This window comes from Aplidium turbinatum, chromosome 17, assembly GCF_918807975.1.
Source record: "Aplidium turbinatum chromosome 17, kaAplTurb1.1, whole genome shotgun sequence".
Classification (NCBI taxonomy): Eukaryota; Metazoa; Chordata; class Ascidiacea; order Aplousobranchia; family Polyclinidae; genus Aplidium; species Aplidium turbinatum.
In genome coordinates, this window is record NC_137488.1 from 21,112,838 (window position 1) to 21,229,638 (window position 116,801).

General features: G+C 39.9%; 9 protein-coding genes and 1 long non-coding RNA gene across 13 annotated transcripts in view; 7 read left to right on the top strand and 3 right to left on the bottom strand.

The window, feature by feature from the left end:
* Nucleotides 1-5,957, top strand: part of LOC145786936 (hatching enzyme 1.2-like) — a 6,531-nt gene extending 574 nt beyond the window's left edge. Inside the window, exons 2-9 of one of the 2 annotated variants that reach the window (XM_082598678.1) lie at nucleotides 1-44; nucleotides 425-496; nucleotides 963-1,112; nucleotides 1,330-1,449; nucleotides 2,022-2,185; nucleotides 2,906-3,041; nucleotides 3,909-4,041; nucleotides 5,436-5,957. The exon at nucleotides 1-44 is cut by the window's left edge and continues 58 nt beyond it. In XM_082598678.1, the coding sequence (XP_082454804.1) occupies nucleotides 2-44; nucleotides 425-496; nucleotides 963-1,112; nucleotides 1,330-1,449; nucleotides 2,022-2,185; nucleotides 2,906-3,041; nucleotides 3,909-4,041; nucleotides 5,436-5,520 (903 nt within the window). In that variant the 5' untranslated portion in view covers nucleotide 1 and the 3' untranslated portion in view covers nucleotides 5,521-5,957. The remainder of the gene's footprint in view (nucleotides 45-424; nucleotides 497-962; nucleotides 1,113-1,329; nucleotides 1,450-2,021; nucleotides 2,186-2,905; nucleotides 3,042-3,908; nucleotides 4,042-5,435) is intronic. The other variant, XM_082598679.1, reaches the window with a different exon arrangement.
* Nucleotides 5,958-19,683: 13,726 nt separating this feature from the next.
* Nucleotides 19,684-21,605, bottom strand: LOC145786498 (uncharacterized). Its single transcript, XR_014291300.1, has 3 exons — nucleotides 21,533-21,605; nucleotides 21,373-21,441; nucleotides 19,684-19,741 (listed from the first exon to the last, which is right to left on the bottom strand). It is a non-coding gene; the product is annotated as an uncharacterized LOC145786498 (long non-coding RNA).
* A 1,323-nt stretch (nucleotides 21,606-22,928) lies between these two features.
* LOC145786308 (uncharacterized) lies at nucleotides 22,929-26,054 on the top strand. Its single transcript, XM_082597946.1, has 2 exons — nucleotides 22,929-25,227; nucleotides 26,038-26,054. Exons 1-2 carry the CDS (start codon nucleotides 22,929-22,931, stop codon nucleotides 26,052-26,054), a joined length of 2,316 nt encoding a protein of 771 aa, XP_082454072.1.
* Nucleotides 26,055-34,902: 8,848 nt separating this feature from the next.
* Nucleotides 34,903-42,776, top strand: LOC145786649 (polyisoprenoid diphosphate/phosphate phosphohydrolase PLPP6-like). Its single transcript, XM_082598344.1, has 2 exons — nucleotides 34,903-35,055; nucleotides 41,817-42,776. Exons 1-2 carry the CDS (start codon nucleotides 35,031-35,033, stop codon nucleotides 42,422-42,424), a joined length of 633 nt encoding a protein of 210 aa, XP_082454470.1. The 5' UTR covers nucleotides 34,903-35,030; the 3' UTR covers nucleotides 42,425-42,776.
* Nucleotides 42,777-43,902: 1,126 nt separating this feature from the next.
* LOC145786309 (polyisoprenoid diphosphate/phosphate phosphohydrolase PLPP6-like) lies at nucleotides 43,903-45,110 on the top strand. Its single transcript, XM_082597947.1, has 2 exons — nucleotides 43,903-44,026; nucleotides 44,485-45,110. The coding sequence occupies exons 1-2, from the start codon at nucleotides 43,903-43,905 to the stop codon at nucleotides 45,108-45,110; spliced, it is 750 nt and encodes a 249-aa protein (XP_082454073.1).
* A 1,731-nt stretch (nucleotides 45,111-46,841) lies between these two features.
* Nucleotides 46,842-48,210, bottom strand: LOC145786772 (calmodulin-lysine N-methyltransferase-like). Its single transcript, XM_082598509.1, has 2 exons — nucleotides 47,829-48,210; nucleotides 46,842-47,544 (listed from the first exon to the last, which is right to left on the bottom strand). Exons 1-2 carry the CDS (start codon nucleotides 48,138-48,140, stop codon nucleotides 46,927-46,929), a joined length of 930 nt encoding a protein of 309 aa, XP_082454635.1. The 5' UTR covers nucleotides 48,141-48,210; the 3' UTR covers nucleotides 46,842-46,926.
* Nucleotides 48,211-56,013: 7,803 nt separating this feature from the next.
* LOC145786506 (uncharacterized) lies at nucleotides 56,014-61,460 on the top strand. Its single transcript, XM_082598172.1, has 5 exons — nucleotides 56,014-56,140; nucleotides 56,632-56,918; nucleotides 57,524-57,579; nucleotides 57,917-58,063; nucleotides 58,383-61,460. Exons 1-5 carry the CDS (start codon nucleotides 56,058-56,060, stop codon nucleotides 58,497-58,499), a joined length of 690 nt encoding a protein of 229 aa, XP_082454298.1. The 5' UTR covers nucleotides 56,014-56,057; the 3' UTR covers nucleotides 58,500-61,460.
* Nucleotides 61,461-64,477: 3,017 nt separating this feature from the next.
* LOC145786342 (serine/threonine-protein kinase 33-like) lies at nucleotides 64,478-87,062 on the top strand. 3 transcript variants are annotated; one of them, XM_082597984.1, is made up of 13 exons: nucleotides 64,478-64,741; nucleotides 74,541-74,699; nucleotides 80,517-80,624; nucleotides 80,702-80,804; nucleotides 80,956-81,060; nucleotides 81,632-81,770; nucleotides 82,297-82,385; nucleotides 82,704-82,791; nucleotides 83,127-83,315; nucleotides 83,540-83,715; nucleotides 83,803-83,862; nucleotides 84,397-84,588; nucleotides 85,911-87,062. In XM_082597984.1, exons 3-13 carry the CDS (start codon nucleotides 80,533-80,535, stop codon nucleotides 86,304-86,306), a joined length of 1,629 nt encoding a protein of 542 aa, XP_082454110.1. In that variant the 5' UTR covers nucleotides 64,478-64,741; nucleotides 74,541-74,699; nucleotides 80,517-80,532; the 3' UTR covers nucleotides 86,307-87,062. The 3 variants fall into 3 exon arrangements, with proteins under 3 accessions (XP_082454110.1, XP_082454109.1, XP_082454111.1); XM_082597983.1 differs by lacking the exons at nucleotides 64,478-64,741; nucleotides 74,541-74,699 and adding an exon at nucleotides 79,919-80,061; XM_082597985.1 differs by lacking the exons at nucleotides 64,478-64,741; nucleotides 74,541-74,699; nucleotides 84,397-84,588 and adding an exon at nucleotides 79,919-80,061.
* On the bottom strand, nucleotides 86,943-89,806 carry LOC145786343 (cell cycle checkpoint protein RAD1-like). Its single transcript, XM_082597986.1, has 7 exons — nucleotides 89,604-89,806; nucleotides 89,397-89,495; nucleotides 88,918-89,063; nucleotides 88,312-88,423; nucleotides 88,055-88,177; nucleotides 87,632-87,751; nucleotides 86,943-87,367 (listed from the first exon to the last, which is right to left on the bottom strand). The coding sequence occupies exons 1-7, from the start codon at nucleotides 89,706-89,708 to the stop codon at nucleotides 87,242-87,244; spliced, it is 831 nt and encodes a 276-aa protein (XP_082454112.1). The 5' UTR covers nucleotides 89,709-89,806; the 3' UTR covers nucleotides 86,943-87,241.
* A 10,212-nt stretch (nucleotides 89,807-100,018) lies between these two features.
* On the top strand, nucleotides 100,019-102,973 carry LOC145786466 (protein CASP-like). Its single transcript, XM_082598129.1, has one exon. The coding sequence runs from the start codon at nucleotides 100,056-100,058 to the stop codon at nucleotides 102,015-102,017; it is 1,962 nt and encodes a 653-aa protein (XP_082454255.1). The 5' UTR covers nucleotides 100,019-100,055; the 3' UTR covers nucleotides 102,018-102,973.
* Nucleotides 102,974-116,801: the final 13,828 nt, after the last annotated feature.

Below are 116,801 nucleotides of genomic sequence, written 5' to 3' on the forward strand. Positions count from 1 at the left end.
AATGTTCGTATCTCTGTTGATTGGATTCGCTGTCATCACTCAGGGTAAGTGCCGCAATTAAAACAAACACGAAGAACTATTTTGTGTTTTGTGTTTTAATCTAAAACTGTTCACAACCGATTTGCTTTGATGAAAAATGGATTTTTCACTAAAAACCAAACAAAAGAATTTGATTTCGAAAATTGTCTCTTTCGAGCAATCCTACTTCGGCCACCTTATCCGCACTATTGATGACGTAACAACAAAGAAATCGCTCCGCCTGCTTTGTTTGAAGTCGCAGATTTAAATTATCCGGATATGAAATGTTGATATTGTGCAATGACGTCATCACTCCCTCATGTTCGGTTGGTGTCAGACTTACATTCACACCACCAGAAAATTTACTTCTGTTGATGTAAACTTAACGATATTTTATAACACGCAGGCATCGCGGATGAACCTGCACTTGAGGACTTCCTGGTTCGTTTGTTGGCCAGAGACAGAATGGAGAGTGAAGGTGAGTCTACACTATTGAAGAGGCGTTTGCACTTCACGCAATGATGAAAATATTTATGGGTGGATTTGTTCTGAAATGATTCAACTTTTTGTTACTTGACAAACACGAAATCACTAAATTAATTTCAAGTGGAAGCCGGAAGCTACTGCTTTGAATGTTCTGGAACTTTAATGGAGAGCACGAAAGTTACTCAACCAAAATTCGATGCCAAAAGCCACAGTTGTGCTTGAGTAAGATAGTCTGATTAATATGACGTCATAGATGATATGCGACATCGCTGTGCGCCCCCGCCTGATTGTTTTGTCATTGATAGGAACAAAAGAGCGGCGTTAGTTTAACTATTGAGGTGTGCACTTGGTAGCGCACTTCATTAAGCGTCACCTTGTGATGGAATAATTCCAGAAAATTCCTCAGTCCGAACACAAAGACCCCTGTAGACAATCATTGTCATGACATTTGTTTCCAGGCAACCAGACAGTCACGAGTGGTTGCCCTTTCAACCAGAAGCGTTGCCTAGCAACGTGTGAACTAGGATTCCAGACCGATCCTCGCGGTTGCGTCATTTCCTGTCGTTGCAAAACGAGAAGACTATTCGAAGGTGACGTCATACTCACAGGTGGGTTTTCACGTCATAGCAACTAGTTCGAGCGTTCCATGTGCTACATAGCGACAGAACTATGTATCTGAGATGCATTGGTGTGTTGAGGTTTCAACGAACTCAGCTGCTTAACTACGCATATCCGGTAGGTGGCGCTCAGTAACAAGTCGATTGTTATGAAAAAATGTGGTATAGCGCCATGTAGCAGCACTAATTTTACAATTGATACCACCAGGAAAGGACGCTGCGGTGCAAAGTGAGGATAGAGCCGTGTCCCGTTTCAGATCTCGGTGGACAAACATTCCTGGCCCAGACGGTACCTACCTCATCCCGTACGTGATCCGGCCATCGCTAAGTGGGTGATTCTAATTATCATCATTTCGACGTTTTGTCAATCGTGCTGACTGACGAAACGTCGGCAATGAAAGCTAATTACCATATTTCAACATCTTGTGATAATTATAGTCTACAGTCACCGAAAGAACGCAAGAAATTAATTTATAATCATTTGTTTGCTCTCTTATAAAGTTCATTGTTTGTAATTTTTATCGACCTGGCAACACTAAATGAACGCATCAACTTTATCATCTTCATTCTCCACAACGTCGGTTAAAGCGCTGGACCATCTCGGATAGTTAACAAAACAAGCAAAGTTTAGAAAATCTCTTGGAAAATATGCATTGCTAACACCTCAGTGAGTCCAATGAGGATTTAATTCCATCCAGAGGTCCGGAGACTGAAGATGTAGGTAGTCAAATCAATCTCTAGCATGTTATTAATTGAGCAATGAGCATCCTACAAGACACAGTAGTACGCTTTCGACAGGTGTCGAGCCGATGCTCTCTGGAACGTCAGAAGAATTCTTTTCACTGTTTTGCCGCGTAATCTTTATGTCGTAATAAAGTTTAACAATTTATTTTTCTGCAGTGGGAAACTCCCAAGCGCAAGAAGTGATCCAGCAAGCCATCAATGACTTTGCGACCACAACTTGCCTGAGATTCGTACCCAGAACCACAGAAGTTGATTATCTTGTTTTTGTGGGTGGACATGAATGCTCTTCTTATGTGGGCCGTGTTGGAGGGCCACAAAAAGTACGAAGTCTTTTGTCACTTATGAATATGATTTTACATGTTTTCATCGAGGTCATTGTGCAACCTCACAAAGTATCGAACAGCTGTGCGCTGTGCGAGTTGCATGTGTTCAATGAAATAGATTCATTTTATATCAGTAACTTGTTCATATGTCTCCCAGGCAGTCTCACTAACGATTTAGTTTGGTGTGGTTGCTTTCACATATTTAAAACCAATATGAATTATAGTGAAACAAAAAAAAATACTGCAATGTATGTCCTTTCACTACTTGTGTAAAAATACATGAGAAAATCTGTTATAAAAGAATAGATCCTTCTCGTTTTTGCTGTTATGGCCAATCTCCATATAAACCTCAGTTTTCATTGAACTTCGTCACTAATTAAAGACCTTTGCGAGGTCGCTCTTGCAATAGATGGAACTCAGTGGCTCTCTTGCTTGGGTCCCGAACCACGATCGTTGGAAACAGAAGTGACCCTTCCACTCCACATGGCTTCCACCAATGTTTTCAATTATATTTCCACGATCGTCTATTGTACAGTAGTTCCCTATGGCGTGGTCTGGACCATGGAAGGTCTGACGTCGGTAGGGTAGCCAAGGTTACGCTTACGTATGTAGATGGGGAAAGATTCTAACTTTCAACTCGTCACGCAGAAGCTTTCCACCTTGTGCGTAATTGATCAGCAAGTAAGCTTTTTCATTGTGACGTCAAATTCTTTGCAGATCTTCCTTGGAGAGGGATGTGAGTACAAGGACATTGCGATCCACGAGATGATGCACGCTCTCGGATTCTGGCACGAGCATTCGCGACCCGACCGCGACCAATTTGTTACGATTCTTTACAAAAATATTGCGAAAGGTCAGAAAACTATTGGCGTTGAATTGCGCCTTTTTCATTGTGACGCAACTGGCAATAACGTTGATCGCGCCAAATTTGGTTTAAACGCTCTCGTTGGAAATTTCAATTTTTAGATACTGTTGTCGCAGTTTTGCAGTTGCAGCGACTGCACCTGCCACCGCAAAATTTAGTTGCTTATGGCTGAACGGAGAAATTGGAACGACGTAAAAGTAACAATATGAGTAACGTGAAGATTGGTAACAGAGGGTTTCCATTTCACGAAAGTTCACCAAACAAGAACTAAAATTATCTTAGCCCGCATTTTTACAGTAGTTTTGCAGTAAGGTGACCAACTTCTATAGCATGGAGTAGAAGGTATACGTTGGCAACATACAGTATACTAAGAATGTGTTTTTGCAAAGCCCTGAGAACATCACAGACCTGCGTTGCCCGTTACAAAACAAACGGTATCAGTGCAGACTGGTGCGATGCATTCGACACCAAATCTTTCTGTTGCAAAATTCATTAGATTGAGACAATTTGTAGTTCTATATTTCTTAGGTCAAGTACCAAGTTTTCATGAACAATAGTTTAAGATTAGAAATTTGAGGAAGATTTTTTTCATCATACCTAGAGCCAGACTGTTACAGCCTGGTGATTAAATATTTGAATTAAGTGGACGGGAAGGCAACGAAGCCAATCTTCTTGTCCACCTTCAGGCATGTCAATTGAGTTTTGTCAAAGACAAAACCGAATGCTCTTGATCGGTGTCGAACTGGTGTCCTTTCAATCGTCGTAGAAGGCTCTTACCATTTATAGCTAGATCCACTTGGTGGTGAAGGCACTGAATGCTCGTTTTAAAGTCAACTATCACTTCCTTCTATTCAGTTGATAGAAGCAACTTCTTGAAACGAAGAAAGAACTTTATTAGCTCTTTCTGCTCCCAGTATGACGTCAGATCGGTGATGCAATATGACGGCTACGCTTTTTCAGCCAATGGCAAGCCGACAATAAGAAATAAGTGAGTCTGCGTTTATAAATTCTTTTATTTTGCGTGTATTGTGGCATTGTGTGACAACAGGTAACTTAGTAGTCTACTTGAACAGTTACTGGTGTACCGGTAGTCTTCTTGAAATTGAATTAATAAAAATCAAAATAGTTTAAAAGAAAACGATGTATTTTCATCAAATACCCGTTAACAAAAGTCAACAAATACATCGATTCCAAACTGTCAATCTCGGTTACCGGGACGCGAATTTTTTTTCCCACGAACTTTCTGTTACTTCGCGTAGAGTTTGTATTAATACAGTGTGAATGCAAACATTTTTAGTTGGCTTGTTTAGTTGAGTGGTTTCATTATGTTCGTGTTCGTAAAGATAACTATGTTCGTAAGGACAACGGTTCGACGCCCATCGAAATCATTTTTTTTTCTTTAAATTAATTTTTGCGCTGCACAAAAGTTTCAAAAAACGTAGGGTTAGGATTAATGGGTTAGGGTTATTTCTTAATCAATTCGGAAAATTTTACTTTTAGAGTGACCAGAATCAATTTCTTTTGTCAACTTTTTAAAACTTGACTAGACTTGGTGTATCAGTGTCTCCAGGCTAAGTTTTTTTCAAGTTCAATGTTTAGATTTGGACCTGGAGGGGGAAAATTGGCTGCTTACGTTGAAAACCGCGCGAAAAAATGAATCGGTAAAAACAGTCAACGCGCCGCGCGGTAACCAGTAGACTAATGGCTACACTTAGCCTAAGTTACAGAAATATGCAAATGACACAGAAAGTTCAGGGGAAAAAATTTCGCGACCGGGCCTGCGTCAATGGTTCAAAGCCTCTGCAAGTATGCGAAACTGCCAGGATCAAGCTCTCAAAAAAGCTCAGTCCGAGGATAAAGATCAAATCAATCAATCAAGTTTTGATTGACAAAATTCGATCTTCTTCCTCAGCATCCTAAGATATAATGGCTGAATTTTTTCTTGTTTGTTTGTTTGTTTGTTTGTTTATCTTTATCCTGCATTGCGGGAAAGCGGACTTGAGCGCTATGCATCGGTGTACGCCTTCCGACATACACCTGACCCACGCTGCAGCCGACGGCAATGTCTGTTTTCCGGTTGTCTACTTTACTTATGACTTCAATTTGGTACTACCCATTACTCGAAATCGATCACTAGGTAGAGGCAATTATCGTTAAGTTTCTTGCCCAGAGAAACAACAGCAAGTGCGGGTGGTTGGAGTCGAACATGCAGGCTCTCGACTGCGAGCCCAACGCGCTAACCACTCGGCCACGGCTGCCGACTTAAAGTGGCTACCTGAGTCAACGCTCTGTCATCGCTGTGTCACTCATTTGCTGGTTTTGTCGCGGCAAGGGTAACGGAACAATGTCTTTTGCTAACTTTTAATTGCTGATTTTTTTCAGGAATTCAGGACAACCCGTCCAGGCACAGACCGAAGGACTTTCCAGTGAAGATATCAAACAGATCAACCGAATGCACAATTGTTGAATATTTTTCCTTAATTGATCTGTGATGTCATTGTCAGTGTCGACTGTCGACCTCATTGTTTCTTGAAACCTCACAATTAAACTCTAGGCCACGCGACATTGTGTAGGCTACGCACACAATGGTAAGCCTATCACTGACAGTCTGTGGCTACAACAGCAGGCTAAACCATTACACATGACCATAGAATTAACAAGAAAGAAATTTTAATTTCTCGTTTTTGAAACCCACACTTTTTTCTTAGAGTTCATTCTTTTCGTTTTTTCTTGTTAATTTTGTGGTCATGTGTAATGGGTTTACCGGCTATAACAGACCACAAGCATGTTGAACAGTGTTGTTAATTAATGTCGTGGTGACAAAATCCATGATACTTGATCTGTTTGTTTTCTATGCTTGCTGTTAGAATATGAAGTATGATTCGATAAAATACAATACCAAAAGTGCAGTAAAAGAAAACTACTGAAATATATTTTAGCGGTAGGTCTACTCAATGGAAGAATAGTTTGAAAGTAACAGCCCTTTAACATTAACAAGCGGAAACATTACTCTGTTAATCTCTGTGACCGATTCTGCGGTAGGCACTTTAACATGCAGATATCCAATCCAGCACGAACCAATCAGAAGCTACGCTGTTCATGACGTCATCAAGGTTGCGTTTAGAAAGAACAAAGGAAAAACGCAAATTCTAGCTAAATTAAGTCATCGCTTTGCTATCGGTTGGCTTGGCGCAGAGGGTTAGGGCGGTGGTAGACTAGTCATTTCATTGACGTGGGTTTGATTCTCACCACTGCTATAGCTCTTTTTTCTTCTGTAATTACCGAAGTGGTTAGCGGCAGCCGTGGCCGAGTGGTTAGCGCGTTGGGCTCGCAGTCGAGAGCCTGCATGTTCGACTCCAGCCACCCGCACTTGCTGTTGTTTCTCTGGGCAAGAAACTTTACGATAATTGCCTCTACCTGGTGATCGATTTCGAGTAATGGGTAGTACCAAATTGAAGTCATAAGTAAAGTAGACAACCGGAAACAGACATTGCCGTCGGCTGCAGCGTGGGTCAGGTGTATGTCGGAAGGCGTACACCGATGCATAGCGCTCAAGTCCGCTTTCCCGCAATGCAGGATAAAGATAAACAAACAAACAAATACCGAATAAAGTTCAAACTGATGATCAAGTCTCTGGCGGAATGGTCATAATTGGACAGACGACGTAACATCTGATTGGTTCGTGGTGGATTGGATATCTGCATGTTAAAGTGTCTACCCGATTCTGCGTCGGTGATTCAAGGTAACAACTAGAAAATCACACAACTAAGGCGAGAGAGAAAATGAAAAAAGAAAACTGATCGGGAAATAGTTAAAACATCGCACTCTCGAATTTTTTGGCGCTAAAAGTAACTACTTTCAATTCTCTCATTTTCGCAAACCATCATTTTTCCCGATTTTTCATTTTTTTCAATTTTCCCTTTCGCCTGAGTTGTGTGATGTTCTAGTTGTTACCGTGATTCAAAGCCTCTATAAGTAGGCATTTTAGGCCTATGTGAAACTGCAGAATCAAGCTTCCAAGAAGACTTTCTCAGTATAACAACAAAAAATTTCTACTGTGGTAACGTTTATTTTACGTCACTTATAGTTAAAGATGGTAAAATTTATTTTATAAGGTAATTGGCTATCTAATTAAATTCTGTCTGTCTAACGGATATTCTAACTAATTCGGCTATCTGACTCCATTAACTATTTCCACACAATTGTTATTCGAATTATAATTTTTAGTTATCAGAAGGTGATCATATAATATTGCAGGTTTATGACAGAAGTTGAAATTAAACATTACAGGATAATGAAACTACAGGACAGTGAAACATTATTACGACTTATTACATTTTAGCAGTCGTCCAAATGATATACAAAAGTACACAATCGATTTGATGTTTTCTAAACGGAGCTGAACTGATCTGACTGTGTTCTCGCCAAATGCGAACAAATCATTTTATTGTCAGTTCCCTTTTTCTTATTTACTTCGGGAGCAGATTGCATGGAAAATTACAGAAACATTAGCAAATAAATTTAGGTTAAAGTAGTTCACTTTAGTAACAGAAAAGAAAACTTATATAACGAAATAATGGATCGCTACACTCAGTGGCGTACGCAGGATTTTGTCAAGGGGGGGGGCCATTGACAGTAGCGTATAGCCATAAATTTGTAAAGGAGGGGTTTGACAAGGGCGGGCGAAGCCCGACAGCGTTTTTGCCTGAGAGGACACCCAGCGGCGGGGGGTCTGGGGGGCCTCCCCCAGAAAATTTTAAAAATTACTTTGAATTTGGTGCATTCTGAGAGCATTTTCAACAAAAATGTGGGTATGAATATTCCTGTAAAATGGTGCTGTCAGGTGGCATAGCAAAAGGATAAGATCATGTTTTCTTCGGCATTTTTCGGAAATAAAGCTCAATCAATCAATCAATCAATCGTTTATTTATCAAAAAACAAAACACAAAAGTGACATAAAACAATAATAGCCTACATACAATGTTGAGGTTTTGTTATTGATAGGGAGACAACGAAACGACCATACGGTCAACTAGTCAGTTGCCACCCTGGAAAGAATAATTTGAGTTATGAAACTAATCAACAATTTAACCAAATTAGTTACAATCAAAAAAGAAAACACAAACAAGACTAATACTTCGACTAGTAGCTTACAATTAATTGTCAGCTTCATAAAATTGTGTGCGAGATTTTCCAACAAATAGTAATCATGAAAATCAGTGGACACTGGACACCATGACAATAGACATTGTTGAATGTAAGAGCTTAGGACTAATGAAGACCCACTTATCAAGTATCATAACTTTGCAAAGCTGATGCTTTGCTATGTTTTTTGAAATCATAAAAAGATAACTTTTTGAGATTGCTTGGAACCTCTGACCACACCACTGGTCCAAATACTTGTATGGATTTTTTGCCAAATTCTGTATTAGTGCGTTTAACAAAATAATTATTGTTTGCTTGATATCTAGTGTTATGGTTGTGGATGAGTGAAGAACTTGTGAACAATGCACAGTAGGCAGAAGGGTACAAGTTCATGCAGACTCTGAACATGTGTTTTTTTACTTCCAGTGTACATATGTCTTCCAGCTTTAAAATATTCATTTAAAAAAATAATGGACTGGTATGGGCTCTATAATCGCTTTTTGTGATTATTCTTATTATTCTTTTTTGCATTTTTCTGAGAGGGTCTAGAACTTTGTTGCAAGCTTTACCCCAGCTAGTAATGCAATATTGAAGGTGGGAGTAAATTAAAGTATAATAAACGGTTGTCAATGTGTCTGAATTCACATAATCTCTCAGTTTTAATAGTGCCCAAGAACCCTTAGAACCCTATAGAGAAAGCTAAGTCTCTATGTTTTCTAGTTGCTAATTCCTGGCTGAGATGTTTGAATGTTAAGCATCATTCCCAAGCATAAAAAGACTGAAGGCATGATTTTCAATATCGTGATGTCACACGCGTGCCAAAGGGGGGTTGTAACCCCCAAACCCCCCCTGGCTACGCCACTGGCCATTGATATCCCAGACGTCTTCATGATATCCCAGTATGGTTTTAGTTTAGACTTTATCCATTTTTTTCTCACAATAATAGGCTTACAGAACACTATGCCACATTGGCATACCTGGGGTGGGGTTGGTGGATTGGGCCATGTATTTCGTATTAGCTTAGTCTATAGAACAACCTTGTTAATTGCTCTGACAGTGCAATCCAAAACATATTAAATGCCTTAATCTACGTTGTTAACTACTAAAACATTTTTAAGGGGGGGGGGGGGGCCATGGCCCAATGCCCCCCCCCCTGCGTACGCTAGTGGCTACACTACCAACAGTCATCAGCAAATTTGTGACGAAAAGGAAAGTAACAGCTACAATTGTACAAATACGAGAAGGCCTTTACAATAGGCTTGTGAGTTCACCGATGTTTTTTCATGTAAGATAGATTTTTCAAATTTCGGGACAGGTGATGAAACGTCAGGTCAAGTGAGCTTCATCCTGTGCTGCTAAAATACCATTTGGTGCTTTATAACTTAGATTGAGCATTCATCAGCAGTGTTCCCCTAAAAAAATTAATATTAGGCCTATACAGAAAATTTAAATTTATACTGCGCAAAATAATTTTTTGTGCAAATCATCATTTTAAGGCGTTTGTAGAGTGGCGAATAATTTTTTTTTTTTAATTTAACTCTCAGTCGAAAATCTGAATTCTTAAGGTACCGTAGCCTAAACGTTGTTCGACCCCACTGTGTTCTTCACACAAATGACAAGGCTTGGCGCTTGGCAGTATTTTATGATTTAGTTGTTGGCAAAGAATAGATGCCAGATGGTTCATCGCAGAAGCAGCTTCGAGCAATGAAGTTCATTGAAGGAACCACCTTTTCCTAGTCAAACTTGACCCCAAACCACAATAAAGGAACAAAAAATCCTTGGTGCTGTTTGACACAATTTTAGTTGTCTATTTCAAAGATTATTCAGAATTTATAATGGACAATGCTGAACCCCTTTAGAAATAAAATTAAAGAACTATTTCTATTAATTAAATTCTATTTGAAAAAGGACCTTCTGATGATTTTGAGGACCTTCTGGCTGGTCTGGTTTCATTCAGTTCAGTTGTTTTTATTTCTGACCATCATATCAAAAACAATACACGTCTACATAGCAAAGGTCGAGAAAAAGATAGAACAGGTTGGCTCTTTTTAGAGGCAGTTGGCGCAGAAAAAATGTTTTGGCCCCTTGGCCCTTTGTTTTCAATATTTGGCTCTTTTTAGAAGCAGTTGGCACATAGGCCTACTATCAAATTAGTTATTTAAATAAATGTCTTTCGGAAATTAAGACTGAAAAGTGTTATTACAATTTTTTAGACAGTGTTTAGCTGACAATGTTTATGCCAATGCCAAAGATTCAAGTGGAAATACTGTAGAAGGTAAAGATTTGGAATTGTTCTTGTAGAATGTAGACTGTGTTGTTGCAATGTTGTAACGTTATTGACGTTGTTAACGTTATTATGTTTTATTATTAACGTTATTGAACAATTTGGTTGTTCTTTACCCAGTTTGGCCCTTTTTTCGACATTGTTTGGCTCTTTTTCTCAAAAGCTGTCTGACAACCCTGAGGTAGAAACGTTCGTACGGTAGGCACTTTAACAAGTCGAAATTCTGCCACTGAAATTGACTAGGATGAAACCGCCAACCAATCATAAGCTACGTTTTCTGTGACGTCATTACGTGAACAAAATGTCTGCACGAGTGCGATTGATTCACAGCTGATCATTCACAGATCCAACAATAATGTCGAATTACAGAATTTCAGCATTAGGGTTGTTCCAAAACTGCTGCATATCGTACCAATAACACAAATAAACTTTTTGAGATCAATTTTCTTCGCTTCGAATATGCTTTCGTTTTTTGAATAGCACTTCAGGTTTGTATTTTTATGTGTCAAGTCGCAAAAAAATGTTTCTAAAATGTCACTCAGAATCACAACGCATGGTCAAATCCGCATTGTACAGGCTTAAGGTTAAGGTCGTCGCTATTATGTCAAATTGCGTCACATTTGCATCGATATAGGTCAAATTTAAACACTGAAACTGCCTGTTCGGTACTACAAATACCAATAACTTTATGCAATTACTTTAATCAAACATATTTCGAGCTGAAAAGTGTTAGTCTGCGGCAAGATTTAACAGTTTAGCTCAATTAATTCCAACTGCCTTTGTCTAAATCAGGGGTTGCCAACCTGTGGTACGCGAAGGTTTTTCCGGTGGCACGCGGGTAGCTTCCGCTTTTTTTCACAAAAACGTGGATTCACAACTTTATATTTTGTTCATCTGATTTTGTTTACAAAAAAAGATTGCTCTTGATAGATATCATCTACTGTTCAAATAGCGTGGAATAATGCTAGTTGTAAGCTAAAAATAGATCGGAATAAAATGTTCAATAACAGTTACAAGGAATGTTCTCCAATGAACTTCTGACTCAGTATGGCCTCTTCATATTCAACGCTAGCTTCCCATGCTGTTCCACAGCTACTGATTTTCGCTTCCACGTGGGAATACGAGCAGCGATTTTCAGTTATGATGAACATCAAGTCAAAAAAACGAAACCGACTAGGTGCGCCCGGAAATGACTTTCGATGCGCTGTTCGCAAATTTACACCGGGCATCGACCAATTGGTGGACAGTAAACAAAAATCTCATTAAATTTAGTTGTGGTGCTTTAGGGTTATTTTTGTAAGCCAAGATTATTCTTCTGAATAAAATATTATTCGATTAAATTAGTTGTTCTGCAAGAAGTGGTACGCTTGGCAGACGGCAGTACAGAGCGTCTAAGTGATACGAGATCGTAAAAAGGTTGGAAACCCCTGGTCTAAATCCTGGCTCAACTTTTTGTACCTGTACGTTGTGTAAATATTCAATACACTGTGGTACTTCCACTATTGTTAGGCCAGATCATCATCCATGTGTCTCTCCTCTCGTTGCCTACAGTAGATGAGACCTGGCATTTGTCTGCATTAACTTCCTCAATATTTAATATGTCATTGTTAGCAACTGCGCTATTTGTGAATTCATTTGAGGCTTTGAGCACCGGAATCAATATATTTGAACTAGCAAATTCAATCCACAACACTTTCTATTAGGCTGTTATTTAACACTAAACAATAAACATACATACGTGCTGAGATTTGTGGCCGTGTTAGCAACTGCAAAAATCAACTTGGTGTGAAGGTCACAGAACTGTTCAAAATGAAAGTTCAGTATTACAGTTTTCAAACAAGTGCTGTGCTTGCAACGTGCAAAACAACTCGGCTCCAGGTCCCCTGCGGTCACAGACACGCATATTATCCCTGAATAGGGGGGTGTCGCGAGTGCCAGTCGCTCATTGTCGCCTGGTTTGATTGCAAACAAGTCAATTCTATGTAGTTGCTTTCCTCATTGCGTCCAGAGATGTTGCACCATAAGCAGCCCTCATTGCATCTGCATGCTCTCCATAACGGTGAGCGTAGGGGTTTGGTTTCGCACGTTTTTGTGGCAGTGGATCACACGCAACATTTCTATTCGATCCGCGCTTTCGTTTTGCCTTCAGAGATTTAAGCCGATTATCCTCCCTTCCGATTGTCAATCCAGCGTCTTGACAGATTGATAGAGCATCAGCTGTTACTGCATCTATCCGAGCGACTGCATCATTTATAAATGCGTGATCGTTGTGATCGTGAACACGATACAGAACATTACGCACCCGATCTACAGATGCATTAACATCCCGCATAGATATCATGGGTGTGGTAGGTGATTCATTGCTGGGTCCAGGGGCGTCGTGGTTTATGGATTCAACATTGCTGGAAAATTCGAAAGACGGTTGTACAACACTTTCTGGAGAATCTGATGGGCAAGGCACCGCTAACTTACCAACCACGTCGGGATCGAGCACAATAAACACAGATTTGGTGTACCACGTTGGGAAGGATTCCCAACGGACATTTGCCACATTATGAATAATGGCAAACATATGTTTGCAAGGATGAAAATTGAGTTGAAAATCTTGGCATGTGCAGTTTGGCGCACAGTTGAAACTGCCAAAGGTTGTTCTGTAGCATACTTCTGATGAAGTGCTTTTCACAACAAACGTATCTCCATCCTGAACAATGGAGCTGGCGGTGACGTCTTGTGATGAAATAATACGATTCAAACAATCGTGAATGAAATGTTTGGGCCGATTTTTCAGGTAATCGGGAATCGAAGAGTTATAAGAGCGATAAAGTTCCGACGAGAACATGTTTTCTTGTTCGTACCTAAACATTGCAAAGAACATTACCTAAACATTACCAACATTACCTAAACATTGCAAAGTTCGTAGCTAAACATTTGCAAAGATAACAGAATTATTAACAGCAGACAAACATGCAGAAAGTGACAACATTCAAGGGTTACTCTAGAGTCTAGAAAGTCACTAACCGACGTTTGTTGTCAGGGAGAAATTCCTTGTGGAGAAGCGTTACAAGAGCAGATAACGACTTATCTCTTCTGGAGCTGATGTATTCCTTCAGAGTCCTGTTCTGTCGCTCTACTCCATTGTTGGTGTGAAACGTGATGCTGACCTTGTCAAAACGGTAAAACCACACCCAACGCTGAAACCCACCATAAACAAGTTTATTATTTCATTGAACTAGCCTACTATTTATTTGCATTTAGGGTGGTTTCAATTGCACACCAACCTTCTTTTCTGTAAGCCAAACATTTTCAATATAATTCCGGAGTTTCGAATTGCTGACCCAACAATTGCTGTCCTTCAACTCCATTAATGTTTCTTCGAAAGACTGTTCGCTCTCAGCTCTTGCTAGTGCTCGCAAGTATGTCAGTACAATTGCTTTGTCATCACGAACGCCATTGTCACTTTTCCTCATCCACCTTTCCCAGGCTTGTTCGCGATGAAAGGCACAGAGTAAAACGGAGCAATCTGCGAAACAAGAAGTTGTTGGCACTGAGTGGTAAAGTGCAGTAACAAGTTAGCAGTGACGATACAAACGCATGAGCAATGGAGACAGCACACACACAAGTAATGAAAATGTGAATGCAATTCACTAACTTGAAAAAACGCTTTCGATGGCCTTGATTTCCGCCTCACATTTATCGGTCATAAAAAACGAAGGATTCCAGTCTTCCGACCACCCTTTTAGAACAGAAAGCGCTTCCGCTATATCCGAAGCTTGTTCATTTTGAATGATAAATGTAGCAACAACCTGGTAACCAACATTCGTTTTGACACAAAGAAAAAATAGGGGAAGGGAATACTTGGACGTCTTGTAAGTTGCATCCAAAAGGCAAGTGCCTTGGCCGTAACGATGCAACAATCGTCTTTGCCAACCCATTTGGTGAACAAATAACAAACTCTGGGCGCATTGCATCACAGGAAGTCCATCAGAATTGGTGCTAATCGACTGTGAACCCCCTGCAACGTAGGGTCGAAACAATATATTGTCGTGAGGCCCGCATGTTTTCTTCCACTCTTCAACTAAAACGTGCAAATTTTCCTGATCCATTTTGGATACCTTTTGCTTCGTATATGCACCAAAAAAGTGATTCTGGATGTCCTTTTTGGTGGGATTATACCGCCGATTAGTTTCAAGGGGCATTTCAACATCTTTAAACAGTACATGTTTAACGTACGACTTCAGACCACGTTGAAGTTCTGGAATGCTACATATTCCGTCCGCCACCATTTCATGTATTTTACCAATTAGCCTTCCATCAATTCTTTGAAGAGGCCCTGCATTCTACAACAAACAAAGTTGATGGTTAACGCACAAAGTACCTGTTACTTCACCATAACCAAAAAGCCGATCACGTCATGCAATTATGTAAACCAACCTCTCCGACAACATGGCCACTGTGGTCATGGCGATCAGGAAATTTGATGCTCCAGTAAACCTCTTTTTTGACATTTTGAGCATCACCGGCTAACCCATGTTTGAGGCGTTCACAAATGTCACGGCGTGATGCAGAAACAGGAAATGAAGAAATCTGAAGCAAAAATAAAATCTTCTTTTGTAAAACAATGATTGATATAGCAAAATGTCAAGTACAAGCGTCGCCAATATTAATGATAAGCCTACTGTTTGATGTCACTTACCGCAAACTCAGGAAACTTTGTAACTTCCTTAGCATGAATGCGTGCTGAGCAATTGAACTTCTTTGAGCCTTGCGGGCACAGGTTCCTACGGGAAATGTTGTGATCTGATAGCTGTGAAAACATGAATCGCATAACTGTTCACACTTCAATGAACCTGAAAATTCTTATACGACATTTGAAGAACTCTCCACTCAATTGATATTACTTTTACTGCTAAGTGGAACAACCAGTGGCGTATCCTGGTTGATTTTCCTAGTCATGCAATGGAGGGAGGGACATAGCCAGTGTAGGGGTGTCTGGGGGGCTGGGGGCATGCCCCCACATGAAAATTACTCTAAGAACGAACACGCTAGGCCTACTCGTGCCAGAAATAACTTACACGTTTCGTAATGGGAATATCCCCAGATAGTGATTTTTGTTTTGCATGCAATTTCAAATCAGCATGCCTTGGTCCCATTTGCGCTACTGTAGTAAAAGAGCGGCGAATAGGCAAATTGTATTATCAACGCATACTGATCTCCCCTCAGCATGCAAGGTTGCCAGGGTCAACAAAGTTGCCATCAGAATAGCAAGGCATGCAGTGCCACTGCATGCATGGAGAATACGCCACTGGGGACAACCCATACAATACATAAAGGAATCACAATAAAGCTTGACAAGAAAGTAATAAATGCTGAGGAAATAACGTTACGGTGCTTTATTTCTCTTCAATTAATGCAAAGCCATATCTGAACTGAATTATTGAACACAAGTATCCAGAAAAGTAGCGTACTGCTTGGGAAACCGCCAACTCTCGTTTTCTATCATTCTGCACTTTGTTGTAGTCTTTCCCATGCTGGCACATCAATGTAACACTTCTGGAATTGATGTACGGTGTATCAGATGAAAGATCCCATTGAATACGACTCTTTGCAATATCTATCAACAATAGATACACAACATTTAAAGGATTTGTTGCAACAAAACGCACATGACAACAATCATATGGAAAAGGTGATGCAAACTGAACTGCCTTCTTAGTTCTTACTGCCGAAAAAGAAACTGAAAAACTACACACTCATGCTAAGTTTTACCACAAGTAGTTTTTCTGCATGTGATGAACTTGGTGGAGGTGGAGGTTTCAAACTGCAGCACTGAAGATTGAACCTCATCAAATGAAGGTAAGTTCTGCTGGAAGATATTTAATAGGAATTGACAATGCTAACCTATAGTGGACACAAGATACACTTAAAGTAGCTACGTGATCAACAACACAAAATCACAAGATGCTGGGCTAAGTTGACTTTGAAGACGTTGTGATGGTATTGAGTTTCATGTACACAATGCATCGTTGTAAATACAAACCCGAACAAACGCGTCACGTTCAGGAGTATCGTAGCTTTCGTTTACTTGTGTAGAGTTCTGAAAGTTAAAAAAAATTCCGGTATTTTGGGCATAATTTCCAAACCAGTTAATGGATTTAAAAAATTTCATTGGGGGATGATAGACATACATGGTCTGCATATTGTGACCAACTTTAGTGGTCATACTTGATAAGCCAAAAAATCTAGGACAACTTTTCTGAAATTTTTTTTTTTTTAACCCACTTGACTATATGTCACAATGCCCACTTAGATCAGCAGTACATTTTATCGCAAATTGTCCCTTGTTTATTCATTGTTACGTTCTTCACAAACGTGGTCTTTTCGAAGAACAATAGTTTGGATTTTAGGAATAGCCTACAGACATTCTGTAATACAAAAATGCGTAAGCAAGCTAAATCATCTTCAGCAAAAGTTAGACAGGGTTGTCGAGATTTTCCTATCACCAAAAAACACGAAGCACTTTTTACAATCCATAAAACACCTTGACTTTTCAACAAAATATTACGTTTGGGTAACTGATATCAATTCAAGGAAGAACTGTGCCCTCTGCAAATGACCAATTTCGTTACGTCAAAATAAAGTAAAAAAAAAATTTTACGTCAAAATTAAGATAACCCTAGTGATGAGTGATGACTCAACATATTTCCCTATACGCTCTTTTTCAACCTCACTGCGGACATTCACCTGACATGGATGGTTGTGCTCATTTAGATTAGGAAAGGTAACACAGCATCCAGTCGAGCTTAGCCTTGTTGTATTTCCTTTTAATATTATTTGCAGTTGTTTGCTAATGTCCCATTTGGTCGTGGAAGTTTGTGTAGATACCTTAACAAAAACAGAGGGAATGTGATATGAATGCATATCGTCAAAACAGAGTATGATTTAAAAAATGCAATTAGCTTAATTAACGAAAAATCATGAACATAGTAATATTGCCAACATTATGATAAATGCTACTGAAAGCTAATCTCAATCCATTACATATGTGATGAGTTACCTTATATTCTGGAAATTCAGCAATTTTGAAAAGTTTAACTGTGGCATTGCACTGATCCGTCATCACGACCTGTTATGAAAATCATAGGATAAGTTGATTTTAGTCCAAAAGTTTGTAGGTGTTAAACACAATGTGCATTTCATGACAGTAGTTCTCAATATGGGACATGGCAACATTTTTGTTAGGGCGTGTTTTGCTGTGTTATTTTATCTTATCTACCACTTGTAGATCAATACCTTTCTTAAACGTGGAAAGGGTTTTTTCTGCCTTGTGCTGCTGATTGAATCTCTGAACGCCCAAAAAAATCCTCACTCAAGTATTTTGGCAAAGCAACAGCTGATAGATTTTCCGTCATCTTATTTAGTCGAATGTAGGTTTAGTGTTGTTGCATGTTAAGAGAAATCGACTAGAAATCACCAAACGTGGTGATTTGAGACTGAAATCGATTAATTTAAAGTAGAACTTCGTAACAATCAAATACGTAACATATATCAAACACACAGCTCCAATTAACGTTATTACTGAGTATAGTTACAAATTTCAATCAAGTTTGTGCATTTATAGTTCATATCGTGTAGTAAGCATTGAAGTGACTTAGCAAAAACAAATGCTTTTGAAACATGTGAGATGGGCCTGATTTTTTTTTCAAAACAAGAGTGGGGCCTTAGTCAAGAAAGGTTGAGATGCAGATGTTATGGCATTTACCTGAGTGCTTTGCTGTGAAGAAGCTTTTTTTGGTCGACATTTGAACTGGACATATTCCAACTTGATGTATGGTGTATTCTCTCGCCAATAAATCTTGCTATTTGACACTTCTGCATAGTAACATTTCTTAGTAACATATTAATAACATTTTATTAACATTTTAGTAACATTTCATTTCTTTTCATAGTAACTTTTCAGAATCTTTGTCATCTAGGAAAATGCTATTATTGCAGTATGAATACCAACACTGAGTACACTAGTGAATTACAATGACATGAAACTAAAAATTAACATTAACATGGCACCGTATGCTCGTTTCCGAACAACAAAAAGTTTGGTTCCTGCTTTTGCTTCGTACTCTTCAATGGATCTCATGGCATCTTCAACTGAAGCCAACCACTACAACAATAAATAATTTATTCACTGTCTAGTGTCTATGCTATTGGAAGTGTGCAAGTGCTCAAAGTTGTTACTGTGCAGCTTACAAAACCATTTGACAAGATTGTTCACACCAATTTTGTTATATATGAACTCATGGTGGGACAGCTGATGCTAAAGTGGCCCAAGTTAAAAAAGTGGATTTGAGATCATCAAGTTCAAAGACCCATGCCACTGAAGGTTTGCAATGTTTATTTTAATAAAGGTTGTATGCCCTAATGAAGATTAATAAAGATTGCAAACCTTCAGCGACAACGTCTACCACAGCATGAGTCTCTAAACTCAATTATCTCATAATCACTGTTTAGACTTGGGCCACTTTAGAATCAGCTGCCCCAATTACTACCAATTGCTAAATATTTTGTAGTTTTTTCTGCTTCGAGTGAACAAATCTTCATTACCCATTTTTTGCCATGAGCAATCAAAGCATTTATGCTGTAGCATAAGATTACCGTGAAAAAATGTAAATACTGCAGACATGTAACAAATCTGAGTTTAGCGAGTAGAAGGTAGCTGATAGTTCGAAGCTCCAGTTTTTCTTCTTTCCTTGTACCGTACTATAAGTACTTCACCACATTTAGGCTTATTTTATTCTGATAAAAGCTCCTGGTCAGTCAGACTGCAACTTTTAGCTACCTTTTACTTGCTATTTTCAAGTTCTGCAATACTAATTGTGTGAAGTTGGAAACAGTAAAATAGTTGAAAATTGGTTGGTGAACTGTTGAAGGTCTTGTTGGACCCTAGTATATTGCAACTGCAACATCACAAACCTGTACTAGTGCATGACTTTCACTTTCAGTATCATCACTTTCTTTTACTTCTGTAGAGTTCTGAAAATCACATAGAACATTTATAATGACACAATATCTTTTTAACCTTTTTAATATGCTCTTTAACCTTACTGTAGACATTCACCTGACAGTGATGGTTGTGTACATCTACTTTAGGAAAGGTGATACAACATCCAGTCGTACTTGAACTTGCTTTGTTTGTTTTTAAAGCCACTCGGAGTTGTTTGTTTATGTCCCTTTTGGTTGTGGAAGTTTGTGTGGACTTGGACACCTTAAAAAAGCAAAGGAGGTGGAGCACACTAAAAAAACTGAATCGTAAAATTAAAAAAACAAAAATCTTTCTTTTGTGCTGCTAGAACATCATCATTTAAGCTGCGGCAAAGTAGGGTACCATGTTATAGTGGCGGTTTGATTGAAGTCAACCAACATCATTTAGTGTTTAGGTTGAAGAATGAAATTGAAGATGCTGTATAATGATACAAGAAATGAAAGAATGTGAAGATAGCCTACTTGTAAAGTCACACAATAGTATTAATAATCATTCGCTATCTCCGCTTGCAGCAGATTGCGCATCAACATGGGTGGGTGCAACCTAGTTCGTACCCTGAACAGTTCGTACCCTCAGTTCGTACCCTGAAAAGATCGGGAGAAAAAATAAAAAAAAGCCAAAATCGCTGATTGCAGTTTAATAGCACAAAGCCGAAGTCGTTGATCGGAGTTTCCGCAAACAAACTCGAGGGTTAGGGTTAGCGGAAACTGCGATCAGCAAGGTTGAGGGCATTAGGGTTAGAGAGCATAGATTACTCAATGGTCAGAGTTAGGGTAAGCGGAAACTGCGGAATAATGTTTGCGGAAACTGCGATCAGCGAGGGTTAGAGCATAGATTAGCCCACTCTATGGTTAGAGTTAGAGCATAGATTAGCCCACTCTATGGTTAGGGTAAAGGTTAGCGGAAACTGCGGAAAAATGTTTGCGGAAACTGCAATCAGCGAGGGTTAGAGCATAGATTACTCTATGTTTAGAGTTAGGGTAAGGGTTAGCGGAAACTACGGAAAAATGTTTGCGGAAACTGCAATCAGCGAGGGTTAGAGCATAGATTACTCTATGTTTAGAGTTAGGGTAAGGGTTAGCGGAAACTGCAGAAAAATGTTTGCGGAAACTGCGATCAGCGAGGGTTAGGGCATAGATTACTGTATAGTTAGAGTTAAGGTTAGCGGAAACTGCGGTTAGCGGAAACTGCGGAATAATGTTTGCGGAAACTGCGATCAGCGAGGGTTAGAGCATAGATTACTCTATAGTTAGACTTAGGGTTAGCGGAAACTGCGGAAAAATGTTTGCGGAAACTGCGATCAACGAGGGTTAGAGCATAGATTACTCTATAGTTAGAGTTAGGGTAAGCGGAAACATGTTTGCGAAAACTGCGATGAGCGAGGGTTAGAGCATAGATTACTCTATGGTTAGGGTTAGCAGAAACTGCGGAAAAATGTTTGCAAAAACTGCGATTAGCGAGGGTTAGAGCATAGATTACTCTATGGTTAGTGTTAGGGTAAAGGTTAGCGGAAACTGCGGAAAATGTTTGCGGAAACTGCGATTAGCGAGGGTTAGAGCATAGATTACTCTATAGTTGGGGTTAGCGGAAACTGCGAGGATTAGGGTGAGCATAGATTACTCTATGGTTAGGGTTAGCAGAAACTGCGGAAACTATGATGAGCGAGGGTTAGCGGAAACTGCGATCAGCGACTTCCGCTTTTTTTATTTTTTTTATCGATTTTTTCAGGGTACGAACTGGGGGTACGAACTGTTCAGAGTACGAACTAGGTTGCATCCCTTCCATGCTGGCTCAAGGCGGATTGGAAGTTACCTTATAATATATAATAATATTACCTTATACTAATAAGTTACCTTATATTCAGGAAATTCAGCAATTTTCAGAAGTTTAACTTTGGCATTGCACTGATTTGTCACCATGACCTGTTATGAAAACCATAGGATAAGTTGATTTCATATACTTGAAGTAATGAAAGCGTGAGACACTATGTACATGCAACGGTATGGTATATACCTGAGTTCTTTGCTGTAATTCAGCTTCTTTTGGTCGACATTTGAACTGGACATATTCCAACTTAATGTATGGTGTATCCTCTCGCCAATAAATTTTGCTATTTGACATTTCTGCAATAATTTTAGCAATGTGTTTGGCATGTTAAACAATTACCATTATAAAAATGTTGCATATCAATGCACCCGATAGTTATTTTTTAAATATCATATCAAATTATTTTTTGTCATTAATGTGTCCAGAATGAAAAAGATGCTATTAGTTGCAATACAGTAGTCAATACACTAGTACCACCTGTGCCGGTATGTTAATGAACAGGAAAAGGTGACATGGCCACAAAACCCTGTCCATCCCATTAGCTCAGTGGTTAAGTTTCCGACTCAAGACCAAGCGTTGCTATCGGACTCTCGGCGTATGTGCGCTTGAGCAACGCATCAAAAGGACAACTCTGCGTTCAGAAGAACCTAGTGGATGCTGCGCAATCCATTTGATAAAACAATCAGCAAAAAACTTGTGGTACTATATTGCCTATGCGTAATGTGGTGACAGCAGCAACGCTCGAATCCTGTTGAAAGCACTTCTTGTTGAGTCAAGATGCATATCAAATGATTTGTAAATGGACACAATTACATCGATGGTCGCAAGTTAGTACATGGACCGTGGACCCTATAATATTTGTAAAAAAATAAACCTCTAAAATTCAGTATGAACTTAGTAGTTTCTGTGCATTCATACCATATGTATGTTTCTGTGCAACAACAAGTTCTGTTGCTGTTTTCCCTGCATATTCTTCAATAGATTTCATGCCATCTTCCATAGAAGTGAACCACTAAAACAATAATAATTGTATGCGCGCTAGCAACTAAACACAGTGCAACCGCACGCCATATAGCTGACAAAACAAGTACCGTATGCTAAATTATGGTCTAGTATTGACTACAGCATATGGTAAATTATTCCAAGTGTCGACTACTCTATTGGCAAAGGAACATTTATGGCAGTTAAGTTGAGCAAACTGCATAATGTAATTTAATTCTACATCACCACTTTCTGTTAAAATATATCCTGTTAACATCTAAGTGACTAAACTCCTTACCTGAGTTTCATTCATGACGTAATCTAGGCTACTTCTAGAACGCAAATGAAACAAAATAAATTGACTTGACTTGAAACACAATAAATTGATTTGACTCAAGTTAGTCAATTTCTCTTGGACTACTACCTTAACGCGGTGAGAGAGTTTCAGTGCCTCGATGACCTCTAGAGCTGTACTGGCAGGAGCATCTGCTCCTGGTAGGGTCACCCATGCCAGGTTGGTCGAAAGGTAGAGGCCAGACAAAACGTAGTCCCTCGACCAGGGCAGGAGAGCCCTCTAGTCCAGTAAGACTATCTCCTAGTGATGGTGTCACAAAATCAAACCACTCTCTTCCAACCTGCCATGAGCCAGCATGGAAGCAGTACGGCTCGTGAAATCACATGGAATAATATGTCAACCACTAGTATCGCCACTAAGAGGAGGCTACCTCCGGATCCTCGCATGTCGACCAGGAGGGCACATCAGCAGCCCCGGACTGATGTGACAGTTACGACCAGGGGTTTGCATCAGCAGCCTCGGACTGATGTAAGACAAGTGAACAGAGGAAACAAGAAGAAAAATAAACAAATTTTCAACCTATGCACATACAACCCAAGGACAATCAATGACTTAAACAGTCACGCACTTGAAACAATGTTCCATGAGCTCGAAAATGTGAATTGGGATGTGGTCGGCCTAGCTGAAACCAAAGTCATGAAAAGCCAAATTACAACTCATAACACTTCTAATCACAAACTGTTCCTATCAAGTAATGAAACCTCTCGATCTAACGGAGTCGGCTTCCTGGTACACAAATCCTATGCTCCCTTTGTGGAAGGATACCAACCTATTTCTGACAGACTTGCTGTGTTACGTCTTCAAGGAAAATTCTCAAAACTAGTTCTCATACAGTGCTATTTCCCTACCTCCTCCCACCACGATGAGGAAGTCCAAGAACTATATGACAAAATCCAAGCTATCATTGACAACGTACCAAAAAGAGATCACCTCTTCATTATGGGAGACTTCAACTGCAAACTAGGTCAACTACATAAAACATTCCCGTCATCAATTGGAAAACACACTCTGGCGACCGCAAATACAAGAGGCGAACTACTGGGCCAGTTCTGCGTAAAAAACAACCTCCAAGTCACTAACACATGGTTCCAAAAGAAAAAGAAAATGTTGTTTACTTGGACCTCTCCTGATGGGAAGACAAAAAACCAAATAGACTTTATCCTATCACGCACCTCGTCTTCTAGACTAAACGTCCTGAACAGCTCTACCTTGAACACTCCTGACATATCAGACCACAGAATGATACGTACAAAATTTAGAATAAGTTTCTCATGGCCTCAGAAGCAGAAGCGGAAACCAATCCAAAGACCCCACCTTATGAAACAACAAGAAGTCGCTGAACACTTCCAAGTAAATTTACAAAACAGATATGCCACCTTACAGCAAATGACAGACCCAGAGTCCATACAAGAAGCTATAACCGCAGGGCTACGGGAAGAATCAGAAGTTGTTCTTCCCAGATATATGCACCAAGACCAACCGAACTGGATGTCGCAACAAACTAAAAAAGCCATCCAATCTAAACACAAAATTAGAAAACAACATGGATCCTCATCTACTCAATATAAAATCGCTAAATCTGAGTCGAAGAAGCTCGTGAAAAAAGACCAAATGAAGCAATTAGAAGATAAAATCGATGAACTCAACACCTTACCTCCACACAAAATCTATTATGCTGCCATAAAGAAACTTAAAGCAAAACCTAAAAACATCAGTTGGGGAATTAAAGATGCAAAAGGAAACATCCTCACGAGCAAAAGCTGTATCCTCGAACGATGGGCAAAATTCTATGAAGAACTCTATCACGACAATCCGCAACAGATACTCATCGATGACTCTGCCTCTGACGAAATCCCATCTATTTTAAGAAGCGAAATATCTAATGCTATAAGCAACTTAAAGTATGACAAATCTCCCGGTATAGACGGCATTTACTCGGAATACCTCAAAGCAGGAGGCGAACCTCTAATCACAGCACTGCTTCATCTCTTCAATTCTATCTTAACAACGAAAAAGATACCCAGCAATTTTAAAGAAGCTCTAATAATTGTAATCTACAAGAAAGGCAATAGACTCGACTGCAGCAACTACCGTCCAATAAGTCTACTCAGTCATGTATACAAACTCTTTATCACTATCATTGCGGCACGCGTAAAAAATGACCTATATGCATCCCTCCCCCCTACACAAGCAGCCTACCAACCAGGAAGAGGAACAATCGAGCAAATCTTAGCGCTGGAACAAATCATAGAAAAGTCTATTGAATTCAACAATCCCGTTCATATCACCTTCATTGACTTCAAAAAAGCGTTTGACAGTGTTAAATTACCCTACCTTTGGCGACTTCTGGATAAAACTTCCATCAACAAAAAATACATCAACCTCTTGAAAGCAACGTACGACGATTCTAAAGCACTAATCAAAACAGACATCGGAACAACCAGACGAATTGATATTATAAAAGGTGTTAAGCAAGGAGATGTCTTGTCTGCTATCCTGTTTTGCATCGTAGCGGCTGCAATAATCTCAGAAACAGAAAATAAGTGTACAACTGGATTCACCATCGGCGGTCATGTAATATCCAACTTAAGCTACGCAGACGATATGGCCATTTTGAATAATTCTAAACTGAAAATGCAGGAATACCTAGATGCTCTGTCAAAAAATGCTGCTAAATTCGGCCTCCAAATAAATGTGTCCAAAACCAAATGTATGACAACCGACAAAACTAACAACACACTCAATCTCACTCTCTATGGAAAACAAATAGAACAAGTACCAGAATTCATATATCTTGGCCACCGACTATCCGCAACCAACGATGGAAAGACTGCAGTGCAACACCGAATTGGCTTAGGCTGGGCAGCATTTGAAAAGAACAAAAAGATTCTAACATCCGATAGACTCCCAATCAGACTGAAAGCAAAAATTTTCAACACCTACGTTTTACCAGTCGTGCTGTACGGTCTAGAATGCGTAAATTGGACATCATCAACAATGAAAAAACTCACTACCTTCCAAAATCACATCATGAGAAGCATGACCAACAAAAGGTTACTTGATCACATAAAAATAGAAGATCTTTTAACTATGACAAAACTACATCCAATTGCAGCAATAATAAAATCAAACGTTTTAAAACTGTTCGGCCACACTAAAAGATCACAATTCGGAATCAGCAAACTTTGCACAGAAGGCAAAGTAGAAGGAAAAAGAAAACGTGGCAGACAACCAAAACGATGGCAAGACAACATTCAATCATGGACCGGACTCCACTTGACGACACTGGGCGAGTTGGCTCAAAATCGCCACTCTTGGAAACAAATAAGCCATGTTGATGCGCAATCTGCCGCAGGCGGAGATAACGACTAATGATGAGTCAATTTCGGAAATTTTCGGGTTTTCGCGCGTTTTCAATTTGGGGTTTCGCGCTTTTGACGTCACAGAAAACGTAGCTTATGATTGGTTGGCGGTTTCATCCTAGTCAATTTCAGTGGCAGAATTTCGACTTGTTAAAGGGGACCTGAAATGAAAAATTAAAATTTTTTTGGTGATTCTTTAGTGTTTAAGTATTATATTTTTCAAAAATTTTTTTTGATATGCCTTTTTGTTTGGGAGATATAACCAAATAAAAATCGGCCACCAGATGGCGCTATGTGTCTTGTGACGTCATCGGCTGGCAACCAAGTAAACAGCTTCATGCATTTGCCTTAGAAACGTCGCATAGGTCATTGTATATTGAGCATAAACAAGATGTCTGAAACAAGACAAGGATTTCTCTTTGAACCTAAAAGACGGCGACTTGACAGCGAAGAACATCATTCTGATTCGTGCTCTGACAACACCAGTTCAGACAGCAGTCGGATGGAAAATTTGCATTGAAAAAAATGCAGGAAAATAATTTGCTTGAACCAAGTGGTTTACATCAACTAAAAGTAGCCTATGTATTCAGAGTTGCCTAATATGCCTTTGCCTACCCTGCCAATGTTTTACTGTCCTACAGACCTGTTTCAAAGTCTTGGTGTTTTCTCGCTTTGCTATTCGATCCAAACGCCCGATCGTACTCACAGACCTGTACCTAGGTCGATCGAGTTTTGTGGGTACTGTACTGTATTGACAGTGGCTTTCACATAGCCTATCTTGAAAAATCAAAAACAGAAGAAACAGCTTCAGGGATGAGCAGGTGTTTGGACTTGGTGCCTTGTAGCTCTGCCTGTAGATCGCGTTGGTAATCGCTGGCCAGAAAATGATTGGTGCACACACGGCAGTGCTTGTTTACAGGTGGGTTTTTGAGTTTCATCGCTGAGATCCATTTCTTCAGCTTGTCGTCATTATTCAGAGGTAAACGATGAAAGATTTGACGATTTCCCGGTTAGTACAACCGGGAGCCATACAAGTAGCCACCATTTTAAGGGTGTAAAAACTCCCTTAGCACAAAATTGTTCGCTGTTTCGGTAGCCTACGCGATTTGTTCCTTGTGTTTGTACGCAAAACAATAGACCTTGGATGCCGCTTTGCCAGCCAATGACGTCGTCAAAAATTTTGACCAATCAGAATCATCATCATCATCAACAGTATCATAGCCGATGCGGCCTTTGATGAACTAGATGCTCAGTTCGTAAATTTCTCCAGTGTTCCCTTTGTCGCGCAGTGTCCCAAAGTGTTCTTGGTTGGCTGATTGATGTATTGAAATTGGATATAAATGTTGTTCTTTGTCTGCCACGAGCACGTTTCCCGAGAAGGCGGCCGCTAAGACAGAGATTTTCGAAATCTTCCTTTCTGATAATGTGACCGAGAAATTTGAGTTGCCTTTGAGTTATGTTGTTCAATAGTTCCTTATCTTGATGTACTTGGTTCAAAACTTCTGCATTTGTGATGTGATCCGTATATGAAATCCTGAGCATTCTTCTGTAAAACCACATTTCAGCTGCTTCAATGTTACGCCTAGTTTCTGTGTTGAAGGTCCATGTTTCACAACCATACTGGAGAACAGACCACACTAACACTTTGAGAAGTCGCACCTTCAGAAGAATAGAAAGCTTGCGATCCAATAGAATAGGTCGTAGTCTATTAAAAGCGTCTTTAGCTAGGCCTATTCTTCTTCGTATCTCCTTCTTACATCGTGCGTCCGCTGTTAAGAGAGAACCAAGATAGTTGAAAGAAGACACTTGTTCAATTGTGTTGCCTCCCTGGTGAAGTACAAAGTGGGGTTCAGGACTTTGTTTGGAGATAGTCATGCATTTTGTTTTTTTGTCATTAATTTCAATTCCATATTTTGCACTGATGTCTGAAGTTTTGTTAATTAGTGTTTGTAAACCATCCGGGGATGTCGCTATGAGCACAGTGTCATCAGCATAGCGAATATTGTTTAATGAGATGCCGTTCACTAAAACTCCCTCATCAATACCTTCTATTTCTCTGAGAATCATTTCACTATACAAGTTAAACAGATCTGGTGACATCACACAGCCTTGTCTGACCCCACGTTGAATTTTCAAAATATCAATCAGAATCATTCAATTCAAAAAACGTTTTTTTAGGTTTTTTAATTAATGGTAACACAAAAAATAAAAAAATTGTTGAAAAACGTTTTATTTCAGAAAGATGTACAAATACAAAAGCTATGTATTTTCGTTGCAGTGCACCTTTAAAGTGGCTACCCGTTCGTACTGGTAGGTAAGGTAGGTAACGCCTAGAACACCACATAACTAAGGTGAAAGAGAATATTGAATTGAGTCCTGTCTTTGTCATGACTTACCAAGGGGTTGGGGAGGACTTGTATACCTGGGACTGGTATATAAGTCCCCCCCACCCCCCTTGGTAACTCATGACAAAAACAGGACTCAATTCAATTTTCTCTTTTGCCTTAGTTAGGCCTATGTGATGTTCTAGGTTTTTCCATATTTTGAGCAAACTGTCTAATGTTTTGATGTGTGATTTTTTTCTATGGCAGAGTAGGGGAAGTGCGGGACCGATGGGACACGGGGACCGAAGGGACAGCGCGATGTCTTGCCCTCTAGTGAATAGTTTTTGGCAATATTGATTTTGGACACGAAATATGTATCTCAGGTTGCGCACGTGAAAGGAGTAGGATCTAGCTCAACTGTGTAAACAATGGCGGCAAAATATTGTTTGTTTGTTTGTTTATCTTTATCCTGCATTGCGGGAAAGCGGACTTGAGCGCTATGCATCGGTGTACGCCTTCCGACATACACCTGACCCACGCTGCAGCCGACGGCAATGTCTATTTTCCGGTTGTCTACTTTACTGATGACTTAAATTTGGTACTACCCATTACTCGAAATCGATCACTAGGTAGAGGCAATTATCGTTAAGTTTCTTGCCCAGAGAAACAACAGCAAGTGCGGGTGGCTGGAGTCGAACATGCAGGCTCTCGACTGCGAGCCCAACGCGCTAACCACTCGGCCACGGCTTAATTATAAGACACTAAAATAACTTGTAGCTATAGGATTAAAAAAAATCTGTGGAAAATATCAGAAATAACAATGATTGACAATAAAGTTGTTTTAAATCAGTGATATAAGAAGCAAGGTTTGTGATACTAATGGAGTTTCAGATGTCAACAGCATGGACAGCAGAAAAATATTTTCCAAACTTGCTGATTGCGGGACCGATGGGACAAGGGCATTTTAAATAGGCATTTTAGTTTGTCTTTCCAAACAATGAGGATGTTGCCTCAATTTCTCAAAAAAATAAAGAAAAAATAATCCTTGCCACAACCAGTTGATATGACAACACGCCTAAGCGGCATTCTACGTTTCTCAGAGATTGTTTCGTCTGTATAGACAATCTATACATGGATATTGCAATTGCTTACGAACATTGACAAAGGAACTTGACTTTTCATGTTGATTTTTCACTTTTAATGTATATAACCAATTTTAGTTCATAAAATCATTTTTTGTACTTCTTATGTGCAATTTTGGATATGTCCCATCGGTCCCATAACACTGTCCCATCGGTCACATAGGTATGGGACCCATGGGACAACCAACAACATTGATAAAATGTTGAATAACTCAATAACTAATTATAACATTTCAATAATTTTTACATCATAACTTGTAAGTCTGTGGATCTACAAACTATGAAAAAATGGACGACGTAGTATTTATGTTGGAGTCGCTATTAACAAATAAAAAAATCTGTCCCATGGGTCCCGCACCTACCCTACTTCTATATATATGAAGGCGGTTTTTATTAGGGCATTCTAATTAATGTATTTTGTTCAACATAATTAGCCTTAGGCTTTATGTGTCCACACTTCACAGGCTATTTCCAACTATTCAGATGTCTAGTCCTGGCAGGGTTGCAAGTATCGGTTCCAAATCGCTATTCGATAGCGCTATTCTCTACTTTTTCAATATTGATTACGTCATAGTCTTTTCTTTTTTCCGCCAATATCATTTATGGTTTTTCTTTACTTTTTTTTATGTGAATCGATATTCTTTATTCGATTGTTTTGCGACTTTTTCAAACCTTTAATTCTACTTAATAACATACGACGGACAAAGATATCATAGCATATTTTGACGCTCATGCGAGAAAAACGATAATTGAACAATACCGATCAAGCGGAGTTGAAAGAATAAGCATTTTGTTTGAAGTCATGCATGATTGAGCAGAAAGGTAGCACTGGTAGGCAGTATAAAATCAGATACTTGATTTGTATTTTTTTTAATTGCGTGTAATATCGATTAGCCTATTCTTTATTCTCTACTTTTTGGGAGTCTATTGAAATCGGATATTTCTCTACTTTTTTGGAAGGCTATCGAAATCGGATATTTCTCTACTTTTTTGGGAAGCTATCGAAATCGGATATTTCTCTGCTTTTTTGTTTGACTATCGATATCGATTTATCCCCTACTTTTTTCAATATCGACTTGCAACCCTGAGTCCTGGTTATTCAGAAAGTGCTGGTGAACCAATTATGAAAAAGAACAAATTGGAATATCCACAGAGTTTTAACGAGCTCTGGCTCGAAAATGGATAAGGCAAAAGGATTGGATAAGCAAAAATGCCAAACTAATGATCTATTCAAGCCTTCTTGTCGCTTCTGCAACCTTAAGTGTGAGAAACTTTTAGATTATCATTGAAATCAATATAATAAGATTTTGAGTCTAATGTTAGTTTGGAACTTTTCGGAAAAAATGTGATGTTTTGGAGAGTCAAGTCAATGGAACACTGTCCTAGGGTGAAATGGGTGCAACCTAGTTCGTACCTTGAACCATTCGTACAGTCAGTTCGTACCCTGAAAAGATCGAGAAAAAAAATTAAAAAAAGCCGAAGTTGCTGATCGCAGTTTAATAGCACAAAGCCGAAGTCGCTGATCGGAGTTTCCCCAAACAATTTGAAACAAACTAGAGGTTAGGATTAGCGGAAACTGCGGTTAGCGGAGACGGCAAAACTGCGGAAAAATGTTTGCGAAAACTGCAATCAGCGAAGGTTAGGGTAGGGACGGTAGATTACTCTATAGTTAGAATAAGGGTTAACGGAAACTGCGGAAAACAATGTGCGGAAACTGCGATCAGTTAGGGTTAGAGCATAGATTACTCTATGGTTAGAGTTAGCGGAAACTGCGGAAAAATGTTTGCGGAAACTGCGATCAGCGGACTTCGGTTTTGAGCTATTTTATCTTTCGATCTTTTCAGGGGGAAAATTTTAAAATGATTGCGGAAACTGCGATGAGCGACGTCGGCTTTTTTTAATTTTTTTTTTTGATCTTTTCAAGGTACGAACTGACGGTCCGAACTGTTCATGGTACGAACTAGGTTGCATCCGGGTGAAATAGGCTGTAGAGGTTTTAGTAAGTAATAAATATTTGATGTAATTTGCTCTGCTTGGTTGTTTTGATTGGAATTGAGCAAGTTTTGTAGTATATATTAATTGTAGCCATATTTATTGATTAAGTAGCTTAAATAGCTTAGCTATAAAACACTGTCATTAGCCTACGTTGTGTTACCAATGCTACTACAACTAGAAAATTCCAATTGCGCCCCATTGTCTTGCTTCTTTCATGTTACGGTAGGCATAGGCGCCGGGTTTTGAAAATTGCCGGGGGGCAAACTTTCTAGCCGACTGATTGCTTACATTCAAAATGCTGATGTTTGTTTGTCAGCGACTCAGCATTGATGTTTGTTTGCGTCTATCTGCCATTGTATATCGCCAAGTTTTATAATGTAGGCTCTGGTCTCGAAATTCACGGCGGACATCAGACATGTCCGTCGTCACAGCATGTGATGTACGCGGAAGTACCATCTGGATCGGTCATATTTGTCCGCCGAGAAATAACACAGGAACTAGCGATACAAATCGTCATTGCATAGCACGAACAATTGTTGCGATAATATATTTTCCAGCGCATTCTAGCACGCATGTAGAAAATGTGAATACTGTATCCCTTAGCTTCCATTCAAGGTGGAATACTTTCGATTTTTACATTGCTTCAACGATTGATGACATTGAATCAGCGTAACAAAGGTGAATTCTTTGCTAAGAATCGATAGGAGTACAGGTACTTCTATACTAATCACGCAAAATTTAGTTCAAGTTTTACATCACAATGTCTGCCTTTGATTGAGTCATAATTATACAGCAAGGTTGGTTACTAAATTAGATTATACGAGTAGGCTATTACAGCAAGATGCAACAAAACTTGTTAAGTTTGGGTATTACAGTAAGAAAAAAAAGACCCATGGAAAATTCACTTTTGCTCACATGACACGCAAAAATAAACTTAAAGAAAAAAGCCTGTGAAACTTTGTACAGCAGAAAATAGTAGCGTAGGTGTAGAAATTTGCTGACTCCTGTCCAGAGCATTGTGATGCAATAAGCCACACGACCTCGTTCGGTAGAAGTTAATCAGTTATGTGACGTATTCACCAGCTACACCGTGCTTTGACTCTTCAAGCGCAAGTTGTTGGTCTGATGAAAGCCTTTCAGAGTGACTCTACTGAATTTTTAAAAAGCCTTCCAAAACTGTAGTTATAGTTCTGAAATGGCGAAGAACTTTTATCAAGATAAAGTGATTAAACATGACGATCGACGGCTAAAACTAGTGTGTCCGCCGTGGCCTGTGAGACTTAATTTGTCCGCCGAGATAGCTGCTCCGACCGGACACGTTTGTCCTCCGTCAACAAAAACGAATTTCGAGGCCTGTAAGCTACTTCGAATTATATGCTAGTCACTTTGAACTTTAGCTCTTAATACGCGTAGATACTAAACTGAGCCAACAGCAAACTGCACCTCGTTATTGACACTCCCAAGAAAAAACAAAGCGGAAGAAATCAAGAAAAACGTTTTTCAGTCATTGTTACTATGCTTCAACGGCACCATGCTGGTATTTATCAGCTACCGTACTTCTGTTTCTTTTGTTATCACAGCGCTCTTGTTGCAACAAGTAGATCTTTTAATTGAGATCGATCCGCAATGAAGGTCAAACTAACACAAATCTGAACTTAGAAACATTTGATTTAGGATTTTTTTTTAAATAATTTGCGGGGGGGGCAGTCACCCCGAGCTAAATTCACGGGAGGGCGCCACCCCTGGAGTCGGCGCCTATGGCGGTAGGCTACGATACATTGAGCAAAAGTCATTCATAGGGGCTGTCATGCAATACGGCCCATGATTCACGTTTTCATTGAAACAACGCATTTTCGAATAGCGAAAGAAGGAAAACAAAGTTAGGGTAAGCCAAACAACAATAATAAAACTGCAGTCCAGATTTGAGAAAAAAAAATGTGAAGTTTGGTTAATTTTGAAATGTTTGCGGCAACTCCAGCCAGCGACTTCGGCTTTTTGAAATGTTTGCGGAAACTCCGATCAGCGACCCTGGCTTTGTTCTATTTTTTCTCTCGATCTTTTCAGGGTACGAAATGGGGATACAAAGTCTTCAGGGGATGAAATAGGTTGCACCCGGCTTCCAGTATTGTAGGCTATCGTATTTGCTTCAAAATATGTCTATTAGGTAAGTTTTCCATAGTTTTGCTCCAAACTAACTGGACACTTTGCTTCATTATACATATAAACCTGCCAGAACTTTGCGTTCTCAACATCAATTGCTCTAATGCAACCCTTCAGGTAAGACACAATATGGAAATCGCACCTTCCCAGTTGTTGTTGCCAGTTGCTGGAATTGTTTGCCTATTTGTGTAAATGAAGCTGAAAATTTAAATGAATTCAAAACTTGCTTGAAAATGTTTTATTTCACAGAACATTATGACTGAAAGCATCGTATTAATTATCACTAACCCCAGACAGCAAAATCCGCCATTTTTACATTGATTTAACATCTGCAAACATTGATTCAATGTAAAAGTGGAGGATTTTGTTGCTTGGGTTGTCATGTACACTGTACAGTGCCCAGGAGCATAGTTTGCACTGTGGATGTGGATAACTATGTAAATGTTGTTATTATTTTATAAAATTAATTGTTCAGTATCTTGTATAATCTGCTTGGATCCTTTCTGAACTATCAACAAAACAGTTCATTCTGTTAAACCATACTACGGTCCTGGGTTGTTGTTTTTTTCGGTCATTTATCGGTCATTGACCGATTTTTTAGTAAAATGTCCGAAAAAAATATAGTCAATTCGGTCAAAATGTCCAAAAAATATATAGTCAATTCTTTTCTCAGATAAAACATGACAACGTTTCTCAGCGAAACGTAATGTTGTTGCTAGTCAGGAAGTGCAAATTGTGGTTTGTTTCAGCTACTTGAAAGGAAATATTTTCATCAGAAAAAATGACCGAAATAAATAGAAAATGACCAAATTTTTTCAAGTCTTTTCGGACAAATGACCGAAAAGTCTTAGCGAGAAAAAAAACCTAGCTACGGTCAAGCTCAATTTACCTTGTATCAATAGCCACATATATAATAAACAAACAAGCAGAGTAAATAAAAAGTAAAAACAATGCTTTGTAACTTATAGCTTTTGTTTAGTTTATGGCGCAATCAGGATGGTAGCAAAAGACCATAAGCGGTCATCTAGTCAGCCACCAATCACTATCCTAGTATGTTTTGCAAAGACAAATTTAACTGGGAGGTCCTCCCTGTTGGTCATATCTATCCATGTGACCTCAGCACCACAATTATGTAAGTTTGTTATTCTTTATCTCCGCTACTTGTTGGCAGTTGCAAGTAAAAGTGTCTGCTACACTGAACATAACAAATCCTGCACACGTTTATTTTCACAGAATTTCTGATTTTAAGTCATGTGGCAATTTAAATACATTTGCAATGATTAAACAGCCACCAATGTAGAGGATTTAGTTGAATTAGATCAACACCAACTTTTACTCAAATACAAAGCAAGTTACTCTTATTGTATGACTATGAAAGACAAGAAAGCAGGTAAGACATGTGGTGGCATTTTTGCTTTTGAAATAGCATAGGCGTCTGTTATTCTAAATTAAACTCCTCATACGCTTGAAATGATTGATGCAGTATTTTTATTTTGACATCAAACTTCTGATGTTTTTCACATCAATAATTTCTTCAAAAATTTGTTGTAAGAACCAGATGATCACAAAACCAAAAGTATTTGTATTATATACATTAATTTTTTTTACCTGGTAGGAGTATGTTGAAGTATATAACCATATTTTTTCAAGAAATAAGTTTAAAATTATGTAACTTTTTGTTTTCACTTATGCAATAAAGACGTCATTCATATCAATTCAGCTGCCTACAAGCTCATTGCAAGGGCTCCAAGCATTATACATGTTACTGGCCACAGCCTTATTTGACTGGCCGGTAAACTGTGTGAGTGGCCAACAGCAGTGTAGGGTTGAACATAGAGCACCATGGTCTTGTCATGCAAACCACTGAAGAGATATGAGAAAAAGCTTAATCTTCCTGGTTGGGAAGACACTGACTCCTGCTTGCTTCACCTATCCCGATAGTAGCATACAGGGGTCGATCTTGACTTTTTTTTTCACTAGCCCACCGGACTAGTTGCTCCCCGTTTTCACTAGCCCGCACGATTTTTCACTAGCTTGGCCAGCTTACTGACTTTTCACTTGTCTGAGCGTTAGACACTTGTAGTAACATTGAATCAGCATTTGATCACAATATCAACAAAAAAACGTTAATTTCGCTAACTGCTGCTTGCTGGGATGCCGGCTTCTTCGTGCTGGCATGCTCACTACTACCACGTGTCGTGTCTAGCGAGGTTGTGAGAAAAAAGTAGTCATGTGCTCAGTTGACCGACTTTGTAGCCTTCTTCGTGCAATCTCGTCTCTGGCAAGCAAATTTTTGCAGTATTTCAGAGTGACGTCGCCAATCGCCATTTTGTAAACCAAAACTTTTCACGGTGAACGGTGACATCGGCGAATATTTTCACTAGCCAAATCGGACTAGTACTGCAACATTTCTACTAGTCCGCGCAAATTTTCACTAGCCATTGGCTAGCGGACTAGCGTTAAGATCGAACCCTGGCATAGGATTGAACTTGACAATTCATATATTTGTTATGAATTTGTTGACTGTGAATGCGAGGTTAGTTTTACTCTTATGATGACACATGATGCATACAGAACTAGGGACTCAAGTTACTCCAAGTTTGAAAAAAAAGTTCCGTTTGAGGTCCATTTTTTTGAATAATAAATACCGTATTGAATTTTGTCATTGTGTCATTCTGCCAGAAACGTCCCATTTTTTATGTAAACATCATTATTTCAAAATTATTGAGTGCTGGCTTGTACTGCCAACCAAGCAGAAAGTAAAAGCGGTGCTGCATTATTAGGGTTATAAAGGGGTGGAAAGTTTCCGGGAATTTTGGAAACTTTCCAGGAATTTTGAAGGACCCGGGAATATTGGAAATTTTCATTTGGCGTTTATTATGTTTAAAACATTTGTTAAATATTTTATTAACTAGAAAAAAATATCAAAGACCTATCTTAAGCATTTCTTATTTTTTTAATTATTATAAACATTAATTTGGTGTTAATTAAGAATGAGGCTTATGCATACTTTTTCAATATTTAAAAAAAATACTGATCATATTTGGGAACACTCACACCAAGGTCCGCAATAGGCTCGCAAATGAAAGGGCGGAAAAGTTCGGAATGGCCCGTTTCGGTGAGTCCGATTCGGTTAGTCCGATCCCTTAGCGGGGGATTTTTTCAATTTTTTTTTTAATTTATCGGGTACTATAGCCTAATTATCATTGCCGTTTTAGGGTTAGGGGTTTGGCGAAGCAGGACATTAAGGCGCGAACAAAACGGCGCGAGACAAAAAGGCGCAGAGACAAAAAGGCGCAGAGACAAAACGGCGCAGACAAAACGGCGCCAAAGTCAATGTATAGAACGATAATACTCTGCAACCATAACGAAAGTTTGTGTGCATAGGCGCCGACTTTTCAAAAAACCTTGGGGGGCGAGAAAGGTGATGACGTCATAACCATAAGGCTATTTTACTCAATTAAAATAGTCTTTGATTAAGCTTAGTGTCTTGTTTATATTGACACCTAGGTCGCAAACCGAATTTATTAGAACCGCTGCTTGAAACGATTAGTTTTTACGCATGCAGTACGCCTTGTCGTAAAAATTTTGATATTGTTAGCTCATAATTGGAACAGTTGGAAAACAAGCCGATAATTCATTTCCTTTTCGTGCGAGTGAATAACAACGATCAAGACAGTGAAGTTATCGAAATAAATCGCAAAAAAATCATGATCTCAAGCAGAGTGGAAACCCGCTATCAGTTTTATTAACCTCGTTTCGCTCGTTTTGCTAATTACATATTTTCAAAGCGCTAACAACGACGAAGTGTTTTCTGTTTTTTATCAAAAGTCTTTACTCTTTATAGTCTTTTATCGAATATCGTATATACTCGAGTATAAATCGAGATGTTCGCAAGTGATTTTCACCTCAAAAAGACAGGTTCAACTTAACACGTGACAAGCTGTTGTGTCCAGCTCGGCAGTTTTCAAAATTTTTGCTGGGGCGAAATCATTGCCGACGTAGATTACGGAGGGTGTAATGGCGTCGGCAGAAGTCAAAGTTTTGAATACGTTTATTTGCAGTAATTCAAACTTAATTTTCAAATTTAATGATTTCTTGTCAATTCTAAACCTTATGCACATATTAAGCAATATGCAAAGCTCACGAGACAAAACAGCGGAAAGAGCTGTTTTAAGAGATAATTTTTTTATTTTTGCGTGTAGGATATAAACGTTCTTATTACGTAACATTGCATGATCGTTGAAGTCGATGTCAAACCTTAGCGGCCGCATAAAAAAATGGTGTCAGTTGGCTTGGTGATAATAGCGGTAAGAGGCGAGAGGCGTCGTTAATGCAGGCAATATCTGCGACCAAGACCATTAAACACCTTTTCTTTTATCGGTTTTCGATTTAATTCTCACACATTGCGAACAAAACAATGCGTTCTGTTGAATCATAATTGATATCACAGCGGGAAGACCTCGTTGAAAATAGCGCGTCTAATTTAGCTGGTTCACTTAATATTGCAGTGAAGAGTTACGTGACTATTCCAGCAGCGAAAGTTACTCTACCATCTATACTTTGAAATTTCCATAACCTATGACAAAGCCATGCGATCAGCTGCTGTTTTGCGGGCAAAAGCAGCGTAGGCTATTTTTCGCTTTCGGCATTCTTTATGTCCGTTAAAATGATGTAAATCTCTTTCGCGAATTGTTTTATCTTTGAAATAACACTTGTAGTAAACATTTTTCTTGCCCCTCAACTATAAATTTACGGGGGTGCCGCCCCCGGCCCCCCCGGAAGTCGGCGCATATGTATGTGTGAATAAGGATTCTTGGAGCTGGTATACAAGTCCCCCCCCCCACCACCCTTGGCAACTCATGACAAAGAGGAATTGACCAAAACATGTGAAAAAAATAAGGAAAAGGTTCTGAGCTTGTTACGTTGACTTTGGCGCCGTTTTGTCTGCGCCGTTTTGCCTCTGCGCCTTTTTGTCTCCGCGCCGTTTCTTCTGCGCCTTTTTGTCTCGCGCCGTTTTGTTCGCGCCTTAATGTCGTGGACCGGGGGTTTGGGTTAGGGGTTAGAAGTTAGTAACTCACCGAATCAGACTCACCGAATCGGACTCACCGAATAGTAGCAGACCCGGAAAAGCTAGTATCAGTTAGGTCAAACTTGGCATTGTTTGAGCCCTGTGAAGACAAGTCAACTCAAGTTGAAGTTGACTCTGAAGTCGATGACGCTGCCACAGTCATTAGAACATCATCTGAAGAAGCCGAGCAGGAGGAGATGCTGACCGGCAGCAACTAAAACAACGACTTTGTAACTAACTCAGTATTGTTTTTCTTTGTAAAAAAACAGATTGGTGATGAATGATTCATTTTTGGAGTTATTAAACTAAACCATGTGTTTGTATGTTCTTAAGTATTTTAGTTATACATAGTACTTTTATTCTAAACAGTATAAGGCCATTATTTTCCTGTTTCAACATCAAATTAAGATTGTTTTGAAAGTTTCCCAAAATTCCCGTTAATTCCTAAAATTTTCATGGAAAGTTTCGGCTCTGAAAATTCCCGGGAATTTTACAACCCTTTGCATTATGCAATATTCGGGTCTGCTACTATTCGGTGAGTCCGATTTGGTGAGTTCCTAACCTCTAACCCAGGGGTGGGCAAACTTGTTCAAAGAAAAAGCTGCTCGCGGATAAACCATAAACACCAGCGAGTCGCTAAATCAGTTGACATAACATAACAGCAATAAAAACACAATGATTGTTTATCCATATGAGTTATATACTTGACTCACTAATCTCTGAAAATTTGGACGATAAGTTGTTAATGCTGTGCGAAATAATTCTTCCATTTGTCGCACGATGTTTTGATTTTACAAAGTTATAATGTCTTGTAAAAATAAATAATTAAGTTCTGGTACTACTTCTAAGCTTCAACTAATCGCTGCTTGTAGCGACTTTACTAAACTTCCAATTGTTGCTGACTGAATGCAAAATGAGCCAGTAGAAGCACAATGTTGCTTTTGCAAAGTCACAATTCCATTGTGTAACAATGGCTACAGCAAAAGAGAGACCCTTGTTTGATCTTTGTGTTGTATTGGCTGCAAATTAGATTTTGACGAAAGTGCAGGCTAAGTCACAAATTTTAATTAATACCAACCGATTTTTGCGCCCCTATCAATGTGGCGCCCATGGCTCGAGCCATACCTGCTATATCCTAGATACGCCACTGCTTGGTTGACAGTCCGAGATACATTTATAAATTATAATCTTAATTTTTTTGTAATATTACGATTCAATACAAGAGCCACAAAATTTATGTTGAAGAGCCGCATGCGGCTCGCGAGCCGCAGTTTTCCCACCGTTGCTTTAACCCCTAACCCTAAAACGGCAATGATAATTAGGCTACGGTACCCAATAATTTTAAAAAAAAATTGAAAAAATCCCCCATTAAGGGATTGGACTCACCGAAACGGGCCATTCCGGCAATATCCATGCACAAAAACATAATAGTACTGGTTTTGCAAACACCGTTGTGCCAGTTCACTTTCATCATGAAGTTAACTGCCGTTAAACATCCATTTAAATTTATATCATTCTGGTGATTTCATTGTGGATTCATGCATTTAAAGTTTGTAGTGTGAAAAAGGGTACACGTCGTTCTGTAGCGACCGACCTTTTGCAGAGACATGGCACTGTGAGACTACTTGGTGCGCATTCTACTTCGTTCATGTATTGAGCAGATCTCACACACAGTTTAGAGGTAGACTGTTTTATTCACCTAACTAATCGAATTAATGCTTCCGGGGACATTAGAGATCTGTTGATCTATTTTAGAAAACAGCAACAGAGTAATTTTAAAACTTCTCCAACACCGGTCGGTTGCTTAATGCTTATGCAGGCCTCGAAATTCACGGCGGTCATGTCCGCCGTCACAGCATGTGATGTCCGCGGGAAGTACCATCTAGATCGGTCATATTTGTCCGCCGAGAAAGAACACATGAACTAGCGATACAAATCGTCATTGCATACCACGAACAATTGTTGCGAGAATATAATTTCCCTCGCATTCTAGCACGCATCTAGAAAATGTGAATATTGTATCGTAACCCTTAGTTTCCATTCAATCAGGAAAACTTTCGATTTTTACGTTGCTTCAACGATTGATGACATTGAATCAGCGTAACAAAGGTGAATTTGTCGCCAAAAATCGATGGGAGTACGGTACTTCTACACTATTCACGCGCAACTTAGTTCACGTCTTACGTCACAATCTCTGGCTTTGATCTCCGAGTAATATTGACAAGGCAAGGTTGGTTACAAAATTTTTTAAGCTTTGATATTACAGTAAAGAAAAGGCCTAGGGAAAATTCACTTTCGCTCACATGACACGCAAAAATAAACTTAAATAAAAAGCCTAGTGAAACTTGCACAGCAGAAAATAGTAGCGTTAGTGTAGAAGTTTTCCGATTCGTGCCCAGAGCATTGTGACGCAAAAAGCCACACGACGCTTTAGGGCGCTTTGGGCTCTTCAAGCGCAGGTCGTTGGTCTGATAAAAGCCTTTCAGAGTGACTTCACTGCAATTTTAACAAGCCTTCTAAACCGTAGCTATAGTTCTCAAATGGTGAAGAATTATCAAGATAAAGTGATTAAGCATGACGATCGACGCTAAAACTGGTGTGTCCGCCGTGAGACTTAATTTGTCCGCCGAGATAGCTGCTCAGACCGGACACGTTCGTCCGCCGTCAACAAAAACGAATTTCGAGGCCTGTTATGTTTTTAAAATTTTATGGTAACAAAATTTTTGTTTACCTATCTAAAAATATAAGCCACCCTTGAACATAAACCAACTAGACTATTGAAAAACAGTGTGACAAGAATTAAACTTTGGTAAACAAAAATCTCTGTAAAAAGTAAGATATGCTCAATGGATGAAGTAGAATTCGTGCAAAGTAGTCTTGCGGTGAGATGCCTCTGCAAAAGGTCGGCAGCGACAGAATACTCTCGTCCTTTTTAAGAATGACTAACGCAGCTTTGTGCTAAGGACTAACTACACTGGCCTATGTTTGAGGGAAGATTGTTTTCAGACTTTTGCTTCAATGATTTTGTCAGGGTGTCTCAATTGCTCATCAAATTATTGAATTTGCCGTTGTGTTTTCAGAGGAGTCCAATCCTCACTGGAGTCGCATTGTATGCAAGTCACTCTACGCCATTGACTTATCCTGCTCAAGAAAGTTGGCATTATGTTCCGGTTCAGAAACTTTCCGCCCTGTCATGAAGTTCCTGGAGATATCCTGTCACGGAATACCCTGGTTTTGTGGAGTCCTGCTCGGACTTTACCAATCAACCACCATCACAGAGAAGGAATTCTTCCTGAATCTTTTCATTGCCTTGGTCATTGATCTGATGGTGATCATCCTTTTGAAGATAATCTTCCGTCGTTCTCGGCCTGCTTATAACAAATCCGACATGTTCTTTACGGTATCCGTCGACGGATATTCGTTTCCATCTGGACATGCGACTCGTGCTGTCATGCTATCCGCTTTCATGTTTCATCATATTAAATCTGGCCTTGTAGTGAAGGCGCTGATAATGGCTTGGGCGTTTTGCGTCGGGACATCCCGAGTAGTGCTCGGCCGCCATCACGTTTCTGACGTCATAGTGGGCTTTGTAGTGGGGTACCTGCAGTATTATTGGCTTATCCAGACGCTTTGGTTGAATTGGTTAGATTTTGATAATTATGTCTTGTCGATTATTTCGGAAAGTTGACGATTTAAGTGTATTTCCGAATTTGTTTTCATTACTCAAATCGACTTAGCGATGACACGATGTGCTTGGCAACACCTGGTTACCTGCTCGGCATGCGACAACTCAGTCAAGTAAATTTCAGCTACTGTCCAAGTCAGCAAATGAGATTTACTTTTTCAGTTCAGACTGATTTGGTCATGGCTGGTTAAACTGCTTGCTGAAATGTTGCTAGCTCAGTTGTCGCTTGCTCAGTCACAACTGCTGACTTGGAAAAGACTCTACCTGATCGGATAAGCTTCAAGTCATAAAATCAATAATTTCGTGGAATCGCCAGCAAGTAGCCACTTCACGTATGATAAATTGATTTTGTTTCTTTCCTGTATCTCATTTCAAGCAATTTTAGTTGAGGCTGTACATGTTTTTTACTCATGAAATGCGTATATTCGTTGATTTGGGGTTCTTCGTGTTATTTCTGTCGCACTGCACTCCACGCGACCTGCTGTTCAGACAATCGACGCGTGGCCCACCGAACCAAGTGGCTACTATAAAAAGGTCGCCCTGTTTATGATGTCCTTCACTTGCAAAGTGTAAAGGCCACAACCCGTCGCTGTCATGTGGATTAGTGATGTTGAACATATTCCAATGCACGTAAGAACGAAGGGAATAGCTCCCCATAGGAGCTGGTCAGTTGTTGACAGACGCGAGAAGGTTGAAATCATTGAGTGTCATTGCTTTAGGAAGTTGTGTGGAGATCCTCTATCCCAGTTAAGAATGTCAATCGTCTGGACGAATTGCGCTTAATTCTGGCGCAGTGCTTGTTACAAACTTACAGTTATGCTTTGCCGATGTAGTTTTTCTGATTTGCTTGTTTTATGCAATTTGTGAGATTGTGTTTGTGTGAAAGATTAATATATATCCCGTTGCATGCAAGTTGAAGTACTGTAGTAGCCTTCTGTGAGCTTGATAAACGTGTGGCAGGAACCATCTACCTGGCTTGATTACTTAATTAAATGAAATAAAAGCGAACAAACGTTGTTTTACAATGACGTCATCGGTCACATTAGCGTACAAAGCAGGTTTCAATTCATGGGCAGATCATCGACCTGAAACGACAGAATCTATTCAGCGTTGAGATTGCACGAAACTACGAAGCTTCTTAAAAAATAATTGGTTTTTGAGCCGACCATTGATCCGTGGTTCCACCTGCCGGTTGTGTTGCAGCATAATCCGTTGTCTAAGCGAAGACAAGAACACATTCTTCCGACACGCAGGCGTCAGGGGTAACAACCTTATAGACGGTTGTCATGTTGGTAGTCCACTTAAACAAGAAAACTTAGTTGTCTAATCCTTTAATGAAGCAAACTGTCTATACTGTAGTTTGAAACTGACCAAGAAATTAACAGATGGTTTGGCATCTACTCGTTATTTTGCATTGATACCTGTCTCGCCAGTAAGGCATAACAAGTCAATGGTTTATCACAAGAATGTTTTCCTGAGCGATGTTGGATTTGAAGCAATATTGGAATAACCTCATACGAACATTTTGTTTCCTTTCCAAATATCTCCGTGTCCCGTCAAGATCAAGTTTTCTTCGCAATGTGGCAATGCTCGTTGGAGACTCAGGTGAGGTTCAAACTGGTTTTACCCTAATGCTGTGATAGTAGCGGTTTGCATTGGCTTTCGGAACACAGTTCTCTAGACATGTGCTATGAGTATGACACATTACCACAACGACTACTATCACTACCACGATAGCTCAGTTGGTGGGACTTCGTGAAGGAGGAAGATTCAAGATCAAGCGGCGCTGGTTCGACTCTCGGGGTGTGGCTGGAGCAACGTATTCTAAGGACTGCTCTCCATTCAGCGGCGGCTACACCACAGCGGCAGCGCACTCGTAGCATCAGTCTAAAACAGGTCGTTTGTAGGCTACATTTGCAAAGATCGTGTTGCTAAAAGCGAAACTCAATATATTGCACCATATTAGTTTGTTGAATTTTCAAAGGTTGTGCGTAAGACTTGGTTCAGAATGCAATAAGCATAAATAACATCCTTCTCTACTGAAGTTGCTGTTGTCTTTTCAGAGGAGTCCAATCCTCACTGGAGTGGCATTGTATGCAAGTCACTCTACGCCATTGACTTATTCTGCTCAAGAAAGTTGGCATTATGTTCTGGTTCGGAAACTTTCCGCCCTGTCATGAAGTTCCTGGAAATATCCGGCCACGGAATACCCTGGTTTTGTGGAGTCTTGCTTGGACTTTACCAATCAACCACCATCACAGAGAAGGAATTCTTTCTGAATCTTTTCATTGCCTTGGTCATTGATCTTATGGTGATCATCCTTCTGAAGATAATCTTCCGTCGTTCTCGGCCTGCTTATAACAAATCCGACATGTTCTTTACGGTATCCGTCGACGGATATTCGTTTCCATCTGGACATGCCTGCCGCTCTGCTATGGTAACCGCTTTTATGCAAATCGCTCTTGACCGCTTCCATATTAAAACTGGTTTTATAGTGAAGGCACTAATAGCGTCTTGGCCATTTTGCGTTGGGACATCCCGTGTAGTGCTTGGTCGCCACCACGTGTCTGACGTCATAATGGGTTTTATATTGGGGCATTTGCAAAATTATGGGCGTGAAAATACATTTTGGGTGAATTGGAAGAGTTTTGACAGTAATGTCTTGTCTATGGTGACGGGCCGGTTATAACGTGCTGTTTGCTGTACATTGTTTGTTTTCATGAGTTAATCAACTAATTGTTGAGTGTTAAACTCTACCAGTTCTTTACCCACAACTCTAAAACTAAAACATTTGGCAACCCAGTTTTTCTTACGCGGTTACAACTTTCTTTTGAGTTGTTTCTCTTGTCAAGTTCATTTGATTGATAGCTTGCATTTCCGCCAATTCCCTTCGTCGATTGTGATCCAATAGAGCGCCACAATCGAGTCGCGCTAAAATAAAATAACGATGTTACGGTGAACTTTTTTATCTTAACCATCTCAGATAAAGTGAACGGGGAACAAATCTTCGCTTCCCCCTTCAAGTAGCTACGTCACTGGAGACTATCCACGACACAGTCATGTGCTTTCAAGTAGAATCGAACTGGCGACTTCTCGACAACTAATCATCCTCAACCTACCTCTATTTTAAATACAGATGTTGAATGAATCCTGTTGCGCTGTTTGGTTTTAAATATTTATGATGCAAAAAAGAGAACCCTCGCACAAAGCACTATTTGACTACTGCGGTATTTACAAATGTCGTGTTCGTGTGTTTGCTACAAACATTTTCTACTTAGTCCAAACTGCTAACTAATTAGCTCACGTATCGATGACGCAAGTCGAGTAGGTCACGGACCATGATTTGGCAATATCGTAGCCCGTGTTAAACAATAACATATTTTGTTTAGAAACAGAAGCATTAGGCTAACAACCAAAGTCCTTTTCCACACTGACTTTCACGCCTTCAAACGAAAAATAATGATTTGTCACTTGAGTGGGCTACCAATTAATTCAGCAATTTAACATCTAGCTTACTGTTGGTCGCTACCAAACATATTTTGGGTCGTGAAAATTCATTGAAATGTGCGCAAGTAACTTCGCATAATTCCCGACTCTGTCAACCAATCAACGATGGTTTGCACTTCAGCGAGCAACCCGCCTGCAACAACGCCTGGGAACTTCACTCCAAAACATTTTACATATTTACAAATAGTTTTAACAGTCGAACGTTTTCAGCTTAACTTAATCCCACATCAGGAATCTGAAAATATTTATAAAAATGCAATACATTTCAACTTCTTGAAGGTAGCCTTTTACCAATGTAATTTGTTTTCCGTCTGCTTGTTTCCCACACTATTGCTTTTAATCGTTGCGTTTTTCTTGATGCTTACAGTCAGTTAGCTACAGTAGGCTAGTTAGGCAACCTTCAAGTTGAAATTTATTGCATTTTTATAATTACTCCAAAACGTCGATCAAGCCTATGTACAATTTTGTAGCTGTGCCAGTTGCAGGCACTTTGTGCCGTACACTTGTTTTGTTTATGCATGTCTTGAACTCTTCACGATTATACAACCTTTGCCATTCATTGACGTTTGAGTTTAGCAGGGCGGTTGAGAGGAACATTTGGGACCGGTACCATCAAGACACTTTTTATTAAAAAAAAAACTAAGTTAACGTACTTCCAAAAATTATCCCAATTCCAAAAGTATCTCTACTGCGTAGGCTACTGGTGGGTTGTCAGTTATCACTTGTTGTATCCGGTACCAGGCTATCACTTGTTGTAGCCGGTATATTTTTCGTCTCGGACACATGACGAAACATTCTTCACGTACGCGACTGACCCCAGCTGCAGTGATTCATCTGTAAACTACTGTCAGCAAGAAGCAAACTTCATGTAGCACTGGTGTGGAAAATGCACACGAGCCGGTGATTGTTGCCGGCAATTTATATTGCATAAAAAATAATGTATTTAAATAAACAAGTTATATGAGAACAAATGAATTTGAACAAAAAGTTAAGAATTGTCACTTGGTCAGTTCCACAAGTAGCGGGAAGTGAATGTCTGGGTCGTAGCACTTGTTGGTTTCTAGCTCTACCTGGTGTCTGTTTGAGATGAGGTGGCAGTAATGATTGGACTCTGATACCTGAGAAAACTTGCTCTCGCAAATCGCCACAAACTGAGCCATTGTTTTGCCGCGACGTGGCGCGAACACAAGCGCGACACCTCCCGGTTTCAATAAATAGTGGATAGCGCCCGCTAAATGTTCCCGATCTTTATCGAAAAACAGACAGTCCGCGCAAACCACGAAATCAAAAGCACTCGCGTATTTCCTGAAGGTGCTAATATCGTCCCAGCGCAGAAGGGTTGCCGAGATACTGACGCTTTTCGAGTCTCTGAAGTTCATATTGATGGTTTTGCGGATGGAATCGATGCATGTCGGGTTTCCATCGGTGAGCAAAACCTTCTGTGGGGACTTGCCATTGAGGGCAATGCACAGGCCAGCAAGACAAGAACTTCCCCCACCGAGTTCCACTACCGACTTGAACGAGAACTTGTCCACATGTAGACAACAGTAATAGGCAAGAACCTCCTCAGCTGGCCAAATACAAACATTCCCCGTGTTGTTGAAATTCGAAAGTTCCTAAATGTAAACATGTTTTCATTAAAATTATTCAATTAAACATATCGTGCTTCATTTTCACTTATTGAAACAGTTTTGCTGGATTAAAATGAGCAAATACCTTCACTTGATTAATTGATCATTTCAAAAAACATTAACCTTGGTCTTACAATGTTAAACTGTTTTTGGAGAAACGTTCATGCAAGAAGTTCAAGAATACAGTTTACCAACCTCACTCTAATCGAATACAGTATTAAAATACATAAAATTTATTAAGATTATTTACTTTTTTAGCATGAGTTTACCTCAATTGTTATTCTTGAAGTAGGATGTTGTATCCAAACATCCTTGCAACGAGTAATGTCTTTACAAGTGTACGAAAACCAGTTGCATTCATTGCTGTATCTGGTTGTGAGACGCTTTTCCTGCTTGTTGAGGCAGTTGCATTGCTTACGTATAAACAATTCAAAAGTGTCAAATTGACGTTTTGATTTTACAATCCTATGGTCTCCACTGCTGATCACCTTTTTATCAACAACCGCACTTCGCAACATGTCCCACCTTGCACGACTCCGAGGCTTGCTTGCTATGTTTGTTTCACTTGTGGAAGCCATCATGCAAGCAAAGAAATATTTGAAATTGTTTTACATTTGTAATCTACATATGAATTCAATATTTATACTTTTTTCTCTGTTATTCTATGGATACATATTACATATTATACTCAATTAAACATAAGAACTACATGAGACAAACGCAGCCAGTTTGAATGTCCCCAATTTCAAACTTTACCTGAACAACTAAACTTTCAAAAAAGAATTAGACATTTTTGGTGGTAGGAGGCAGTAAAAATGCAGACGATACAATTACAGCAAAACTACCTCTTGAATAAATGATGTTAAAAGATTAGAATGGTGTGCATATGCCAGCATTTGATGAATGCAAATAAAACAACCATAAGTATAAATAAAGACATTGAAAAGCTGAACATGACCCTACTAGTTTATGCAATGGTTTCATCCATTTTTCACTTGTATATCATATATCATTCACAGCTGCAGCATTTTCTACATTTTTGAGCTATTTGTAATAAAATGGGATTGCGCAACAATAAATTTTCTACTAAAACCTTAATGTCAAAATGGGACTCCAAATTAGCATTTAGTTGGTTCAATTGTACGGTGGTTGACATCTGCAACAACTTTGCATCGTTTTTTTGCAATATACCACCTACTTAAAATTGTTGTATTGTCATTCTGATGGTATCCTATAACATTACATACAGCGAATGTGATTTCGAATCTCACTCGATTTTTTCTACATGTTGTATAGGTCTAAGCTAGGGACAGTGGAATACCGGGACAACTCGCTTTTAATTGATTTTTCTTGCGATATGGACAGCTGAAGGGTCATTGCAAAATTAAAAAGTTGGCAGAAATTCAATCAGTTTTGTTTGCTTTTAATTAAGTTGATTTTTAATTTTTTATCAAATAAAACGCTATATTTTGCATGAGGTTTGGGATGCTAGAGCATCGACAGAACCTTGCTACAGCAGTGTGAGGCTAACTACTGTTACCACTGTAGCGTAAAATCTATTGCTGCCTTATCATGACTAGCATAGTACTACATAAACATGATATCACATATTTTCATACATTTATTTTGGCAATACACACTTTGTACACATGCAGCCAGATCACATACGCTGCACCTGGGTATGCGACATATCGCGGTAGATCTCAAGCTGTAGTTGCAACAAATTTTGTCAACACTGTGACCCTCCAGTTGCCCACCTTCTTTTTGAGTGAGCAATCCCCCACTTCTACCATCCCTAGTCTAGGCATAAGCAAGGCTACAGATATGGTAATACATTTGTTAAATCTTTTGTTTTTAGGCTGTGGCTATATTTACACTATATAGTGTAATAATAGCCTCAATAGTGTTGCCAGATAAGGAATTCTGCCCTAATTGGTGAAAAGTTTAAAGCTGTTTAAAACAAAAACTTGTATTTTGGAAATTTTTTTTAGTCTTGGGCAAAGATCAAAACCCCAATCTTATTCCTAACTCTAACCCTTACCTTAACCCTTCCTAACTTTAATCCTAACTCTGGCAATACCTGATTGTAACCATGGCATTAAGTGTGGAAAAATAGCCACTTCCTTGTTTTACGGTATCCAAAACTTTCCTCTTTTTTGATTTGTTTACGACACGTGACACGTCGCCAAAGGGGATGTGAGCTTCATCAACACCATCAGGACATCATTATCTACCAGCTCATCCATTCCATCACCCACCAGGACAAGAAACAACTGGATCTCAAACCTTAATTGTCTTATGCTACTGTGTGATGTGCAGTCTGACCATAGAAAGAGCTCAACACTATGCTCTCCTGGACCACACAGAAACGGTTTTCTTTCTCCATTCTATTATTATAACTGCTCATCCACAATCCACATCAATATTGGAACTGGCAAATTCACAACACTTTTCATAAGGCTGTCATTTATTACTACATGTGTGCTTATTTCTGTTTTTGTTTTATTTTTTGCTATTTGTTTTTTGGGTTTTGTGGCCATGCTAACTACTGATATATATGGGTCTGCTACTATTTGGTGAGTCCGATTCGGTGAGTTCCTAACCTCTAACCCAAACCCTAAAACGGCAATGATAATTAGGCTACGGTACCCGATAATTTAAAAAAAAAAATGAAAAAATTCCCCGTTAAGGGATCGGACTCACCGAAACGGGCCATTCCGGATATATAGCCTACTACATGATTTTCCCTTCAGGCCCAGAGTTGCCAGACTTTAATTTTCAAAAAAGGCCAACTCACCAAAAAATAGGCCATAGTTAGAAAAAAAGGCTAAAAAAAAGCTAAACTCAAACAAGATAAAATAAGCATTGTAACAGTATTTGTGAGGCAAATAACCCAGTTTGAAAGCAGTAATTATCACATATCATCAAAGATTTGCAAACATGCACAAGAAAAGATTCAGTAACATCATCAGCAAAGATTTTTTGGTAAAATTATTCAAAAGTTATTAGATCATTTGCAGAACGAAGAAACCTACATTATAAGCCACTCACACCCAGCATCTGCAAATTATCTGGGGGTTTTTTTGTGCTTCTTATATTTTTCATGACTCGAAAGATTCAATTCAATTTATTTTTCTTTGCTGAAGCGAACATGTAGATAAACAGGAACATTACTCGCTTTTGGTGCTATAGAAATGTGCCAAAGCCTGCAATAAGCATTTTCCGGTCTACCTGCAGCTTTCTTCACCCAAAAATACGTTTTATCCCAATTGGAATTATACCTACGGCCAGGGGTGTCCGCACCGGGAGCTTGATGATGGAGGGCAGGGAAGCAATGATGCCCTTTTGAGGTCATGTTAACTACTGCACATTTTGCAATATAACAATTTCTGCTATTCGCTTTTAGCCTAATTATAATTTTTCATTTTTGCCTCAAAATAATATTCACGACACAAAATTCTGTATCACAGTCGGTGACATCATTATAACATTAGCATGATGCCCTTCCGTGCCATTGTTCTTTGTATACTGACACTTGTAACATTACTCGATAATGAGCTGATAGATGAACATTATCGCTTTATTTTGAAACTTAAAAAAAAAAATTGGCCTTTCAGCTACAAAAGTGCCCCTTTTTCATAATCCTGGGCCTCCAGTCAAAAATCGTTCCGTCGCCCCTGCCTATAGCCACTGTCATAACTGGTCTTCCACTTTTTAGGCGGCATCTTATATAAAAGTTTAGCTGAAGTACAGATCTACCAGGCAGCAGTTGCCGAGTGTCGGCAGCAGTTGCCGAGTGGTTTTTATTTTCCCTTTATTCTTTTTTTATTTTCCCTTTATTCTTTTTTTATTTTCCCTTTATATCTTAAATTTTTCTGAAGGTGTTGCGACCGTGCCAAATTTCTTTCAAATCAATAACTTACTTCGGTCTCAAGCACGTTTTAACGTTCGCGTTTTGTCGCTTCTACCTTTTTCTCGACCTTTGCTATGTTGACGTGTATTGTTTTGATATGATGGTCAGAAATAAAAACAACTGAACTGAACTGGTTAGCGCGTTTGGCTCGCAGTCGAGAGCCTGCATGTTCGACTCCAGCCACCCGCACTTGCTGTTGTTTCTCTGGGCAAGAAACTTTACGATAATTGCCTCTACCCAGTGATCGATTTCGAGTAATGGGTAGTACCAAATTTCAGTAATAAGTAGAGTAGACAACCGGAAACAGACATTGCCGTCGGCGGCAGCCTGGGTCAGGTGTACGTCGGAAGGCGTACACCGATGCATAGCGCTGAAGTCCGCTTTTCCGCAATGCAGGATAAAGATAATAAAACAAAAACAAACAATACCAAAGTATAAGACAAAAGTGCTAATATATTTTAAACTGCAACAATATAGTTTTTTTGTTATTATTCATAATCATATCAAACAGAACCTGTTACGGTCCTATTTCCTATCATTTTTTATGTCATGGCAGTGGCACCACAGTGGGCTGCCAACGTGCCTCTCTCTAGCACAACACCTATTGCCTGAGTATTTTTTCTTGCAGTTTTCATAGAAAATCTAAACAGAATGATGGTGGCAATCAGAAAATTAAAAAAAGGCCAAAAAAAAGCCAAAAGGCCAAACAAAATTTTGTCGGCCAAACCATTTCAAAAAAGGCCAAATTTGACAAAGTTGGCCGTAAAAAGGCCAATCTTCAGGCACGTTTTAAACTTTTCAAGGTTTTGCTACCTTTCTCGTTCATCAGTGACGATCGGTGAGGGAAAGCAAGGAAAGCAGTGCTTACCTGAGCGAAAACTATGCAAAATATAATGACTGAATTCTAGGTTTAACTTCTTATTATTTTTATCACGTCTATTTTAACTTGAAACTTACTGTGTTCGTGACTAGAATTACTCGTAACGCTTGTGAGTAGTGAAAAGTTTGGGTGTTCATCAGAGGACAATTATCGTTTCTAGCACTAGTTGCTACGTTCATCTGATGAAATTGAAAGTAAAATTAACAACAAACAAGATGGTTTATTGCTTCACTGACGTTTCGCGCACCATGACAATGCGCATCCTCAGAGCGAATAACATACAAAATAAAATTTCACCAGGTTATATACTGCAGTGCGATTGAAGGCAGGAAAAAAAAAATAAAAATAAAAGTCTACAAAGATATAAAAGTAAAAGTGTGAGTAGTCTAAGTCCTCACCAAACCGCATGTCTTGCCTATAAATGCCAATTAACGCAAACTCTTCTGTCAGAAACAATCACTGAGGCTCCAGGGAAAGCAACTTTCCAAGTAACAGTAGGTTTCCAAGTTCTTTCTTCTTCTAGTAACAGTAGGTTTCCAAACTTTCCAAGTTGCTTTCCCCACGTCCAAAAACGTCAAAAAACGCCTTCGTTTTATCCAATCCTCACTCGTTTTGCAAAACGTCACCAGCTGCTTAGCCAATCAGATGTGTTATGGTTAGAGTTGCTTTCCCAGTGACGTCAATGCGTACAATGGCTAGACCATCTCGTCAAACGCACAGAATGGTCTCTCGTCACGGTACACAGCACAGCATCATAAAGGCGAAAAGATTGTTGCTGTTTTTTGATGTCTGTTTGCCATGTGCTTTAGCCTACTAGCTTTCATAGTCATGCCTTTGCCCTTTTTACAGCGTTGATATAACGTTACTTCGCCAATGAACGTTCAGGTGCGGATGCAATATTTAGTTTGTTCAAGCTTTTCTACGCAGGAGGCAAACTTATCCAGCTTTTTGTACAAATTGCTTGCGGTTGTAATGTTTAGGCCTAAGCCTAAGTGTTAGTGTTTGTAGTGTAGGCCTAACTGAATATCTGAGAATGAACATTCATGACGAATTAAATATTTAGACAACTATTATTCCATGTCTAACACTGGATTTTGGTCCTGCAACGTTAAAATTAAGATTGTTCATGACTTCTAAACATTAAATGAATGTAGCCTATGATCACGACATGGGAAAAGCACAATTTTACAGAGTTTTGTTTTGGAAATGCTCTCAGAGCGCACCAAATTGGAAGTGTTTTTCAAAAATTTTTGGAGGAAGCCCCCCAGACCCCCGCTGAAAGTGTTGCCTTCGGCAGCACGCCTTCGGGCTTCGCCCGACGGTTACGCCCTTCGTACCTACTACCTTGCTCATGGTTGAAAAGCATAAAAAATTGGGCTGTAGGCTTCTGAAATTAAAAATTGACCACAAAAATGCAACAGCCTAACGATTGAGTCACTTCGGGTCAAGATTTAATCAAAATTAAAAAAAAAAAAAAACACGATTCCGCGTAGTATCGAACTCATTCCCTCTGGAACAACAACCCGAGACGTATCCTACGCGCCACCCAATTAGTTGAACATATTTGTCGAATTTAGAACTTATATAGGCACTTTTTTCATCTTTTGCTTTGAATGAGAAAAAAAAGAAGTGCCTATATAGTGACGTCATGACCGGTCAAATAGTGTTTCAGATTCAAAGACCGGCTCCGGTTAAATAGCCACTGCGTTTTATTTTCCAATCAGTAGCCTATTATAATCCTTATAAGTTATAATATGGTATTTTTTCCTTTTAAAAGTATGCTTTTCTTATCATGACAAAGGTACAGGTGTTATAGGCTATGTAGAAGTTGTAGCGCATGCAGATTTTCTTACGTTTCCTTTAGGGACAGTGGAATACCGGGACGACTCACTTTACTGATTTTTCTTGCGAAATGGACAGCTGGAGGGTTACTAAGAAGTTCAAAAATTAGCAGAACTGCACAACGTTTACTTTGCTTTCAGATAAATTTATTCTCATCAAATGAATTGCTATATTTGGTTAAAATTTTGGGTGCTAGCAAATCTGCAGAACCTTACTGCAGCAGTGTGAGGCTACCTACTGTTACTGGTGTTGCGTGAAGTCTACCCCTGCATTATCATGACTTGAGTACTATTAAATAAACATGATATCAAATATTTCCTACATTTATTTTGGCGATATACGGTATACTTTGTACACACGTGGACAGATCATATAAACTGCACCTGAGTATGCGACATCTGGCAGTAGACCTCAAAGTGTAGTTGCGTCAAATTTTGTCATAACACTGTGACCCTCCAGTTGTCCACCTTACTTTTGAGTGAGCAATCTCCTACTTCTACCATCCCTAGTTTCCTTGCGTCTCATTGCCGCTGTGAAATCTGTGTTAGTTAGGAATTTGAAAGGCTGGCTAGAATTTAAGCTTTGCCTTAGTATTTGTACCACTTAGTAGGGCTTGATATACATAGTTTTACGTCTTTGTAGCATTGTGCATCTTCCGCATGTGCATTGCTTGAACAATTCTAATCACACTCAGCTTCCTTAAAATCAACAGCTCAGTGCTAAAACAAAAAGTCAGTATCAGTATGTTTTTGGTCAGTCAATTGGGTGGTGTGTTATTTTAGGCAGTTCACCACTGATTCTTTTTCTTGGAAGTCACGGTGTCGATTTAGTTACGGTTATAGTTTAGTTTTCGTGTTGGCAACTCAGATCAGCGACTTCAGCTCTGTTGTATTTTTTTCTCGATCTTTTAAGGGACGAAATTGGGGAACAAAGTGTTCAGGGCATAGAATAGGTTGTACCCTTTGTCAACTTGGTCCAGTGTTCTTATTTTTAAGGAATTTGTCCCTAGATTGGCAATTTTATGCCTACTTAAGAACAAATTAATGGAAATGACCAATTTATGAAATTTTCCTATCTTGGCAGTTGACAAATGCATAGACCCTATGAAGGTTTGGTTGTCTCCTTGTCAGTACAGGAACTTGTGCTACTCTTGCAGTGATTATACAGTTTGCGTATTTCAAACATGTGCTGTTCAGTTGGTTAGTGCCTGACTTCATGAACGAAGAAGATCAAGCGGCCCTGATTAGTATAGACTCTAGGGGTTTGTGCATGAGCAACGCACATTAAGGACTGTTCTCCATTCAGTGGTATCTAATGGATGAAATAATGCCTTGGCAACAACAATGCAACACCACACCAAGTTTTTTTTTCCGGTTTTGATACAATTCAGTCAGTTTTTAATATAAATTTTGAGAATTTTACGTTTTACATTTGTGAAAACACTGACCTGGCCTTTTACTACACTCAACAACTTGGTGTCATGAAAATTAGTAAGAAAATTCAATCACAACCGAAATTGTTGCACCTTTGTGACCTAGTAACCCTTACACTGGTGTAGAAGTGATCTGTCAACTTTTCTGAAGACTGTAACCATGTTATTTTTTATTTAAAAAAGTGTTTTTACCAGAAATAGTATATTACCTTGTTGGCTTTATGCCGTTGAACTACTGTGTATTACCATTGTGTTATTGCAATCATGGTTTGTTTCTAAAATTGGTGCTGAATAATGCAAAAATAACTTAGGCTTTGACTAATTAGTTCACAGGTAGGTTTTGTTGAACTCAAAATTAGAAGATGCTAAAACTGTTCTGTGTGATGCAGAGTTAAAAAAAATCTAAATGGTTTCATATTTTGCTTAATGTCATGCAAGGGGTTGCTGGAAGGATTATTCTTTTTATAAAACATATCTTTCTTTCTCTAGTTCGGGGCTTTAGAAAAGTTGTATGGTAAGTTGTAGGTATGTTTTTTTGGGTCGCTATATAAAAAAGTTTTGTGTTTTTTTATATCATTATTAACACTTTCTGACTTACTCACATTTTGGCCTTTTCTGTGTATTGTTTGTTTCATGCAATTATTCTAATTAGCATTTGCCATTTTTAAATTTGAAAAACATCTGTTCAATGTGATACTAAACAGCAAGTTGTGTCTTATGTGCAATATTGTTGCCTCAAGTTATGAAACAAATGTGATACATGTGTCAATGTAGCTATGGGATGACAAATAAACTACACATACCCAAAAATCTTCTAAGCATAAGCCTAGTCCTGTCTGTGCCGACTGGTAGCTTTAGTGCTGCTGTGCTTTCACACACACTTTATTTGTTTGCCACAGCATATGAAATAACATTTGTTGTACATTACAAAGCAAATCAATCTAAAATTTACTGTAAAAATGTTTGCAATTGTATGTAATACAATACTATCATTAAACTTTGCAGTATTGGTCGCCGCAAGAAGGTGAAAGATGACACCGACCCCACATCAATCGTTGTGATAACAGGACCTGGGCACACTCCAACATTACCCCCTATACCGTCAACAATATCTAATGTGCCGTTTCCTAACGAGTCCCCTCAGTATCCTCTGTATGATCCAGCCCAGCAACCCATGAGCAATGTCGTTGACAATTTATCTCAGGAATGGGATAATTGGGACACCCAGTTTGAAACAACACAAGAAGATTGCTCAGTTGCGCCTCCAGTGCTCAAGGATGAAGAAGATCAGCGTAAGTAAATTTAATTATATTTTGTTACTTTAATTTTAGAGACAACAAGACAAGTGTCAGTGATCCTATGTTGTATACTGGGCTGGTGCATAACAGACAGAAAACATTCCATTTATCACAGTTGTTTGAATCACTGTGGTCATACCAACGTAACTGGCAAGCAATTTATAAAAATTAACCAGGTTCTTTTCTAAAAAGCCGAGATGACACTGCCACGCTGAGAAGATTATTTCAGTTTGTTTTTGACTATCACAACGAAAAACAATATCTGCCAAGCATGGCAGAGTTTCAAACAAGTAAAATGTACTAGCTGATCCTTAAAAAATCATGGCATATACCAAAATAAAATCTTCCATGGTGTTTGGTTATTACTTTCTAGAAACAGTAACAATGTTGCTTGAAGCGTTAGTTTATCCGCCATGCTTTTGTGCAAGTAACAGCTTTCCTATACGGTTGGGGCTGAAGAAAGTCTACAAGACTCTATATCATATTTGAACAGCCCATGTAGATTGTTAATAAGTTTTCATTGCGCCTTTTCAATTTGATGTTAATTGTGGGATTTGAGCCACTTGTTATTTTGCAATTTCATTTCCTTCAACTTGCAGATGAAGATGATATCGATTTCTTCAAAGACATGGAGCCAACAGTGAAAGTTAAAAAAGTAAAAACTTTGCTGCATATTTGATCTTTGTTTATTTTGGAAACGCCACATGATACTTCTGTCATTTCAAAACAATAATGGTATCGATCTTGGTCATCCTTTCCTGGGTGGTCGTTGTCTTTTGGGTTTGTTTGAGGAAGGTTTGTTGTGCAACTTCAGCATCATATTTACAACAGCGTGTGCGGTTAAACAAGGCGAGCTCGCATAAATGAAGCTGCTGATGTATGTTGTTGTTCCGGGACCTGTGAAGTTTGCGTCTCCGCTCTACCTTTCCCTCAACCTTGATGAACTTAAAACTTTGGTGAGAGCGTGATTGATGACATCATTTCATTGCTAGGTGTTCGTGAAACGTCGAACTGAGGCGGCGTCGAGGGATCTTTTGTCCATGGACCAGGATATGGAGTTTGGAGTGAGCAATGAGCTGGAAGAGTGGGATGATGATGATGGATGGGAGGATGATGATTTGGAGATTGACGAAGCGAAGGTTTGTCCAGTATTCTAGCTACTCAACTGCGCTGACGATAAATACTTTGTAAAAGTGCTGAGAGCAATACATATACACGATGGATGAAGCGCTATCAAAATAAACATTGTTGTTATCACAAAACCAGAACATGCTTGCTTATATCAAACGATTGGTTTGCGAGTGATGCTTTCTATGAAGTTTAAAATGATTTGAAGAGATAATTCACCCGTAATTTTCAATCATGGCCTTCTTGAAAAATTGTGTTTGAACCATTGCAGCTTGATTTAAACATCATCAAAGTCAAATATTTTGTTCTTCATAACCTCTGATGGCGCAGGTATTACGCGAGGCGCAGGAGGAAAGGAAGCGGGAAAGACAAATGCGCGCGAAGCAACAACGACCGAACAAGTCTACATCACGAGCCCATGAAAAGTTGGCTTCCAGGGTTTCATAATCCATTTTTAACTTTTCTCTGTGGTGAATTATGCAGAATGTTGTTGGAAACACTAGCAAGACGCCAATGACGTTTATTGCTGAACACGTCATGCCACAAACATACTTCACAGTGAGCTAAGTTCAGATTGCATTTTAACGCGTTTACTGCGACATGGTTCGCCTGCAATAAGAGATTGATTGAGATTAAGCGGAACTGCAGTTCATTGATACGTCATCGATACGTCATTCGACTCAAGATGTTTCTTGTGGCGGTAATGGCTGCCCCATAGCGGTCTCTTGATGACATGGTGGCCACTTCCTATGTGCAATGAACTGCCCCTTCCACGCTTTGTGTTTTGCTTGCAACGTATTTAGATTGTTTATGTTCTTCGCCAAAGTGTTGTACGCGGTGCTAGCTATGACCTTTGGTGGGAATCCAACGTTTTGAATGTTGGTTCTTATCCGGGTCTGGCCACAATACTTCAGTTGAAGCTTCTCCAATAAGAAAATTGGTTGAATTTATCAAAAAAATTCAAGAAAACTTGTTTTTAAGTTCGTGGCTATCGTGGTCGCGCCTCGCGGTTCGTTTGGTTCCAAAAGTTCGATATTTTCAATCAAGACAACGAGGCCGGCGTTAAACTATCGAGCTCTTCAGCAGGGATGGATTAGCCCAGCGGAACTTTTCCGGTGGACCAATCAACTGTTGGCCGATCATCCTGGGCAAAATGACTTTTTTATTCTTTAAAACAGGGGTGTGCAACCTTTATTACAGGAGGGCCAGATATAAATAACTGGGTAAAACCGCGGGCCGCACGTTCATTTAACATATGATTTCTAGTAGTTGCAGGCACAAAAAAGTAGGCTACTTTGTTTTTGTTATTCTTGTGGAATTATTAGGGGTTATCTCCTTGCAGAAATAATAAGTCAAGATGCATAAATTTCTAAAGAAAACTGCTATTCAAATTTATTGTCACAGCGACTTTATACGAGTTCAGTGAGAAGTTTGCAGCTGGCTTTTTTTCCCGACTGCTTTTTCCAATTTACTTTAATAGAAGTGCTCGCAATTCGAAGTCCATTTTCCAAATGTTTGTCCGTCAGAACCATGACCTTGGTCAGAACCGATCGATAGGAAAATTTCATGACGCCTATTTTAGAAAAAAATTGTTCGCACAAATACGTTAAATACGCACATATAATAAAGAGCCATTTTTGAAGCCATGAGTTTTTTCAAATGTGTAAAGTCATCTTAGTTGAAATGTTTTCGGTAAAAATCGCCAAGATTCATTTCTAAATACTTTGCTTTCAAATCCGTTTTCTCTTGAAGATTCAAGTTGGATATCAGCTGGTGCTTTGTGAATGTCTGTCTTGAATGGCGAAGAGAACATACCAAACAAATGTTCATGAGATTTGAAGTCCTTGAAACGAGCCAAAAATTCATACAACAATTTTTCAAGTTGGTCTGCAAATTCAGTTTTTTCAGGATGCATTCGATAGTCTCTCAAAGCTGGAAAGTGGAAAAGATTTTCTGTCTGTATGTGAGCTTTCCAAAGTCGTAATTTGTTCATAAAGCCTTTTATGTGACCATACATTTTTACGTTCCAATGATTAAATGCAATGGATTTGTGGTAGCCGGTGGGAGATTTCTGAAATGGTTAACAGAAGGTGTTAAATCCACAGTAGGCCTACAATAATTCACTCCACAATAAATTGTTCACACGTAGGCCTACCAGACAAAACTAAATTATAATCACGTTTCGCGGGCCGCGCACAATTCAAAATTGGCACATCTTTGCGGGCCGCATTTGGCCCGCGGGCCGCACGTTGCACACCCCTGCTTTAAAAGAAACTTTGGTTTGATGAATATGCGGAGGCGCTTTTATTTTTAAATTTCCTGGCCACTCCGCCCTGTGCCCCCCCCCCCCCACCAGTTGTTTGGAAGTTCTTAGATGTTTGCTGTCAATCATTTGAATAAGTTCATTGTTGTGTTGTTGTCGTGATCAAAATCAATGATTCTTTCTGAACCAGCTGAGCTTTCTTGCGGCGCTTCTGTTGGCAAGGTGACGTATATCTTGTTGGTGGCAATACAAACACAAAGTGAAATCATCTCGCGGCCTCTCGATTGTCCACGCCACAAACACAGACAATCCTCAATTTATTTTGTCTTCTGATCTTTTTACGTTCGTGTTTTGTCACTTTAAAGATGCTAGTACAGGGGGGAGCAATCGCCCCCCTCCTAAAGCACAGAATTTAACTTTGTATTCACGGTGTATTGGCAAGGTCGGGTTAATGTTGACCTACACATCATTGTTTTGTTGAAATCCCCTCCCATACTTGCTGGATCCGCGTCTGAGTGTGGGAAAGATTCCACGAGTCGACAGCCTACGATGAATGAAACTTCAGAGATTTTCTTGATTAAAACAATGAGTTCCCTTTGCGGGTTCAAACAGTTGACGAAGATATGTAGAAAAATATGAGCACACTTAACGGCCAGTAGCCTATTCGGAGACATGGACTTCGAGTTGTGAGTGATAACGTTAGCCGGGGCTCAATTGAGTTATAGCGATAGCTTGACTCACTTTTCCGAGTGACGATGCAGTGATTGACAAAATGTTTTGTGCTTCAACACTATGTGGGGATTTGCGTTTTAACTTTAGCCTCAAATACATCATATGATAAATTTGAAGGCTGCTTAAAATCTAGCCTTCTATGGGGTAAATAGATTGTCTGTGTTATCACTTGGTGGAAGATGATTGCATTTGGAAACACAAAATATCTTTCAATTGTTTTCGAAACCGAACAAATAATAATTCAGGCTGCAGTAAAGTAGGACCATTGTGTTTTGCATGTGTGATAGACTGATAGCATGCATAGTCTATGACATGTGCTATTACGAGGGAACTGTTTTCCGCTTGCATACTCTAGTCCAGGTGTGTGAGAGCTGTTCATACGGGTTAATCATAAAGGAATAATTAAGAAATCAAGATTTTTCTGCCTGTTTTACATCTAAACAAAAATTGATTGGATTCATGAAACACTTCAACAATCGGAAACTTCACTCTGTCAATCTCGGTGACCTGCGTCAGTAGTGCAAAGCCTCCCGAAGTTGAAAACCGGCAGAATAAACCTGTCGAATAATTTTTTTCAGTCCGAGGATAAAGTATCTCTCAATCAATCTAACACTGTTTTATCGGTGCATACGCTATTTCAAACTTTTTAGTTTTACCAACTTTCCTTTTGTGGGTGCCAAACTCAGGGGCGCCGGAAGCGGGGGGGCAGGGGGGGGCGAATGCCCCCCTTGCCCTCAAATTTTCTGCAGATAGAGGGGCAATGGTGCCCTTTTAAAGTCATGTAAGCTACTGCACATTTTGCAATATATCAATTGCTGCTATTCGCTTTTCGCCTAATTATGATCTTTCATTTTTGCCTCAAAATAATACTTACGGAACAAAATTTTGCAACACAGTAGCCTACAGGCCTTATAACTCGTTTTTTTTTCGACAGCCATCGTGGCCTACTGGGAGCTCCTTCTTGGCGGCCAAATCTGCGTGCTTGGAGGCCAAAATAAAAATAACGATAGCACATTAAGTAAATAGAATTAAACTTGCAACAATGCTAAAATGATCACTTAGCGTTGTTGAAGTCTGGGCCTGGGCGACGTCCTACAATAGAATCGCTGCACCACGCAATAACTGCTTTATCGGGATTGTAATCCAGTACTATTCAAACGACACTCGCACGAGTGTCTCCAATGTGGCTGATTTTATAAACGTTCGCTACTCCCCTAGAATTCTTTTTAGCAACGAAAAACAACGTTTGACATGTGTTGACGATGACGGCAAGGTAATAAAATAAGTAGGCTATTTCAATGATTAAAACATTACTTGTAGGCTTTAACTGCCCTTTATCAGAACTGACGATGCATTAGCAAGTGCGAAATATTTTTTCTGTTACATCTACTGACATCTGATCCTGTTGCCTTAGCAATTGAGGTTTTAGCTATTTCAATGATGTACATTACTAAAAGAAGCATAATTTTTGCAAAATATGATCAAAAAATGTTTTCCCCATTGATGTCAACTAACTTTGTTCTCCTTTTTAACAACGGTTTAATGTCCGACAACATCGAATCGACATAAAAACGACAATATTGCCAGCCGATGTAAATTAGCAATTCGGATTAAGTTTTGTTAAAATAAACGTCGGGAATTACAAACAAGACTTACAGCGCTGGCGATCGCAGATGGATATTCCATCAATAACAAATATTCCCCACACAATGCAACAGTGGCGATTATGACGCGCTGACCTAACTTTGCGTCACTCTTTGATACTGCATGTTTTCGACAGTTAATCCACGATCATTGTATTGCGAAATTAAATAATTGGCTAGGAGAGACCGGCGGCCAAACTTGGCCGATTGAGGAGGTAGCACCGGCGGTTCATTCAAGCACTACTTAGCGGCCATGGCCGCCGGCTGTTTTAAGGCTTGACAGTAGGTTACATCATTGTAAAATAGCATGATGCCCTTCTTTGTATACCGGACACTTGTAGGCTATCATTACTCAATACATAGTGAGCTGATAGATTAGCATTATCGCTATGTCTTATCCTAAAACTTGAAAAAAAATTGGCCTTTTAGTAAACAAAAGTGCCCTTTTTTCGTAATCTTGCCCCCTCAGTCAAAAATCGTTCCGGCGCCCCTGGCCAAACTTGTATGTTTAGCCTACTTTGTCGTTCCCTAGCCTACATATTTGCGCCAGCAAAAAAACTAAATTGAATAAACAAATTACTTAACTTGAGCCCGAAAGTTTCGATCTTGCCGCACATGTAGTTTTTGAGTAGGCTACCGTATTAAACTATAAATGCTAGCCTATCGATACTACAAAAAGTGCTCAATGCCAAGCAAAATAGCTAAGCAGAGCAAATTACCAAATTCAGTTACTATAAACATTTTCGAACAACCTCTAGCCTACAGCCTGTTTCATCCTTAGGGTAGCCTACGGGGTATCATCAGAAAGTCCTTATTCAAATAGAATAATTCAATTACAGGCCTACCTGGTGCGTTGCGCTCTGAAATGGCTTTGCCCGTGGTAGGATTTCTTTCAGAGGTTTTCTTTGCCTACCTTGCTTTACGTGATGAGCTAACGCATCAAGAGTGTTCCCCTCAAGACCATCAACATTTTTGATAACCCACCAATATCGATCAACATAGCAACTGTCTTTTTGTCTTGTTTTTTTTACTCATGTAAATTATTAAAAAAAATTCACTAGCCTATTTTTTTTCTCTTTTTTCTAAATTTTTAAAAATTTTATTGAGGTGTTGCGACCGTGCCATATTTTAAACTGATTGTCCTGCTTTGGTATCATGCACGTTATAATGTCCCCGTTTTGTCGCTTCTACCTTTTTCTAGACCTCTTCTATGTTTGCCATATATTGTTTTTTTCGTTGTGACGGTCAGAAATTAAAACAAACTGAACTGAACAAGTGAATTAAATCTTCATAGACTTAATATACAAACATCATTGCATTTTGTTGAAATCGACGCCCCTCAGACTACTTGCTGGATCAGCTCTTGCATCCTACAAGTCTGGATTCCAGAAGATCCTCTGGTCAAGAAAATGATTTTTTAATCTGGAATGAAGTCGGAAAGTTGGTCAAATGCAAAAATAAATCATTTGATTACCGTACATACAAGGTTATTGCTTAAAACCCGCAAAAAGATAACTTGTTGTTTCATAGCAACATAGAATATTTGAAGCGTTTGTAGTATTTCAAGCTGTTTATTGGTGGTCCAGCAAAGAATATTGCTGAGTGCAAGGCTAATAGAAATCAAATGTTTGAACGTTTTTGATATAGACTGTATTTTTATGTTCAATTCTAGTCCCAGTGATTGAAAGAGTGGCTTGGGAGGTTTATTGTACGTAAATTTCAGTGATATATGTATTGACTCAGTTAGTGACCTGCTTTTGAATGGTCTAGGCTTGCTTCCTAGTTTATTTGTGCTGCAGTTTAATATCAGTGCTGGATAAATCATTCACCTCAAAATAATGTTTTCCTTGAGATTTTTGTAACTTCTCTGCTTCGAAAGTTTAAAATGAAATACATATTTAGTCAGACTTAAAGTTTCTGCAGTACCCACTAGTCTTGTTTGAGAAGGGTAAAGGAAGTTCTATCATTGGCTAACCGTACTGTAGACGTATGGCATAAAAGTTGCACTGGAAATCACTGGCATGTCTTTCTTGTCACTTCTTAGAAATTGGGTAAGCACTTGCACATCTTTTAATGGAATGTTTAAAAAGTTATTTTTAGATTTTGGAGGGTACTATTGTAGTTAATATAACAAAGTGTTAAATACAAAAAAATCAAGACTTCATTATAAAAGTGTAAGCCATAGATGTAGGCCTACCTACTTACTACTGGTCTTGCTTTCTTTTTAAAATCCGTAAGCATAGGTTTGCACCACATGCACCACAACAGTCGCTAACAGATTCAAGTTTCCTTGAGTGTCAAAAACACTTATCTACGAGATTTGACTTATTTGTATGCGTTAATCACCTTAACTCTTTTGCGTGTTTTTGTATTACGCCCTATCATGAAATATAGTCTATGTACATAATTGCGGCCATTTTTTCAAAGACTATTGAAAATCGTATTTGTTAACTTAAACAGTTACTCTTTCTTTTATTAGAAAGATAATTTCATACTCTAAAGCATGTAATAATTTGGTGGGATTGTTGTGTGTTAAAAGTACAATACCTCATTTTGTGATAGCTGTTTTAATTTCAAAATGTGTCCAAACGCCACTGTAATTTTGCCGGAATAATTCTGTGCAATCCGCCTAATAAAACGATTCGTAAGAAACATGCAGTAAATAATTTGATGACAGCAGCAACACACGGACCCTTATAAAAGCACTTCTCGTTGATATGTTTATTTTTATATAGCTTAAAAGTCAAGATGCCATTTTTAATTTTTTTTTATAAAAGCAAAAGTTTTTTTAAAAGCGAAATTCGAAAACCAAAACAAGTCACACAGTTAGCGTAAAAGATGAAACTTACACAATCGCAATCACCACGATATTGAAAGTATCTGTATCGAAAGTTATTTATCTTTAATAACTAATCATATGATTGATTGTTTGTTTGTTTGATTTTTTCATATCTTTATCCTGCATTGCGGAAAAGCGGACTTGAGCGCTATGCATCGGTATACGCCTTCCGACGTACACCTGACCCACGCTGCAGCCGATGGCAATGTCTGTTTCCGGTTGTCTACTCTACTTATGACTTAAATTTGGTACTACCCATTACTCGAAATCGATCACTGGGTAGAGCCAATTATCGTAAAGTTTCTTGCCCAGAGAAACAACAGCAAGTGCGGGTGGCTGGAGTCGAACATGCAGGCTCTCGACTGCGAGCCCAACGCGCTAACCACTCGGCCACTGCTGCTGATTAAATGATTCTTTTTTATCCTCGGACTGGGAAATCTTTTTTAAGAGCTTAGTCTTGGCAGTCTCCCATCCTTAAACCACTGACACAGGCAATAGTGTTGACAGGGTGGTCCAGGGGTTACTTTTGGCCCGGATGATTTTAGGACCCAGAACCTTTCCAAGAGACTTGGAAACTTTGCATATTTTTCGATATAATGCGATATTATGTTGAAGGTGTTGTTAAAGTCTTCTCACCACCAACTCCAGTTGATCAATATGTGACTTTGTCCTTATTAAACTATTCTTTGAAATTCAACAAAAAACGTATCAGTAATTTTCATCACATCTGATACATAGTTGATACAAATGGTGATGTGCAGGTATTGTTTGCTGTTTAGGACAAATATTTGAAAACTTTGGTTCCAGATATTCGAACATAAAGACCAAAGTTAAAAGATATGTATTTTTACATTATATGAAGACTTGAGATTTTAAAATTCATATATCCAATCAATGGTTTATTTGCCAGAAACAGGAATATGGTCAAAATATATAATTTGTATAGCCTATGTAGTGTACACACTGCAACACTACGCACTTTTTCATTTTTACTTCGTGTGTAATAATAACTATAAAAAATAAACCACCTACCATAAACCACCTATCTACCTAGCTTGTTGTATTTCATCATTGATGTCAGCTGCAACAACTTCTTGCTGCGTCAGCTGCAACAACAACAAGACAAATCTCATTTGTTGATACTGGTGTGGAAATGGCCAACTTGTGTTAAAGATGATGAACTCAAATGAGTCAAGATAGGTGCAGTCTTGTGTTTTTTTTTGCCTAGTATTACATTAAACTATATTGTCTAGCCTTGATAATACACTGGTCATTCTGTGTTTGAGGTTTCATCCAGTGTGTTGTGAGCATCATAACTACTAGAATAGAGCTGGGCGATATTACGATATTTCAATACGATACGATATTTTTTCGGCAGCGATATTTATTCACAAAGCTCCGATTTTATCGTTTATAAATGTACTGAAATTATAGCAACATTTTCGCATGCGCAGTGACACAGACATCGCATGCGTAGACAACCCAGTGTGTGTGCATTGTTTACGCATTGCGAGCAGTCTGACATCGCATGCGCAGACAATCCTCAAGCGTGTGTGCATTGTTTACGCATTACAAGCAGTCTTTGTGATTACGCAATCCTGCTTATTGATTCCCACGTGTTGGGTTGTTGCGAAGGATGAAGTCCGGTAAATACGATAGGAAACTTGCAAGCTGACTGAATTTACGTATCATAGCGTAGCGGCCGTAGCCTACGGTAGCTACAGCTAGGTAGATACTTTATTTTGTTTTGCTACTCACAGCTGCATCTCTATTTTGCATCAAAAACTATCAACAAGGTTAGCTGCATCTGTACATGGTGGCGAGCTAATACACTGACTTTTCCTACACTTGCAAAAGTTGCAAGAAAACTTCTGTGCATTCAAGCCATCAGTGTTAGTTAGTAGTGAAAGAGTGTTTTCACTTAGTGGCTCAATTGTTTCCAAGACGAGATCGTGCCTAAAACCCTGCAATGTCAACATGCTGACATTTTTGTCCAAAAATCTTTAGTTTGCGACGGTTAAATCGCAGCATTGTTTGCAATAAATGTTGTTCATTTCAGTACCAGTGCTCAGTATGTTTTTCATACAGCTATAGAAAACCGTGCTTTGTGATTCGCCGTAAAATATCGAAACTTAGATAATATCGTTTTATTTTTGGTAATATCGTATCGAAATTATTTTACCAATATCGCCCAGCTCTATACTAGAATACTAGATCAATCAATCTGTTCAAGTGCAGCTGACAGACAGAGATGTCTTGACTTTAGTTGCCTCAAAGACTTTTGAAGTAACATATAGAATTTGGTAGAGGGGCCATGCTGGTTTGCTTAACAAGCCATATCTACAATGGCTTTCTTTTGACAAAGCTCAGCGGGTTTGGTTTAAATAAGGAAGGATTGGTAAAAAGTGGACATGTATCATCAATTCACAACGTTTCGTCAATAAGACACGTTCCTAAGCATGTGCAAATCCAACCGGCACTTCCAAGATTTTACTCAGTCTAATCAAAACAACACAGATGTGTCTAACCCACTTTTTATATCATTCTTGAGGGTAAGTCACAAAATGACAGTTTTTAAGTAATTCACAAACTGCATCTTCACTTGCTTTCTAACCAAGATGACACTAAAGGCTCAAAATGCAAAAAATAGTTATGAATGGCTAAAAAAGCATTTCTAAGGACAATTATGTCAAGCAGGTAAGTTTGTATGCATGGATGATGATGTACTCTATAGCTACTGAAAGATTACTGGAGTTTCTTCCTGTATGTTTGAAGCATCTATAACTGAGAATTGCTATAACGGAGAATTGCTGGCTAACTGGGCCTCTACAAACCATACTGCCCTCCTATTCAATCCAAAGAAACCAGCCAGCTTCCACTCCGGTCGCTGGAGAACAGGGACAAACCCTGACTTGGCCTTCGCGAGTGTCGACAGCTCTCTTCCAGACAGACGTGTGCTTGAGAAGTTCCCACGGTCCCAACACCGGCCGTCCCTCATCATCGCCCCAAAACTTGTGGCTCCTGTCCCGAGTTCACCGGTGAAGCGATGGAACTTCAAAAAAGCCGATTGGAATCAATACAGCCTCCTGACCAATGAGTCTGCTGCAAAGTTACCATCACCTGAAACATGCAACTCAGACGAGGCATACCAGGACTTCTGCAATGCCATAATAACTGCGGCAAAGGCCACAATACCATGTGGCCATCGAACCAGCTATACACCATGCTGGGACTCTGAGTGTGAAGCTCTCTATCGCTCATACCTAGCCGCCACAAGTGGTGCTGCTTCTAACACCGCCGCCACCAGACTAGTTGAGCGGCTGGACACAAAGAAGCTTGAGCGACGGAACGAAGCTGTCCAAACCATCGACTTCTCACACTCAAGCCGCAAAGCATGGAGCATCATCAACAACTTCACCGGGCGCTCAGCAAACTCCCCTCGTCAGTGCCCCGTTTCTGCTAATGCCATCGCTTCCCAGCTAGTGCAGAACGGGGTCAACAAGACAAAGGACCGCAAGGCATCCCGTCTTGTTGCCAAGGAAGTATCTGCCCTGTGGCGAGTGGTAACACCACAAGAGGAAACAATCTCTGGAGACTTCACTCCAGAGGAATTCGCCACCGCCCTCCGCCTAGTGAAACCACACAAGTCCCCAGGGCCGGATAAGATCTGCCCTGAGCTTGTGCTCCATGTTGGCCATGCCCTAAAGTCCTGGTTACGTAGATTCCTCTCTTCCTGCCTGCACCACCTCACAATCCCAAAAATCTGGAGAAGAGCTTTAGTAGTTGCGATCCCTAAGCCTCACAAGCCACCAGAGGACCCAAGGAGTTATCGTCCGATATCCCTCCTCTGTGTTCCTTTCAAGATCCTCGAAAGACTGATCTATGGCTGCGTCAACCCAGTCATCGATCCGCTCCTTCCAAAAGAGCAAGCTGGGTTTCGGCGCGGAAAATCTACCATTGATCAGGTCACACTCTTAACCCAAGAAATCGAAAATTGCTTTGAGGCAAAAAAGAAGGCCGGCGCTGTCTTTCTAGAATCTAGATCTTACAGCTGCCTATGACACCGCATGGCATCGCGGACTTACTTGCAAGCTGCTTCGCCTGCTTCCTGACCGACATATGGTTCATATGATTATGGAATTTGTCAGGAATTGAAGCTTCACCCTCACCACCGGTAGCTCACGGCGAAGCAGACTGAGACGCCTGAAAAACGGCGTCCCACAGGGATCGGTCCTGGCTCCACTTCTTTTCAACATCTCCACCCACAACCTGCCAACTACGATCTCCGCAAAATACGCTTATGCGGACGACCTGGCAATTCTCCACTCCACAAAGTCGTGGGAAAATCTAGAAGACATCTTGAGCCAGGACATGAAAACTCTCTCAGTCTATCTCCAGAACTGGCGACTGAAACTCAGCGAAACCAAAAACTGTGGCAGCAGCTTTCCACCTCCATAATCGGGAAGCTGATCGTAAGCTACACGTCCAGAGCAACGGAAAATATCTGTCCTTCTGCCCCGAACCAAGATATCTTGGGGTAACACTGGACAGATCGCTCACATACCGCTACCATTTGGTGTCACTGCGCAAGAAACTCACATCTCGTGCCACTCTACTCAAGCGCCTGGCAGGCTCTAGCTGGGGGGCGAGGGCTGACACTTTGCGTATAGCAGCCTTAGCCTTTGTCTACTCTTCAGCAGAGTACTGTGCACCTGTTTGGTGCCGCAGTGCTCTCTGCCATAACATCGACACTGCCATAAACAGCGTCCTGCGCACAGTGACCGGATGCCTGCGTCCCACACCATTGGACAATCTCCCCATTCTCGCTGGCATCCAACCCGCTGAGCTTCGTCGTGAAGAAGCTACTCTGTCCCTCGGTCGACGGGCACTGGAGCCTAATCACCTTCTCCACCACAAGATCTCTGCTCTCCCAAACAAGCACCCTCGTCGACTGAAATCAATACACCCATTCGTGCCAGCCGCTCAACTTCTTATTAAAAAGCTGATGTACAGGACATCTCTGCGGCTGCTTGGACGGACCATAAATGAAGTTCTGAATGGAAGTCAATCGCCACCAGACTCTATTCGTCCATCCCCGACGCCGACACACGCCCCATCAGTCTAACACTACCAAGACAGGCATAGGTGCGCCTCAACCGTCTCCGTACGGGCGTCGGGCTTTTCCGCTCAACCATGCACCAATGGGAAATGGCCTCTTCCTTCTTCTGTGAATGTGGTGCCGAGGAACAGACCGCAGACCACATCATCAAAGACTGCTCCATCTTCAAGCCACCTAATGGAGCGGAAGGTCTGTGTGTCATGGATAATGAAACCAAAGACTGGCTGCTCTCTAGTAGCCTTCCAGTGTAGTCCGGGAACATCGTGAATCTGGGGTGGTAAAAGGATAGACCCTCGGCCCCAGAGGCTCACACGACGACGATCTATAACTCAGTGACTGAACTTAGTGAAGAAAGCTGTGATACATTGATACACTATTGAGTATTGATACTGTGATACACAGGATGTAAAGTACGCATCAAACAGTTTCTTTTTGTCAGTTTGTTCAAACGTCTATTGGTTGCGTATCTCCTCTCCTCAACCCAATGATACACATGGCTCTCACCAGTCTCCACATGTCTTCAGTTTAAACTCAGTTTTTTACTCTTGCCATTTACTTCAAAACGCATCACGGTCTTGGCCCAGTTTGTATGATCCTTTTGCAACATATTCCCGCATTTCTTTAACTACCCTCTTTTTGCAAAATGGGCATCAACCATGATCGAATCAGAGAGGTTTTTGGTGCAACCGAAAAATATACGGCTCCGACTCCTCGGTTTATAACTGGCCGACTCCGACTTCGGACACTCCGAAATCCTTCCGACTTCACAGCCCCAGTTGCGACTACAAACTGTGGCAACCAATGGAAACACATGATACTCGACCACGTCCACATGTAAAACAGACTGTAAATAAGTTCTTGGAAGTGAAAGTTTAGGGTTTTGTAAAGTTTATAGCAAATAATTATGTCAAAACAAGGCAATGCAGCTCAACTGTAGCATAGGAAGTCTGCTCACAAAATCGTGTAAACCTTTGTTTTTTGATGGCCAGGCTGCTTGCCTATTTTGGCACAGTTTGAAAGGTCCTCGTAATTAAATTTTGTCTCATCTTGTTTGTCTCAACTGCTTCGGCCTGCACCGTAATAAATTGTTCGAAAGTATTATTCAATGTATGAAGCAGTCACTTGCAAATCTCTTGGTCACTATTTGAAATAATATGTGTTTCACTTTTTTCTCTTCCCCTCAACCGCACTGCGGTATATAAGTTCGAAGTTTTTTTTTTGTGTTATTTACTCTCAGGATGTGCATTGCCATGGTGCGCAAAACGTTAGTAAAGCAATGAGACAATTCACATGTTTCTGTTTTTTTCTTTTCTTTTGCATTCATCAGGTGAATGTTGCGACTACTGTTAGAAAAAATAACTAAAAATTTGCTGCTAAAATTGTTATTTCATTTTACTTTTGCAATGTTTTCATTTTTGAGATAAATTTTTAAAGCACTCTTGGTGCAATTGTCTTTTTGTGATTTTTGTTGACAAATTGACCCTGTTTGGATTAGTGAAGGAAGAATGTGAAAAAACGAGATCCACCTAGACGTCAACATCTTGAAAGTCCCTGTTGTAAGATTATTTGTCTTTTTCTATTAAGTGGAAGACACAACTTTAGGCACTTTAACGTATTCTTCTGTGCCAAAGCAGTAACGCTATCATGCGTGACATATGACATTACAGTCATCTGACTCAGCATGTGATATTCCCAGCATTCCTCTCAAGAGAATTTTAATACAAACTAAATGTATCACCACCAACAGCGTGGCCAACGGGTAAGGGCAAGGGAATAGTCATTTCGATGGTATGGGTTCGATTCCCACCCCCCTGTCATTATTCTTTTTTCTTCTGTAACTGAACTGAGTGCAAGAAGGTTCAATGACTGCATTCAGTTGAGTTCATAAAGCAAATTGTCCTACCTTTCTTAAGCATAATCACAATCTGACGCTAAAGGTCACGTGATTCTGTGATGTCACATATGTCACACACGATTACGGTACGTTACTGCTTTGGCTCCGAAGAATATGTTAAAGTGCCTACCCACAACTTAGACGTTTTCAGGCTTCATTACGAGCCGCTTAGAAAGAAACTGCTTCATCGTAGAATTTTATGAATGTATGTCCTGTTTGATAATGATGGCACCACGTTTGATAAGATAAAAAATACTGGTTTGTGACAAAGTTTGCTGCATTGTGCAAAGTACGGTTTGGTTGGAAGAGCCTGTGGCACGATGATGCAACTAATGTTCACTCGCACTGCCGCACACTCGCCGATCAATGGGTGACTTTCGCAACAACAACACGGGAACAATAAGTCGAAAATTTGAACAAGAATCAATTGTTCTCAAGTTACCGAAACGATGAAGTGGAGAGCTGTGGTTACAAAGCACGACTCAATTGGGCATCAGGCAAATCTCTTGTTATTTCCACTCAGACACAACCACCTTCTGTTGTCAATCGCCACCTTCCTATTCAATTGCTTTCACCAAGCACTTGCCTTTAGTTTTATTTACACTATCGACCTGAATTCGTTGTTGCCTGATACCAAAGTGATGCAAAATAACGTCCTTTCAATGAAAACTGTTTTGTAGCACATGTCAATTCGACATGTCTCATTCTAATTATAATTTTGTTTCAATTTAACTTCATCTTGAAATTTCACAGGAACGCATCAATGACAAACTTAATGATGGCATTTTTAAACATTTGTTTGTTTTATCCGTACTGTAAGTTATGAAAAGCTTTGCGTTGCGGGAATGTAGGCTTACTCCCGGTCTGTAGGCTGTATGCCATACAGGCTACCTAGCTACAAACAGCGCTATGTCATTGTAACCTAGCCTACCATACTGGCCATTCAACTAATAATTCGTTTTTGTTTTTTGTCGTATCCAGGATTGTGTCGTATCCCAGGCGTATCCGTATCGTCTAGTAGTTGAAGATTTAGATTAAGTAAACGCATGGAAGGGATGGAAGCCAATCTTCGTGTTCACCTTCAAGCATGTCTTTTAAGTGTCCTGCCAAAGACACGCCGCAATCGCCGCATGCTCTTAAGCGGTGTCGAACCAGCGGCCTTTCGAATACCAAGTCAGGGCTCTCAGCACTCGGCTATGCAGCCGACAGTAATTTGTTGATATAATTAAATCCAGCCTTCTGTATTCAAAAGGTTTTTCCCAATTTTGTTAAGCTCGTGATATCGTGAGGCCTACTTCAAAGCAAATTGTTTGTGGTTAGCGTGTGTCACATGAGAGGAGACCAAAGTTTGGCTTGTGGTCGGATATAGTTGTGTGCACCAGCTATGAGTGAGCATTAAATTTAACAACCAATAGAAAAACTTGGCTCCAAGCTTGGTTAGAGTATCACCAAGGCTCCAACCGTCGTCATAGAAGATGCTCATCTGACGTCATCCTTCTGTGTGTTGGGATTAGCTGAGTGCGCTTGAACTGCGCGATTAATTGACCAGACGGAGCGACGCGTTAACAAACGAACACTGAACCCCCGCTGCTGCACCGGCGGTGATCGAGACGCAGCAGAACGGCGATTGTCTCAACAGTAACTTGGAGATATTTGAACCGATTGCGATTTTGTGCTCCTCGACCTAGACGGGTAGTCATGTGCCGCACTTTGGAAGGTACAGCTGGTGCTGTGCGAACCTTTCTGTTATTTCCTCAACAAGATGATGGAAAGTGCGGAGGAATGGATCAGCTATCAACATGCACCACTTAGACTGGTTGCTTGTAGTGTTGGCGTGTTATGTTCGAAGTAAAAAGTAAAGTTCAAAACAGGAGGAAAAGATTTACTTGAAAAGTATAAATTTCTAAAGTGTTAATCAAGGCTTATAATTTTGGTAGAGAGGTGACTTTCTTTAATATTTGGCTTACTTTCTGTCTATAATTAAGGCTTATTTTTCAGGTTTTATTCTATGTAGCGGACCTAAAGTAATTCTATTTACATTTGACTTAAAGTTTGGAAGTGTTGCTAGATGTCTCTGGGGCGTGTTAATGGTATTGAAAGCTAGAAGCAACCCGTTTGAAGGCTTCGGTTTGGTATTCTGCTGTCTGTCTCTGGTCGGTGAGTTTAATAATATTATTTTCTTGTTTATATACAAAAATATTTTTGAATCTGCTGCGATATTGCCTCAGGTTGCGTTGTTTTTACGCTAAGCCGCTCCTAGATACATGATATTTAATTCAATGTTCCATTTTTGAGTATTTTGCTGTCACAAAAAAGCCCTTTAACAAGCTTAGACTGACGTTATTGGATGGTTGGTTGGTGGCCCAACACTTGAAGACATCAGAGAGAGAGTGACTCAAGAAGATGTACGATTGATCACGTATTCTGTGATTGTCGTAAATTCTGGATTCATACTTTTTCCGGATATTCAGATCAAAATTGACCTGATATCTGATCATGAAACCACCATCACCGTGTGGTTGCCTCATTCTTGCATTGTTTCAAATGATCATAATGAATCATTGTGTGGTTTCCACCTCTGTCGACTACGGCACCATATGGTTGCCATGCCTTTCCACGTTGCTGTCCAGGAGTAAAAGTGGTTTGGTTTCCCAACTCATCTCATTTGCGAGCAGTTTTATTGCCGACAGAAAGGTTGAACACGAAAATTGTTAGCAATGCCACATTTTAATGTTGTCCCAAAAAAGTCCTAAACTTGTTAAGGGATTTTATCACGGACCATAAATGATTTTGGAACGATTTATGGAGGAATCCGTAAGAAACCAATTCCATTCCTTGACTATATTTTTCCAGGGCTGCCAGGCGTTGGTGGTAGGCAATAATGTAAGATTGCAATTTTCATTTTCTTCAAGCTACTGCCGCTAGATGTCATTGAGCGGCGTTTCCAAGCTGCAGCAATCTTCCGCCATCGATGCTTACGTCTATGAGCCGAGATGTCTATCAGCTCGCTATGACGCGGTGTGATGTCATCACGACCACTTTGTGACGACGCGCGGTCAACTTTAATCGGAAGAATCCTGAATCTCGTTATGTTGTTATAGTCTCGTATCAGTCGGTCGCAGCTGGCCGTGGATTGCAAAAAGTTTCTTGATAATTTACTCGAAGATTTGCTGCAATTGCATTGATCAGTTTCTCACGAGAGATGGACGTTGTGAAATAGTTTAGCTAGGATAACGGCCCTTCCGGTCTGAAAATAACGTCACTGAGATATTAAAACGGTTTTAATGACGTGATCGAAGTGTAGTATGACGACATGTTGCTTTGCAGAGGATAACCTTCGTTATCATTAAACACAAATTTAGTTTGTACGGAAGTGACGTATGAGGTGCCATGAAGGGAAACAAAGCAAGGATTTTAACTTTAAAGCAAATAATGAGTTGGAAGTTTTGTGACAAAATCCGACAAATTTGTTTTCCTAATTTTACTTATATGACGCGTACAATGGCTGCAAGTCCAGTCTTAGGAAACTATTTTTACTTGATGATTTGGTGACTTCATAAAAGTGGAATCATAACTTTTTCTGGAATATTCCATTAAGCTTCATTTCTCTCTGTTGATCAACGAACTCCACTAACTACGTTAGACTGATGCAATAAACGATAGAAGATGACGTAATAGTGAGCTGCGACTTGTTCACGAATTTCCCGGCGTTGGTTCGTGCGAGGCGAAATTGTTACATTCCTCCACGTCCTCTGCTGTTGGTAGCCCGTGTTGACGTTGTTGTACGTTGGATCGACGTGAAGGGATGGAGCATGTTTCTTGGTACTGTTCAGGTCTCAACTTGGATGTTTGTATTGAAGAGTTGCCTTCATGTTTCCAATAGCTGCTTGACAAGGGCTTCTTTGTTGATACTCTTTCAGCTGGATCCTTTCGAGCGACGCTTGGTGAGCCGCTGCATGGCCATAGACCGATCCATTGTTTTCGTTTGCTTGGAAGGCGACCACCCGTCTTGTCGTTGTCTTGATCGCTTGTTTCATTTCAAGCTTTATTGTGACGTCACGTGTCAGAAGCGCCACTGACGATGCATTACGAAACGTTAAAGTTTAAAGCGGAAGTTCGATTGTTCGTTGTGACGTCATAACCGAATGAATGTTGTACCGATATGCGCGAATGGAGGTTTCTTAGAAAGGCCACGGCCGCTTCTCATTTGATCACGCGCCGTCGGCATTGACGATGGCTTCTTCAAGTAACGAATGTGTTCTTAGGCTCGTCAAGCGGTAACTCTGTAACCGGCTCCAGTCCCTTTGTGTCCCTTGTTTATTTAGCCTTGGGTTACAATAAGGAGTTCCCTTTGAATATGAAACTGTTATTGTTTCAAATTCAAGCATCTGTTCCTTGGCTTGTTGCTTTTGTAGGCCAAAATGCAGACATGTCCACAAGTTAACATTTTAGTCAAAATTTAACAAAAAGTTCTATCATGACGTCACAAAAGTGTCTCGCATTGTAGTAAAAGACCGTAGCATCGTTGTTGTACAATTCTTTGATATTTGAAAAGTTTTTTCTTTGCTGTGAACACCTCTGAGTGGCTTAATCATATCGACGCACTTTTACACAGCGACACGAAACAAAGAAAACAGTGCTTGTGAACAAAGGGCTAATTATTCTATTGTTGTTTCATATGTAGCTCACTCTGCAGAGAGCGTCTTCATTCCAATACGTGCCAGCTCTTCGACAGAATCAAAAACTGTGTCATGTTTTTTCCTTCGCGTTTGAATGTTGGACGTTTACTCGCAGCCTCAGCCTTATTTGCGGTTTCGATTCATTTTTAAGTTCACTATTGGGACCGACGGAGGCGTCTAATGCCACACTGGTCCACTGCATTGGCAACGATTTGTCGCAACAAACGACATACCTGGCAGGGCAGATACTTTTGTGACTAAGCAGACATTTATTTAGCACATGTATATACAGTTTTTTAGTGAATGAGAGACAGCATTTGCCAGAAAGCAAACTTGTTAATTCTGTTATATTTTAGAATTTAGAGCTTTCACCACTCATGCGCGGCTTCATGAGTAATTTGTTTTTTGCTGATTAGATTGAATAAGATATTTCTTATACATGTAAAATGTAATCCAGTATAACTTGAAGATATCCGTTAAAAAAAAACATGTGAAACCAATTGAGTTGAAAACAGTCGAGTTGATCTCATCATTTGAAATTATCACTGAGCATCACGCTCGTGGGTTTCGTGTTTGTTGAGTACGATGTTTGAATCGAGTCTCCAGATCTCGTACTTAGAAAACTTTAGAGAATTATCACGCAAGGCTATCTGCTGAACTTCACGCACTTTCTATGTTTCTTGTACGTTTCGAGGACCTGACAAAAAATGAAAATATCCTTGTTTCTAACAATCCTAATTTTGTAATCGGTCGCGCATAAACGGTTATCGTGGTTGGCAAGGCAAACTTCCTTCTAATACTTCAATGCTCCCACTAAACCACTCTATCTATTACGTGACAATGATAGAGAGTTGTGCGTTGATGTCTAAATGCGCACCCAGCAGTTGCATTGTCACCTGGGTTGTCGCTTCTTCGTTTGCAGAGCTAGGTCAAAGGTCAACTGTGAAACCTCAGCGCAGAATTGTAGGTTGATCTGGCTCATGGTTTTGTTTGCTTCATTTTTAGTTTTTGATCTTTGCAAACTCGATGTTTTGTTACGTCATTAGTTTGTTCTTGTCATCGCGTTGTGTTCGATGTGGCGACTTCCAGATACGCGGTCGTGAATATTTACGGCTTGTACACCACGTGATATAGCGAGGTGTGACATTGCGGCGAATCAGCTTGCATCGTGATGACGTCATATAATGATGTAATTTGCATGATTTTGCTTATCGGGGTTTCCCCAATGAGCATTTATCGCCATTGACAGCAGCTCAGCATTTGCGCTTGGACAATAACCTGCACTCTTTGTGACGTCACTTGTGGGTGTTGCAGCGGCCGAACTTTACCCCAGTGTCGTCGCAATGAGCCTCCCGACCATTGTCCTGAAGCGCCATCGACCCACTCGAGTGGATCACTTTCGCCGTTTACTCTGTGACGTCAAAACCACAGACGAGTGGCGGCGGCAGCTACTCCCTGCCAATCAGCTGGTCTCACATTGGCTTGACATTGGTTTTGAAGTAAATGGAGTTATCTTGTGAAACGGCAAAGTACGCTTGGATGTACGTCATCCATTGTCTTGTGATGTTTCATGAAAATGTGATTGCAACACTGTAAACCTGCTTGGAAGTCAATGTAACCACTCATAACAACTTTTGTAAGAGTTTGCAAGGCATGAACCAATCAGAACGTAGTTTAAGTGGCTACCGTCCAATTGTGATCCTTCTAGCACTCAGCAAGAGATTTGATCAGTGCTTTGAATGTTGTTTGGTAATTACAGAAGAAGGAACAGTCATGACAGAGATGTGAATCGAGGCCACGTAATCGAAATGTATTCCCTAGCCCTAACCCCCTGAGACAAGCTGGCAGAACGTTCACTTCATTTACTTTCTATCAGAACTGTTTGCGTTTTTTTCTTTGTTCTACCTCTAAGTTGTAAGTTCTATCTACGTAATGACGTCATAGACAACGCGGCTTCTGATTGGTTCATGCGTTACAAGAGTAACGATATTGACACAAGGCTCAGCAGAATAACTCTCATCTCTCTAACCCGGCTACATACCCTTTGTTGTGTGAAAGTATCGTTTACAGTCTGTTACTGTGGATCATCTGCCCTGACAGCACAACGCATCATTCTTCACTGCCCGATTTACGGATCTCAAAATAGAGGTGCCAATCTTACAGCGCTTCATAGCAACACAGTCCAATGGCTGCAGTGCCTGGATGAAATAACGTGACTGCTATCACCCCATACGCAAGAAGACAGCCTAGCTTATATAAATACTCAACATTCTGTTGAACGACGAATGTCACCCGTACCTCATCCGTGAGTGGCATCTACAACCGCTTGCACACAGCATTGTAGATGCGAAAGTTGCCAATGTGGAGCTCCCGGAATGAGCGGTTGCGTGGTTAACAGTGTAGAAAATGCAGCCATTAAAAAAACGTCTGTTTGAACTGTTCGTTTTAGACGTTCGAGTTGTTTTTATACGATCGTGTAAAATATAACTCTGTAATCACTTTGTGATTCCTATTTGAGTTTTTGTTGCTTTGTTGTGGTTAAGGGGGCGTTGAGTTCAAATATTCCCGGCGATTGTGCAGTGGAGTGGCTAGGTAAAAGCTGTTGACTAGGATCCCCAGCTGAAAGGTCGTTAATTAATCATCCAAAACCACCCATTTACGGTTCAACCATGGTACACCACCGTTTCTACAGACGCAGTATAGGGGTTGGTAATCATGTCTAATGATGAGGTAGGAGCAGTGGCGGTGGCTCATTGTGACTGTTACATCCATTCAGGAACAAGGTTTGTCAACAAAATTGTAGAAAGTGCCGCTGCCCGAAGATCAAGTCTCTGCCCCTTGTGAGTAGAAGTTGGTTTGTTAGTGGGTTGCAACTCCCTTTATTGCACCGCAACGTGTGACGTCACGGTTAATGTCGACGTGAAGGTGGACATGAAGATTGGCTTCCTTGCCTTCCGTCTACTTAATCTAAATCTTTAATCACCGGGCGTAAGCCTGGATTTGACAAACAGGTCGACCGCGGTCAATAATTTCTCGTCAGGTCGGCCCCCCCAGAATGTCGTGTACCAAGTTCGATATGGAAACTAGGTCGTCCATGAGCGGTACTTGCCTGGTTCGATGTGAATTGTTCGGGTTTTCACTTGTTATCGATTGTATTGTAGCCTCTGCGGTCTTTCGCCGCCATCCTGGTACCAGCACTACCCTGCGTATCTCATCATAATCAGTTCGTTTTCTATGCATTGTTGTACTGAAATATATAATAGAATCTGATCCCATAATCTCTTCATCCTTGCAGACTTGGCTTGACCTCCATGGCTCCTCCTGCAAAGCGAGGAGGAAGTGCTGAGCCCAAAGTGCGTCACCAGAGGATAGATGATGAACGCGTCATTGAAGAGTTATACAGGTAGGCACGTCACTGGGGACGTGGGAATATGCTGTGACTTGGTTGACGTCATTGTGACGTGTGTTCTATGGTTTCAGATTCGGGGGCAAGTTGGGTCAGGGTAGCTTTGGCGTGGTCATTGAAGCGGAACATCTTTCAACTCACGAGAGATGGGCCATCAAAAAAGTTAACAAAGAAAAGGTAACGCCATCATTTAGTTACCGTTGAATAAACGTTGTATCAACCTACAACAATATATGCTGATGCCACTTTGCAGTGGATGTCTAGCGGCAATGATTTTATTTGTTACGTCATACTTGCATTGCTGATCGACGCTTATCCCCGTGACCAGGCGGGAAGCTCAGCGATCACCCTCCTAGAGCGGGAAGTGACGATACTGAAGAGAGTGAAGCACGACCATATCATCCACTTGGAGGAGGTCTTCGAAACTCCCAAGGTGCCTCTCCTGCTACTTTTACGCTTTGCAGCGCTATTTAGCTATTTAATAGCCACAAGGCATTAAACACTGAACAAAAATGTTGTCGTTGGAGTACAAAGCTAAGTTGGTTTCATAAAGGATCGAATGCTTTCTATGATCTTCATGGCTGTATGGACACTTTTGTGGTTTTAGTCGCAAGAAAAAACAGGCTCACATTAGCTCAGTGGTTGCGCGTCCGACTCAAGATCAAGCGGCGCTGATTTGGCCCTCGGGGTGTGCGCTTGAGCAACGCATTTCAGGACTGCTCTCCATTCAGCAGTACCTAGGGAATAGAATTATTCTCCGACAACAACACTTCAACAATCGGAAACTCCAATCTGTCAATCATGGTGACCGGGCCTGCGTCAGTGGTTCAAAGCCTCTGCAAGTATGCAAAACTGCCAGGATTAAGCTGTCACAGTCCGAGGATAAATATTAAAATCAATCAATCAAACACGTCACAATGGTTGCCATGGTAACATACTGAGGTGGATCCCCTTCTCGTCTTCCACGTGTTTTTTTTTTAAACCAACAAGTTAACTGTTTTCAGAAAATGTACCTGGTCATGGAACTGTGTGAGCTTGGAGAGTTGCGGGCCCTCCTTTTCAGCGAAGGGCCGTTCAGTGAGGTCACCACTCGGTACATCATCAAGTGCCTCTGCAATGCAATTGTCTACTTGCACAGGAATGGTAGGTAGATGGGGAAGCTGTGCGGCAGCTTTTTCGAAATTTCATTCCACGCAAGTCTTTGCATGATTCCACGAGGGCATCAACTGTTACATCACTGTTCTAATGCATTTGAACAAACAATAAAACGTTTAGAATAAAAATAAAAATGTTTTTATTCATCACTGATTTCAGTGATGTTCCATAACCTATATACAGCTGTTTCTTATAAAGCTTCCCGAAGACTTTTTATTCACTATCATCGCTAGTAATGCGCAATCCTATACCTCTCATCATATTGCATCTAGGCGGCTCGTTAACTAAGACATGGCAACTGAACCGGTGGTTGTTTTCATGGGAAAAGAAAGAAAGTGTTTGGATATAGCAACAACAACTTCGTCTTTCGTTATTTAAAAAATTGGTTTGAAGTTGGACCGTTTCATTAAACAATAGCACGAACATAAAATGCCCCCCCCCCATACATTTTTCTCTTCCAATCCTGGCACCCCCTGGTTGCCACAGCGACGCATGATAATACAAATGTTTGCAGGAATCGTTCATCGCGACTTGAAGCTGGAGAACATTCTTATCGCTGGATGTCACCAGACTGACGATAGCGAACCCCTCTATGACATCAAGGTAGGCACGATGTGACGTCACTGCAGTCAGTTTGTTCTCTCAACAAGTTCACTGCAACATTTTTCTGATCGGAATCACGAAGACCTCACTTCAACTTTACACGAAAACATCAAACTGTCAACTGCGGTAACCGGGTCTGCGTCAACGGTTCAAAACCCGAACAAGGATGTAAAACAGCCAACATGAAGCTTCAGACTTCTGAAGACAATGTTTGGTTGTTGTCTTAGTTTGTGGATCAAAACACGACTGAAGATGCAACAATTATCATCATCGCCATCTTGTGATGACTTATCCTAAAGTTTTGTTTCTTCGTTCCAGTTGACTGACTTTGGCCTGTCCGTTGTAACGGGAGGGGTTGGAAGTGATTCGATGCTTCAATCGTCGTGTGGAACCCCCGTTTACATGGGTGAGTCAATCAGGCTGATCAAGAACCTTTGTAACATTTCATGGTGATGTCCAGTTGGTGGCACTGGCTATGCCCAACAGCATCCGACGCTCGGTTGCTTCGTATGTTCTGACACAGCTTCCCGAACAATGTCCTTGTTGGCTTCATAGGAATCATGTGATATTGTTTTTTGCTTTGATGGTGAGAAATAAACACGAATGAATGAATTATATTTTCCTTTCCTTATGTGAATAGCCCCCCTCCCCCCCTATTACATCACAATCTTTTCGCGTGTCGTCATAGCGTCGAGACGTAACTCGATTTTATGTAATCTTATAATGTTTGTGACGTTGCAGCCCCCGAAGTGATCCAGAACCACGACTACTCCCAGCAGTGCGACACTTGGAGTATCGGTGTTATCTTGTTTGCTCTGCTCTCGCGGGACTTCCCCTTCGTCGCGGATAAGGAGGACAAGTTGTTTGAGCTCATAAAGCGAGGGGAAGTGGACTTCTCGAACCCAGTGTGGCAGTGTGTCTCCAAAGCAGGTGCAGTGTCAGAATGTTCAATGTTAGCAGCTGCTGCATTTAACACCACTTGGTGGAAGGAACCGATGGAAACCTTCAAAGCTTCGGTAGTTGACCAGGCATCACTGGTTCGAATCCGCGCTAACGTGCTGCGAGACGTCTGCTAAGGATTTTCAACTCCATAATGTTCTTGAATGTATCCAAGTCACAGCGTTCGTGTTTTGAGATGATCTTTCTCATTTCAGCCAAATCGCTGATATGCAGTTTACTTACCACGGACCCAGCCCGTCGCTACACCGCCAGTGAGGCCTCGTCCCACCCCTGGACATTAGGCAACACCGATCTGGCCGCTCACAACCCCCCCAACGTCCTGGATATGATGAAGGATTACGCTAAGGAAATGGCGAATAACGGCGAGAAGGTTTCTTTTCTTCGTTTATTAAAGTTTCTTCATCTGTTGCAGTTTCAACTCGTTCATAATCACACTAACATTATTGTGACATCACAGAATGATTCAGAAGACAACTCGGACGAGTTTGGTATCGACGATCCTGGAGCAGATGACGAGGTAAGTTCAACGTCGTTCGCAAAGTTGTCAAATAATTATTTGTCCGTTTGGTGGTGCTAAAGATCACCACTGCTTAGCAATCAGGTGAATGAACAAAATCTAGTCACGCTGGTTCGACTCTCGGGATATGCACTTGAGCAACGCACTTTAATGACAACTCTGCTTTCATACCGGCACTAACTGCAACAGGAAACTTTATCAACCTCGGCAACTGAGCTAAAATCAGCCACTTTGCAACAAAGTTTACGCATAAAACGTTTTGTCGAATCTAATTCCACCGTTCGCCAACTTGACACCACCAGTCAGCAGCCACGCACTAGTTAGATTCGTGCTGCTCCGATTGGAGATTTGGTGGTGGTAGGTTCGGTTCAAGGGTGGATACGATTTTACGATCTTGAATATGTATTGAAGTACCTTTGGAATGCAGAGGTCTTTTGTCATGTGTTCTCTTTTCGACCAATAAATTGGCCATTCAGTAAAACTCACCTCAAGGTGGGGCCTTCGGTCGTGACGTCATCATCGTGATATTTCCAGGAACCCCGACGGCCTGACACATCCGGGTCACTGATGGTCCCCGGAGAAGAAAAGACCGGATCAAAGTCGAAAACGAAATCAGCTCCTCACTCATGCCCGGGGGGGTCAACATCTCAGCACCGGGTAACAGCCACCCCCATTTACGAACCCCGCTCCGAGTTGAGACGTGGCAGTCTCCCATCCAACCTCAAGGTGAGGCTCATCTCCTTCTCACGACACTCAGCCATCAAGTTTTAAAGTGTGGCCTAGTGTCCCGGATGTCCCAGGTTTAGTCTAGGATCACTTATTTCAACAATTTAAACACTAAAACAAAATTACCACTTTAATTGGTTTCTTATCTTCAGTTATTTTGATCACTTCTCATCTTCAGCATATGTGCTTCCGATGTTTTTTATGTGAACACGGTTCGTCTTTTCGGTGGCGATAGCTTTATCGATAACTGATACATGTTGTCAAACCTGGCCGGTATTATTTAACTCACCGTACTTGGAACAAAAATTAATGAAATTGTTTACACCACCTGACGAATCAATTGTTTACACTACCGTACCTGACAAATCAATTGTTTACACTACCTGACGAATCAATGCAAGGGCTCCGATTTATTTTGTGAACTTTCAGCTGATTTTCAAAACTTGAATTGTTTCGAGAAGTTGAACAGGAAGGTTAGTTGTAAATACCAGCTGGTAGGAAGAGCTGTGTATTGTGTAATGCAGTGGCGTAGCCAAGGGGGGGGGGGGGGGTTTGGGGGTTACAACCCCCCCTTTGGCACGCGTGTGACGTCACGATATTGAGAATGATGCTTTCAGTCTCTTTATGCTTGAGAATGATGCTTTCAGTCTAAAAAAAATATTGCCTAACTTTAAACAAAACTGCATTAAAAGAGCGAGTTTTGCCAATACCAAACATTTAAACATCTCAGCCAAGAATTAGCAACAAGAAAACATAGAGACATAGCTTTATTTCCGAAAAATGCCGAAGAAAACATGATTTTATCTTTTTGCTATGCCACCGGACAGCACCATTTTACAGGAATATTCATACCCAAATTTTTGTTGAAAATGCTCTCAGAATGCACCAAATTCAAAGTAATTTTTCAAAATTTTCTGGGGGAGGCCCCCCGCCGCTGGGTTGTCAAACCCCCCCCTTTCAAAATTCCTGGCTACGCTACTGGTGTAATGCCACATGAAGCCTGTCTGTCATGCTTTTATCTTTGAATCAATCGGTCAATTTGCCGCAAATTGCTTGTTATATTGCTTTAAGTTTATTAGGCTACAAATTGTTTAAACAGAAGTATCAAAATATTTTAATTGCTAACAACTGAATGAGAATTCTAGGCAACAGATTGTACAATTTGCCATCTCATAAAATTGAAGAAAGAAATTCTAAGTCGATCTTCGAATTCTTCCAATTGAAATGTGGCGTAGCTAACCCCCTCAGGCCCTAACCCCCTAAACCACAGTCCAATGTCTCTTGCTGTGGAGTCCACTTCTATGTTGGTTTTGTTTCGACAGAATCCCATCAAGAAGTCGATGAGCTCACCGAGGAAGATATACGACAACAAATCGATCGGTCGTCAGCCGTCGCCCATCTCCATAGCAACCACGTCTCGGGGTGCTCGGTCCCCCGTTCAATCAGCCAACCCGCGTGGAAACGGACACAAGTTGTCGCTGCAAGGCGACCCGACTAACCATGGAAAATTAAAGCCCGACCGCCAGATGTCAGGGGCTAGACCCACCACTCCGGGAAGCAGTAATTCACTCCATAGCTACCCAAGTGGGACCAACAGCCCCAAGGTGGTGAACTCCCCGCTGCTACATCCCCATCACGCCCAAGACGGTTCAAGGGCGCCGCCTCAATCCGCTAACAAAACAAAAAAGAAAAAATCGAGCACAGCCATGAAGCGGTGACGGTATCTTCACACCGAGCCGTGCAAGGCCTGAGCAGTTTTAAGCCACATTTTGCGAATGCGTGTCGATCAACTTCTCGGTGCACACCTGTCCGTCTACGTTGCTTTCAGCCAATAGGTTTCGTTCCATAGTTTAAGCCCCGCCCCCTTGCACTGTGAAACCTCCCCTGTACACGTCATCTTACCTACGTGCTGTGATTGGTCAGTTGCTGCGATGACATTTCTGACAGACCAATCAGATTAATTATTGACTGCTGGAAACAGAAACTAGATAATTCTAGTTGTCCATTCCAAGTCTGGCTGGAAAATATCTTCAGGTGTTTCAAGAGACAGTCTTCAATGTGAAGTGCCAGTGCGCTTGTTATCTCCGCGTGAACACCTCCTTATATGGTCAAAGCATCTTATTTTCGGTTTTCTTGGCTTCATCCTCTGGTATGTTTGTTCACCATCATATGATCCAGTCAAAGTAAGCAACCGAGTGTTTCTGACTTGTAACTTGTGCATGAACGACTTGTTCACATTGCTCGTCAAGTTGCCTGTTGTGTCTAGCCACTCCCCATGAGCTGTGTTCGCGGGGGGATATCCACCGTGTTGGTATCGCGCGTGGGGAACACCCTACTAACAACGACAGTTTTCGCCAAAAACAAACTTTATTCTCACAATTCAAACAATATGTGTCGTTTGCGGTCAGAATTATTATGGCCGATGTTTTTTTGTCGTAAGTTTGAAAAGTTCACAATAAAGTTTATTACCATGACGACTGTGTTTAAGGGAAATCCCCTCCAACGATCAACGTCATTCAACAGTTGTGCTTGGGTGATGTCACCATGACGTATCTTGTCAAAACTTGCCGCGACTCCAGTTAGCTATGAATCTCTCTGCAGTGACGTCATCAAACCTGCCCGTAGCGACGGTCCGCTCAATAAGCAACGGGGGTCAAGAGGGGCTTGCGACGGCCTCGTCCGGGCAGCAGTAATACTCCACGAAGCAAGTTGTTCCGGTCTCATTCTTGATCATGAACTGAAGGGAGAGGAATCCACGGTGGTCCACACGGATGCAAACCTGGTCAGGAGAGGTCATTAGAAGTGGTACCGGCCACGGAACCGCACGACGCGAAAACTAAATTTCCGAAACTTGTAGCCAGTTGGTTGCTAGTAACCATATTAGGGGTGGCTCAGTTGCACACCGATGGACGTAGCGAGTACACCGACAATTGATAAAAATACCAAATCACAGTGTTTGCAGCCAAGAACCTAAGGTTAAAAACATTAATTTTACTGGAAAATAAACGTAACAACTTCTGTAAACAACACAAGCATGACCCACCTTGCAAGCGAGGCTGACAGCTTTCACAGCCGGTTTGAGCAGATTGAGTCGGTATCGGTTGACATCAGTCTGTCCACACTCGAAGTATTCCATCATGTCGGAGTCGTCAGGAATATCGTGCTTGAGAGAATATAAGTTCGCATAAAAAATTAAATCAAGTCGGAAGAAAACATTTTGTTTCTTAGGTTGTTTGGGTTTGAATCTTTATCCTCGAACTGACAAAGCCTTGATATGTTATTCCTGGTAGTTTCGCATACTTGTGGAGGTTCTTGACGCAGGTCCGGGTACCGTCTAGTTAGGTAGGTGGTTTGGATGTTGAGAGTTAAAGCCTAAAGGTAGAAGGAACTTAATGATGATGTACTGAAGAGAGATTCTTATCAACAATTGTTCCATCACAAAACAAATCGACTTGTTACAACTCACATGAGCTTGTCCAAGAGTCCCATAAGTAGAGAGCCTGAAGTAGGGTTCATCGGGGGACATAGTGATCTCCAACACTTCGCTTGTGGTATCGAGTTCATTGAACGCATCACGCAAGCACTCAGCCTGCAATCAAAATATCACTATTTGGTGTAGCAGCAACGACAAGGTTGTTTGTCTCAATAACTTATTGGCATTTGAACCATGTAATCCACCTTTATGAACACTTGAACAGCAGAATGACTAACGATATTTGTTACCTTCATTATAACTTTATTGACGACATTGGCAGCAGAAAACTCAAAGTCAAGGATTTCATCAGGCTCTTGTGTTGCAACGCTGCAGTCTACCACAACACCATCTTCCTCCAACCTAATGTTGACAGCATACTTTAGTAATGGAGACTGTTTTAACTCAAACGAAAAATCCAAAGCATACATCTGCAGTCGGACTGTCAGTGCTTTGTCTCAACAGCCCATTGCACCATTTTGAGTCCTACAGCAAGTCAGGCAGCTGCAACTCTTCAGCGGTCGCAAACTTGAGGAACCTGGGATTAGATCTCATCAAAACAGATTTTTGACAGAGCTACAACTTCATACTCAATAAAGATAACGTATCCAAGCATATGGACATTTCAATGACAAAAAATAAAATGATATGATATTTGTAAAATGTAAACCCACAATGCAATGCATAAACAGTCTAGTGTTGTATACGAGTTGTGTGAGCTGAAAAGTCCATTTGTGATTTGCATGTTGCTATAGCTAGGAGCAGTTTGTTTTATTTATAATAAACCACTAAACAATACTCAATTACTCATGGACATTTTCAATGTATGATTTCAAAACAAGTGTTGCCAGACTGACGTGAGCACAAGTGGAGTTCCATATCCATTGTATGACATCATGAGAGCAGTGATGGAAGGTGGACTTGTCCCAAACATGTTCAAGCATTCCAACAAAATGTCGAGGTTTATTCGAAACGTCATGGAGTCATCTTTGATAGAATACTCCTATACAAAATTTTTAAATTAATGTGATGTTTGGTCTAATTATATGCATGTTATTATGGTATTCTCTGAAAATATAAACAGACATAACCCAGCAACAACACTACATTTAGCATTATAAATACAAAAGACAAGAAGCAGCCAATGTTTTCGGCTAGTCATATAGCACTTTTCAAGCTTAGTAGTTTTAAAAGAAATACTAATTATTTATTAAAAATATGTTATAACTTAGTTTAGTTTTTTTAAATAAACATGTTAGGTTTGGTCTAATTATATTATGGTATTCTTTGAAAATATGTTACAATGATAAATTAGCCTACTTGGAAAGTGAAGCACCTGAAAGGATTGATCTTGAATAAATGCATTAGCTTGAATGCATTTCGAATCTTCAACTGTCACCTTTAGTCCATTCTCTGTCGCACATACGGTGGCAGTCTGAAAGAACAACGTATTTGCAATAGTTGAAACAGGAATTTAACATACGGTAATGTACATTAACATTTATCAAATTTTAGAGTTGCATGACCTTAAGAACACACTTACGTCTTTGAAATGAATAGCTTTGAGCATAATAGAAATGTTCCTGGCATTGTCCATGCGTGCATTCAACATAGAGTCATCTCCTTGTGATTGTGTGGACAGAACCATATTCAAACAGCAATGAAACTCTCGTGGTGCTTTCACACTGAGCGTTTCCAAATTGAACAAGCAAACAGGATGTTAGCTTATCTTAAATTACAAGAAGGTTAACTAGAAAATCATAGTTGTAAAAAAATTCAACTGATTAGGTGTTATAACTTATTTTAAAGCTAAAAATAATTTCTTTAGTATGAAGCATGCAAGGCATATTTGTCTTAATATTAAATACGATAGCGTTGTGTAATAAAAAGTATCTTCAAAACACATAACAACAATACAGACTTAGGCCTATAAAATAGAAAATCTTCCTACCCGAAAAAGAGAATCTTCCTATCCTAGAAAATCTTCATATGAAAATCTTCCTACCCCTTAAATATCAAATTTCTTTTTTCCTCAAAATATGATTTCAGAAGTACAATCACTGGTTTTCATATCAAGTGGATTAATTCTGATACTTCAATATTTTTGAGTTAAGCAAAAATTCCTTCTGAACACCATACTCCCACTCTACTTGAATTACTATAGCATGAAATTTTACTCATACTAAATATCAGAGATGTACGTATACGCCGCAAATTCTACGCCGTATACTTGCGGCGTAGACTTTTTGTTTACGCTAACGGCCACATTTTTTTGGATAGTTGTTGTTTGAGGCCACGTCGTAAATTTTTTGCGGTTTTTTAGCGCGTAGCGTCAACGCATACTTTTTAATGTCTTAGCTGTTGTTTGGATTATTTTTTTATCAAACTTTCCAAATTTTGAATAAGTTGAAAGAATGTTTTCAATCATGGGCAGACATATTGAAACCAAAACGCAGCAAAATGTCAGACAAACACTTCCAGATGCTTGTGTTACTTTGTGGAAATTCATAATAAAACTTGATTGTTTCGAGTGGTTTATACCATGTGATTGTTTGGCACCTAGCAAACAAAATGAGTTTACGCTAGTGTATGCGATGACGCCGCCAACTTTTTTTACATGTTGCGTTGACGCATACGGCATATGGTTTTTCGAATGTTTGTGTTTACGCTGACGGCGTCAATATTTTTTGTATGCGCGTACACGTACATCACTGCTAAATATACATAATTATGTCAATAAATAATTAAGACTGCGCAAACAGATATAAGCTATGATGATTTCATCAACAAAGCAAAATCAAGTAGCTTTGGTTCAACTCAAAAATTGTCAAGATTTAAGCCACTGAATAGTTTTCTCAGTGCAAAGATAAAATTTGCACAATAAATCATTTTTCCGACAGTGTTTTGAACATTGTTGTTCAGTGGGAAGCTAAATTTTTATCTGGCAACTTTTCTGGTTATTGCAAATCAAGATTGCCAGTTGATTGATTGATTGAATCTTGGCAGTGGCTATTTGACCGGCTCCGGTCTTTGAATCTGAAACACTATTTGACCGGTCATGACGTCATTACATAAGTACTTTTTTCTTTTTCTCTTTCAAAGCAAAAGACGTGAAGCGCCGATATAAAGTTCTAAATTCAACACGCTCTCTTCAACTAAGTCCGCGGCGCATACGTTGCGTCTCGGGTTGCCATTCTAGAGGGGATGAGTTCGATACGGTACTATCCGGAAGCATTGACTTGTTTTTCATTTTTTTTTATTTAAACTTTGAACTGAAGCGCATTTTTGTGATCAATTTTTAATTTGAGTAGCCTACAGCCCATTTTTTTATGTCTTCAAATGTGAGAAATAAAGTTAGAGTTTTTTTAATTTGCTGGAATTTGAGAATTTCTCTTGGTAATTTTCCGATCGTGATAAATGGTCCAATTTTCCAATCGTCCATTTTTTTTAAAAGAAAATTACATTTTTGCTCTCAAGTTAGTTATAGCCTATACAATACTTCTTTAAAAAATATAACTAACTTGAGAGCAAAAATGTAGGGTCGTTCAGCAAACACGGTCACTTATGACGATCGGAAAATTACCCAGAGAAATTCTCAAATTCCAGCAAATTAAAAAAACTCTAACTTTATTACTCACATTTGAAAAGACATAAAAAAATGGGCTGTAGGCTACTCAAATTAAAAATTGATCACAAAAATGCGCTTCAGTTCAAAGTTTAAATAAAAAAAAATGAAAAACAAGTCAATGCTTCCGGATAGTACCGTATCGAACTCATCCCCTTTAGAATGGCAACCCGAGACGCAACGTATGCGCCGCGGACTTAGTTGAAGAGAGCGTGTTGAATTTAGAACTTTATATCGGCGCTTCACGTCTTTTGCTTTGAAAGAGAAAAAGAAAAAAGTACTTATGTAATGACGTCATGACCGGTCAAATAGTGTTTCAGATTCAAAGACCGGAGCCGGTCAAATAGCCACTGCCTTGAATCTTTATCCTCGGACTGGGAAAGCTTCTTGCAGAGCTTAATCCTGGTAGTTTCGCATACTTGTAGAGACTTTGAATCACTGACGCATGCCCGGTCACCGAGATTGACAGAGTGAAGTTTCCGATTGTTGAAGTCTTGTTGCCGGGGAATTATTCCATCCATTAGACGCCGCTGAATGGAGAGCGGTGCTTAACGTGCAGTGCTTAACGTGCGTTGCTCAAGTGCACACCCCGAGAGTTGAACCAGCGCCGCTATTGATCTTGAAGTTTCTTCGTTCCAGAAGTGACGCACTAACCAATTGAGCTATCGGGGCATATTGCCTGCCAAGTGCCTGACCCTGAAATCCGAAAATGTAACAAAAAAAAGAATATAACCAGCAATTTTTGAAAAAGTACCAGACAAACATTTTTGATGGCATTGTTGCTCAAAATTGGGGAAAATTTCTGGCTAAACTTGCCAAATTGGTCACTTTCTGATTATAACTTTGTTTTTGGTCTGAAAAAAGTGTTTGAACTTCGATCTTTTGAACTAAACGTAGAGTTATCAGTGTTTTTGAAACAATGTTTGAAATTCTGAATGCAGCATTTTTTAACTTCGCACACGAAAAAAAATTGCAAGTTTGTTGTTGATGGGCACCGGTAGGCACTTTAAGGTAAGCAGCTGACTCGAAGACTAATATAGCCTTTCGCTGCTTCCTGTCTGTTGTTGAATATATTTGTACCGGCTTATATTTGTAGCGTATACTATTTCGCAGCAGACAAAATAAAGGGTTTCTCTCTCTCTCTCTCTTTAACAATAAAACATACTGACATTCAAAAGCAATCAAGAAGAAAGCAAGAACCAACCAAATAATGTTACCAGATGAACAATTTTATCCACAATTTTGAAAATTTAAAAGTTGTTAAGGACAAAAATTTAAAAATAAAAAAATTTTATGGCTTCAAAAACGGAACTAAAGCAGATAAAAAAAATTTTGAGATAGTACCTTCCGCGAGCTTTGCACACGATACTTACTATACACCACGTCCGCGACAGAGATCATCATACTGAAATCAACGGAAAAAAACGCTTCAAAGTCATGTGAAGATTCCTTTCAGAGATCACAATAAAAATTGGCGGTATAAAACCGCTTCAAAAACAAACGTAGCACTTTTTAAATATCAGGCTTGGTTTGACAGAGCTGAAAAGTCGGGAGAAAATTTGTTGTTAGAAGATGTTGCGTTTGTGAAATTTTTGGGGCAGCCATAGAGAACCTCGTCCTTTGGCGTCTGGCAACACGTATAAAAATTGGCTATGTTTATTTGTTCGAGATTGAGAACATTGCAGCAGTGTTGTCAGATTGGGCGATTTATCTGCAATTGGGCTACTTTTAGTTGGGCTTGGCGCCAAAAAATGTTGGTTTGCGACTTGCGCTTTTTTGGGCTACTTTTAGTCTCTGATTTGGCGCGAGACGGCGCCTAAATTTGGCAGAATTTTAAGTTGTTTGATAGTGAATTTTGAGTTGGCAGTACTGAATAATTGGTAGAATCCGACCAGCCTTTGAAAATGTGGGTAAAGTTTCGGTTTATTACGGAAAAAATGACGTTATTTTTTTGATTCGGCATGAGGATTGATTTTACTGCTGACCATTAGCAGCTTTGACTGTTGTTACAGCAATGCTGTATTCATTTTCATCCGGGAGAATGGAAGGACTGACTGGCGAGTGGCGAAAGCGAAATTGCACTTGTATCGAATATCGGAAATTATAGGGTAGTTATGATCTTGGTTTAGTACGGTACCGTACCATAATTTTTGAAGCTTTTATTGGTGTCTAAGCTATAAATTAAAGTGGGAAAAATTGAATGTCAGTGGAGAAACTTACTGAATGTAAACTGGTCTTCCTTGTATGATTGAAAAACAATGATAGATTCTTGTATTTTTTGTACCAAGGTGTACGAGTTTAGAAATGCTGCCGGGGAGTATAAATTTAGAGAAGTTGCTCAATTGGCACTAACAATGTAGCCTATACCAATCAGCAATGCATTACGGTAGTTGAGCGAGCCTTTTCGAGAGTTTCTGCAATCAAAACCAAACTGCGAAATCGTATCGGACTTCAACTTTTGTCAGCGATTGTGAGGATCAGAACTTTGCTGCAACAATTGGAAAAATGCTGTTTGATCCCCGGTCATCAATGCGGAAGCATGACAGCTCTATATATGAAAATGAAGCTTCAGCAGTTGATGATAGAATTTTGTTGGGTGTTGGTTCTTGGTAGTTCATCTGAGTTGACGGGCTTATGCTATGCATTAGCATCTACTATGGAACCATTTGTATCTTGAATTTGAAAATAGGAATTTGTATGAAGTTTGTATAGCATTGGCTCGTCTAAGTTTTTTTCTATTGAACATTGCTTGATTCAATATTGAACATTGTACTTATTGTATGTTGTATTAATGTATGTATACATATATATTTTGTATCTACACAATCAGCATGATGGACAAAGATGTTGCTTTGCCCATGACTTTTGGGGGCGTGCCCAAAAACCCCCCTAGAAAGCCTGCGCCTTCGTTGCTCAACCGTCGACGTCGCGACGGCAAATTGGGCTACTTTTAAGTTGCTTTGGCGCATTTTTGGGCTCTTTTTTTAAAAAAAATCTGGCAACACTGCATTGCAGTATTTTCAACAGTCAGTGGTGCCACGGCTTGTGTTTTAGCATTTAGCACAAGATCTTGTGTTTTTACTTTTGATCTTGTATTCTTGTGCTTTCCGATCGATTTTTGGCTAAATCTTGTTTTTTTTTATCGAAGTCAAATTAATCATTGCTACCATGGTTTGAGTTTGGTAGAGAATTAAGGACTGGAACTAAACGGTTTGGTAACTAAGTTTCTGGTACACCCTACTTAGGCATATTGACCAATTTTACTCATTGAGTTATCAAGATTGGCTAAAAACTTGATCTGAAGAGACTAGCCTACGATATGTGCTTGTCGTCAGACTCAGAGTTTAAGTTGCTCGATACTAGACAACAAGAGCAGCGAAAAGAGTACGGTACATCCGCTCAGATAGCTCAGTTGGTTAGCGTGTGACTTCGTGAACGAAGAAGCTTCAAGATCAAGCCACGTTTGTTCGACTCTCGGGGTGTGCGCTTGAGCAACGCATGCTAAGGACTGCTCTCCATTCAGCGGCATCTAATGGATGGAATAATTCCCCGGCAACAAGACTTCAACAATCGGAAACTTCACTCTGTCAATCTCGGTGACCGGGCATGCGTCAGTCATTCAAAGCCTCTACAAGTATGCGAAACTGCCAGGATTAAGCTCTCCAAGAGGCTTTTCCAGTCTGAAGATAAAGATTCAATCAATCAATCAGCATCAAATATTAACAATCATTCACCAAGTCCCAAAACGAAAAAGTGGTATAAACCGGTCCCACGAATTACCCATAAGCACCATAAACACCATAAGTCGCGTCGAATTACCCATAAGTCACGTCGAATTACCCATAAGTCGCGTTGAATTACCCATAAGCCCCATAAGTCGTGTCAAATTATCCATAAGCCCCATAAGTCACGACAAATTACCCATAAGCCCCATAAGTCACGTCAAATTACCCATGCTCCATAAGTCGCGTTGAATTACCCATAAGCAACGTGGAATTACGGTACTTATACCATCCGTTCTCGGATTTGTAATCTGTATAAGACGCCGTAGCAGATGGAGTGTCACGTAATATTGTGAGGTGTATTGCGACCGTGCCATATTTTAAACTGATTGTCCTGCTTTGGTATCATGCACGTTATAACGTCCGCGTTTTGTCGCTTCTTCCTTTTTCTATACCCCTGCAATGTTAGTCATAGCCTAAGTTGTTTTTTTGTTGTGATGGTTAGGAATAAAAACAAACAAAAAGAACATTTTCCATATAAACTAAATTTAGCAAAGGTTTGGCGAACGCTTGCGTGGCGTAGTGGTTTGGACAAGAGGTATTCATGCACATGACATGGGTTCGATTCCCATCGTTACCATTATTCTTTTTCTTCTTTATTATTCCTTTGTCAAGTTCAAAGCAAGAATTAACTCTCTGGCAGAGTGCTGGAAGGGTTGCAATGCTGCAGTCACCTGGTTTGTAGGGAAAATTGTCCGTTGTTAAAGTGTTTTACCTGCCAAAACACTCCATCTGCTGCAGCGACCTGCAGATTACATGTACGTGGACAGGAAGGCAAAGAAGCCAATCTTCGTGTCGTGTCCACCTTCAGACATGCCTTCAAGTGTCCTGCCAAATACACTGGCTCTTGAGCGGTGTCAAACTAGCGACCTTTCGAACCCCAAGCCAGTGCTCTCACCACTCGGCTATGCAGCCGACTACTAGGCTACTGTACTAGATGGCTATACCGGTAGGTGCAGGCTTATGGATAACTCGACGTTGCTTATGGGTAATTCGACGTTACTTATGAATAATTGGACGCGACTTATTGGGCTTATGCGTAATTCGACGCGACTTATGGGGCTTATGAGTAATTCGTCGCAACTTATGGGTAATTCGATGCAACTTATGGGTAATTTGACGCTACTTATAGTGCTTATGGGTAATTCGACGCGACTTATGGGGCTTATGGGTACTTATAGTGCTTATGGGTAATTCGTGAGACTCGTATAAACAGCCTTTTAATCGTCAATGGTTGAATGATCCTGATTTTAAAAGTTCGATACAAGAAAACAAAGCCGATCGATATGTAGCCTTTTGTGAAATTTGCCATGTTAAATTAAAGACCACGAATCGAAAGAGAACAGTGATTAGTAAGCATGTATCTTCTCTAAACTGTTTATTTCAGAGTCATGTTATTCTTCAAATTGGCACAAAATGGGTCGCAAAGGTTCAATTTTGCAATCTTGTGCTTTTGTATCCAAATCTTGTGCTTTTTTTCTTAAATCTTGTACTTTTTCCGAATTTGCTGTGGCAGCATTGATTTTCAAATTTGGCTTCAAATTCTGCGTCTAGTTTTTTAGATTTTCAAGCTGAATTAGGGCTCGCAAAAGTCAGTAAAGTCAAAATGTTTTAAGGACTTCGTCTGTCCATGAATCAAAGAATAAAGTTGTTTTCAGCACCTAAGAGAGTGTTTCTAAGAAGTTTACCGTATAGGTCAAAATTGACAACAAAGTAAAAATTTTCAATAAAGGCAAAATTTGTCAATTTATGGCTTTGACAAATTTTTGTGTTTTTTGAGAGTAATTTTTGTCAAAATCCTCATAGAAGCATTGTAAATCAAGAACTGCGACACAATTAAACTATGGTATATTAACCTATAAAAGCAGAAAATATATCACTATGCCCATCCACTTGGACCAGCCGTAACTTTTATCGCAAATTGTTCATTGTTTATTCATTGTTACGTATTAAAATAATTCTTATAAAACACTTCCTTTTTAAAAACGTGGTCTTTTCGAAGATCAACCGTTTAGATTTTAGGAATAGCCTACTGACATTCTGTAATAGGTTACAAAAATGCCTAAGCAAGCTAAATTGTCTACAGATTTAGACCTTTGTGGAGATTTTGCTGATGAATTTAATTTACCATGCGGAGAAAATTGAGGCAAAGTGCTGTTTCCATAAGGACATAATAACACAGGCTACCTAAATCTATCGCCAAATTGCGCTGTTTATAATCCATAAAACACCTTGACATGACTTTTCGACAGTATATTAATAATTAGCCAGGGATATCTAAAGATATAGATTTAGATATCCCTGAATATTACGTTTGGATCCAAAATCAACAAAATATTATGTTTGGGTAATTGGTATCAATTCAAGGAAGAACTGTGGCCTCTACAAATAAGCAATTTTGTTACGTCAAAATAAAGTCAAAATTTTATAAAATTAAAGTCAAAAAAAATTTTTTTAGGTCAAAATAAAAATGGCCCTAGAGACTTATTATAGCAAAATGAATTTTAATGTCACTGATTAGGTACCACAAATGGGAAAATGTCACATGGGGATATATATATCTTCATGGCCATTATTCCAGTGTAACTACTGCACTGATGAGACCGGGAGGTCGAAACGGTGTGCACTGTCTGCAGTTTTGATGATTATGTATGTGCCACCATTTGGACTATTGTGATGAATACAAATTATACCCTACTACTGCTAAGGATCCCACGAATTACCCATAAGCACCATAGGCCCATAAGCCATGTCTAAGTAAGTACCCATTAGCCATGTCAAATTACCCATAAGCCATGTCGAATTACCCATAAGCCACATCGAATTACTCATAAGTACGTCGAATTATCCATGAGTCTGGCTGAATTACCCAAAAGTCTTGTCGAAATACTCGTGATGTCAAATTATCCATAAGTCACATCAAAGTACTCATAAGTCTCATCGAATTTGGACGGAACTATAAATGCTTCCAAATTACCCATAAGTCATGTTGATTTACCCATAAGTCACGTTGAATCACCCATAAGTTTGTCAAATTATCCATAAGTCACGTCAAATTACTCATAAGTCGCATCAAATTAATCACAAGTCTGTCCGAATTACTCGGTTTGGCTCATGGGTAGGCCTACTTATGGTAAATGCCACTTATGGGTAGTTCTTCCCGACTTCGGGTAATTCAACATCACTATAATCAACATAATTTTACGGACTTATAGGTAATTTGACGTCACTTTTGGGTGCTTATATGTAATTTGACGAGGCTTATGAGTAATTTGACCCTACTTATGGGTAATTCGGACAGACTTATGAGTAATTCAACGTGACTTATGGGTAATTTGGCATGACTTATGGGTAATGCGACATGGCTTATGAGTAATTCGGCTGGACTTAAGAGTAATTCAACGGGCTTATAGATAAATTATGAGACCGACTAGGACTGGTTAAAGACGTTTTTTTAGTTGTCGTTCTTTTTTGTTTTTTCATATTTTAAACGTTTTCCAATCATTTCATTCATCTTTTCAAGTAGCAACTGTTTTCATTTATTGTAAAAAAAAAAAGCTTCAAAGGGAAGTGTTGAATTATAGCTGGTAAATAACTTATTAATATTATAAATTTTATGCAGTTACAATGTTTAATGCACTTTCAATTAACTTGTTATAATTGGTGAATCTACACAGTCTAGTCATTAATTCATTTTATTTTTCATCATTAACACATCCGAGATGAAAAAGATACTACCGGTACTAACTACAATAGTTGACATAGGCCTACCAGCACGTCAATGAATGGGAAAAGGTGACAAAACCTTGAAAGGCTTAAAACATGCCTGATTAGTAAATCATGTGGTGGGCTATTGCTATATTATATGTCTGTAGATAGCACGGCCACAAAACCCAAAAAACTAACAGCAAAAAATAAAGCAAAAACAAAAAGAAGCGCACTTGTAATAAATGACAGCCTAATGAAAAGTGTTGTGGATTGCATTTGCCACGTCCAATATTGATGTGGATGAGCAGTCATCATAATAATGATAGGATGGAGAAAGAAAACTGAACATAAAAGAAACCCATCCTAAGACAAAAGCCCGTTTCGGTGTGGCCCAGGAGAGCAAAGTGTTGAGCTCTTTCTATGGTTAGACTGCACATCACACAGTAGCCTACGACGATTGAGGTTCGAGATCCAGTTTAAGTTATTGTTTCTTGTCCTGGTGGGTGATGGAATGGATAAGCTGGTAGATAAGGTGATGATGTCCTGATGGTGATGATGAAGCTCTCATCCCCTCTTGTGATGGTGTCATGTTGGTTATGGACTGGAGTGTTGCATGTGCTGTTAATATCTACAAACATAAAAGTACAGCACAAGCAGTCGACATTATTGTTAGGTAGGCCTACTCTTTTGTATTTAAGTTATTTCGGATTTAAACTGAAGTCTGCACAAGAATGCAAAACATCCTTTCTACGTGATCTTTCTATTGCGTATCCGTTTTGCTTAAATGTTGTTTTAGTTTGTGGACAAAAAGTGACTTTATTTCTCATGCAGGTATATTCTACAGATGTACATGTTGTAGGTCGTTCATAGTTTAATAACAATGACTGTCAATATACCTTCAATGCTGCAGTTCTGGAAGAGCTTCGACTTGCCTCAGCTACAACGAGACCTTGACCAAACCGCAACTGACCTTGCAAGCAGGCAGGATGGCAGTGACGCCTCTCGCCGCAAGCTTGTTGAACAAATGAAAAACTTTAAGAAGTCATCAACTGATGACGTCAGGAAGAGCGTAGCACCTTTGCTTAAAAGTTTTCAAACAGAAATTGATTCCTTGACGAAGCGAAGCAAATCATGCGAATCCGACTTCTTGAATTTGTACAAGAAAGTGACTGAGCTTCCTGACCCGGTTCCTGCTCTGGATGTGGCGGAGGGATACCACAAGAAGAACCAGCGATTCAACGACCTGGAGACCGAAAACCAGAAGCTTCGAGAAACTCTGGTCGAGTACAACAAGGAGTTTGCCGAAGTCAAGAACCAGGAGGTGACCATAAAGTCGCTTAAAGAGAAAGTGAAAGAACTTGAACGTGATTCTTCCGAGAGAGCTCAGAAGGTGATCGAAGAGAAACATGAAGAACTGAACAAAGACTTTGCTGAACGTGAGAAAAAATTGCATGAAGCCCAATTTCTTGCTGCGACAAAACTCAGTGAAGCAGAACAAAAAGTTGCAATGTTGCAGTCCGCCCTTGACTCGTCACAATCGGAGCTTTTCAACCTAAAGTCGAAGTATGACGAGGAGACAGCTGCCAAACAATCCGAGCTCGAGATGATACTGTCCGACCTGGATCGAACCAATCAGGTAAATGAAGCCAACATGAAGGAAATCGAGGTTTTGAGAGGGGAAACTGCCGCCAAGGAATCCATCATCCAGCGAACCGACTTCGACAATGCTAGTCGTTCCGTCACTGATCTCTCTGTCGCGACCTTGGAGGTCGAACTCGCGGCGAAAGAGAAAGAGATTTCACAGTTTGTTGAAGACGTCCAACACTTGCAGCTGTCCATGGCTAAACTGAGGGAAACATCGGCTTCAACTATCGCCAGGTTGGAACAAGACATCACAGACAAACAACATGCTGTGGCAGTACTGGAGCACCAGCTCTCTCAACAAGGAGACTACGTGGAAGTAAGAAGAGAATTGGAAATTTTGAAATCGACAGAGTTTTCCAACACATCTGGAGAGCCGAAACCATTGGAAGCTCTTTTGTTAGAAAAGAATCGTTCGTTGCAAGCCAGCAACACGACACTCCGTGCCTCCAACGCGCAACTTACAGACTTTGCTCAGTCTCTTGAGAGCAAGCTTGCTCTGACGGAAGAGACGAAATCCGAACAGCAGATGTTGATCAAGAAACTTGAAGCTGACTTGATGGTGATCCAGTCCCCGGCCTCTGTTGTCCGCTCGGCCGCGGATGGCTCTCCCGCGCCGTCTAGCAGCATGTCAGGAGAGCTGGTTGCTGACGCCATAAAAGACACAACTGGATCGGAAAACAGCAACAACTCCCTTCTCCTCGTCGTTTCAAGCCAGCGCGAGCGATTCCGCGCCCGGAACAATGAACTGGAAGCGGAGAACTACGGTCACCAGCAGTCGATCCAACGTCTACAGAACGAACTGGACTCTTTGCGAGCAGATAACGTGAAGCTATACGAGAAAATTAAATACTTGCAGAGCTACCCGACAACTACAAAGGTGGCAATGGAGGATGGAACAGCGAGCCGGTACTCGTCGCAATACGAAGATAGCCTGGACCCGTTCACGTCGTTCAATAAGAAAGAAAAGCAGAGGAAGTATCTTAACTTGAGTCCTCCAGAGAAGGTGACGCTAGGAATCAGTCGGATGATACTATCCAGTAAGTTGGCGCGGACCATCTTCTTTTTCTACATGCTCTTCATGCATTTCCTTCTCTATGTTGTCCTTTATAAATACGCTTACTCAGATGATTGCAAACGTCACATTGCTGAGATGTGCTTCGAAAAGTTCGGGCCTCAGATGGTGCCGGGGAAACCATAGTTCCTCTAGATCTATTCCTGTTGTGGACGATTTTACAAACTGGACTTCCTTGGTTCTTTTATCGTTATCCATGGCTATTTTTGAGGAATTCCTCTTAACCCTCGACCAATCGCCCCATCACTTGCTTTCTACATGGGTCAATACTCCACGTTTACTGTTGCGAGTAATTTTTTCCTGATATTCATTATCTTTGTTTAAGCTACTTGGCTGAAGCTTGGGCTGATGGTCCTTTGAGTCCTGGTCAGACCGCAACCGCACGAGGCGCTTATTCTTCGGGATGGTTTTTGGGGTTTCCACGCTTGATTATAATTTGAACCAACATAGGGAACAATATAAATATTGGAAACCTAGAAACGCTTTCGATGGACTTGTGGTCCAATCGCTGGTTGCGTCCTGGCCAGATCGATGTTGAATATCAACACGAACTGATCACGATCATCAGTCCAAGGATGAAGCGTCACTCTAAAGTTCTCTGAAGGAATGAGGAAGTTGTGACACGGGTTCGACTCTCGAGGTGTGCGCTTGAGAAACGAACTTCGGAGACAGCTTTCTTTAGTCAGTTTCTGTGACCAACCCTGCGTCAATGGTTTAAAGCCTCTTCAGTCTACATCTGCAAGCATGCGAAACTGCCAGGATTAACCTATCAGAGGCTTTCTCAGTCGAAAGATAAAGATCGCCACAATCAATCAACTTGTATTGGCATCTATTTGTGACGCACTTGATATCGCTTTATCTTAGACTTTATTTTACACTAAGACTTGTGCTCAAATATTTGAAAACACCCCGCTTGATGGGGCATCCCCTTTCTCGCCAGTCTCCACTTCGTTTATGACTCTGTGACGTATATAACTGTAAATTATTATTGTACTTGAATATATTTTGCTTTGGTGACATCATATGCTAGTATGTTTAAATATTTGGAGATGAAAATAGAGTTTTAGTGGATGTTTGTGGTAGATCATGGCTGCCGTTTCGTGCTTGATTTGTATCCGACAGGGTAGTGCAATGGGACCTTGAAGGTATCGTGGCTCCGTTCTCTGAAAGTAACCCTAAGCTTAGAGATGGAATGAAGAGTTTCGTGCAAAGTCGGTAACATCAAGACTGCATCTTCTTACACACTACGCAGGTTGAAAATAAAAACAACTGCAAGCGCTCTAGCTTTTGCAAAGTGGACTATGCAGTCTATGCTGAATGACCAAGTTGACCCAGTGAATGCCTTTTGCTATCTAGGAGATAGATTGAATGCCAGTGGTGATTGTGAAGCGGCAGTGACTGCAAAAGTAAGGTTTGGTTGGGTGAAATTCTGAGAGTGTCGAAACTTGTTGTGGTAGAAGATTTCCGTTGAAAATGAGAGGAAGAATTTATAGCCTACTAGTTGTGTGAGATCTACAATGCTGTACGGAAGTGAGACATGGTGCTTACGGGAAAACGAATTGGCGATGTTAAGAAGAACTAAGAGAGCAATGGTAAGAGCCAGGCCCGGATTTAAGGGGGGCAGAGGGTGCAGGGGCCCCCCAACGTGGAAAAAATGTGATTTTGTGTTAATTTTTTCTTTTAGCCTTTAAAGTTTCTACAAAATGCAGTGCAGGATTAATGCTACTGTAGAAGTAGTTTTTCGCGTCTAAGGCGCGAATAATTTTTTTGCACGGGGCCCCCCGATGTAAAAGTGCTCCGGGCCCCCATCAGCTAAATCCGGCCCTGGTAAGAGCAATGTGTGGTGTGAAGCTGATGGACAAAAGAAATACCGAATGAACTTGCTTGGGTTGAATGAGAATGTTGATAAGTTGGCGAAAGCGAATGGAGTGAGGTGGTATGGGCATGTTTTGAGAAGGGATGAAAATGGTGTTTTGAGAAGAGTGCGGGAGCTGTGAGTGGAGGGTCGTAGAAAACAAGGAAGACCCAAGAAAACGTGGAAAAGGCAAGTTAAAGAGGAAAGCAGCAAGGTGAGAACGCGTTGACAGATCGATGTGGGGTGATTGCGGTGCTTGGAGGTGAATCTGACGACCACTCTCGGTAACGGGGACATCACCGAATTAAAATTGGACTACAAACTTACTATGTTCCAGCTTGATAATTAAGTTCACGACGCCCTCATTGTTTCACGGGATGCAAAATGTTGGATGTTAATGCTCTTCGATATATAACGCGAGCGTCAACATAGGATTTTACTGTTTTCGTTTTCCAGTAGGCTATTACAAAACCAGATTAAACAAAGACAACAAATGTTCCGTTTGCATCAGTGGGGAACGGTGATCTTTTCTTGGGTGTTCACTTTGTTCAGCAGCCTTTACGCACACTACGTTTACAGTTAACTTGATAGATGGTCATATGACTATCAAAATAAACTGACGTGATATGATATAAAAAATTACTGTGCAAACAAACATGTAGGCTTATTCCTAAAACTTTTTAAAAAGTTTGAACACCCAAAGGATGGTCACCGTACGCCACTGGTTTGCATAGGATAGCCCTACCTGCTATTACCAGTTCTTAAATATATAAATAGCAAAAAAATAGTTCGGAACGAAATTACTTCCAAAAAATTAAATATGATTGGAAAGCGCCCCCCCCCCCCCATGGAAAGTGGTTGACACCCCTAAGAGTGCGTGCTCCCCTGTTGAGAACAACTGCTCTAATGGAAAGTAGCCAGATAGCAATATATTCCAATGTCGAAATCATGGTAGGCTACAATGGTGAAAGTTTTATTCTTCGGTTGTTAAACATTATTGTGCGGATCATAGGCGTAGCCAGGGGGGGCGAAAGGGGCCATGGCCCCCCAAATTTTTAAAGTTTGGATTCTGAAGTTGAACCCTTTGTTGAAAATATAATATAACTTGTATAAATTTATATCGTTCTCCAAGACATCTGGCTATTAACACCCCCCAGGACTTGTTTTAGACACACAGAAAGACACCAATAAATTTTGCAAATCGTAAATCGCGCAAAGTTTACGCGATTTACGCTTCTTTTAACTAATCTGTGGAAGCAATTTCAGAATCGCTTTAGTCTGTTGGTTTTTTTTTGTAGTTTTTGTGTAGCTGAGTTTTGTGTTCTCTAATTTTACCCGCAGTTTTTGCGCGTTCGTGTGCAACAGCTACCTTTTATAGCTGTTTATCTGTCTATAAATTTCATACAAATATTACCCTGAAAATGCTTCCAGAAAGCGCTATAATCCATTATTTGAGTGTAATTTTGCAAAAATTTTCCGGGGGAGCATGCCCCGGACCCCCCTAGAATTCGCGTGCCTTCGGCACGCTATAACCCCCCATCAGCTTTCTTGCTTCCCTTGCTTAACCCACCAGGATACGCCACTGCACATCAGGTGGCGATGTCTTAAATTAAACACTTTGTCGTTCTCTTCAATTCATCAAATATTTGCCCCCCCCCCCCCCCCAATTTTTTTTTTGGCTACGCCACTGGTGCGGATGATTAATATTTGCTTTGGGCCTGGACCTATTGAAATTTTCTCAAGCAGTTTATGTGCGCTCAAACTGTTATCAAATTGTGCGCACATAATATCCTATAGCCTATTAAATTATTGAGTGTGCTATATAGTAGGCTAAATTGTTTTCATGCTACTTGTTGGTGCAGTTTCTGATTTTATAAAATATTCCAGACATCAAGAATAATTAATCAGTTCAGAAGACGTTACGTTTCTCAAAATCTGGATGTCTAAAAAAAGAGAAAAATCGCAGCCCAGGCTTTCTTCCTTCCCGAGGATTATGTTTTAAATATAGACTTAAATGCAGTGATGTACGCGCATACAAAAATATTGACGCCGTCAGCGTTAACGCAAACGTTCGAAAAACCATACGCCTTATGCGTCAACGGACCTTGTAAAAAAAGTTGTCAGCGTCAGCGCATACACTAGCGTAAACTAATTTTGTTTGCTAGGTGCCAAACATTCACACGGTATAAACCAATCGAAACAAACAAGTTTTATTTTGAATTTCCACGAAGAAACACAAGCATCTGAAAGTGTTCATCTGACATTTTGCTGTGTTTTGGTTCCAATATGTCTTTGCCCATTGAAAACATTCTTTCAACTGCAGCGCTGGAAGGTATTGGCGTGTTGTAGCGAAAAAAAGACATTAAAAAATATGCGTTGACGCTATGCGCTAAAAAACCGCAAAAACTTTATGGCGTAGCCTCAAGTGACAACTATCCAAAAAAATGTGGCCGCAAGCGTTAGCGTAAACAAAAAGTCTACGCCGCAGGCATGCGGCGTAGAATTTGCGGCGTATACGGACCTACATCTCTGCTTAACCGTACCTGTTACTGGCGTAGACCCTATGGTCTCGCCCTCTGCTAATTCAACAATTTCACATAGAAGCAGTGACGCTAAAAGCCTGAGATTTCTTGACTTTTACTTTTTTTTTCTTGCCTCAACTTTTAATCCCGATTATGTTGGTATCGGATAATTGTGAAGTTCACAATAAACTTTTTTTCACAGCCAGTTATAAAATGCAGGAAATTTGCTGATATTCAATTGCTTGATTGACAGTTTACTATTAGCGTGCGGTTTCATTTTGTGTTTGTCGGCGGCGCTAAAATTCCATTCTTTACCCAGGCAGCAAAATCCGTCATTTTTACATTGATTCAATGTCGATTTTGCTGTCTGAGTAGATAGTCGCAATATGAGTCATTCTTTGCTGGCATGCAATAATTAGGAAGATAATTTATTATTTACGCAAATTGCTTTGTAGTGCAAAAAGTTCATGGAATACTGTTTGCACAAAAACGGAAAAAAAAATTTATGAAATTCTGTGTTCAACGCAAGAAGACTTTCAAAATAAAATGTGAACTGAAAATTTTGACCAAGAAATGGCAAAAATAGGTCAAAAACCGAGTCTTTATCACCTTTTCTACCTAAAATACACAATCACGAATATATTTTGTGAAATAAATTGATTGCAGTGATAGACAAGGCTTTTGACCAACCGCATACTTTTTCAAGTTGTTATTTGATATAAGCCGCCGGAATAATTAGCAATAAGAGAGACGTAGACCTGATGGTCTCGGCCAGTAGCCTAACTCTTGCCGCCAAAAGGAAGCAGTGACAGATACGGTTAAATGTAATTATGACATTATTCTCGTGTTTGATCAGCATTTTGTTTTATTTTAAAAACGCAGATGATTGAAATGGTTGTAGCAGGTTGTAGTGTTACGACTGTGCCACAATTTAATCATTGCCAGTCCTGCATTTTGTCGCTTCTACTTTTTTTTATACCTCTTCTGTGTTTGGCATATACTGTTTTTCATTGTGGTGGTCAGAAATAAACTGAACTGAGGTTTTTCCGTGGTGTAACAATAATAAAAGTTTAAGAAAGTGAAATTGAAGGGTTGATGTAACTAAAGTTTTGTTGTATTGCACAAACAACATTTTGGATTAAGAAATCTAGCACTGAAGAAATTTAACAGCTTAAAAAATATTTGGAAAACAAATGTTGATTTGTTGTGAATACAATACATACCTATATGCGCCATGCTGCTACTTATGAATACGTGTTAATATGTTTTTTAATTCATTGAAGTAGTGTGCCTGTGTGTAGCCTATGAATGTGTAGTTAGATTTACTGGTATGGGGTGGTGGCTGACTAAATGACTGCTTATCAGTGACGATCGGTGAGGGAAAGCAAGGAAAGCAGTGCTTACCTGAGCGAAAACTATGCAAAATATAATGACTGAATTCTAGGTTTAACTTCTTATTATTTTTATCACGTCTATTTTAACTTGAAAATTACTGTGTTCGTGACTAGAATTACTCGTAACGCTTGTGAGTAGCCTAAGTCCTCACCAAACCGCATGTCTTGCCTATAAATGCCAATTAACGCAAACGCTCCTGTCAGAAACAACCACTGAGGCTCCAGAGAAAGCAACTTTCCAAGTTTCTTTCCCCATCTTCAAAAACGTCAAAAAACCCTTCGTTTTATCCAATCCTCACTCATTTTGCAAAACGTCACCAGCTGCTTATAGCCAATCAGATGTGTTATGGTTAGAGTTGCTTTCCCAGTGACGTCAATGCGTACAATGGCTAGACTACTTGTCATACGCACAGAATGGTCTCTCGTCACGGTACACAGCACAGCATCATAAAGGCGAAAAGATTGTTGCTGTTTTTTTATGTCTCCTCGCCATGTAGGCTACTTTAGCCTACTAGCTTTTATAGTCATGCCTTTGCCCTTTACAGCGTTGATATAACGTTACTTCGCCAATGAACGTGCAGGTGCGAATGCAATATTTAGTTCGTTAAGCTTCTATACGCAGGAGGCAAACTTATCCAGCTTTTTGTACAAATTGCTTGCGCTTGTAATGTTTAGGCCTAAGTGTTAGTTTTTGTAGTGTAGGCCTAACTGAATATCTGAGAATGAACATTAATGACGAATTAAATATTTAGACAACTATTATTCCATGTCTAACACTGGATTTTGGTCCTGCAACGTTAAAATTAAGATTGTTCATGACTTCTAAACATTAAATGGATGTATGATCACGACATAGGCAGGGGCCGAGTGGTTAGCGCGTTGGGCTCGCAGTCGAGAGCCTGCATGTTCGACTCCAGCCACCCACACTTGCTGTTGTTTCTCTGGGCAAGAAACTTAACGATAATTGCCTCTACCTAGTGATCGATTTTGAGTTATGGGTAGTACCAAATTTAAGTCACAAGTAAAGTAGACAACCGGAAAACAGACATTGCCGTCGGCTGCAGCGTAGGTCAGGTGTATGTCGGAAGGCGTACACCGATGCATAGCGCTCAAGTCCGCTTTCCCGCAATGCAGGATAAAAATAAACAAACAAACAAAACAAATAGGCGAAACACAATTTGACAGATTTTTATTTTTGATTTGTTTTGGAAATGCTCTCAGAGCGCACCAAATTGGAAATGTTTTTCAAAAATTTCTGGGGGAGGGCCCCAGACCCTCCGCTGGAAGTGTTGCCTGCGGCAACACGCCTTCGGGCTTCGCCCGACGGTTACGCCCTTCGTGCCTACTACCTTGCTACAGCATATTTCCAAGTTGCTTTCCCAACGGTTTAAGCCACCGAACGTCACTGCTGCTTATGATCTATCGTTACCATCCTGATTGCGCTATAATCTAATCATTAGTTGTAAAATGCATTGTTTTGACAATTACTTTGACTCTGCTTGTTTGTTAATATATGACGTTGTTGAAACAAAATAAATTAACGACTTGTTACATTGGCGCTTTGTGTTGCTTTGGTCCCTTTTCTATTATTAAAAATGTTGGAATTTGCATCAAAGCTGAATTTTAATTAAACAAAGACAGGTTATGACAAGACTAAGATTGGAGCGACAAACTTTTGAAGAAGGTTGTTTTCAGGAACTTTGTTGACTGGTCTCGATATAATCTAAATATTGTGCAATTTCATTGCTTTCAAATGATAGTTTTTACCTGCGTTAGAAAAGGGAGATTATGCCATCTGTATATTTTGTAGTAACAAGATACGGTACGTAAGCAAACATACGGTACCGGCTGGTCAAAATAATGATAAATACAGTCAACCCCGCTTAATCGGCCCACGTTTAATAGGACCACCCGCTTATTCAGACCATTTTGCACTGGTCCCGAATCCAAATCCATTTTTCTGTACAATTTTCCCCGCTTAAACGGACCACCACCCCGCTTAAACAGACCACCCTCCACCCTAACATAGGCCTTTATGGTTAACGTTTTTTACTTTTTGTACATTTTTCTGCGAGGTGACGCGTCAAGAGTTGTCGATGGGTAACGTGCTACGTTCTCGCTAAGCCATTTTAAAGTGAAGTAGGCTACAGATAAACAAACGCTTGTTGTCAGTTGTCACGTCATAAGGTCAATTGTCATCTAATCAGAATTGCAGTAATTGTGATGCAGCACCGAATACTGTACAGAAGAATGAATGACTGCTTTTAGTGCTTGAATAAAAATGGCAGCAATAACTCGCGTAGATCGAACACTTAAAGAAAAAATAGAGATTCTTATCAAAATCAAAAACCAGCCTTCGGGAACGTCAGAGAGGAACTTAGCCGAGATTGTTGGCCTAGCAAAGTCAACATTAAGAAGGCTACGTGTACAGGAGAGGGAATTGCAAGATCTATGGGCAATGCATGAGAATAATGGTAGTGCAGCTACAGCTTCGCGTAAACGCCAACGAAGTGCGAAATCAGCAGACGTCGACAAAGCATTGGCAGAATGGTTTGACGCGGTATCGGCAAAAGGATAGGTAATTACTGGTCCGATACTGTTGTCAAAAGCATCTGAGTTTGCAGTCAAACTGGGTGATACGAAGTTCAAAGCTTCTGAAGGCTTCCTTTATCGTTGGAAGAAGCGTCGTAGCATAGTCTACAAAAGGGCTTGTGGTGAAAAAGCAAGCGCAGATGTCAAAAGTGCCAAAAAGTGGATTGAGACAGAGCTACCAAAGCTGCTGGAAGAGTATGAGGCAGATAACATCTATAATGCAGACGAAACAGGCCTTTATTACCGCACAACACCAGATGGTTCGCTATGTCATGCAAAAGACCAGCTCGCAGGTTTTAAAAAAGCTATGGACAGAGTCACAGTTCTATGTTGTGCCAACATGTCAGGAACAGACAAGCAAAAACTCCTAGTGATAGGAAAGAGTAAAAAACCCCGGTGTTTTAAGGGTATAGATTAGGGTGATTCAAACGCCCCTTAAAATTTCAAAAACTGCCTGGGACTGCCACAAATTTTTTTATGGTGGAGGCTAGACCTGAAATGTATTTTGCCATCAAAATTTTCAAGATTGATTAACTTTTCACACTTGCCCTTTTCGTTTTATCGTTTTCCAAAAATTGTGAAAAACAGTGAAAATACTGTCAATGTTTAAAGTAAATATAAAATATTTCATATAAAATGAATTTTATTTCAACCAAAGACTTGTTTTGCACTTTTATTTCTCAGGAAAAATTTGCTTTACTAGAAACAATTATGTCCATGAATATACGTGCTCTAAATTTTTCAAAAATTTGAATGAAAACCATAAATTTTTCATTTTTTTGTGATTTAAAAAAATAAAATTTAACCATAAATATTATGTTTAATGGAACATAATATTTTCAACTATCAACACTATGCATTTTTGAACATGAGGTGAGGAGAGGATTAGGTCTAGTACCTACACACAGTATATACAGACATAGTTCAGCCAAATCATACAGTGGTTTTAAATGCACAGTGCACGACACAATAAATGGTAGTTTATGAAGTTTCCATTGTATTCATGCATTTAATGTCCATGTTCTTCCTGATATTTGTTACCAATTGTCGATTTTCTTCAACTACTTGAAGAGTATTTTGGAAATTTTCTTCTTCCCAACAGGATGAAATAATATCTGTTGCCAACTTCACCCCTCGTTCAGCGGCGTCATTAACAACCATGATATTGTTAGCTCGTTTCTAACAACCTTGGAATGATCTATGTTCCGGCCGTTTGTCAGGATCCTCGGATAGAAAGGAAGTGTCTTGTACACGCAGAGCTTGGAAGAAAATCCATGAACCTTCACCAATAAGACAGGATACATCCGATACTGAGCTTGTGAGGGTATCTATCGAGGGGAACAGGGGCTTCCCATATCCCAGACCATGAGGTCTTACATTTTGTTGGTCATTCTTGACCAGAGATAACTTCTTGGCTACAGTGACCTTTTCTTCCACTGTTATTTCTTGACTAAATAGAATGATTGGTGCAAATTCTGTTGTTAAGCTTCATAAGTGGCGTTTCAATGCATTCATCGCGGGCGTTGCTGCCTTCGAATCAACTGAATCATACATCTGAATGTCTTTGAATAATTTCAAATCGTTTATTGGAGCATCCATGGCACTTGGACACTTAAACCAATACTTTGCATATGGACAAGCACTCCAAAATTTACAAATCGTTGTAACTTGATCATTCTTTTACTGTTAATTATTTTTTTGTTCAATTTGAGCACCTGGTCTTTTAATAGAACCATCTTAATTGCATATATCAGTTTTGCCATCCACCTAGCCTTGTGAATGGCACCTGGTCGTCGAAAGGTAAAGTTAACACTGTTTTCTCTTTCACTCAGATACAATTTGGTCAGTTGGATTAATTTATTGTAATCGTCACGAAGTAAATATATACTTCTTATCCAATGTTTCAAGATCGATGACTGTTGTTTCTTTTAATGTGTTAGCAGCATCATGAATGCAGATATAGTCATCATTATTCATGTTGAATATTGGCACGGATTTGGATTCAATGAAATGCCACGAATCTCAAAATTTCGTAAATAGGTTAACTTCTGGTTAAATAGGTCAAATTATTCAAATATTGGACACAAAGTAAACTATTCAGTAACAATCAGTGACTGTGAGACAGATAAAACTGTATTGTATTTTACCTGCCTAAACATTCTGACTTTTTGAAGCAATCTACCTTTACTGCAATTACATTCCACACTAACCCATATAGTAAATGATATTATGAGATTAAAATATTATACAGCTGAGTAAAATGATATTAAAACCTGTTTGTCACGTAATAGAATTTGAGCAAAAGTGAGCATCAGGTCATTTTCAAATGTATTTTACCAAAAATTTACACAGGTTGAACATTTTCAATCGAGTGTGTGTATTTGATAACACTTTTCTGGATAACATAAAGCAAAATCCAGGCTTTTATCTTCACCAAGATTTTATTTCTGAGGCTAAAAGCAAGGGGCGTTGAACGTTTTTTGCTTAAAAATATGAAAAAAGTGAAAATAAGGGCAATTTCAAACGCATTTTACAAAAATATGAATAAGTCAAATATGTGCAATTTATTGTTTATATTTAAAATATTTTTTCTAGACAACATAAAGCCAAATCCAGACTTGTCTTCAACAAAATTGTATTTATGAACTTGTAAACTAGGCGAGATAATTGTTTTTTTGCATTATGGAGCTCTTACTTCAATCGAAAAGAGCAAATGTGAAAATTTAATACTACTCAATAATTTTGATACCAATATTCATTTTAGAGTTAACCTCCATTGTAAAAAAATTTGTGGCTATATTTAAAAGGGTCGGGGCGTTTGAATCACCCTAGTATAGATACAGAGAAGCTTTCTGTGTCATACTGTGCAAATAAAAATGCGTGGACGACAGGTGAGTTGTTCACGAATTGGCTGAAGGAGTGGAATGTCTGTTTGGCACTATTTTACTTTTGGTAAATAACTGTACTGCCCATCCTCATGTGGAGCTGGCAAACATTAGGTTGCAGTTCTTGCCCCCTAACACAACCTCATTAATCCAGCCGATGGATCAGGGGGTAATAAAAAACCTCAAGACGCTCTATCGTAAAGAACTCATCTTCATGATCATTCGTTACATTGACGAAAATCTTTTGAATCCGAATTCAACAGCCATGGACAACAGCTCAAAAATCTCGATTTTGGACGCCATTAGTCTGCTGGCAAAAAGCTGGAAGGATGTACATCAAACAACAGTCTAAAACTGTTTCCGGCATGCAGGATTTCAAGCGGTACACACAGAAGCAAATGAAGAGGTAGAGAACATCAATTTTGATGCATTATTGAGTGACATAATTGGTGGAGATGAATACAATTGTATTGACGACGATATACAGTGCTGGGAGGAAGTGTGTGACCAAGATTTAACGGAGAATATCATGGCAAGGCATCGCGAAATTGATGATGAAGAAGAAGGCAACGACCAAGAAGACGAAAATGATGAGGCCGAACCTTTGCCTAAGGTTACCCATCGTGAAGCCAAGCATTGCGTTGCAATACTCCAAAACTATTTTGTCGAACAAGGAGCCGAGCAAGACCTCCACAAGCATTTGGATGTTTGTGTACAGACAGTCCGAAAAATTGCTGATAAAGCCAAAGACAGACGACCCTTGATGCATTTTTCCAGTGACTACTGTACAGTACTGTATTTTGTTTTGATTGTTGATGGTGTTTTGGTTGTGTTTATAGCCGCAATTGTAAAATGCTTAAACTATTTTCAAAAACGATGAAAAAAATAACAAAATTCGTTCTCCCCGTTTAATGGGACCACCCGCTTAATCGGACCAATTTGGCTTGGTCCCGATGTGGTCCGATTAAGCGGGATTGACTGTATAACTAAGTTAGCCCATAGTCTCAGTTCAGTTGTTTCTATTTCTGACCATTACAGCAAATATAACTGAACAAAACAATACACGTCAACGTCAACACAGCAAAGGTCTAAAAAAGGTAGAATTGACACAACACGAACTTTAAAACATACTTGTGACAGAAATAAGGTATTAAGTTGAAAGACAATTGGCAGTCACACCACCTTCAGAAAAATTTAAAATCATTAAGGAATAATTACAAAAAAAAAATTATGAACAAAAGTAAAAAAACAACATAGATTCAGGTTATAGCTTTATTAGCCCATAGAGCTTTTACCTGATATTTTTAAGATTTGTATAAAGTCCAGTCAACACTTGCTATGAAGATCGGTCATGGTCACCGTATATATTTTGTAGTAACAAGGTAATGTAAGCAAATATACCAGTACCAGTGGTCAAAATAACAATAGTAGGCTCATAGTTTATTTGTTTCACAAGCAATGAGAGTATTTTTTTAATTTGTGTAGTGTTTCAAAACTATGAATGGTTTAAGGCATGCAACCTAATTCATACCATGAACAATTCGTACCGTCAGTTCGTACCTTGAAAAAATCAAGAGAAAAAATTAAAAAAAGCCGAAGTCGCTGATCGCAGTTTCCGCAAACATTTTAAAAGGGTTAGGGTATTGGTTCGGTATCCGCAAACAAATAAACTGAAAAGATCAAGAGAAAAAAATAGAACATTGCTGATTGCAGTTTCCGCTTTTCCGAAGTTTCCGCAAACATTTTAAAATTTCCGGTGATGAGACTAAGAGTTTGCCGAAGTCGCTGATTGCAGTTTCCGCAAACATTTTAAAAGGGTTAAGGTTGATCGGAGTTTCAGCAAACATTTTAAAAGGGTTAGGGTTTAGGGTGTTTCTGCAAACAAACAAACTGAAAAGATTGAGAGAAAAAAATAGAACAAAGCCAAAGTCGCTGATCGCTAGAGATGGGCAAAATAGAAGAATAAACTATTCTTGAATTATTCTAGAATAATTTTTCGAATTTAGAATTTCGAATACCTATTCTAGAATAATCTTTTTTAATTTCAGAAAATGTCAAAAAGCTTTGTTTTTATCGTGGTTTTATTGAAGACGCATAATTGAAAAGTGGCAACGAAACGAAAAACAACAGCAACTGCCTAGGAGAGTAAGTCTCTGTTGCGATGCAGGAGTGGCTGAATAGTAAATACTTTCTGGCAAGATCAAACCACAGCAGGAACTTTTCTTTATTTTTGTTCCACCATTCACTTGCAGTCTTGCATCGCTGTTTGGCACTTTTGCCTTAAGGTACGATCGGATTTCCTCGGCAGCTGAAAGCTGTTCATTGTCGTCGTTACTAGATGCTAAAGTATTTGTCGCTTCAACACAGGAGCTATCATCCATTTCATTGCTGCATTGTTGTGGAACTTCCGACACTAGGTGTAGCGGTAGCCTCATCCAGAGTTGAATTGTGCTCCATGCTTCGTACGATAAAAATAAATGCAAATCCACAGCACAAGGGTCTTCCGACGTCCACAAACCGTACTGGTAGAGAGCTGGCTAGTCGTTTTCGCTAGAGCGAAGAGCTATCGCTGAGCCGAATGTAATTGATCAGCGAAAAATCGATAAAAAATTTTGGTAGTCGGAAAAGGGGATTTATTAATTTCGGTTTGGAAAATTCGATTCGAAATGTCATTTCAATTCGAATAATTAGATATTCGGATTGCAACTATTCGAAATTCTATGTTGCCCATCCCTACTGATCACAGTTTCCGTTTTCCGCAGTTTCCACAAACATTTTAAAATTTCCAGTAATGATCCTAAAAGAGTTTGCCGAAGTCGCTGATCGCAGTTTCCGCAAACATTTTAAAAGGGTTAGGGTTGGGGTTGATCGGAGTTTCCGCAAACATTTTACAAGGGTTAGGGTTGATCGGAGTTTGCGCAAACATTTTAAAATTTCTGGTAATGATCCTAAGAGTTTTTGTTTGTTTGCGGAAAATTTTAAAATGTATGCGGAAACTGCGATCAGCGACTTCGGCTTTATTTATTTTTTCTCTCGATCTTTTCAAGGTTTGAACTGACGGTACAAATCGTTCATGGTACGAATTAGGTTGCATCCTGGTTTAAGTACAATCTATATATTGTCAGTGATGTACAGCCATAGAAAAAATATTGACGCCGTCAGCGTTAACGCAAACGTTCGAAAAACCATACACCGCATGCGTCAACGTTACTTGTAAAAAAAGTTGGCGGCGTCAGTGCATACACTAGCGCTGGGTTTTTTTTTTCGTTCATTGACCGATTTTTTAGCAAAATGTCCGAAAAAAATACAGTCAATTCGGTCAAAATGTCCGAAAAATATATAGTCAATTCGGGTGTTGCAAGGTTGAGTTTCGCTGATGAACGTTGAAGAAAGTTTTCTCAGATAAAACACGACAACGTTTCTCAGCGAAACTTAATGTAGCCATAGACATTAGACACCTTAAATAGTTGTAGCTCATAGGCGCCTAACTATTTTTTTGGCCGTGGGGGCGAAAGCGTGTTTCATCAGCAGCAACGTAAATTCAGCAAAATGTCACGCAGATGGATGACATAATTATGTCGTCACACTAGGATTGCTTTTATTGCCACAATCGGAATTATCGCTACGTTTGACCTACCGTTAATTATTATAAACAAAACTCG

Excerpts from the sequence above, each read along its gene's own strand:
- LOC145786466 (XM_082598129.1), top strand. The coding sequence starts at position 100,056 with ATGACTGTCAATATACCTTCAATGCTGCAGTTCTGGAAGAGCTTCGAC.
- LOC145786342 (XM_082597983.1), top strand. The coding sequence starts at position 79,937 with ATGTCTAATGATGAGGTAGGAGCAGTGGCGGTGGCTCATTGTGACTGT. Across the intron at positions 81,771-82,296 it reads TGTCTACTTGCACAGGAATG|GAATCGTTCATCGCGACTTG; the intron begins GTAGGTAGATGG and ends AAATGTTTGCAG. Across the intron at positions 83,716-83,802 it reads TGGCGAATAACGGCGAGAAG|AATGATTCAGAAGACAACTC; the intron begins GTTTCTTTTCTT and ends GTGACATCACAG.
- LOC145786649 (XM_082598344.1), top strand. The coding sequence starts at position 35,031 with ATGACTATGAAAGACAAGAAAGCAG. Across the intron at positions 35,056-41,816 it reads TATGAAAGACAAGAAAGCAG|AGGAGTCCAATCCTCACTGG; the intron begins GTAAGACATGTG and ends TTGTGTTTTCAG.
- LOC145786309 (XM_082597947.1), top strand. The coding sequence starts at position 43,903 with ATGTTGGATTTGAAGCAATATTGGAATAACCTCATACGAACATTTTGT. Across the intron at positions 44,027-44,484 it reads AATGCTCGTTGGAGACTCAG|AGGAGTCCAATCCTCACTGG; the intron begins GTGAGGTTCAAA and ends TTGTCTTTTCAG.
- LOC145786772 (XM_082598509.1), bottom strand. The coding sequence starts at position 48,140 with ATGATGGCTTCCACAAGTGAAACAAACATAGCAAGCAAGCCTCGGAGT. Across the intron at positions 47,545-47,828 it reads CTTCAAGAATAACAATTGAG|GAACTTTCGAATTTCAACAA; the intron begins GTAAACTCATGC and ends GTTTACATTTAG.
- LOC145786343 (XM_082597986.1), bottom strand. The coding sequence starts at position 89,708 with ATGGTTCTGTCCACACAATCACAAGGAGATGACTCTATGTTGAATGCA. Across the intron at positions 88,424-88,917 it reads GGAACTCCACTTGTGCTCAC|GTTGGAGGAAGATGGTGTTG; the intron begins GTCAGTCTGGCA and ends TGTCAACATTAG. Across the intron at positions 87,752-88,054 it reads GGACTCTTGGACAAGCTCAT|CACGATATTCCTGACGACTC; the intron begins GTGAGTTGTAAC and ends TATTCTCTCAAG.
- LOC145786308 (XM_082597946.1), top strand. The coding sequence starts at position 22,929 with ATGGTGTCACAAAATCAAACCACTCTCTTCCAACCTGCCATGAGCCAG.
- LOC145786506 (XM_082598172.1), top strand. The coding sequence starts at position 56,058 with ATGCAAGGGGTTGCTGGAAGGATTATTCTTTTTATAAAACATATCTTT. Across the intron at positions 56,141-56,631 it reads GGCTTTAGAAAAGTTGTATG|TATTGGTCGCCGCAAGAAGG; the intron begins GTAAGTTGTAGG and ends TAAACTTTGCAG. Across the intron at positions 58,064-58,382 it reads TGGAGATTGACGAAGCGAAG|GTATTACGCGAGGCGCAGGA; the intron begins GTTTGTCCAGTA and ends CTGATGGCGCAG.